The 121896-nt window shown below is 33.6% G+C and overlaps 7 protein-coding genes across 20 annotated transcripts in view; 5 read left to right on the top strand and 2 right to left on the bottom strand.

The window, feature by feature from the left end:
- Positions 1-514: 514 nt before the first annotated feature.
- On the top strand, positions 515-5846 carry cplx4a (complexin 4a). The gene is made up of 3 exons (XM_051093522.1): positions 515-1009; positions 2731-2818; positions 5048-5846. The coding sequence occupies exons 1-3, from the start codon at positions 846-848 to the stop codon at positions 5273-5275; spliced, it is 480 nt and encodes a 159-aa protein (XP_050949479.1). The 5' UTR covers positions 515-845; the 3' UTR covers positions 5276-5846.
- A 2335-nt stretch (positions 5847-8181) lies between these two features.
- On the top strand, positions 8182-11722 carry rx3 (retinal homeobox gene 3). Its single transcript, XM_051093572.1, has 3 exons — positions 8182-8539; positions 8969-9195; positions 10843-11722. The coding sequence occupies exons 1-3, from the start codon at positions 8305-8307 to the stop codon at positions 11275-11277; spliced, it is 897 nt and encodes a 298-aa protein (XP_050949529.1). The 5' UTR covers positions 8182-8304; the 3' UTR covers positions 11278-11722.
- A 2715-nt stretch (positions 11723-14437) lies between these two features.
- grp (gastrin-releasing peptide) lies at positions 14438-17821 on the bottom strand. The gene is made up of 3 exons (XM_051093605.1): positions 17450-17821; positions 15789-16072; positions 14438-14759 (listed from the first exon to the last, which is right to left on the bottom strand). The coding sequence occupies exons 1-3, from the start codon at positions 17583-17585 to the stop codon at positions 14706-14708; spliced, it is 474 nt and encodes a 157-aa protein (XP_050949562.1). The 5' UTR covers positions 17586-17821; the 3' UTR covers positions 14438-14705.
- Positions 17822-20567: 2746 nt separating this feature from the next.
- znf532 (zinc finger protein 532) lies at positions 20568-42371 on the top strand. Of its 7 annotated transcripts, none has more exons than XM_051093148.1 (10): positions 20568-20728; positions 23240-23401; positions 30259-32536; positions 33152-33333; positions 33979-34155; positions 35227-35389; positions 36737-37045; positions 37197-37309; positions 37451-37592; positions 39159-42371. In XM_051093148.1, the coding sequence occupies exons 3-10, from the start codon at positions 30284-30286 to the stop codon at positions 39669-39671; spliced, it is 3852 nt and encodes a 1283-aa protein (XP_050949105.1). In that variant the 5' UTR covers positions 20568-20728; positions 23240-23401; positions 30259-30283; the 3' UTR covers positions 39672-42371. The 7 variants fall into 7 exon arrangements, with proteins under 7 accessions (XP_050949105.1, XP_050949109.1, XP_050949108.1 ...); XM_051093152.1 differs by lacking the exon at positions 20568-20728 and adding an exon at positions 22694-22767; XM_051093149.1 differs by lacking the exons at positions 20568-20728; positions 23240-23401 and adding exons at positions 26427-26689; positions 26784-27040.
- A 506-nt stretch (positions 42372-42877) lies between these two features.
- Positions 42878-51348, top strand: oacyl (O-acyltransferase like). Its single transcript, XM_051093154.1, has 15 exons — positions 42878-43139; positions 44219-44352; positions 44562-44640; positions 44824-44959; positions 46518-46762; positions 46934-47101; positions 47200-47302; positions 47583-47684; positions 47789-47954; positions 48048-48127; positions 49167-49277; positions 49507-49630; positions 49716-49902; positions 50028-50170; positions 51019-51348. The coding sequence occupies exons 1-15, from the start codon at positions 42893-42895 to the stop codon at positions 51115-51117; spliced, it is 2124 nt and encodes a 707-aa protein (XP_050949111.1). The 5' UTR covers positions 42878-42892; the 3' UTR covers positions 51118-51348.
- Positions 51349-61332: 9984 nt separating this feature from the next.
- alpk2 (alpha-kinase 2) lies at positions 61333-76106 on the top strand. The gene is made up of 12 exons (XM_051093680.1): positions 61333-61458; positions 61530-61594; positions 62606-66074; positions 67381-68845; positions 69894-70047; positions 70513-70643; positions 71856-71894; positions 72040-72338; positions 72422-72510; positions 73421-73638; positions 73776-73824; positions 74853-76106. The coding sequence occupies exons 2-12, from the start codon at positions 61572-61574 to the stop codon at positions 75052-75054; spliced, it is 6138 nt and encodes a 2045-aa protein (XP_050949637.1). The 5' UTR covers positions 61333-61458; positions 61530-61571; the 3' UTR covers positions 75055-76106.
- A 6390-nt stretch (positions 76107-82496) lies between these two features.
- The window catches only part of nedd4l (NEDD4 like E3 ubiquitin protein ligase), a 93136-nt gene continuing 53736 nt past the window's right edge, over positions 82497-121896 (bottom strand). For 4 of the 8 annotated variants that reach the window (XM_051092623.1, XM_051092624.1, XM_051092618.1 and 1 more), the window contains 20 exons: positions 119456-119536; positions 114291-114350; positions 112695-112829; positions 111732-111902; positions 105436-105633; positions 101678-101755; positions 96594-96648; positions 94244-94302; positions 92988-93053; positions 92419-92648; positions 91756-91877; positions 91524-91594; positions 89230-89325; positions 89050-89123; positions 88895-88955; positions 88678-88737; positions 86880-86987; positions 85896-85992; positions 85563-85635; positions 82497-84257 (listed from right to left, as the gene is read on the bottom strand). In XM_051092623.1, the coding sequence (XP_050948580.1) occupies positions 84155-84257; positions 85563-85635; positions 85896-85992; positions 86880-86987; positions 88678-88737; positions 88895-88955; positions 89050-89123; positions 89230-89325; positions 91524-91594; positions 91756-91877; positions 92419-92648; positions 92988-93053; positions 94244-94302; positions 96594-96648; positions 101678-101755; positions 105436-105633; positions 111732-111902; positions 112695-112829; positions 114291-114350; positions 119456-119536 (1998 nt within the window). In that variant the 3' untranslated portion in view covers positions 82497-84154. The remainder of the gene's footprint in view (positions 84258-85562; positions 85636-85895; positions 85993-86879; positions 86988-88677; positions 88738-88894; positions 88956-89049; positions 89124-89229; positions 89326-91523; positions 91595-91755; positions 91878-92418; positions 92649-92987; positions 93054-94243; positions 94303-96593; positions 96649-101677; positions 101756-105435; positions 105634-111731; positions 111903-112694; positions 112830-114290; positions 114351-119455; positions 119537-121896) is intronic. The other 4 variants (XM_051092625.1, XM_051092620.1, XM_051092619.1 and 1 more) reach the window with 3 other exon arrangements.

Genomic DNA, 121896 nt, shown 5'->3' with positions numbered 1-121896 from the left:
TATCCATTTAAGGGCTGACTTGTTTTAAAAAAAGTGGGTGGGACAGGAGTGTGTATTTGGGAGGGGTGGTGCACGTCATAGTTTTATTCTTACACGTTCTATAATAGTAATATGTATTGTTAGCCCTGAGATCATTAATATTAGTGAATAAATACATAGATATGCATTAATTTTCTTGTATTCCCATCTTAAACCAGCATCCCAACATTAAAACATACTTACAAGCATATGCTGTTTTTTTCACCAGGGCATTATCTGTTTTTCTCAAATTTTCTCAGCAGAGAAGAATTGAAGAACCATGTGGGTGTTTTCAGCTAACTACAGTGTACAGATTCATAGTTCTGTGCTGTATCTAGTATCTTTGCTTCTCTGGGCTGTGATGCATTGGTCAGTCCCTCATTAAGTAACGTGATTAGCAGTCAGTGGTTGGATGCGAAAACATGACGTCAACAGCGGAGGCTGACCTAATCTTCAAATCACAGAATTTATAGTTTTCAAGTTTTCTCTCTGATTGTCGTCTACTATTTTTCCTCAAATTAGAGCTTTTGAGTGATAAATGCATTGAGTTCTTTCACTTTTATAGTGTGGAAAAGAGAAAGCCACAGCCATCTGCCTCTCAGTGTGGACGGCCGCATCTTAATCCAGATTATGGCTGCAGCATAAACGTTTTTTTCTTTTTTTCTGGCCGCCATTACTAGTCAACAGTGCGTCCTTGATAACAGACAGGCAGGTCGGTTAGCCTAGCTCCAATTAAACCACCAACAATCCATCTGAGGGACTTTCATAAAAAAAACTTCAGGAAATCACAATCTGACGTCAAGCCAGAGACTCCAACGGGGTAAAAAATGGCGTTTTTAATTAAAAGTATGGTTGGGAACCCATTGAAGGGAATGGGACTGGGAGGAGGAGAGGAAAAGGCTGAAGAGGAAACCCCCAAGGACCCCGCAGCGGCCGCCGGCATGACTAGAGAAGAATATGAGGAGTACCAGAAACAGCTAGTGGAGGAGAAGTAAGTAAAGTTTGGGCCCCTCAGGCCCTGTTTGTGCTTGCAGTCTGAAGTTAGCATTTAATGACCTTGACAAAGTACATACAGAATCTATGCCATGCATATTAACTTCTGTGGAGATAGTGTTGCTCTTAGTGAGATTAATGCATTATTGATCTCAATTGTTAACAGTTTAGTTCATCACAAAAAGCTGACGGTACGTCACAGAAATGCTGTAATTAAAATAAAAACTGCAACTGTGCATTGCAAAAGAGCTGCAGAGATTATTAGAGCAACATTATGATGCAAACTTAATCTTAGAGACATCTGATATTCTCCATGATGATGTATTCATGCAAACACCTGCACCTTAACTGTCTCGGGTGTAAAAAAGATGATAACGTCAGTGATTAAAGATGAACAGACCCCATGTTGGTATCAGAAAGTAAGCGTCAGGTGCTAGCTGCTAATCAGTCCTAAGAGCAGAGCTTAGTGAGGGTTATCCTGGCCTTGTTGATCTGGATAATGCTATTTTTAGAAGCAATCATGGTAGAGAGAGTCATGAAAGTATTGGAAAATGTTAGGCATTTGCATATGTAAAATCTGAATTTATTTATTATTTATTTATTTGTCTATCCTTCCATCCAGGCCATTGTCGCCAGCCATTTTGTTTACTGTCAAAAAACCCTAGCTGATATATGTTTATGACTTATTCATAAGTTACAACTGTTGTTATGTAACATCTGAGGTCTAATTTAACTGAGTTACCTGTGATTTTCTGAAATTTACAGTGTTTGTAATTTTCAGTGTTGCGCATAAACAGGGAACATGATTACATAACCAGATTAACACATGGAATGATGCCGTTCATTCCGGTCATACAAACATTTGCATATATACTAAATGGTATATATGCAAACCAACATACATTTTGAATAAAAATAAAGGTTCTTTATTGGCATCACTGGTTTATTGGCATCACTGGCATCACTACATTTAAATGCAGAAAGGTTCTTTTAGATTTTTTTTTTTTTTTAAATGTTTCTTAAATGGTTCTTTTAGGAACTATTCACTGAAAGATTCTTTGTGGAACCAAAAATGGTTCTTTGGCATCACTGCAAAAACAAATTTTTGAACCTTTGTTTTAAGAGTATTAACTGTGAAACTAAACAAAAAAACATTTCAAGCATGATTGGAACTATTTGTTTAATCCCACGATTTGATATTATCATGTTCAATTGAAATGAGATAAAAATTCATATCAACAGGCTCACTTAAGTAGAAATATGCCTATCTTAGAAACAGATGATTCATACAATAAACATACATGTTTGCTGTGAGATTACATCTAAACATCCGAAGATCTTTGTGTTGCTTCAGAACAGACATCCACAGGATATTATCTAGTTGTTGCTGGTAAACTAGCTAAGAGCTTTGCCTCAAGTATAGACATAGCACTGCCTGAACAATGCTGTAAGCATCCTGAAGCTCTTTATCTGGAATTAAGCTGTAGAGCTAAAACCCCGGAGGTCATTTTATTTTACTGCTACAGTGTTTTGCCACGCATGGATTTTAAAACAGGCTGTTTGTGCAATGCATGTTTTCCACAGAATTATACATGTTTACGTTGGTATGTTTTTTTTTTTTTTTACATGAAAATCCCCAGATTTGTATCCACTGTATTACATAGATTTTTTTTAAACTAAATTAATAAACTGTGTTTTCAAAACATTTCTGATCCACAGAATGGAAAGAGATGCAGACTTCTTGCACAAGAAAGCAGAGAGGGCGACTCTGAGGGTTTGTCTACGAGAAAAATACAGACTTCCTAAAGTAAGAGCCATTTTGCTACTCCCTCCTTTCTCAAATACTAAAAGAGTCTATTTTAATAAGGACATGTTCTTCAGTTGGCATCTGACATTAACTTTTTTCATTAAATCAAGATTACAATTACACTACCATTCAAATTTGCGGTCAGTAAATTTTTTAATATTTTTATAAAATCTCCTATGCTCACAAAGCCCAGATATTTTTTAAAATAAAATGTAATTAATTAAAATTTATTTATTTATAATATTTTACAATATTTTGCCATTTTAAATGGCTATTTTCTATTTTAATGTACTCTAAAATGTAATTTATTCATTCTAATATTAAAATAATTAGTTAAAACCATCTCTAGCATTTCTAATTTGCACATGGCTCCCACAAACACACAAATACACAAGTGCACTTTCTTCTATTCAGATGCTTTGTTTTGCTCTGAGTTCTTGGCACTTTCAATAAATAAGATAACCAGATTAAGAGAGTGAACTGAGGTCTGCGCAAGCCTCCAGCTATATTGGCTTTCCTCAACATCTGTTCGCCTTTCCACAGCTTCATTCTCTCTCTCAAATCTAAATCTTAAAGTCCATGTAAAGGCGATTCAGAGAATTGCATCGAAATGTTAAAAATGATAAATGTAAGAAATGTATTGCTGAAAACACAATATAAAGACTGTGAAATATGTAGTACTGAATTATGGAGTTAAACCGTTAAACAGTTTTCACCATTTCTGTGTTCAGTGTTTTTTGAACAGGGCTAAAATCATGTCTCGATGACGCACTGGCTCCGCTAAGCATGGCCCCTCCCATAACACTATAATAACTAGAGCGCATTAGCATCAGTGGTTTACTACAGCCTACAGTTTGCTAACTAGCTATGCCTTCACCACATAAATGCATATTACCTGGTGGCGATAATTTACAAAACAGTTCTGTCTTGTTAGGCCTATTTAAATTTATTTGTATTTGACAGTTGAGGTGGCAGCTGTCCCACAAGTGGGTGTGGTTTAAGTCAGCAGCTTTCCAGTGAGTGGGCGTGGTTTAAGGCGGCAGCTGTCGCACGAGTGGGCGTAGTTTAAGACAGCAGCTTTCAAGTGATTGAGGGCATGGTTTAAGACGGCAGCTTTCCAGTGAGTGGGCGTGGTTTAAGGCAGGAGCTTTCCAGTGAGTGGGTGTGGTTTAAGGTGGCAGCTGTTGCACGAGTGGGCGTGGTTTAAGGCAGCAGCTTTCCAGTGAGTGGGTGTGGTTTAAGACGGCAGCTTCCCAGTGAGTTGGCGTGGTTTAAGGCAGGAGCTTTCCAGAGAGTGGGTGTGGTTTAAGGCGGCAGCTGTTGCACAAGTGGGCGTGGTTTAAGGCAGCTGCTTTCCAGTGAGTGGGCGTGGTTTAAGGCGACAGCTTTCCAGTGAGTGGGCGTGGTTTAAGGCAGCTGCTTTCCAGTGAGTGGGCGTGGTTTAAGGCGACAGCTTTCCAGTGAGTGGGTGTGGTTTAAGACGGCAGCTTCCCAGTGAGTTGGCGTGGTTTAAGGCAGGAGCTTTCCAGAGAGTGGGTGTGGTTTAAGGCGGCAGCTGTTGCACAAGTGGGCGTGGTTTAAGGCAGCTGCTTTCCAGTGAGTGGGCGTGTTTTAAGGCGACAGCTTTTCAGTGAGTGGGCGTGGTTTAAGGCAGCAGCTTTCCAGTGAGTGGGTGTGTTTTAAGGCGGCAGCTGTTGCATGAGTGGGCGTGGTTTAAGGCAGCAGCTTTCCAGAGAGTGGGCGTGGTTTAGAGCGGCAGCTTTCCAGTGAGTGGAAGGCGGCAGCTTTCCCGCAAGTGGGCGTGGTTTAAGGCAGCAACTTTCCAGTGAGTGGGCGTGGTTTGAGGCGGCAGCTTTTCCGTGAGTGGGCGTGGTTTGAGGCGGGTGTTTTCCCGCAAGCGGGCGTGATTTTGGAACTGACAGTGGACACACCCCCAGCAATTTGACTGGGTGGTTAATAATGTGTTTCTGTGGCATGACAAACTCAGAACACATACTTAATATTGCTTTACTCTGACTTTAATGTGATGCAATAATTCAAAAAGACTACAGATAGTAGAGTCTTAATGTTGGGTATTTAATATGGAATAGTGTACAGATCTCACCAATCCACCCTCAACGTTGGTCGGGATGTTTAACGTAACTGGTCACTGGTCCACATTGTTTTTAGCATTTATGAATATTGGTGGAACTGTGTTTGAAAATAACATGGCATGTATTTACCCCTCAGAGTGAACAGGACGAGAACATGATCCAGATGGCAGGAGACGACGTGGACGTTCCCGAGGAGCTGCTGAAGATGGTGGATGAAGACGCCACGGAGGAAGAGGAGAAGGACTCCATCCTAGGGCAGATGCAGAACTTACAGAACATGGACATGGATCAGTTAAAAGAGAAAGCCAGTGCTACATTGACAGAGATGAAGACCAAGGCTGAGGAGAAGTGTTCTGTCATGTAGGGGTTTAACAAACTCACACATTTCTACAAACCAGGGCATGCTTTTGCTAAAGCACAGTTTCAGAAAACTTAGGTGACTTTTTCTGTCATGTCTTCACATGAAATTTCTTTTAAAGGCAGAAGAAGTAACCCAAGTTTTTTGGTCCCAAAATCTGATTCTAGATCAGCTTTTTGGCTTCGGCTTCTCTTGTTTAGCCCCCAGTTTCACTGTTGGACTTTTTCTTTTGTATGTGTTGTTTAAATAAATTATGTTGTAGTATATTCCCTACTTCTCCTCTTTTTTTCTTTGCATATTTGTTGCAATATTTATCTGTAAATATATCTAACAAACATATAACTTGAACCTGAGGTGGAGAAGTTCTGTTTAAATCCCCCTCCTGCTTTTTTGCACAAGGGATGAGACGAATGTGATGCTGTTATTTCTTCTTGTTATTTTTTGACAGCAGACCATCTAGTATTGACACTTGCGATATTGTAATGCTCATTAGGATTTGTTAGTCTTATGTATTAAGTGAGGTAAATAAGCATGAATAGGATTGACGTCTCATGTGTAAACAGATTAAACACATGAATAAAACAGATGATTGAAAAACGGTGGGTCTGTCCTGCATTTCGTGATCAAAACAAGTACATGTCTGTGAGATTTTCTTGGCCATAACATCATACCATACCAGTGTTTTATGTCATGCAGCTTTATATTTACAAGAAAACAACTAAATCCGATAAAAAGTGGGCCTGAAGTTACCATATGACTAGACAGGAGAAAATAAATATAAAATGATTCTAAGTTCATGTTTATTGAAAAACAGTCTTTTAAGGACTTTTAAAGATTACCTGCTAATAGGATCATCAGGTCTGAGACTAGTTAAATGCCTTCACTAGACATAGTAACAGTGTAACCTTGTGCCTTCACATTATGTGACCTGAACGTAAATAAATTTTTATGTTTGTTTATTTTTAATTGTATTTAATTTTTTGCCACGCGAATAACACTAATTTTTAACGTGTTAATCAACCTTCAAGGCATGGATTCTTGTATTTTTGCGGTGTATTATTTTTTTTAAGTAGGTGTGTGCGTGTGTGTATCTTTGAATAAATCTGGAAATACCAACATTATCTGTTGTAATTAGGGAAAAGCCATGCAGTTGAAAGGATTTGGTGCTGTTTTGGATCGAGGGGGGAAAGTGTGTAATCCCCTCAAACCAGCGTGTGTCCTGCGGATTATCAGACTGCTGTCAATCTTTGTTCGGAGCTAATTACACGTATCCATTCAATATTGAGGAAGTTTGCAAATTCTTCCAATTAACTGCACCTCAATTGTAGGCTAGCTCTCAGGGGTCGTGCGCTTGCTGCTTGAGATCGCGTTTTGTTCATGTAACAAAATCCCCTAATAGCCGAAACCACTAGACGCACGAAGTGTAGGCCTAAAGTACTTCTTGGTGGTGTTTTATCGTTTTTAGAGTTGTAATTAGTTAGTTAGGCTGCTTAAATGTTTGACCACCAAAATTTACGATCATTCCATTCTACCGATACCAATTTAAGCTACCAGTTTTAGAGTCCGCCTATTCTGTTTAAGTTTAAATGACTTCACTGTAGTGTTTTGTAGACTATGAATAACATTTGTGACCCTGGACCACAAAACCTCAACTGAAAGCAGAATTAATAAGATTTACACTGATGTATGGTTTGTTAGAAATAAACAACTATTTGAAAATCTGGAATCTGAGGGTGAAAAAATCTAAATATTGAGAAAGTCGACTTTAAAGTTGTCCAAATGAAGCTCTTAGCAATGCATATTACTAATCAAAAATTAAGTTTTGATATATTTAGGGTAGGAACTTACTTTAAAATCTTTACTTAATATCCTAATGAGTTTTAAAAGAAAAATCGATCATTTGACCCATATTGTTGGCTAATATACCCGTGCTACTTAGGATCACATTTATTTTTTCTCTTAAAAATTATTAACTAAAACTTATTTTATTTTAATTTATATAGACTAGACTATCATTTTTAGCTAAGCACAACATTTATAATGCAAACCACTGTAAATCGCTTAGGCTAATATATTTGGTTTAAATATTTGTAACTCATTATTTCATTATTATTATTTATTTTATGTGTTTCAAACTTTGATGTAATATTTTCATATTTAGCTGGAACGAATTACTTAAAAAATCTACAACCTTAACTGTGTAAAATAACTACAAGTATAAAAAGTAAGCATCCTTTTTATTTTAAACATTTTGTCGATTATTTTTCGAAGCAGACAATAAAATTAAACAAACAGGCTATAGGAAAATAGGCATAACGTGTCGGTCACTGATTCTCACAAACGTGGCAAATAGCGATATTTATTTCTTTATTTATTTTGTCCTGTAAGTCCTTTATATTTCCAAACAGAGACATTCAGCGTCTCCTAAGAAGAGTGATGACCGTAATTTCATCAAACTAACATGGAATCTCCTTCAAACAGTGTCAGAAAATGCTTTAAAAAATGTCTGTCCTATATGTTGTCAATTATTTTTATAACAGTAGTGTACAAGTAACTATTTTTATAAACTGACATTTTAATTGCAATTTGCGCTTGCAGAGATCTTGATCTCTTTCGGACCCAAAGATGTAATCCCAGCCCCAGTTTCTCTTATTTCTAAGGCCATCATGATCAAGACATCTGGAGTGGGAAAAGATGATTTAAGATTTATGTAAGGCGGTTTATAAAGCTGCCATTATGCCCACAAGGATCTCTGGGAGGAGTTAAATGCTCAGGGACAATACCGCATCCCTCACTCCGGCCTGTCTGACGTCTCTTGACGTGTCGAAGGGGATGTCACTCACACAATAGAACCCCGGTCGAGGGGGATCCATATAAGGCCCCTGGGGGCCACCGCATCCTCAGTGTGTGCAGGACCACTACTGGAGAAAGTTGCTTCCTCTGCTGGGACAGCCTGGACTATTGGAAATAGAGCGTGTTGCATAGGAAAACGGAGGAAATCCTTAGTGTTTTCTTTTACTGAAACGAAATATTCGATGAGGCTTGTTGGATCTCAGTCCCAAGATATGGAAGAGCGTCTCTCCCCATCTGCGCGCTTGGTTCGCAGTCCTGGATCCCAAACGAGGATCCACAGCATTGAATCCATTTTGGGATTTAAAGGAGAGAATATCTTCCACCCGGCGTTTTCTTATGGATCCGGGAAGCAGGGCAAAGACGCTGAGCATTTGTCTTCCCCCAAAAAGGACTCCAGTAATTCCAAAAACTTTGAAGGTGAGTTAACAGCTTCGCGAAGTGACATTTTTCAGCGTCTTAGCAGCACTTCATACTAAGTTTTCGTTTTTTAAGCCATAAGTATGTACAAGTACATAATAGACGTTCAAATATTAATATAGAGGTATATGAAATCTGAAAAGTGGATTGAAAAGTTTTTTTGTTTATTTTTTAAAACTGTAAATGGAAGGTTAAAACTTTTTAAAAATAAAAAGGTTAAAAGATACATAAAAAGTGTTAAATATACATTTTTATTTTAAAAATCTAAAATGTAATTAAAGATATGATGTCAAAATATATGACGATGTTATATATATGAATAAAAGTTTCAGAGTTTTAGTTTTTTCATGTTAAGTTAGAAAAGGCAAGTAATTGTAATACGTGATTTTTAATTTAGATATAAAGGAAAACTGTATTATTTTTATACAGGTGTCTGTAGATCTGCCGTCATGGTCAGTCCGGATCTACCGGATGCGGATGGTGGTAAATTATCGGACGATGAAAATCCCAAGAAAAAGCACCGGCGAAACCGGACCACGTTCACCACCTTCCAGTTGCACGAACTCGAGAGAGCATTTGAGAAGTCGCATTATCCTGACGTGTACAGCAGAGAGGAGCTGGCGCTCAAGGTCAACCTGCCGGAGGTTCGAGTGCAGGTGAGCACAGCATAGACCACACACATGATGGATTTACATGTGCGTTTGAGAATAATAATCACACATGCTAGCAAAAGGGTCACTTTATTTAATAGATCACTTCCTTTTATTTTACATATTCGTGATTGATCCCTTCACTGTCATATTCAAGGCAAGAAATCATATTTTCGTTTTATTAACAATAATAGAATAGACTAAAACAAAATGCATTATGTATTAAAGCAACCGGGAATTATAAATTATATATAAAATTTAATGACTGAAATAACAAAAAATTTGTTCAAGAAAGAAAATACAAAAAAACTTTAGAAATACTTAAAATGAATTTAAAATATAAATAATCTTCGACAAATATAGCTGTAAGAGATTTCACTTTGGACTATTTTTTCTTGAAAGATTTGGCCTTCTTCTTCTTCTTGATTTTATTAAGATATGATATTTCGATGTAAAATATTAGTAATTTTTGTGACGGCTAATAAAATGTGGCTACTATATATTTGCTTTGAAATACCTGAAGCTTATGTGTAGCAAATTAAGATATCGGACATAAGTAACTGGCAAAAATAATTAATAATATTGTAATATATAATATTACTTAAAATATGTAAACAAGAATATAAATACATATACATATATATCTACATATCAACTTTGTTGCAAGTGTATTTGAAGGGTTTTTGCAAACTATGAACATTTGAATTTTTTTGCAAGTATTTAAAGGTTTTTTTGTGAATGATTAATTTACAGTTCTGTAATAAATAATATTACTTATAATATGCAAAAAAAAAATACAATTTGATCTTAAACATATATCTACGTATATCAACGTTTTGCAAGTTTATTAAAAAGTTTTTTGTTAATTATGAATATATAATAATGTAATATATATATTACTTACGCAAAAAAAATAAAATTTAATCTTAAACATATATCTACATAAACTTTTTGCAAGTTTATCTGATTTTTTGTGAATTATTAATTTATAATACTACTGCAATATATTACTTATAATATGTAAAAACATAATATAGTAAAATGTGACTCCTTATATCAAAGTGTATTTGAAAGTTTTTTGTGAATTATTAATTTATAATACTGTAATATATAATAACACTTATAATATGTAAAAACTTAATATAATACAATTATATATATAAATATCTACATATATTAATATAATACAATTTAATCTTAAATATATATCTATTTGTATCAACTTTTTGCAAGCGTATTTGAAAGTTTTTTGTGAATTACTAATTTATAATACTGTAATATATAATATAACTTATATAAAAAAATAATAGAATACAATTTAATCTTAAACATATCTGCGTATATCAACTTTTTGCAAGTGTATTATTATTATTATTAATTTATAATATTGTAATATATAATATTACTTATAATATGTAAATATATATATAATACAATTAAACTTTAAACATATATCTACATATATACATTTTTTAAAAGTGTATTTAAAAGGTTTTTGTTTTTATCTCTTTCTTTTTTCCTTTCTTTAATTCTTTGAAAGGATTTTGCTAACTATGAACATTATATCTGTACTTCCCTATATCTTCTTTCACAGTTTACCTTTTAAACGTGTTGCTTTTGCATTCTAAACTAAATCCCTTTGTCAAATTTCAGGTGTGGTTCCAAAACCGCCGTGCGAAGTGGCGACGTCAAGAGAAGTTGGAGGTGAGCTCCATCAAGCTGCAGGAGTCCTCCATGCTGTCCATCCCCAGATCGGGTCCACTGTCTCTGGGTAGCGGCCTGCCGTTAGAGCCCTGGCTAACCGGACCGATCACCTCCTCCAGCTCTCCCCTGCAGTCCCTGCCCAGTTTCATCACCCCTCAGCAAGGAGTCCCAGCCAGCTACACCCCTCCGCAGTTCCTCAGCTCATCCACGCTCAACCACCCTCTGCCCCATATAGGGGCGGTTTGCCCTCCTCCACCAGCGTATCAGTGCTCAGGCTTTATGGATAAATTTTCACTAGAAGAGGCAGACCCACGAAACACAAGTATCGCCTCGCTAAGAATGAAAGCGAAGGAACACATCCAGTCTATAGGGAAGACGTGGTAGACTGACGATGATGCTGGACTGAGACACTCAGAGACTTGTTTGCATCTCCTTTAGCTTTCTAATCAGACTCTGCTTGAAGAGAAGTGGTCCTGAAAGTGGTTTTCACATCATTGTGGATGACAATCTTTGTAAACAAATTCATTACTGTTTTTTTTTTTTTTGGTTTTTGAGTTCACATAATACAATTTCCTTGGTAATTCTAACCCTTTATTGACCAAAAAAAGCATTCAGAGAGAGAAATAAAAATCATGTTTGCATTTTAAATGCATGCATTTAATTTCATTGAATCACATTTGTCCCTTTAAAGTACCATTCAGTGCTAGGAAAAAGTTTTTGTTCTTTACTGTATGCAGATGGTCACTTTCCATGCCGTTTTGTTGTATGCTTTCACATTGTACAGTTGAATTTTGTATTTTATAATAAAAACAAATTTCAGAAAAATATCAAATGCTACTTGTTTCAAATAATTCTTTATGTGTATTTTAAAAACAATTGTTGAGGTTGCCGTGCTACATGACAAAACTTTGTAGAGTTCTTAAACGTAATGATACATATTAATTTTTTATTTATTTATTTTAAATGATTTATTTTTCATTTTTATAGGCTATAAACATTTCTTTTGTATATTTAAGGTAATATGTGACCCTGGACCACAAAACCAGTCTTAAGTAGCACAAGTATATTTGTAGCAATAGCATCGTTGTACGTCGTATGGGTCAAAATTATCGATTTTTCTTTTAATGCCAAAAATCATTAGGATATTAAGTAAAGATCATGAAGATATTTTGTAAATGTCCTACCTTAAATATATCAAAACTTAATTTTTGATTAGTAATATGCATTACTAATAACTTTAATTTATTTTATTTATTATTATTATTATTTATTATATTTTATTTATTTATTTTTTATTTTTATTTTTTTGCACCCTCAGATTCCAGATTTTCAAATAGTTGTATCTCGGCCAGATATTGTCCTACCAAAAATCATTGCAAGGCAATTTTTAAAAAAAAAAGACCCTTATGACTGGTTTTGTGGTCCAGGGTTTTAATGTTGTTGTTGTTGTTGCAAACAATTAACGTTGTAATTAATTTATACCTTCAGGATTTCAGAAAAAAAACATTGTTAATTATATAAATTATTAATTAGTAATAAATACATTATTTTTTTACTATCCACTTTCCAGGATTAATACGGTTTTTACAGGCCGTAAATATTAAACTGTCATTGTACTTTCGAAGAGCTAAAGAGGCGTCAGTATAGGCGCTTTTCCGTGATTATGCCGCCATCCAGTGGTTGTGTTTGGAACATAATTCTCCGTCCATACTGTAATAATGAACCAGTTTCTTTACAATCTAACTTTAATTAGCAATGCATAGTACTATTTACTGTAGGAAATGTACAAAATATATTCTTGGAACATGATCTTTACTTAATATCCTAATGATATTTGGCATAAAAGAAAAATTCAGAATTTTGACCCATACAGTGTATTTTTGGTTATTGCTACAAATATATCCATGCTACTTAAGACCGGTTTTGTAGTCCAGGGTCACACTAAACGTTTTGCACCTTTGCACATTTATTGCACTTTTTGCACGTATTTTTATGACCTCTGATGCAGCATTTAATAAAGATTTTCTGAAGAGGTATAAGCCTGATATACAACCGTGTGTGGATCTTAATTGTTTGATTGATCAGTTCAACTATATGAAGGAATTTGGACATGATTATGCATTCTCGTAGGGGAAGTGTTTAATCCGCATTAGCATTTAGGACCTGCACACCCCTATCAAACCCATCAGCTCACATCTTCATGAACACACGACTATCACCAAATCTGACGTTTGCCATTCATGCAGCAACTTTTTTCAGACTGATGGAGGTCATATTTCTATTACTGGTCGTTCATCTGTGACAAATGAGGAAAGCAAACATCAGAAAGGAAGCTGTGTGAACTAGATGAGCTTAACCAAATGAAAGTGGCTTCAATTGACATCTTTCATTGTTAGAAACATCAGTGTGTATAATTGGAGCCATTATTGTGCACGGACAGCTGAGAGCGGCGAGACAGCTAGACCGTCAACAATTTCCTGCCAGTTGTCACAGACAATGCAAAGGTTGTGATTTAGTTATTCAGACGGTCATTAGTGTGCGGTGAAGAGTTTTCCTGTCACCCGCCTGCCTCTGTTAAGTGACTGCTTGAGTACTAAGCAGGCTATGGCCAGTCACCTCAAGAGATCAATCATAACCTATAACAAATTGCTTTTGGGATAAGACGGGGTCTCTTAACTCTCACACTAAATGTACTAGCGCATTTGGCTCAGCACGTTTAGTTGTGGCGCATGGACCATAAAGAACTCAGATGTTAATTTTAAAGGTATAGAATGAAAATTTGCTGAAAATGTACTCACCCTCAGGCCGTCAGAGATGTAGATAAGTTTGTTTCTTCGTCAGAACAGATTTGGAGAAATTTAGCATCGTCACTTGTTCTGTAGTGAATGGGTGCCGTCAGAATGAGAGTCTAAACAGCTGATAAAAACATCACAATAATCCACAAGTAATCCACACCACTCCAGTCCATCAATTAACATCTTGTAAAGTGAAAAGCTGTGTGTTTGTAAGAAACAAATCTATCACTAAGGGATTTTATTGTCACTTCTGGCCAAAATATGAGTCCATAATCCATAATAACACTTCATTTAGTGAAAAAATCTATCCCCTGTTGTCCTCTAACTTATTTGTTTACAACTGTTTTGGACTGTTTTCACTTGTAAACGGTGCTTAATCTGTCTGATTTCTCTCCTGATTCAGACAAGATGGCTTTTCACTAAGAGAGCGATATTATAGACAGAGGTTTCTCACAAACATGCATCTTTTTGCTTCACAAGATGTTAATTGATGGATTGAAGTGGTGTGGATTACTTGTGAATTATTGTGATGTTTTTATCAGCGGTTTGGACTCTCATTCTGACGGCACCCATTCACTGCAAAGGATCCATTGGTGAGCAAGTGATGTATCTTGCACGACCCGAGGATGACTACATTTTCAGCAAATATTTATTTTTGGGTGAACTATTCCTTTAATAGTCTTTTTTGTAGCTAAGACATTTCAAATGATATGCAAACAAGCACACTGTTGTTTTTTATAAACCGCAGATAGCCCAACAACTTAAAGTTTATTACATATTAATCAATTGAACTGTGGCTACAATGGTTACTATGGTGTCCGTTATCAAGAAAATTAATTCATTTAAAAAACAATACCATAAAATGTACAGAATGATGACACTCAGTGTTTCTTTGTAGAGATATTGACATACAAAAATATAACATGCTTATTTATATGCTTCTGAATAAATTAGATTTGTATTCGATCAAGCCAGTTGTCAAGTGAACTTCAAACCAGTCTTTTGTCCAGTTGGTCCTCAGCTTTCATTGTCATCCTGCATTAGTAAAATCCGTAACAAGATGTCCTCAGCCTGTATATGAAATATAAAAAAAGAGAAATATTATTATATGTGACCCTGGACCACAAAACCAGTGGTAGCATGGGTATATTTGTAGCAATAGCCAAAAAGTACATTGTATGGGTCAAAATGTTAGATTTTTATTTTATGCCAAAAATCACTAGGATATTAAGTAAGGATCATGTTCCATAAAGATATTTTGTAAATTTCTTACCGTAAATATAACAAAACTTAATTTCTTATTAGTAATATGCATTGCTAAGGACTTTAATTGGACAATTTTAAAGGTGATTTTCTCATTATTTTGATTTTTTTGCACCCACAGAATCCAGATTTTCAAACAGTTATATCTTGGCCAAATATTGTCCTATCCTAACAAACCATACATTAGTGGAAAGCTCATTTATTCAGCTTTCATAATGATCAAAAACAGGAACATCAAAGAATCAATGAAACATGCATATCCATGCATATTAGCTTAGAAAAATCAGTAAAAGTAAAAAAAACAAAACTAAACTAAAATTATATTTAAAAAAAAAAAAAAAAAAAAAACCATTATTTTAAATAAATAAAGCTTTAAAGAAAAAAAAATGTTAAAAACTTAAACTTAATTTAGTTTGATTTGATGTATTAAAATAACTAAATCTAAAGCTGAAATAAAATAAAAATATATATATAAACATTTAAAAATAGTAATAATAAAAAGGACAAAACTATACAACAAAGTTAAATGAAATCAGAAAAAAAAAATAGTAATACAATTTTAACATTATCTCAACGCTACTAAAATAACTGGTTACAAAAGGTTTTTCTGTGTCTTTTTTTGTCATTTGTCTGGTCAAAGGTGATTCTTTATTTGTCCAACAATGATAAATGTTTTATGTTTATTCATTATTCATATTGCAGACTAGTTATATATATATATATATAAGAACCACCTTTATGCACTTTACATGCTTTTGCATGTAAAGTGCATAAAGGTTTATGCATTAACATATGCATATTGCAGGTTTATGCATTAACATAATCATCATTTCTTACCAGGCTGACTCGTCTGTCTCCCTTATGACCTTCCTCCCACTGACGTCTCTTTTCCAGCAAGCGCTGGAGCAGTTTAAGAGCTTCGATCTCCTCTGTGCCCTCCGGCATGCTCTCCGGTGCCATCCGTCCTTTCACGAGTGCATGCAGGAATGGCAGCAGCAGATGTTTGTTGTATCTTTCCAGCTGCAGATCCTGATCTAGAGTCGTCATAGAGGTCTCGTCGTCGCCTTCTGGATCCTCAGGTCTGACCTCCTCATCTGTGCTTTTCTTGCCCATTAAGTGCCCTAAAACAGATGTAAGTCATTGTAAACTGATTTTATGCCAAATGAATGCGTTTAACACAAATATGATAGGTAGGAGAACATCTTCACACTTAAATAAGACTTAATGTGCAGGTTGCAAACAAAGTCACAATAATGCAGTTGATATTATAGTACAACCAAAAACACTTTTAGACAAATATTGAATCTAGTCTGGTGTTAATGTGTAACAAAATGTGATTTGTGTCAAAATAATCCATGATTCCTTCTATTTATAATGCCAAGATTCACTTTTTAAGCAATTGTTTATTACAGCATGGGCTCCACTGAACAGAACAAGTGTCTCAATCTCAAAAATCGAAAGAACTTATCATATTTTTGAACAGTTTCTCCATGCAAACACACAAAAAGGCAGTTGCGTGCCTCCTATTTTCATCCAATTAAAACAGGCTGTTAGTCTGCTTATTACACCCCATGGATCCACTTTCCCTCTTCAGAATCAAAGCTTAAGCGACACTTAAGAGTTCTGCAATCACTCCAGATACATACTTAATGAATATGCTCAATAAACTACCACTGGTGCATTAAATCAAGTGATTTATGTGGTTATTATTGGCTAGTGTTATTGATTTCATTTGCTGAAAACTCTTTAAAGTTTTATTTAATGGTTCACAGCTCCTAAGGTTCAACAACAAACCCTTCTAGTTCTCTGGAGACCACAAAACCAGTCTTTAAGTAGCACGGGTATATTTGCAGCAATAGCCAAAAATGCATTCTATGGGTAAAAATGATCGATTTTTCTTTTTAATGCAAGTAAAGATCAAGTTCCATTAAGATATTTTGTACATTTGCTACCATAATTATATCAAAACTTCATTTTTGATTAGTAATATGCATTGCTAAGAACTTCATTTTTGCACCCTCAGATTCCAGATTTTCCAAAGAGTTGTGTCTCATCCATATATTTGTCCTATCCTACATCAATTTAAAGCTTATTTATTCAGCTTTTAGATGATGTATAAATCTCAGTTTCACAAAATAGACCCTTGTGACTGGTTTTGTGGTCCACGGTCACGTATTACTATCATTATTCTTTAGACCAGCATATTGGTTTATAAACAGTACTACGTATTCTTTGTATAACATAATATGTAGAAAAATACACTTCTTTGTCAACACGTATTGCTGTTGCAGTTTTGACAAATAAAACTGACTTAAAAGTCAACCTTCATTATCTTTTAAGCATTTTTATAAAATTTTATATTTAAAAAAAAAAAGATAATACATGTAAATGCAGTCTTGAAGGTCAAACATATACAGGATAACTGCTTAAAAATAACAGTTGTACTCTCCTCTGTGTATATTTATAAGTTTAAGTCCCAAAATATGATTTTTACTCACCAACAGCCCAGTGATTTCCGCGTGGATAAACTTTTCCAATTGGTTGTGCGTCTGATGCGTAAACATCACAGAGCACGACAACCAGAATGATGGAAACGACTAATCTGTATCTCCATACGAGGCACATAACGCTCATGTAAGACTCGAGTCCCGTCAGCTTCTTTGATCAGTACTCCTGTAATTGCTCGTGCAGTTATTGCTAGTTGAGGCCCAAGTAATGCGGCATATGGATAATCACTTCACTTATATACTCCTGTGACGCGACCACTTAAAAAGTGAAAGAAAATGACGCGATAATTTCGTGCGCTAAAGAGAGAAACTGTCGTGCCAATGTCTGGATGACTCGTGTGGGGTGGTACGCTGAAAGTTTAATGCCCCCTCCCAGGGGTTCTGCGTCAGTATCTTGCTAGGTTAGGCGACTTGACATAAAACACAGAATGTCATGTTGAGCTAACCTGTCATTATCTCAGCCACGGGCTATTGTGTTTCCCAAGACAGATTCAATGTGAAATGTCATCAGTATTTCATTAGATGCCGGGTAAAAATAGCTTGTAAATGGCTTCTTATTGTTTTCTAGTGCAGTTGGTGCAATAGAGCACCAATTGCTTTGTGTCATAGGAAATAGTGATAAAATTTCTGGCCTTAACTGATTTAAACAAGTCCCTTACCAGATAAATAATGCTCCCAACCCCTTTAGAATCACCCAAAAGACCATTTAAGCCAACTGTTTTATTTTATTTTATTTTATTTTATTTTATAGAAGGGAAATTAATAATAAAGTTTCTTGTAATAGAGACTGATTGCTTAAAGTCAGTGAAGTTGCACTTTTCATGTCAACATATCTCCAGTTATAAATATATTTATATTATAATACAAAGACATTATAGGATACTAAACATAAATACAATGGTTTGTTCTCCAGAAATATTTTTCTTCTTCTTTTTTTATCTTCTTTTGTTGTTTTATTTCACAACATAGAATTTCTGTGAAAGTATAGCATACTATATTCATTATATATATCATCATATTATATTTGTTTTATTGTTTTAAATGACTGTAAAACAAGTATTTTTATTCAATTAAAATGAATATAAAAGTCAAGCATTTAAACAAACACGAACATCTGCGAGTGCACAAAACCAAAATCTAAGTTAGTGCCTCACAATAAAGTTGAAACTTTTTTTATTTCATTATTATTTTCATTTTATTTTATTATATTTTTTCATTTTTATTTTACTTTTTTCTGAGATTATTTTCATGACCGTAGAATTCCTATAAAACCATATATATATTCTAAACATATTCTAAAAAAATCTCAGAAAAAGAAAAATAAAATTAATAAAAAATATTTATATATAAATCTCAGTAAACATATATATATGTGTGTGTGTGTGTGTGTGTGTGTGTGTGTGTGTATATATATATTATTGTTCAAAATATTCTATGTTTATGAAACAAAAAATCTCAGAAAAAAGAAATAAAATGAAAAAAATAATAATATAAATTGAATATATATATATATATATATATATATATATATATATTTTTTTTTTTTTTTTTTTTCTCAGGACAATTTTAAGCAGATAAAATTACTTGACACTCATCACTGATATCAGCTGTTAATTTTCATCTCTCACCCAGCAAACAATGGCAGCATGGAAGATCCTGTGAAGCCTATAAACAAACATGACATGGCATGAAAAATATGAAAAGCCTCAACAAAATTTAAATAGTTTTAATTACATGGCAAACAGTGCATTCAATGGCACTGAGGGAAAACAACATCCCTGGTAACCTCCGAAAAGCTTGCATTGTTTTGTAAATCGGAAAGAACAGATGGGCTTTGATGCTTGTGGTTTCACTTGGATGGAAAAACCAACAAGTGAACAATGCGTGCATGCAGATGAAGCGATATGTGAGGTTTTCTGTGAATTTCTGTAATGAGTATAAATAAGATATCTTACTGGAATAATCCTATTTAAATATATAATATTTCAGGATAATGTGACCCAGATAGCCTTGAAGGCACTGTCGGTTTTGTAAACAACACAAAGCAGGGCAGGTGAGGTTGATTTGTCATGCTGTCACTTACGTCATCATCACCAATTAAAGGATATACATTTGTTGTTCATAAAATAAAGCGTGAATGTCAATAGAGAAATATTAGTTTACAGCAGGAGGTAATTATTTGAAAAGTCTATTTGAAAAATATATTGTTTTAATTTTTTATTTATTTTTTTATTAACCGAAATATTGGCAAGAATGGACCAATAAATGAGAAAGCAATGCATCACTTGTCTAAAAACATTGAAAATAAACTGCAGTATGTGTTTAATCGCATGCAACTTGAATAAATCGTAATTCCTGCAAATAAACATAGCATGGCTTTCACCACTAGATGGAACTATTTGGTTTAATTTGAAGGTTCACGTGTTGTACAAACTCCGGTATGAGTTGACCAGAGGACATATCAATATATAAGGACAAAACTTGAGAATCACACTTTAACCTATAATAATAAAAGCCCAGTCACAGTTGAGTGATTTATAATCGTTTCCTCATTTAAAAACACATGCGTTTATTTGCAATAATGCATAAATTGCTGCATTCTGTATAGGTTGCATTTACCATGACAATTAAAATTGCAATTATTAATCAAGATATCATATTACTTAAAGAGTATTACCTCAGGCCTAAGCAAACTACTTTTTTCAAATCATATTAAAAATGAAAAGGTCAGAATTGAACAGATGTCAGCAAAGCTTTAGCCTTAAAGACATCCAGGTTAGTTTCCCTTCATTCTGTCAAACATGAAGACGAAGATTTAGGCTACTGCTGACTGATATGATTATATTTTGACAAAAAGACAGGTGTAATATTCACTTTTTTTTTTTTCTTTTTTTTTTACAATTTGTTTTTTTTTTTTTCTTCTGCAAATGTTGTTGCATGATTGTGTCCACAAATTAGGTGTTCACAATTATTTATAGACATCTTAATAATGTGTTTAGATTGCTGTTAGAGACTTCTGTTTATCTAGCAGCACATTGCTGATGTGTGCAGCAAAGACTTCTGGGAATCAGGTTTGGTCCTATGAGGAGCTGAACTGGGTGGCTGCCACTCACACTCACAAGTATACGCAAACGCATCATGTTAAGAAACATGTCAACAGATTAATGTTAGCCTACAATAAAAACCTGATTTAATAGTAGCATGTTCAAATAATAACTCCGACCGTGAAGATTATAAGGAGCGAATAGGCATCACCGCGGTGATTCATGGGTAAGTGTGGCTCAAAATCAACAATCCACAAACTTTCCATGGGAATCGTCAATTATGTTCCAGGATTTTGTCATAATAATAGTATTTTAATACGTAAGAGCGTAAATACATTGCACGGACTTGTTTTGAGAAAGAGATCAGTGATGGTTTATCTCAGCCGAGGATTTTCTTTATCCAAGTGCGGTGAATGAATCGTTCTTAGGAGTCGAATCTTTTCGATGATTCGGTTTACATAACAGGTCTTTCACGAATCGAAATGGATTATTTGCAATGAATTTCATGTATTGTTCTATTATTTAGTCAAACTGTAATTCTAATTGTTTAATTCTAATAATAAAAATAACTTGGATTGAACCTAGATCAGTCTATTAACAATAATTAGAGAATTTAATTAATGGGGCAAATAAAATAAATAAACAAACTGCTAGTGTCAACTAGATACGCACATACAAAAAACATAGCTGGTTTTAATATTTTATTACAAGTTCAACAACTTTAACTAAAAAGTAACTTTTTTTAGAATAAGTGTTTCTTTCTGTGAATATTTATTCTTTAAAAATGTATTTACAGCTTTATTCCTGTGAAGATTTTTTCAATAAGTGTTTATTTCTGTGAATGTTTAGGTTCTAAAAAATTATTTTTGAAACTATGGCTCCAGCAAACTGCAGGACACATGAAATAAAACGTTATAAAAGCGTAATAAACATCACTTTGTGACTACACAGTGTTTAAGAGCATGTCAAATATATATTTTTTTAAAACATTAAAGAGACTTTATTATGCGGCATTTATTATGCGCTATTGCCAGTTGTTAGGAAATAGCAAAATAAAAATAATAGCCTATAACAAATGCATCTACTGTAATGCAAACTGTATTTATTAATTTATTTATTTATTTTTACATACAGAACTGCTCACTAGTACTGACACTTGAAAATTACAAAAAAAATAAAATAAATAAATAAATTATATATATATATACACTACCGTTCAAAAGTTTGGGGTCAGTACATTTTTATTGTTTCTTTTTTTTTTTTTAAGAAATTAATACTTTTATTCACCAAGGATGTATTAAGTTAATAATTAAAAGTTTATTAAAAGTTAATAATAAATAATTTACATTGTTATAAAATATTTATATTTTGAATAAACACTGTACTTTTTAAACTTGTTATTCATGAAAGAATCCTGAAAAAAAAAAAATCACAGGTTCCAAAAAATATTTGGCAGCACAACTGTTGATATTATCCAACACTGATCATTCTAATAATAAATCTGCATATTAGAATGATTTCTGAAGGATCATGTGACACTTAAGACTGGAGTAACAGCTGATAAAAATTCAGCTTTTCATCACAGGAATAAATTCTATTTTAAAGTATGTTAAAATAAAAAACATTATTTTATATTGTAAAAACATTGTGCAATATTACTGTTTTTTTTCTATATTTTTAATCAAATAAATGCAGCCTTGATGAGCATAAGAGACTTCTTTAAAGACTATTACAAGTCTTATTGACCCCAAACTTTTGAACGGTAGTGTGTATATATATATATATATATAATAGAGGACCATTATATTACATAAGATTCCTACACAAAGCCCTTAAATGCAAAAGCTTAAATAGCTTTCTTATTAGTAGACACCGAAACCACATTCAAATAATTCTCCATTGCTCTTAAAAAGACCATAAAGACAGTTTTACAATTTGTGAATGTAAAATTTGCATATGAAAATAATTAAATTAATATTAAAACAAATGTTTTCCTTTGTGAAGTCAGAGTCAAAAACCCCAAATATAATGTTTCTCATTTGTATTGAAAAATCTGGCAAAGAGCATGTCAAATATGCCACGCCGGAAGTATTTGCGTCATGACGTAAAAGAATCACTGAATCATTTTTGGAAACGAGTTGTCCAAAAGAGCCGAATCGTGCCATCGTGATCGCAAAGGTTTGTGGGATTGACAGTCAGTCACAAAAAAATCTCAGCTCACGATATTAAAGCAGTGAAGAACGAAAGACGTTATGTAACGCAAATGTTCGTTTTATACCGAAACCTTTAAAAAATGTAAAGGCAACCTTTAAAGAACATTTCCAAAATGGGAAGAAAAGCAATTAAACCCCCCCTCATTGTTCCATTAATAAGAGCGAATAAATAACGTTACTCCGCGCTTTGCGAGAACTCCGTGATGGTGTCACGGAACGTTTCGAAACTCGAATGTAACAATAATGTTGCAGCTGGCAGTATTATGACACGATATGAGGAATCAATAGGACACACGCAGTCATGTGACTGCGCTTACATCTCGGGGGGTGGGCAGCAGCAGCCTCTCCATGTCTTACTGCTGTATTCGGCAGGGGGAAAGCCATGCATTCTCGATCATTTTAGAGCTGTGCTGTCAAGAGGGCTGCTTGCACCCATGAGCAACGTTTTGCAATGCTTTTTGACAGCACTGCAATGTATTCCTGAGTCCCTCTTTCATGCATACTGATGATGTGTGTCATTCTAGGTTGTGCTGCTGTGCATAGCTGAATTTGGTGGTGGTGCAGCAGCAAGAATCATGGCTGGCCTTCTTGCCTTTGATATTTGCCTCTGCTGCCCTGCTGAGAAGAAGAGCCCTCACATGCAAGCTTTTAACTGAGACACAGCCCTGTCTTACCATAACCCACAGGTAGGTCAGCATCTGTTCTTTGCTCTTTAAATGGGTCCTTCCGATAGCTGTCATTGTGGTAGGCCGGGAGGGTTGCTGATAGTGGGGTGTAGTGGAGAGCATACGTGCATTTATTGGCCGTGGCATTGCTGCTGTCATGGTTTTCTGCTTTGAATGGGGGATTTTGTTCGCTGTACTTTGAGTCTGTTCGTTTGTTGTGCAATAGCTACATGCATTCATGTTCTTCTCATTGCAGAAGTCATCAGAAGTGAACCGCTCACTGCCCTGTAAATCATTCAGGGGCCAGGGCTAAAGAAGCCTCATGCAGGCCACAATGAACAACTTCATTTTCTTTATGTAACAGAGGAAATTATTATCGTTTTCTTTTGCGAATGCGTTATAGTAGGAATAAAACTTTCTTATTTTTCTTTAAAATCAACATTAAATCAAAATCAGCCCCGTTTACTTTCTTCATGCATGCTTTGCTTGTACCATTAAAGAGAGTACAGTACAGCAAAAACAGTACAATTTTGAAATATTTTTACTATTTAAAATAACTGTTTTCTATTTGAATATATTTTAAAATGTAATATATTCCTGTGATCAAAGCTACATTTTCAGCATCATTACTCCAGTCTTCAGTGTCACATGATCCTTCAGAAATCATTCTGATATGCTGATTTGCTGTTTAAGAAACATTTATTATTATTATTATTATTATTATTATTATTATTATCAACATTTAAAACAGTTAAGTACATTTTTTTCAGGATTCTTTGATGAATAGAAAGATCCAAAGATCAGCTTTTGAACATTATACACTGTACAGTGTCAGTGTCAGTTTTTTTTTTCTTCTTTTTTTTGGAAAAGAAATTATAGAAATTAATATTTTTATTTAGCAAGGATGCTTTAAAATGATCAAAGGTTATGATAAAGGAATTTCTAAAGTTTCAAAAGAAACCTGAAAAAGCTGTTTTCAACATAATAATAATAAAGTTTTTTTTGAGCAGCAAATTAAAATATTAGAATGATTTCAGAAGGTGCTAAAAATCTGATTTAAAATCAAAGGAATTACATTTTAAAATTTATTCAAATAGAAAACAGTTATTTTAAATAGTAAAATTATTTCAAAATTGTACTGTTTTTGCTGTATTTTGAATTAAATAAATTCAGACTTTAAAAATCTTACAGTTCAAAAGCTATTGACTGGTAGTGTATATATAGTAAATATTTTTATGAATATATTAAGGCTGTCAAACGATTAATCACGATTAATCGTATCCAAAATAAAAGTTTTTTTTTAATGTATATATAGTTATATCTGTATATAATTTAGATTATAAATTAAAATAAATGTTTTACATATAAATCTAAAATATTTTTTCCTTAATATATACATGTATGTATGTGTATTTATACATACATAATAAATAAACACAGTACACGCACATATAGTATGTAAACAAACTTTTATTTTGGATGCGATTAAAAATAAAATATATTTAATTAGTTTCCTATTTAATACTTAATTAAAATGCTAAAAATGCTAATAAAAATGTAACTTAACTCATCTTGTCAAACTACTTTACAGCTGATGACATCACACAGGCAGTACAATGCTATTGAATAATGTAAACAAATAGCCAAAAAACTATTAAGACATTAAGTTTTTGCAAACTAGCATTCAATTTGGTTGCATACTGGTACTACAACACCCACTTTTCACAATCCAGTCAGTTCCCTGTGGGTTAAATCAAGCCCTGTCCTATATATTTTTTCTTAATTAATATTAAACAGCCATAATTTCTTTGAGTATTATTTTTTAAGAATTCATTATCGGTAAAATACAACTTTCTTCATTTTTATGTAAAGCAGCAGGGAATCAAAGATAACCCCGTTTGCATTCTTAATGCATGTCTTGCTCATTAGGGCTGTCAAACGATTAACCGCAATTAATTGCATACAGAATAAAAGTTTGCCTTTGTCTAATATATGTTTGTGTACTGTGTAATTATTATGTATATAGAAATACACTCAAATGAATGTATATATTTAAGAGAAATGTTATGTACAATTTTTTTATTTATATATAATTTAAATTACATAAAAATTATAATAAATACATATACTTGTAAATATTTGTTTAAATATATACACGAATGTGTTTGTTTATATATATATATATATAATAATTACACGCAGTACACACACATATATTAGGCAAACTCAAACTTTTGTATGCGATTAATCGCGATTAATCGTTTGACAGCTCTATTGGTCATATCATGAATGTTTTTGACAAAAAATGTCTCTAATTTGCTCATGCTGTGATACAACTTCACTGCTAATGTCGTCACGTAGGCCGTGTAATGCTATTGGACGATGCTAATTCGCATTGGGTTCAATTGCAAACTGATGCATAACGCCTACTTTTCACAATCCACTCAATTCCCAATGGATGACATCTCATTGAATATTCAATTTCACATCAGATTAGAAAAGCACAATAGGTTGCAAATGTGTGTTGAGTTTAAAGAAAAACAACAAAACAGAATCTGCTTTGTACTGATATACGACACATTGAGTTCATAAGTTCATGGTCTAGTCTGTCTAGCGATGAAAATAGCATCCGACTGGTCTTGATTTTAGCATTTTTCTGCATTGTTAGGATGTCTCAGAATAGTTTGTTTGCTTGACAAAGGCCAAATGCCAGAAACAAGAACATCTAGTGCTTATTTTTATATTAGCAGCATAGCAAATGCTGCCATAATTTCAGAGAACAGCACCATTGCACATGTCAGTAAAGCTGCTGCATGATTTGACTGCAAGCTAGCCAACGCCATCATGGGCCTTTGTTCTTCCTGCATGCAGTTTCTCTGCGAACGTCATTCCAGAAGATTCTCTTCTCCCCTTACACCCCTCCTTCCTGTCCCGTCTCATATTCCCTCATTTTTTCTCCACCTCTCCTTTCTGCCCGTTCCTCTCGCCCTGCTCAAATCTGTTTGTCTTCTTTGGCTGCAGCAGCTGGTTGCAGTCTTGAGCCAGAGTCTCATCCGCGCGTCCCCCTCCCCCCCACGAGTGCACGCAAAGACAAAAGGCCAGGGCTGCTCGTCGGAACACTGCCCCCTTCCTCCCTGCGCTGCCGTGTGCATCTGCAGAGGAGAGAGTGACCTATAGAACAGGAACCAGCAGGCTCATAGTGAAGGGAGAAAAAAAATCACACTCGTACAGAATGGGGCCTGGCTGGACTGACGTCTTGCATAAGCCTTTCCACGAAGATTCCCGGTAGTAGGGCCGAGGCGAAGCGGGGTAGGGCGAGAGCCTGCGTTTTCCCTGTATGTGTGTCTCCGCGTGTGTGTTTTTCTACGTGTCACGGCCTTTGTTTTTCTCTCTCGTTTGGCAGAGACCGGACACGGTTGCCCAGGGCTGGAGGATTAGCTGATTTTAATTGACAGAGAGCCGTGTTTCTCACTGGTTTTCTGGGGAAAAGGCGAGAGGAGGAAGCAGGGACACTGGCTAGAAGAGAGGAACAGGGACCATGGAGAGTGTGAGAGAGAGGGAGAGAGAGAGAGAGGGAGAGGGGAGGCAGAGAAGGAAGTAGAAGCAGTCCAGTGCTGCAGAATGGGGTAAAACCGAGAGGCACAATCAAAAAGAGGTCAGGTACCGAGCCTGTTTAAATTCTACTTGCTATCTCTGTGTCTTGTTTTCTTCTGTCAGGAAACGGTGCTCATCTTGTGGTTTTGGTTTACACAATGCTTGTGGAATGTGCATCTGCTTTTTGGCTTTTCGTTTTTCCTTCTCTCATTCATCCGTCCATCCATCCATCCATATAAACCAGCCTCTGGTGTGCATGTATTTTTCATAAACGTCCTCCATAGTGTGTGTTTTTCAGGCCTAGCTCTGCAATGTGACCTGCACATGCATTCTGAACACAAACCTCTTCGCTAATATTAACACACACTCAAAGCAGGGATATTTTGCAGGAACACTGAAGATTTGATGAAGAAACGGCCAGCTTCTGTGTCTCCAGTGTGGCTGCACTGCAGCACACACATTATGCAGGGTGACCGGAACCGGCTCAAACCGGTTTGAGGCAGACGAGGAGGCTCGGAAACAATACAGTCACTGTGCTACAGGCAGATAGCCGACTGCTTCATGGCAGCCAAAATGGCAAAGGGGTCTTCAGGAGTGATACAGCCCATAGCAGGGACGTTAGAGAGACGCTCTTTGCGCACCCCCAGACGGCAATGCACGTCAGGGCCGGGCGGCAGCCATGAGAGCTGAGCAGATATGGTGACCGTGGGTCACCGTGTCCTGTTATTCATGGTGGTCACCGTCCAGAATGGTCTCTGGCGTGCCTTTCCTCCTGGTGGATCGTTTCTTGAAGGGCCCTGCCTAGTGCAAAAAGTGGATTTTTTTTTTCCCTCTGCTGTCAGGGAGAAAGGAGGAGGAGGGTGGTGGTGGTGTTTTGTTGTGGAGGTGGTGAGAGGAAGGAAGGAAGGAAGGAAGAAGGGAAGGAAAGCAAGATTGTTTGCTCTAGTTGTCGGAACACCGAGGGTGAGGAGTGGCTCATTTGCATGTTTCCACTTCTGTATGTTTGCATGCGTGTGTGTGTTTTTTTGTGTTATGTGTGATATTTTATATTGTTCTGACACTGCGTCGTACAGCGGCCTCGTTTTCAAAGGCCTCGGATAGAAACCCAAGAATCACAGTTGTTTTCCTCTCATTTGAAATCAGGCTGCTTGGCTGTATATGTGTTTAGGCCCCATACTGGCTTAATGTCTTTCATTAAAATCCTCTTGTCCCTGTGTTATTTCTCTCATTTTTGTTCTGTCTTTTGTTTGCTGCTCCTTCTCTGCTTACATGGCTTACCACATTGGCTCCATTGTGTGTGGGGAAGGCCGTCTTGGCCCTGCGCACCCTGTGCGTGCAGATGTTATTAGCTGTAATGGAGGCAGGGCTGCAGTGCTCTCTTCCATTTCAATAAAAGCAGCAGTAGCAGGAGTAATGGGGGGTGGCTAACCTTACTAGCATAACACAGCTTTATTTTCTTGGTGATTTTCTTTTTTCTCTTATCACTTTACATATGGCAAAATATGGATGTTCATATGTGATTGTGGTTTTAGTTAGTATTAATATTTTAAGAACAACCTTATAAAGGTCCAAATCTGTAAAAATATATACAAAAATAAATTATTTAGGGGGAAAATATTTTTTTTTAAACAAAATGTATTATTTTTTATATGTTGTGGTCTTATAGTTTTTATTTTTTATTTTATGTATTTAATATTTATTATTATTATTTATTCATGCAAAATGGTTGCAAAAATACAGTTTTTAATGTTCAGATTGTGTTCCACATGTTGTATTTGGGCCATTCTTACTATTTCCAGAGCCTTTTATATGCATCTTTATTTACTGGTAGACTGTTTACAGTATGCCATGTCCAAATAATTCACATTTCCATTTTTATTTCAATGCATTTAACTGACTAAATTTGTATCTCAAGTGAGAGGTTCTTTTTATGGTACCTACAGGCAAGTTTAAATATAGCGCACACATTAGTCACTCAAATAAAGAGGTTTCTACATCTCTGAATAGCATTTTTAATTTTTCTGGCTCTTATGCAAAGTGAATTATAATCTTAGTTAATGAGAAGATAAATGCATGAAGGCTTGGTGAAGATCAAGAACAAGTCGTCAGATTATATTACGTGCATTTTTTAAGAGTTTTGCTAGCTACCTTCATCTGGAGTTTCACTGAAAATGCTGCCTGTTTGACATTTAAAAAAAAAAAAATGATAGTAAAAAAGCTGCAGTTTCTGCATTTTAGTGGATAGGTTTTGTGAAGTTGTAATGCCGTAAAGATATTTAGCACTAGTTCTATGTATATTTTTTTATATTGTGTAGTGCAGGGATAGGCAATGTCGGTCCTGAAGAGCCGATGTCCTGCAGAGTTTAGTTCCAACCCTGGAAAAAAACCTCACCTGCCTGTAGCTTTAGTAATCTTGAAGACCTTAATTAGCTTGTTCAGGTGTGCTTGATTAGAGTTGGAACTCTGCAGGTCATCGGAATTTGAGGACCGACATTGCCTGTCCCTGGTGTAGTGCATTTCTATTGTCCGTATTATCTTTTGTGTCTTGAATCTAAACATTTTTATAGGCTTTAAAGGGTTAGTTCACCCAAAATTGAAAATTCTGTCATTAATTACTCACCCTCATGTTGTTCCAAACCCGTAAGACCTTAGTTCGTCTTTGAAACACAAATTGAGATATATTTTGTTATAAAATCCAAGAGCTCTCAGTAGGGGTACTATCACGTTCAAAACCCAGAAAGCGTCAGCCTAATGCCATTTTGGAGAGTATCACGATGCATGCGTGCAAATTTCCTCTAAACAAAACATTTTGCACGCGTGTTCTACGTCAACAGCATGCATTGTTTACATGTGGGGAAAGCATGCACATGCATCAGTACTCTCCAACAGGAGAAGAATTGTTGAATAAAGTTGTTATTTTTGTTTTCTTTATGCACAAAAAGTATTCTCGTAGCTTCATAAAATTACAATTGAATCACTGATGTCACATGGACTATTTTGTCAGTGTCCTTGGTACCTTTCTGGGCCTTGAACGTGGTACTCTTGCTGTCTATGGAGGGTCAGAGAGCTCTTGGATTTCATCAAAAATATCTTCATTTTTGTTCTAAAGATGAACAAAGGTCTTACAGGTTTGGAACAACATTAGGGTGAGTAATTAATGACAGAATTAATCCTAAACTAATCCTTTAAGCACTTCCTGCTACTGTGCTTTCACTAAAATCTAATCAGGCAGTTTTTAACCTATCTAATTGTAATATGAAACATCTTTCGCTTGTTTCTCAAAGGTGTTTAGCTCATTCTCATAAGACCATGGGCGACATGAAAACCCCAGACTTTGATGATCTGCTTGCGGCTTTTGACATTCCTGATATGGTTGATCCCAAGGCTGCCATCGAGTCCGGCCATGATGATCATGAGGGACAACTCAAACACAATGCCCACCATGAAGAGGACTCCCATGTCTCCTCTGGTCCAGATGTTGGGGTTAGCGTTATTGTTAAAAACGTCCGTAATTTTGATGCCACCGAACATCTCTCAGAGAAGGATGTTCATCCCACTGTCGGAAATGGACTGCACAATGGTTTCTTGCCCGTGTCACCCAACAACAGATTCAACAAAGAAAGCGACAAGCTTCAAAAAGGTGAAATCCATGGGATGGCAGGAAATATCTCCACGTTTAACCAGTTTAGTCCCATCTCTAGTGCAGAGGAGTTTGATGATGATGACAAGATTGAAGTAGATGACCCTGCCGACAAGCAAAGTAATTTACAGTTTAGACCAAACCCTTTAACTGGTCTGAGTGCAAAGACGGAAGAGCCTCGTTCTCAACACAGCAAACCAGATGGTCAATCTAGGCCAAGAACAAATGGTAATTACAATCATTTGAAAGTTGAGAATAGTAACGCAAATGGCACTAACCTGTATGAATCCCAAAAGCCAAGAAAAACTGAGGAGCACTCCAAAGAAAGGTCCCAAGAAGCAAAAGAGTCGGGAGAACCAGTTGTTGAGTTGAATGTGACCAACCTCTCCCAAGCCAAGGCCAAATCATCTGCAAAGCTCTCATCCTGCATTGCTGCAATTGCAGCACTCAGTGCAAAGAAAGCAAGCACAGAAGCAACATCTCCAGAATCTTTAGGCACTCCTCGAGATTCACCCAGAGAGGCTAAAGAGATCCCAAAGGTTACGGATAATTCACCAGAGCAGGAGTCAGCTTTGGAGCTTGGCAAGAAGGTGCTCTCGAAACAACCTGAGAGTCCTTGCAGTGTTACCAGTGAAAGCAGCAGCAAAGAGTCTCCTGCATCTCCAGCAGGATCTATACCAGTCATTCCCAAAGTCCGCATTAAAACGATTAAGACGTCTTCAGGGCAGATCAAGAGAACTGTTACCAGAGTTCTTCCTGAGTTTGATCCTGAAGCGTTGAAGAAAGGTATCGATTCTTCACCCAGTGTTGTCTCTTCTCTGCTGTCCTCTTCAACCTCGCCTTCTGTTTTCTCATCTCCCACAAGAACTTTGCCGACCACGGTAGTAACAACTTCTGGAGGCTCTGCCATTGAGGTAACTAAACAAATGACCATCAAGCCCGTGGCCACTGCCTTTTTACCCGTCTCAGCCGTCAAGACAGCAGGCTCCCAAGTGATTAACCTGAAACTTGCCAACAATACGACTGTAAAGGCCACTGTCATACCAGCGGCAACTGTTCAGAGTGCCAGCAGTGCCATCCTCAAAGCTGCAAATGCCATTCAGCAACAAACTGTCATGGTGCCTGCTTCCAGCCTAACAAACACCAAACTTGTGCCAAAGACTGTCCACCTAACCAACTTAAATCTGTTGCCTCAGAATGCATCAGCGGCTGAACTCCACCAGGTCCTGACCAAGCCCCAACAACCCATCAAGCAAGCCATGTTGGCCCAGCAGCAACAGAAGAAAGTGTCTCGGGTCCAGGTCCTAACCAGCTCCCAGAGCTCAGTGGTAGAGGCCTTCAATAAAGTTTTGAGTAGCATTAACCCAGTGCCAGTTTATGTACCCAATCTCAGCCCTCCGATATCCGCCTGTATATCTTTACCATCCCGAGGGTACAAGTGCTTGGAATGTGGCGATTCCTTTGCCCTGGAAAAAAGCCTCTCTCAGCATTATGACCGTAGAAGCGTCCGCATTGAGGTCACTTGCAATCACTGCGCCAAAAACCTAGTCTTCTACAACAAGTGCAGCCTTTTATCACATGCTAGGGGCCACAAAGACAAAGGGGTTGTCATGCAGTGTTCTCATCTCATCTTGAAGCCAATTCCAGCAGACCAGATGATCCTAGCGCCATCAGTAACCTCCAGTGCTCCCACCTCTTCAGCCAACCTTGGATCCTCGGTAGTGGGGAGTCCAGGGAAGGGAAACCCAACCACGGTGATCTCTGCACCCTCTTCGGCCCCTGTTGTGGCTGCAATGCCTCTAGATAAAGACGTCTCGAAGGTCTGCAGATCGAGTCTGAAGTGCTTGGAATGTAATGAGACATTTCAAGAAGAGTCATCTCTTGCAATGCACTACCAGCAGGCTCCTGAATCCGGCGGACAGGTGCGTGCATAGATTCATTGTGATGTAAAAGTTGAAGTGGTCAATAGTGTCTTCCAGCATTGTAGTCGAGACCAGCCCAAGATGTGAGTAGAGTCCAAGTCAAGACCAAGACCAGGGCTGGTTTTCCAAAAAGCAGCATAAGCTAAGCTGATTGTATGTCGGCACCAATAGCCTCGTGGGCAGTGTGCCGACATATGGCGCAATTGCACTTCAGGTGTCCCGAGTTTGAATCCCGCTTTGTGGACCTTTTTCGGTCCCGTCTCCCGCTCTCTGTCTCCCACTAGCTTCCTGTCATATCTACACTGTTTTATCAATAAAAATGCAAAATCAGCCAAAATAAATAAATAAGCTAAGCTGATCTTAGAGGCCATTGGAGGCAATGGGTCTACAGTCTACTTAGGCTTATGATGCTTTTGGGAAATGTAGCCCTGGTTTTGGTCTTGACTTGTTCTCAACCTACTCAAAAATGCTTTTGACAAACTGCCCAGAAGAGGGTCAGATCAGGGCCCAGTCTTGAGTACAACACTGGCTTCTCTTTTATTTACAAAAGTAATTAAAATTTGTGTTAAAGACATTTTGAACAATTTGCTTGTGTTTTTCCTTCAACTGAAACAGAAAACCTGCACCATTTGCCAAATGCTACTGCCAAACCAGTGTAGCTTTGCTTCCCATCAGCGGATCCATCAACACAAGTCTCCATATATCTGCCCTGAATGTGGAGCTATCTGTCGATCTGTCCATTTTCAGTCTCATGTGACCAAGAACTGCCTACACTACACACGCCGAGTGGGCTACCGGTTAGTACTGCATTACTCTCTATAACTGTCGAGGCCAAAAAGAATCTCCATGCTTTCAAGAAATGGCTTCTTTGCAAGTAAATGGAATGTTTGTTTATTTAGTTAGTTATGCAAAACATTTGACCCAGAGATCAACAAAACTCTGTAGTATCATCACTGACCACTAGGGGTGTAACAACACATCATGTATAATATAACACAATATAACATATCACAATGCAATTAAAAAATGTGACAGCATGCATGCAATATGACATATGTCATGTATTCTTTTACAAGAGCCAAGTATTCTGAAACTATCGAATCATGACTGCAGTATTGCGCATTGAACCAAATTCTGAGAAAAGTGTATCCACCTTTACTGACCTCAGTCTCTGTTCTTATTTCTGAGTTGACATAAAAGCTTCTATTTATGCATGAAACGTGCGTTGAAATACAAAATGTGCTTAAGTGTTTAATTGGTTTTGAGTGGAACACGAAATGAGGGCTCGTCATGCTTTCAAAACGGCAATCACGGAGCTATTCACTGTTATTATTCTGCTATTCTCTAATGATTGATGCCGCATTAAAGGTGACTGGCATCGATTATGGAAACAAAAAAGGAGTTATATTCAAGAGTAACACTTTCTTTTTCTCATCCTTTAGCTGTGTTCACTGTAGTGTCATCTTCGCTGACGTTGCTGCTCTCAAGTCGCACATTCAGGGATCCCACTGTGAAATCTTCTACAAATGCCCCATCTGCCCCATGGCTTTTAAATCAGCCCCCGGTACACATTCCCATGCCTACACCCAGCATCCAGGAGTTAAAATTGGAGAGCCTAAGTGAGTCTTTTCTCTAAAAATCATATTCTCAGTGTGATTCATAACATCATCTTTGTCTAGTTTCTATAGTTTTTTTCCATTGTTTTGAAGGTGAAAACATGTATTTGAGAAACCAGAGGTTGTGTAAGTGAAAATGCATGTATAGCCATTCGTTATACCAAAATAAACCCAAATGGGTCATCAGATCTTATATTCTGTTTATTGCTTACCACATAAGTAAATAGATAGACATGAAATATTGATTTGAGATTAAGTAATTGTATTATGTGAGACGAAAGACTGCGACATACAGTTTGTTTTTCTGGGAAAATGGTTAGTTGTACAGTAGAGCCGTCATTATATAAGAATATTTGACCTAAGATTTCAGTTATTGACCAATTAGAATCAAGTATTTCATAATGTTTTTTTGCAGATGGGTACTAATGGGTATTTACGCTTTGTGTATTGTTATAAAACACTAAAATAAAACACTGTCTAGCTACAGCATTATTTTCTTACACTGCAAATGCATTCTTTGTGCTAAACACTTCCATCTTTACATCAAAACAAGCTTGCAGTAATTTTTAGCTGTTGTAGAATGGTGGGAAACTCAATAGGTGTGTCAAATCTGTTTCTTTAGAACTCCTACGCCACTGACCTTTTCAGGTGCAGAAAGAAATTATGCACGGTGGCTTTAATTTACTGTGTCCTCTCTTTGAACCCAACCACCCCCCAGAAGGCCTGTCATGTTCATCAGCACTTGTTAATGAAAAGGCCAGATGGTTTGTTTGCACTTCCTGCGTTACCTGTAACTATGTTGGAAACACGATCAACTGGCTTATTGACAATGCAAGCGTTTAATTCAGATGTTTGACACATAAATGAGCTGACGGGTTTCATTATGCCATTTTCAATGATTATAATTCCTTCAGGACAACAATAGATTTACTCTGGAGGAAGAAAGAAAATGTTTTTGTTCGGACAGAGCTATTGAACCTTATAATGAGAAGTAGGAATGAACACGTACACAAGCAATAACAAGCAACCAAGCATTTAAAAATACTCTCTTCACTGTTATGCGTTGTTTTGCAGGCTGATCTACAAGTGTTCCATGTGCGACACGGTTTTTACCCAGCAGACTTTGCTCTACACACACTTTGACCAGCACATATCCAGTCAGAAAGTGTCTGTCTTCAAGTGTCCGGACTGTTCGATGCACTACGCCCAAAAGCAGCTCATGTTGGACCATATTAAAGTAAGGGAAATCAGTGGAAATTCATTTGCCATCTCAAATTTTATTTGAATTCTTTAAAGTTTTTATGGAAGCCTGTTTCCGCCACTTAAAATAAAAAATTAAAAAAGGATATTGCGACTTTTATCTCACGATTTTGCATTACTTTTTTTCTCAGAACTGCATGATACAAGCTCACAATTATGACTTTTTTTTTTTGCAAATTTTTATCTTGCAAGTGCGAATTTATATCTCACAATTCTGACTTATCTCTGAATTCTGACAAATGCAAGTGTATATCTCGCAAAACTGATTTTTTTCTTGCAATTCTGACTTTTCTCCGAATTGTGAGATATAAATTCGTAATTCTGACTTTTTTCCTCGCAATTGTGAGTTTGTATCTCGCAATTCAGATTTTTCTCAGAATTTTGATATAAATTCACAATTTTTACTTTTTTCTCACAATTGCGAGAAAAAAATATATAATTGAGATATAAATTTGCAATTTGTACTTTTTTTCTTGCAATTCTTGCTAGTTTGTATGTCGCAATTCTGACTTTTTCAAAATTGCGAAATATAAATGCGCAATTTTTACTTTTTTTCTAGCAATTCTGACTTTTTTCTCACTATTGTAAAATATAAAGTTGCAATTCTGACTTTTTTTCTCAGAATTATGAAATATAAACTAGCATTTGTGACTTTTTTCTCACAAATGCAAGTGTATATCTCACAAGACTGATTTTTTTTCTCGCAATTCAGATTTTTTCTCAGAATTGTGAAATAAATAAGCAATTCTGACTTTTTTCCTCGCAACTGCAAGTTTGTATCTTGCAATTCTGACTTATTTTTCTCACAAATGCAAGTTTATATCTTGCCATTCTGACTTTTTTCTTGGACTTCTGACTTTTTTCTTAGAATTGTGAGGTAAATTTGCAATTCTGACTTTTTTCTCACAATTATATTTTCTTGCATTACTTTTTTTCTCAAAATTGTGATATAAACTTGCAATTGTGTTTCATAAAGTCACAAATGCGAGATATAAACTTGCTTCATTTCTCAGAATTGCGAGTTTATAACTCACAATTCTGACGTTTGACTCACAATTGCAAGTTTCTATCTCACAGTTCTGAGACAAAAGTCAGAATTGCGAGTTTGTATCATGCAATATAAAAGATATAAAGAAAAATGGTCCAAATTTTAAGATAAAAAGTTACAATTACCTTTTTTATTTTTTATTCAGTGGCAGAAGCAGGCTTCCACAATTTTATATTTTATATATATTGCACAGTTTAGTAAACAATAATAAAATGTTACATAAATTTTATCATTATTTATTATTTTACTAATATTAACATTTTTATGTCTTTCAAGTCCATGCATGGCATCTTAAAGACCATCGAGGGCCCTCCAAACCTGGGCATCAATCTCCCTCTCAGCTCCAAACCTACTAATTCCATGAGCCCAAATAATAACAACAACAAAGAGGGCGTCTCAATCAACAGCCTTGAGAAGGGAGAGAGGAAGCCAACATCCCCGACAAAAAAGAGTAGTAACGGGACAGACCTTCCCAAAAAAGTCCCATTGTCCACTTCCTGCCCTGGCTGGACCTGCAGGGAGTGCGACCGCTTGTTTACACAGAGAGAAGTCTTCATCGCTCACATGAAAAGAGAGCATGGGAAGGTAAAATCTAGCTGTTTTAGTTCTAATAGATGCTTCAAATTCTTGAGTGTCATGAGTAAGACGCAGGGCTGTAGGACATATTATTATTATTATTATTATTGCAGATGTGTAGGCATGACCATAATGAATGCTTTTCTTTCTGCTACACCAGCAACTGAAAAAGCATCCGTGTCGACAGTGTGAAAAGTCCTTTAGTTCCTCTCACAGTTTATGTAGACACAACCGAATTAAACACAAGGGCCTACGGAAAGTCTACTCCTGTCCGTGAGTATCATGTGTTTCTGGACCCATTTGTTTCATCTGTGCTTGTGAATGCAATTCCAAGTCTCTCACATCATGTTTTACACTAAAGCTAATCACAAACACTTACAAATGTCAAACAAAATCTCTCTTTGGTTTCCTCAGACACTGCCCAGAACCCAGTCGCACTTTCACCAAAAGACTGCTGCTAGAGAAACACATTCAGTTGATGCATGGCATCAAAGACACAGAGGCCAAGCTTCCTGCAGATTCCAGCAGCGCAGAGGCAACCCCAGACAAAGAGCAGGTAACCAAAAAACTAGCTAGCACATTTGGGTCTGTATTGTCTGATACTGTTGCAAGGGCATTAGACAGATGTACACTGGGCTGGGTTTTGACACAAATTTTACAATTCGATTTCCGAATCGGTGTCGATCATTTTGGATGTATATCAGGTAGAGTCAGTTGGTGCTACATTACTATAATATTGAAGGTTAAAATGAACTGATTTGTATGCAAACACTTAAATTGCACGCATATAATAAATTTACAATTGCATAATTATATTTCTACTCCAGTTTGTGTTTTTAAATGTAAACATTTAAATGCAAACATGAATTAAACACTGAAGAACAGTAAAAAAGTATAATGAATATGTTATATGGTGCATATTTTGTTTTGTTTTTTTTACCAAGCCCTACTGCTAATAAGTTTGGGGTCAGTAAAATGTTTTTTTTGAAAGAAGAGTTTTATGCTCTTCAAGGTTGAATTTATTTGATTAAAAATGCATTAAAACTGTTAAATTGTGAAATATTATTACAATTTAAAAGAACAGTTTTATATTTTAATACATTGTAAAATTAAATATATTTCCATGATGCATAGTTGAATTTTCAGCATCTTCACTCCAGTCTTCAGTGTCACATGTTCCTTCAGAATTCATTCTAATATGCTGATTTTTTTTTAAAGGATTCTTCAATAAACCTAAGATTAAAAAAACATTTATTTGAACATTTCGGTAACATTATATATGTATTTACTGTCACTTTTTATTAATGTAATGCAGACTTCCTAAATAAATTCATCCGTTTTTTTTTTTTAAAAAAAAGGGTTTGAAATTGGATATTTAATTAACCAATTGATTCTTGGGATTTAAGAATCATCATTATTTCTTAAAAATTTGAATCTATTAAAATCGAGATTTTTTTTAAAAACCAGCCCTTCTACCTTGTATATGTTTGGGGTCAGTAAAAGTTTTATTTTTGTAATTTTTAAATTTATTTATTTTTATTTTTTTGAAAGAAGAGTTTTATGCTCGTTAAGGTTGAATTTATTTGACCAAAAATGCAGTAAAGACAGTAATATTGTGAAATATTAATACAATTTAAAAGAACAGTTCTATATTTTTATATATTTTAAAATTACATTTATTTCCATAATGCAAAGCTGATTTTTCAGCATCTTTACTCAAGTCTTCAGTGTCACATGATCCTTTAGAAATAATTCCAATAATATACTGATATTTTTTTTAGGTTTCTTTGATAAACATAAGGTTAAAAAAACAGCATTTATTTGAAATTGTCTGTAACATTACATATGTCTTTACTGTCTCTTTTTATTTTGAATTTGGTTGAAATTGGATATTTAATTCCATGTTAATTACCTTTTATACAACAATGGTAGTAAAAATTCTTATTATTTTTTTAATAATGACTGGCTAACAAAAAACAGTATATTAAATTATTTATTTTATATTAAAATTAAAGTGTTCATTATCAGTTATCTGCCATAACATGAAGTTTATTATTAGCTTTTTATCAGCTTGCATTCCTTGCATTTCGGCATTGCGTAAAATGTAATTTCATATCTTCAGGTCCCCAGTCCAAAACGCAAGCTCCACTCTGAAGATGAGGACGCTGAGAAGGAAGAGGAAGTGCAAGAGACCAGAGGAGAAGTGACTACCGCTCAGCGGTCCAAGAGCTCATCCTCACAGCCTCTAAAGAAGCTGAAGATCAACGTCTTCAAGACGCACAAATGCGCAGTGTGTAGCTTCACCACCGAGGACATTGTGCGTTTCCACGAGCACATTCCCCAGCACAAGACCGACGTCTCATCCTACCAGTGTCGTGAATGCGGCCTGTGCTACACCTCACACAACTCCCTCGCCCGACACCTGTTCATCGTGCACAAGCTGAAGGAGCCCCAAGGGCGACACAACGAGCAGCAAGAGAACACGCCCAACCCGGACGCCAACGACGGCATCCCAGATACTCAATGTAAAGTATGTTCAAAAACATTTGAAACGGAGGGAGCCTTAAACACACACATGCGGACACACGGAATGGCCTTCATCAAGTCCAAACGACTGAGTGCAGCTGAGAAGTAAGAGCGAGGTAGTGCCCCCTAGTGGATGGATGTTGGTTTGCAAGGAATTATTTGTCTGTAGAGAACGTATAGAAGCGTTTAACGTCATATTCCTTCACTCTGGCCTCCTTGTATGCTCATTTGTTGTGCATACGTATACATATATATATAAATATACATATATATATACAAAATGTATAAATCTATACACACAAAATGTGTGTTTAAAGAAGTGTAATATATAAAAGCGGATTTAAGTGTATTTAATTATCTATGAGAACACATTTTGTATACTTTATGATAGATGTTTGTATGCGTGTTCGATAGACCTTTTTTATAGATTCTTTTTATTTTCTATTTTAGACAGTTCTCGTTGTTTTCTCGTGGGAGCAGATGCTGACATTTCGGTCCCAGTTTCCGAACTGCTGCTAAAAATGCACAGAATGTCATGGCTATACTTCTCAGTGAGACATTTTGTGCTCTAAAAGGACAATCAGTCCACAACCTACAACACTAGCAGGTCTCCTAAAGCAGCCAAAAATGGCGCTTGACTGAAGGATTGGCCGTTGAGTTGAGCCGGAAAGCTTTTTTGGTGCATTTCTGTTTTGTGAATTAGTCGTCCATTTGAAACTACTATAATTTAGCACTACGGAAGAACAAGACATGAAAGTAGGTCTTTAAATTTATATATCTCAGCCACTGCCAAGAGGTTGTGTCGAATCAATATGTGCTTTTTAACTTTGTGTCGTCAAAGCCGGACGATTGTCCTCCGAATTCATTTCTTCTCAGGCAGCTTGTTTCAAATCATAACTTTGTGTTTTGGATTACCACACTACATTGTCTCAACTCTGGCCTGTTATCAAGAACCACATTTCAGATTCATGCCCATTTAATTTTGAGGTACTTCGGGACGTATTTACTTGTAATTTCAATCCGAAACCACATTGCCCTGCAGATATGTGAAGGTGAAATCCATGTTTTATTTAAAACCAAAGTTCCTCCTTACACGTGAGCTCTAAAGTCAGATATTTGCGCGTTTTCTCGCTCTTGAAATCAGTAATTCATAAGTGCTGGTATGCTGAAGTGTGGTCAAGTGCCTCCGGCACTCGAAAGCTAAACGTCTTCAATTTGTCATCAACCCAATGTACAGTTGAGGTCAAAAGTTTACATCCCCCTTTCAGAATCTGCAAAATGTTAATTATTTTACCAAAATAAGATGTTACTGTTTATTTAGTACTGATCTGAATAAGTTATTTCACATAAAAGATGTTTACATATAGTCCACAAGAGAACATAATAGTTGAATTTATAAAAATGACCCTGTTCAAAAGTTTACATACACTTGATTCTTAATACTGTGTTGTTTCCTGAAAGATCCACAGCTGTGTTTTTTTTGTTTAGTGATAATTTTTAATGAGCCCCTTGTTTGTCCTGAACAATTAAACTGCCTGCTGTTCTTCAGAAAAATCCTTCAGGTCCTACTAATTCTTTGGTTTTCCAGAATTTTTGTGTATTTTAACCCTTTCCAACCACGACTGTATGATTTTGAGATTCATTTTTTCACACTGAGGACAACTGAGGGATTCATATGCAACTATTACAGAAGGTTCAAACGCGCACTGATCTTCCAGAAGGAAAAACCATGCATTAAGAGCCGGGGGTGAAAACTTTTGAACAGAATTGTCAGATGTGTACATTTTTCCTATTTTGCCTAAATATCATGTTTTTTCATTTAGTACAGCCCTTCAGAGGCTACAGAACATACTTACATGTTTCCCAGAAGACTAAATAAGTTAAATTTACCCTGATCTTCAAACTCCAAAAGTTTTCACCCCCCTTGCTCTTAATGCATTGTTTTTTCTTCTGGAGCATCAGCGAGCACTTGAAACTTCTGTAATAGTTGCATATGAGTCCCTCATTGTAAAAAGATGGATCCCAAATCATACAGTCATTGTTGGAAAGGGTTTAAATACACAAAAAAGCTGAAGGACCTGAAGGATTTTTCTAAGGTACAGCAGACAGTTTAACTGTTCAGGACAAACAAGGGACTCGTAGAAAACTATCACTACACAAAAACAAACAAACACAGATGTGGATCATTCAGGTAACGACACAGTATTAAGAATCAAGGGGATGTAAACTTTTGAACGAGGTCTACATATAGTCTCTTGTGGACTATATGTAAACATCTTTTATGTGAAATATCTTATTCAGGTCAGTACTAAATAAACAATAATATTCATTTTGTATTATCCCTCTTATTTTGGTAAAGTAATTAACATTTTATAGATTATAAACAGGGGATGTAAACTTTTGACCTCAACTGTACGTGTTTTTAGTTTGTTTTTTGGAGCAGCATATCATGGAAAAGTCTTGAGATTGCTGTTCCACTGACTCACATGCTAAGTGTGAAAAAGGGAAAAAAAAAGAGCTGCCTTCACTATAAATGAATGTTTTGGTCCAAATGTGAAATGAGCTGTACAATTTCTTTGCATTTGTTTTTCCCCCTTCTGACTTGATTTCACTCGATTTGTCCTCGAAACTCAGTATTTTGCTTTCCTTTTGGATAAATGAGTACTATTGAGGACGCATATGTGCATGAGAGAAGCCATTCACGGTGGTTGTTCTGTTTTATAGAATGTCTTGCTGATGTTCGGTAGACTTTGTTCTATGTTTGTGCAAAAAAACGTTATCATTAATAAATGATACATACACAAAACTATCTAACATGTCTATACAGGTATGGAGTTTGTGTGCTTCAGCTCTCGCTTTGCCTCATTTTAATTAGCTTGAAAGCAGTTCCCTTTCAGGGTCTTGGTTGCCGTGGTTACAGGTGAATTTAAAATCAAGATTCTCAGAATAATGGACCGCTGTGACACGCAGTGATGTGATTGGTGAAGGGTGACTTTAAATTTGTAATAAATCACTGTAAATCTGGTTTCATTAAAATATCATCTTTGCTTTACCTTAAATGGACAGTTGTTGATGTGAAGTAAGAGCATAGCACTACAAAATCAATGTGAATAGCATAGCACACATAATTTGGTCTTGTTATTTTAAACTTTGACATATTGATATATGCAGAGACCTCATCATGACCGCATTCACAAAACAGATATTGTGTTGTCGTTTATTGGCCTTCCTGAGGTAGAAGGCTGGCCGTGTTTGTTTTGGAGTGAGGATCTGACTATAATGCGAGCGTGGCGTTTTGATTTCCATGGTCATTTTGGATGGTGGGAGAGTATGACGGGTCACATGTCCATCTTTTCTTCCATCATGTGTCCTGCTCTCATCATATTTAAACCAGTGAAACCCCAAAATGAAACACTTTGCAAGATGCTAGGGTTAACATGGAGCGCTGTCACGCTGATGTACCTGTTCGTTTGCCACGGCGCATGTGCCTGGAACGTGTCGGTAAAATGCAAGGAGGACACAACAACGTTCCTTATGGAATTACAGAAAGAGAATCCAAGCAAATATGCAGTTTTGAGTAAGTAATAATGCAGATTTTATGAATTGGGGTCATGTTTTCTAGTTGTGCTTTGATTTTTTTTTTTGTTTGTTTCCAATAACTTTTTATTTAATAATATTAATAACATTTCTAAACATTGTTTAAAATATCATATAGCTATTTATTTATTTTTATTAATTTGTATAATTTATTTATTTTATCAGTATCATTTCTTAATTATATTATTTAATATTAATTTTAGTTATAACATTGGATGCATCATTAAAAATCTAAAAGCTGTTTTTTTATATATTTTTAATATGTGCATTTTTATAATTTGTTGTTTATCATTTTTTCACTCTATTTTTTATATATTTTTAATATTATGCATATTTTTATTATTTATTGTTTATCTTTTTTCCCCTCTATATTATTATGTTTGTTTTTATATATTTTTTTCTCTTTATTTATTAGTTCATTTTATTTAACTTAATTGTTTTTAATATCAGACATCATTTAAAATCTTTAAAGAGTTATTTATATATTTCTAATATGATGTAGAATTATCTCTTGATCTATATACTTTTTTTTCTTCACTATTATTATTTTTATTATTATTTGAAAATGTTAAATAGCTTGGAGGTATTTATTTATTTTTATCTTCTTATTATTATTATCATTAATATTATTATGTACTGTTTAGCATTTATACATTTATACATTTTTTAAATTTCTGTATATTTTTATTATTTATTCTTTATCATTTTCCCTCTATATTATTATTTTTTATCAGTTTGTATTATTAAATATTAGACGCAACATGTAGAATCTTTAAAAAAAAACATTTATTTATATATTTTAATATTATGTATATTTATCATTTTTTTTTTTTTCTATATTTATTTTTTCTTCATTATTATTATTTTTTTATAAGATTTGAAAATGTTAAATATCTCAGAGCTATTTATTCATTTTTAATTGTATTATTATTATTATTATTTTATCATAGTTTTCTCTTTATTTATCAAGATTTAATTTTTAAATGTGTATATAATTTAATATATTTTTAAAAAACAGTGTAGTTTGAGTTTATTGAGTTTTAATTTTGTTTTATGTAGTGTACGATGCATTTGGTAAGATTGGCAGTGATGTCGAAGGAGGGAACGTGAACAGACCCGGATCTCTGAGAGAGTGTATGTCTGTGGAGGGCCCTGATTTTATGGGACAGTACTGCCAGGTGTTCCTCAAACAGGTACTCTCACACAAACCATGAAAAAAATGCACAATATGTACACCTCCGTCCACAAAATGATTAGAATTTAGTTTTTTACAGTGCATTTTTTCAAACCAGTGTGTTAATGCTTGATTTCCAAATCATGTATTTATTATGATTAAATAACCAGACACTGTCTCGAATCGAGATAAAAGTATGTTTGTTAGTGACATTATTCTGTTACGCAGGACAGGGTGGAGTATTTTGTGGGTATTTGTGTTCCAGACTCTTGTACAGAATCAGAAGTCCAGACTCTAGTTCTTTATGGTGAGTCAAATCTGAACCATAAAAAGGCCTAAGACAAATTAGACAATTCATTAGACGAATGACTGAACCTTGTAATTTATTTGAAAGCAAAAAGTATAAATCTACAGTGGTTGTTCGTAATATTTGTATGGGATGTACAGAATGAACACCTGTCTACATATGTGTGTGTGTTTGTATCTGCAGAGGCATTTGAGCAGAAACCAATCTCTTTGCTTCTTTCTGTGCCTTCAATCTTAATGTCGGATTCTACGTTTGGCATATTCATGACTCAGTGCCTCAGTGATACCCCTCATGCAGACCTGTCTGCCATAGTCTGCCTGTGAGTAACACACACACAAACACACACACCCCTAGCCTGCTCATTTTACATGGTCTTTGTACATTTTTAGAAGAAGATAGAAGTAAATTTACTTCACATATGGCACTTGTACATGCTACAGTGCTAGAGTGTTGTGTTTGTGGTTTCCAGGGCATTGCTATGCAGCTGCTAAGGTGTTTTAAGACTTTTAATACAGTTGCTAGGATGTTCTGGGTGGTTGCTACAGTAGGTAGATTCTAGGTTGTCAAGGTAGTTGTATACATTTACTAAGGTGTTTTAGTCTGTATGTAGTTGCTAGGGTGTTATGGGTGGTTGCTAAGGCATTTCTATGCAGTTGCTAAGGTGTTTTAAACTTTTATGCTGTTGCTAGGATGCTCTGTGTGGTTGCTAGGCGTTGCTAGATTTTTAAGGCAGTAGGATGCATTTACTAAAGTGTTTTTAGTATTTTATGCAGTTGCTAGGGTGTTCTGAGTAGTTGCTAAGGTGTTGCTATGCAGTTGCTAAGGTGTTTTTATACTTTATGCAGTTACTAGGGTGTTCTGGGTGGTTGGTAGGGCATTGCCAGGTAGATGCTAGGTTGTTAAGGCAGTGGTATGCATTTACTAAGGAGTTTTTAGTCTTTCATGGAGTTGCTAGGGTGTTCTGAGTAGTTGTTAAGGTGTTGCTATGCAGTTGCTGAGGTGTTTTTAGTCTTATGCAGTTGCTAGATTGTTTTGGATGGTTGCTAGGGTGTTGCTAGGTAGATGCTGGGTTGTTTTGGGTGGTTGCTAGGGCATTGTTAGGTTGTTCTGGGTGCTTGCAAGGGTGTTGCTAAGTAGGTGCTAGTGTGTTCTGGGTGTTGCTAGGGAGATGCTAGGGTGTTGCTACATAAATGCTAGGGTGTCCTAGGTGCTTGCTAAGGTGTTGTTAGGTAGATGCTAAAGTTTTCTGGGTGCTAGGCTGTTGCTATGTAGGTGCTAAGGTGTTGCTAGGTAGATGCTAGGGTGTTCTTGGTGCTACAGTGTTGATAGGTGCTAGGGTGTTCTGGGTGTTGCTAGGTAGATGCTAGTGTGTTCTAGGTGCTTGCTAAGGTGATGCTAGGGAGATACTAGGGTGTTTTGGGTGCTAGGGTGTTGCTAGGTAGGTGCTAGGGTATTCTGGGTGTTGCTAGGTAGATACTAGGGTGTTATGGGTGCTAGAGTGTTGCTAGGTAGATGCTATGGTGTTCTGGGTGTTGCTAGGTGCTTGCTAGGGTGTTGCTAGGTAGATGCTAGGGTGTTTTGAGTGGTAGCGTGTTGCTAGGTGCTTGCTAGGGTGTTGCTAGGTAGATGCTAGTGTGTTTTGGGTGGTAGCGTGTTGCTAGGAGCTTGCTAGGGTGTTGCTAGGTAGATGCTAGGGTGTTCTGGGTGTTAGGGTGTTGCTAGGTGCTTGCTAGGGTGTTGCTAGGTAGATGCTCCAGTGTTCTGGCTTTCTAGGTGGTTGCAATTCCAAATAGATTTTTTTTTCTTGGACCAAAAACTTTCACAATTGTTATCATAATTAAGATTTCAGGTCTGAATTAGTGTTTTGTGTGTCTCAGGTTTGTGTGTTGTGCATTACTGGCACTTCCTCTCATAGCTTCCATCTGTGTGGCGGTAATAAAAAGGAAGCAAATGAAAGAAGTGAGACCAGGGCTGAGTTTTGCTCATACATCAAACACCAACCAATACGGTGCTCTCTTGACTAATGGCTCAGCCAGTCAATGTAAAGAAAGCAACGCTGCCCCAGATACCACACAAGCGAGGGACCAGAATGCAGAAAATGACCAGCAGAGCATCTCAAAGAGCAAGTACACACACACACACAGACATATAGACAGTGATCTTACCATTTATAGCAAATGTGACCGCTCTGATTCGTCCCATTTTAATTGATTGTTTTTTTTCTCCTCATGCTCTTTTCTCACATTATTTCCCCCTTTCCCTTCCTCTCTTCATTACATATTCTCTTTTTCAGCTGTGTTATCATTCCTTCAGGCATTCTCTGTACAGAATAGCAGTCAGGGGTTACTCGCCACAGAAAGCTCTGGAAGCAGTTATTCATCTCTAAATGGCATCCGTATCCTCAGTTTACTCTGGATTATCTCAGGCCACACCGTGCAGCTCAGCGCCTGGAGTAACCTGGGTAATAGTGAGGGGAAGGGGGAGATATCACTGTCTGTACTTTAACTTTGAGACATTTTGTCCATGTCTTGAAATTTCACCTGATTTGTTTCCACATAGATAATGATAAGAGATGGAAGGAAATGGTAGAGAGGAATCCTTTGTATGTTTTGGCCTTCAGTGGACCAGTGTATCTAGCGGTTGACTCTTTTCTGCTGCTGGGGTAAGAACGCCTGAAACCAGCAGAGACCATATCTCATATTAGACGTGCCATTTTAGAAATATAAAACATTGTCAAGTCTAAGACTTTCTCAAGTCTTAAAGGGACAGTTCACCAAAAAATGAAAATTCTGTCATAAATTGCTCACCCGCAAGTCATTCCAAATCCACCAAAAAGATTTGCTTGTTCCGAATTATTGTGGTCCATAAAAGGGATATGATATGGTTTTAAGATTAACTGGCTTATTAATATTGACAGTGTCTTGTTTGTTTGCTTGTGCCAGTGGTCTTCTTAGTGCCAAATCACTGCTGAGCTCCATCCAGAGGTCAGATAACACGCTTAGCATCAGTCTGGTGGCCCAGTTCCTTTTCAAGCGGTTTAAGAGGTTAGTTTTATAGCTTCCAGTCAAGACACGTTAGTTCTACACCAAGGCTTGATTTTCTGATGATCATCTGCCTTAATGCCATATTATTCTTGCCTTGTGTCTAGGATTCAACCTCTTCACCTCTTCATCGTGTGTCTGACCATTGGACTCTTCTCCGTCGTTCAGAAAGGGGTCTTCTGGTTCATAGCAGAGGATGAGGTTTTCAGCTGTAAGAAATACTGGTGGTCAAACCTGCTCCTCATCAACAACCTCTTCACCATCACAGACATTGTATGTTTAGATGAATCTGTTGATTAATTTTCATTAACACAACATATGTTGAACATCACATTTTTATAATGAAAAATGTTTTTTTTTTTTAAGTGTGCCCCCTGGACGTGGTATCTCTCCATTGACTTTCAGTTCTATGCAACAACACCTTTTCTGATATTCCTATACAGAATGTAAGTTCAGCTCTTTTGCCTGAATAATAAATACAGAATTTAATAAATGAACATAGAATATATACATATATATATATATATATATATATATATATATATATTGCATCATTACAGTAATGCAGTAATGCACTAATTAATTTAATTTTTTATATATTTATTTTGTTTTTTGGTGATTCTCAGTAGATTGTAACAGTAAATGTACTATAATAAAGTAATATAGAACAGTAGAACAAAAGTGTATATATATATATATATATATATATATATATATACACACACACACACACACACACACACACACACATATGCTTCATTACTGTAATGCACTAATGTATTTTTTTAATTATCATTAGATTCTAACATAGTACATGTCCTTAAATAAAGTAATAAAATAATGAAATAATAATGTTTTATTTATTTATTTATTCTTCACTTGCAATATTTTTTTATTTATTTTTTTATTTACACTGTCTTTTAAAAGTTTTTATGGTCTGTAAGATTTTGTAAAAACAAACTCCTGTGAAATATTATTGCAATTTAAAAGAATGGTTTCCTACTGTAATATATTTTAAAAATGTAATTTATTTCTAATGTCATTTTAATTTATCTATTAATGTCACACGATCCTTCAGAAATCATTGCAGTATGCTTAATACGAAATATTTATTATTTTCAATATTTTTTGTGTGCTATTTTTTTTAAAACTGGATAGTTTTTTTTATTATTCTTTGATGAATATAAAGTTCAAAAGAAGTCATTTTAAATATAAATCTTTTGTAACTTTATCTTACCACTGTTACTTTTAATTTAATGTATCCTTGCTTGCATTAGTAAAAAGAATGATTTTTTTATTGCAGTAATAAGAATGCATTGCAAAATATCGTAATAGTTCTTAAAACAGGCTTTGTTTTCTTTAAACAAACCATGAGTTTTCATTTCTTTATTTTTGAGCAATTTTTTGAGCAAAATCTGAAATGTTCTTGACAGGTTTTGTGAGGTTCACCCATGTAGTAAACATCACCTATTTGCTTATTTCCAGAAACAAAAGCCTGCTTTTCATCGTGTCGGTTATTCTCCTAATGATCTCCAGTGTGACAGGAGCCCTGATCACCGGTTTGCTTCATCTCCCTGTGCACCAGCCAACAACACTGTAAGAGATCATTTCTTAATTGCAGCGTTAAACTGAGAAAACATTCCCAATGAGACATAATCACACAGGCAATGCATGCATTTCTAAAACACTATGATTACGGCCTCCAGCAGCTGCCAAATGCAATACCAAGGCAGCTTTAGTACCAATAGTCTGATTTTTGTTCACTCAAATGTTACCTAATTATTTCAGATTGCTTTTCAAATGCAATATTCTGTACTTGTTTCAGGGCATACGAAAGCTATTTTCAGTATTACTACAATAAACCCTACACAAGATACGGGCCGTATCTACTGGGCATTCTTGCTGGAATATACATGACAACCAAGAAGGAGACACTTATAAAGCAACAGGCAATTTCTTTATTGCTTTTTATTGCTTTTTTACAGCAAAAATGAATATTCAGTCTCATAACAGATCGTTTTTGCTTTGTCACAGTGGCAGGCAGTCATAGGTTGGCTCTGCTCGCTGTCAGTCATGGCCTTGTTAGTGGGATTTGCATATGTGCTGAGAGATGTCCCGCCCTATCCGTCTCTTCCCCATGCTGTTTATCAGGGGACGCACCGCTCACTTTGGGCCCTGGCTTTGGTCTGGATCATCCTGGCCTGCGAAGAAGGATACGGAGGTAAAATAAAGAGCTTTGAAAGCTTATTTTTAGTAATTAATAAGAGATAACGTAACTAAACATTGAAATAAAATGCATATAAGTGGCTTCCATTAAAATGTACCTAAATATTTATCTCTGCACAGGTTTTGTGGATAAAATTCTGTCTTTAGACCTTTGGGCTCCTCTGTCCAATATCAGCTTTGCCTGTTATCTGATCCACCCCATCATTATTATACTGTACAATGGCAAACAAGAGACAACCATGCATTACACAGACTTCAACTTTGTAAGTATTCCCTTCAAATAAATGCAAATAGTGGTGTGCATTTAAATCCATTTTCTATTTTAAAATACTTTAAAATGTAATTTATTTCTGTAATGGCAAAGCTGAACTTTAAGCATCATTACTATATATATATATATATATATATATACTCTTCTCTTCTACTCACCAGGTTTGCATTTATTTGATCCAAAGTACAGCAAAAACAGTAAAAAAAAAAAAATTACTATTTAAAATAACTGTTTTCTATTTGAATAAATTTTAAAAATGTAATTTATTCCTGTGATTTCAAAGCTGAATTACTCCAGTCACATGATCCTTCAGAAATCATTCTATATTCTGATTTTAGAAGTATTAATAGAAGTATTAATTTGTATAATACCAAAAAAAAAAAATATATATATATATATATATATATATATATTTAAGGGTATAATGTTACAAAAGCTTTTCATTTCCAATAAATGCTGATCCTGAAAAAAACTGCTATTTTAAATATTGATGATAATAATAATAATAAAAATGTTTCTTAAACAGCAAATCAGCATATTAGAATCATTTTTGAAGGATCGTGTGACACTGAAGACTGGAGTAATGATTCTGAAAATTTAGCTTTTTTTTAAAAAAAAAAATATTAAAGTTGAAAGCAGTTATTTTAAATAGTAAAAATATTTCACAATATTACTGCTTTTGCTGTATTTTGGATCAAATAAATGCAGGCTTGGTGAGCAGAAGAGACTTCTTTAAAAAAAACAAAAATCTTTTGACTGGTAGTGTATAATCTTTTTATTCTTTTTCTCGATGCCATATTTAATGATCATTTTGTCTTCTTTTATTTTTTATGTCCTCAGTTCTACCTGTTTCTGGGTCACCTGCTGTTGACAGTCTCTGTAGGTTACGTATTAACTGTGCTAATTGAAAAGCCGTATCTCTTCCTGCCCAAACGATAAGTCTTGCTTCATTACCTCAAAACTGGAAGGGGAAAAGAAGATTTAAAAAGAAGATTTATTTACAGTTTATTTATATATTTAAGAGAAACAAGAGGATTTAAGTACAGTATATTTATGCATTCATTGTCCCCCATTTTCTCATTTCATTGTTTGAAAGCTGTAGATTTCTGTTTAGAGCTTTGGTGTTGTTTTTCAAATGCATTAAAGAAATGCCTTGATGTACAGAATTAACAGATGAATTACAAAGTTTATTGTTATAGTGACACTGCCTGTTATTAGCAACCCACAGAGAGTAAAAACAATGCATTGTGATGATACCATAGTATAATGCATGGTATAACAGCCTGTTTTTGAGCTACGCAGGGGCTGCATATTCTGACGCTGGAAATGCGTCTCTGCAAGTGGAATGATGTCATAAATGAGATCAGCTGATATCACACGTAACATAAACACGAGTACTTCAAGTGTGAGCAGTTCATAACAATTAAACAATGACCGGACGTCAGTATCTGAAGTGTAATTGAGGCGACCATCTTAATTGCAGGAAAGATGAGTCATTTAACAATCCATCATTTTAAAATAATAAAAAAAAAATACAAATTACAAATCATCCCATTAGACATTTCAGAACACAAAGAAAGCTTTCAAGAAGCAGTACTGCATAAAACCATGTTAATGATCTTTATTTGGGATGCCACTAAACATACGGTCTAAAGCACAGGTCATTCAAGTTCACAATATATTGCACTGTATCTCTTGAGTTCTTAAAATGTGTGGTCACACAGGCTATTACCCACCTCTGTGCCTGCTGTAATCAGGCGGGTCACAAAATCTGAATCATAAGAGGACAATCAACATCAAGAGGCCAATCAACACCTCAAGAGGCCAATTAGCTATTTGACAACTTAGAAATTACAGAACTACTTTAAAACTCCATGCAACTCATTTTGAGTTTTGTTTTCCACTGCAATGTTGCAAGCTTGAGCTTAAGTTAAAGTACTGGAATAGATTCTGTTCTGCTCTGAACGGAATAATAACTTCATTCCCATCTATTACTGCACAGCATACACTATATGTTGCCCAGTAGAAATAAATAAATAGTAGGTGAAGCAGTAAGACTTAATTCACCTAAAACTGTAATTTTAATCTAAATTCAACTTCCAAATATGTGTGATAAAGGGATAATTCACCTAAAAAAATGAAAATTCAGTCATTAATTACTCACCCTTATGTTGTTCCAAACCCGTAAGACCTTCGTTCATCTTCAGAACACAAAGATATTTTTGATGGCACATAAAAGAATTTGTTATTTTTGTTTTTCTTGTGCACAAAAAGTATTCTGTTTGCTTTATAACATGATGGTTGAACCACTGATGTCACATGGACTATTTTAACAATGCCCTTACTACCTTTCTGGGCCTTGAACGTGGTAGTTAAGTTGGTGTCTATTGTAAGAAAGGGTAAGAAAGCTCTTGGATTTCATCAAAAATATCTTAATTTGTGTTCTGAGTATGAATGGTGGTCTTACAGATTTGGAACAACATGAGGGTGAGTAATTAATGACAGAATTTTCATTTTTGGGTGAACTATCCCTTTAAATATCTTTAAAAAGTCGCAGATCCAAGTAATCACAAAAAAGACATCTGATAGTTCATTCCTCTCAGGAAATTAAAGGCCCAGTTGAATGTATTGCATTATGGGCAGTGTTGGGGAGTGACTAGTTGCATGTAACGGAATTACGTAATTTAATTACAAAATAAATGTAATTGTAATTAGTTACAGTTACTGAGAAAAAATATGTAATTAAATTACAGTTACTTTTGAAAAATGCCAGTGATTACAAAGGGGATTACATCTGAATTTTTTCACACACCCACCCCCACTTACAGATTTGATTGACTTCTTTTAAATTGCATTGACTGCTCTAAAATGAGACACCAATGTTTCAGGAGTTTAGAACATAGAATAGGACACATGCTTATTCAATAACTGTTTTATTTCCTATTTGGGTTTATGCATAAACTTTATTTTTTTAAGATTGTTTTTCCCAGGCATTGTTAGATGCTAGTGCTTTCTGTCATAACTATGCAAACATTTGATTTCAAACCCAGTATCATAGCTATTAAACTATTTCTTGTTATGATGTTATTTATGTTATGATTTTGTTATGACATATAGTGCAACTGCGCTCACGGTGACCCGAGTTCGATTCCTGTCTCGAGGTCCTTTGCCGATCTCGCTCTCCTCTCTCCTCCCAGCTCTTTCCTGTCCTATCACAATAAAAGGCATAAAAAGCCCAAAAATATAAGTTAAAAAAAAAAAAAAAAAAAAAAAAAAAAAAAAAGTCTGAATTTGTGGTGGCTGTGCTTTAAATTAAATTATTACACAGTTCAGACTCATTCGGGGCAACTTAAGTCAGTACTATATGCTTGATAATTTTTCTTGGCAGAAGCTTTGTGTTTGGTTAGCTAATAAAATATTAAAACTTATACAATATTATGTGGACAATTTCTTAATTCTGTCATCCTGGTATCGTGGACTTGCTCTGTTGTTTCATACAAATGCAGCTGCTGCCATTTTTATTATTATTTTTTTTTTGTACATTGTAATGGATTATAAGATAACTAACAAACTAATACTACTAAATTATTTTGTGGTGTAAGAAAACTGGTATGACTGCACTGTATCCCTAAAATGTCTAGTTTGAACATGCCATTTGCTAGCAACTGATTTCTTCATGGAAGCTTTGCGTTCAAATATTTAAACTCAGATCAGTGTTTCGTGTCTAATAATTTTGACACGAAACATCTAAATAATCTATCAAGCAGCTGTGTAATAAGTGAGATAATGTACATTCAGCCAGTTGTTATCACAAAATAAAGATGTATATTATCCCTTACTTATTATAATCTTAAGTCTGACAGTAATCAGTGTTGAACACTACTGTAAGGTTAACTCTGCCTGGTTTAAATTTTTCAATATGATTAACAGTTGAAAATATTAGAAATTTAGAAAAGTAATCAAAAAGTAATTAAAATAAGTTACATTACTTTAATAAAGTAACTGAAAAGTTACACTACTTATTACATTTTAAATCAAGTAACTTGTAATCTGTAACCTATTACACTTCCAAAGTATCCTTCCCAACACTGATTATGGGATACAGCATTCTGGAAAGTATTTCCCTTTGTTCTTTTAAGTGTGGTCTGATCTGTTGTATGTGGCTAATTTTGGTCATTCAGGTATTCTACGAGTACAGAAAATTCACACAGTATGCTGTACAATCCCCTTTATTCTTAAACACGTAAGTAAGTGGGCGAGACTTCCGGTTCATTAGCCACTATAGGAAAACATTAAACAATAACAGCGTGCAGTAAACTGTAAAACTGTTTACACTACAAGCTAGTGTACTCATAATTCGTTCGAAATGTTTCTAATGATTTGAATGTCTCTCAACTCAATTTTCACTTAAATAAAATAAATATTTACACCTGAGGACACATTTCCGGTATGAACGACGGTTCGCTACTACAATCAATCTGACTTTACTACTAACCGCGTTAAGGTACTTTGATACACAAAAGGAACTTGGAGACAATAAATGCTATTTCTTTAGTCAGTAAAGGTTTATTCAGATGTTAGTTGTTAAAAAAAAGTGGCTAGGATGCTATACATCTTTAAAAGAGTATGTGTTTAGAACACAACGTTTATATGTACTGTGTTATTTAGTGATGTGGTTAGCTTTTAATTCCGTATATAATAAGTAACAGGTTATATAGCGTCACCTTGTGGACAAAATGAGGAACGACATGTTTCCCAAATTATGAATGTGATTCAGAAATATTGTGAATGACGACTCGGTTGAATCATCATTGGAGCTTTACCACTTTCGGCCATGAGCATGACATGACTCCGCCACTAAAGTATGCTTTACTGGCACTGTGCATTAGGACATTAGTCTTAAGTAAACATTTGAGAGCTGTGATACTGTTGTCATTTAGTAGAAAGTTGTAACTGTCTGGATGGTGAGTTTATTAGTCTGAGTGTCCTCCAGTTGTTGACGGATGCTTCTTAGATCAGTCTTCCTATTAAATTTCGTGGATGAATACATATATAGGCCTATGACAAATTCAAAGTCAAAGTTTGGTTCAGTAAGCCCCCTGCTGACAGATGCTGTAACTACACACACTCACTAGCCATAATTAAGATGTTTTTAACTTTGAACCGTTGCTTCTGGCTAAAATACAAGTCATCTATCCATAATATTGTTTTCTCCAGTGAATCTAAAACTTTGAAACAGTTCTAAACAAATATCTCTGTGGATTTTGATGTGAGAACACAACTGGAGATGGGTTTTCAGTTGTGAAGCGTGGACTCAGAAGCAATGGTTTGAGGTTAAAATGCTTTAATGATTGATTTGTTTATTACAAACATGCAGCTTTTCGCTTCACAAGACGTTAACTAATGTACTGGAGTCGTGTGAATTGCTTGTGGATTGTTGGGATGTTTTTGTCAGCTCTCATTTTCACGGCACCCATTCACTGCAGATGATCCGCTGGTGAGCAAGTGATGTAATGCTAATTTCTTCAAATCTGTTTTGAAATAAACTCATCTACATCTTGGATGGCCTGAAGGTGAGTGCATTTTAAGCAACTTTCCGATATGTGGCTTTTTAATCAAAGATTGCCTTTTTTAAGCCACAGACTAGATTGTAGCCCTGTCTGTGATTGTGAATGAAGTCAAAGGCTGCCCTACTTTCAGTCAAAGCCCCTCTCGCCCTCTTTTAACCCCCTGCTGTGCACGTATATCTCATATATAGTGATTCAGAGGGTGTAGGAAGAAATACAGACACCCCGTGCCACAACACATACTAGAGAGGTTATATTTAACTGACTTCAGAAAGCTGACACTCTGGATGTTTTCCATATCTCCACTCACAAATGCTTAAGGTTCTGTGCCAAAACAAGACTTGATCTGTAAGCATGTGTATGGATTGGGAATAAGAGCACAATTAAACCAAGCTCATTTTTATGACTGATTGCACACAGAGATTTGTGATTCAAGACTTTAGAGTATAGAAAAGCTGTCTGTATGTGCAGCAGGTGTAGTGCTGCCATGCTGGGTGCTGATTGCGGTTACGCATGTAGGAAAATGATCCAATTAAGCGCATACATCATGCCCACTTGAATATGAAATAAATGTTTGGGGTCAGTATATGATTTTTAACTGTTTGGTATGTAAAATATTTAAAAATGTAATGTGATGCAAAACTGAATTTACAGCATCATTATAATGAAATCATTATAAAATGCTTGTTTAGTGCTTATAAAAAACATATATGTATATATATATATATATATATATATATATATATATATATATATGTATATATGTATATATATATATATATATATACACACACACACACACACACACACACACACACACACACATATATATATATATATATATATATATATTTAATCATTTAGCATTTAGTCATAAATTAGAATTTAACCAATACAATGTTCAGAGCTTAGAATGTCTGTTTTTTTTGTAACAAATATTTTTACTCAGTCACTTGATCCTTTAGAAATCATTATAAAATGCTTGTTTAGTGCTTAAGAATAAACACACACACACATATATATATATTTAATCATTTAGAATTTAAGTCAAGAATTAGAATTTAATCAATAGAATGTTCAGAGCTTAGAATGTATATCACTGTATACAGAATGTATAAACATAAGTTTTTACTCTCATTTTTGATTAATGAATAAAAGTATAAATTATTTTTAAAAAAAGCAATATAAAACACCCTCCAAAGAGTTTGCTTTATTAAATTATTAATTATGAATTAAGAGATTCCTAAATCAGATGTATCTATACCTGCAGTTAATTTCTTCTCTTTTATATGCTTATTATTTATTAAATGAACGCCAAAAATATGTCAGTTACTAAAGATTTTTAGAGTTCTTAAACTTTTTAATTTTTTAAACAGGTAGGCTTATTTGGATGTACTTTAGAAGTCCATTTTTCATGTTTATAATTAAAATTTAAATGAATTAGAGTTTGTCTTTTTATGAGAAAACATAATGTGAAATTAACCTTGATTTAACACAAATTGGAAGGCTATTAATGTAATTAAGTCAACACTTAATCTCTGTACATTTTGTTTTTAGCACTGTTTAACAAGTGTGTCTGAAGTGCTTTGAGTGTGTAGTGCTACTCTGTTCTTTGATAAGAATACAAGAGCATGAGTATAATTTTAGAGATATCAGCTCCCATATTTACATAATAAAATGCTCCCGTAGTTAGAATAAAACATTTTGCATGCAACATAGATAGCATGGTAATGTGGAACCCATAGTAGTTAAGTGTCAAGGTACCATGGTATTTCCATCTAATACCATCATTATATCATGGTGGCGTCACAAAATGTAGTTTCCAAAATTATATGCAATGTATAAACTGTAACATTCTATTTTGAAGTACCTGCAAAGACACCAAGGCTCCAAGAAAACAAATTTGTACAGGATGTCCATGTCCTCATATCAGTGTTTATGATTAAGGGTGTGTGAGGTTGCATAACTGTTTTGGGATCAAAGCGACACTTGGTATTTTATTAGTGTAAAATAACTGGGTATGTCCTCACCTCAAGACATGAAGCGTGTGTGTTTGTTAGTCTTTCCAGACTGTATCTGCCCAGCAACTGTTCCCACACACACACACTTATAGGAAACATCAACATGGCTAGTTAAACACACAGGAATGGTCATGCTGTGTTGAAGACCTACCGCCTGTCTACACCTGTTACTGTTTCCAACACAATGGTGTCACTGAGTCCCTCATAAATGTATCAGTGTTATAAAATAATATACCACGCACACATTGAATCATGTAACATTGTCTTTTTGTTTTTCTCCAGCGTCAAAATCTCAGATCATATGCTGTCATCCTCTTTAGATGAACTGTGAGCATGAGATTGTTCTACTCTGGACTGAAGGTGAGCAATGAAAATGTGACAATGCAAGTAATTTAAATGATAACAATGTGAAATAAATATATTTTTTATTTAATTTTTATCCTTCCTAATTTAAAAAGGACATCAGTGAAAGAATCTTAAATGCTGAACCCATTTATTAACCTCATAAGAACTGCACAATATCTCAAATGATCTCTGTTTACCGGAAGATATGATTTATGTAAAGTAATGGTACTCATCTGCTTGACTGTGTATGAGAGGCGTCTGCTCAAATGACGCATTTGTAGGAATCTGTATGTGTGTGTGTGTGTTGTAAGAGTTGTCCAGTGGAATCTGATGAGTGAGGCTCAATGGGGAAATAAGGTCACACCACTTGACCTGTCGATCTGTGTGACTGTGTGTGTGTGTCTAAATTTAAAGCAGATAATGAATATATACATACTCTCTCTGCACACACATATACACATTACCAGTAAAAAGTTTTTGGACAGTAAGATTTTTAATGTTTTTGTTTTTTAAAGAAGTTTCTTCTGCTCACCAAGCCTGCATTTATTTGACCCAAAAACAGTAATATTGTGAAATATTTAAAATAACTGCTTTCTATTTGAATATATTTGAAACTTTAATTTATTCCTGTGATCAAAGCTACATTTTCAGCATCATTACTCCAGCATTCAGTGTCACATGATCCTTCAGAAATCATTCTAAGGTTCTGATTTGCTGTTCAAGAAACATTTATTATTATTATCAATATTTAAAACAGTTGAGTAATTTTTTTTTTAGGATTATTTGATGAATAGAAAGTTTAAAAGATCAGCATTTATCTGAAATAAAATGCTTTGTAACATGACTATACCATTCAAAAGCTTTGAGTCAGTATGTATATATTTTTTAATTAATACTTTTGTTTAGCAAGGATGCTTTAAATTGAGCAAACGTAATGATAAAGACATTTATAATGTTACAAAAGATTTCTATTCCAGATAAATGCTGTTCTTCTGAACTTTCTATTCATCAAAGAAACCTAAAAAAAATTCTACTCAGCTGTTTTCAGTATCATATAATCATATAATAATAAAAATAAATCTTTTCTGAGCAGCAAATCAGAATATTAGAATGATTTCTGAAGGATCATGTGACTAGAGTAATGATGCTAAAAATTCAGCTTTGAAAAAATTACATTTTAATATTTTAAATAGTAAAAATATTTCAAAATTGTACTGTTTTTGTACTTTGGATCAAATAAATGCAGGCTTGGTGAGCAGAAGAGACTTCTTTAAAAAACATTAAAAAACATACTGTCCAAAAACTTTTTTTATTGATTTTACTTGTAATGTTTATTGGATACCATTTCATTTTGGGAAAAGTAATGCATAACAAAACTGCGTTACTTCCTAGAAAATTAACTTATTTTAGTAGTAATTTGCATTAGTTTTTATGGAACGTAATGTGTTACATTACTTTTGTGTTACTGGGCTTGCTTGTTGCCAGGAAGAAAAAAACATGTCATGTTTATCTAAAGTAATTTTTGCTTATTATAACTGTGGATTATGTCTTTAAAATAACAAAAATAAGAATATAACCTGTGTGTGTTTGATCCTGGTATAGTAATAATACCAGTGAATTTTAACCTTGTTGGGACTTTTTTTTTGGTCTCCATGAAGAAACAAGCTTATAAATGATACAAAATGATCTTTTTTGAAAAGCTATAAATGCAGAAAGTTTTATGTGAGGGGTAGGGTTAGAGAAAGGGGACAGAAAATGCAGTTTGTACACTCTTAAAAATAAACATGCCTCACAGTGTCATAGAAGAACCCTTTTTGTCTAAATGGTTCCGTAAAGAACCTTTAACATCTGAAGAACCTTTCAGCTATACATTAAGTTCTTAGTGGTGAAAGAAGGTTCTTAAGATTATAAAAAGATAAGAATGAGATGGTTCTTTAAAGAACCTTTGCCTGAATGTTTTTTTGTGGAACCAAAATTGGTTCTTCTATGGCATCGCTGTGAAGAACCTTTTAAAGGTCCTTTATTTTTAAGAGTGTACAGTATAAAAACAGTTACGTCTATTGAATGTCCCCATAAAAAATGAAAACCCAAAGTGTACGTGTGTGTTTGTAAGAGTGTGTTGTTTATGACCCGGTCTCAGGACACAGACTGGAGTCAGGGGTCTACGCCCTCAGAGGTTTGCAGTAGGACACTGAAGAAGTGAAGACAGTATGTTCCCACAGGGATCAATCATAAGACAACACATTCTAACGACTGAAACCTCAGCGTGATTTTAACAGCCTGCAAAGCTTAAAGCTGTCTCAACCTGTGCCAGCCTTAAGCTGGAGCATGTTGATTAAATTTGTTGCATCCAGAAACACACTTGTAAATTGAGGGAGATATTAAACATACCATTTTCATAACATTTACTAGCGAACCTCAATTTAAATCTCATTTTGCATGAAAATTTGCATGCAAATCTGGTCAGTTTGAAACCCATGTACCATATAACAACATTTGCAGCTACTTTGTGCTGCATTTGCATCATTTATGAAGCTTCTGAAACTCCAGTCCTCATGTTGTAGATGCGTAATTATAAATTGAATTATTAAAAACATATTTTGTATTCCACTGGAGAACATGAGGGAGAGTAAATGATATCAGAATGCTTGTTTTTGGGCCATCTCTTCCTTGAATAGCACAAGAAAAATTGCTTGCTGACAGCTTCATGAATTCGACGTTAAGACAGAGAGAGCAAGTTTCCATAACTGTGTTCCTTGAATCAAATGCACCTGTTGGGAAGGCCACCTCACATTACAGATGTGTGTGCTAGAGAGTGTGTTAGAGTAGATAGGAGGCAAAGGAGATGTTTATTAGCTTGTCTAAGGAAAGAACGAAGCACTTCTAAGAACCTTGCGATGTTTTAGATCAGATCCTCCCTGTGGAGCTTTAAAGATTTTTTGGATTTAAAATCCCTCTATCTATGTCGGTGACACAGATGCAGGATAAACACTCGCCCAGCGCCCCTGAGAGGCATTAAAATATCTTTCAATGTCAAATTCCCCTCTGCTGTTCTGACAGTAATAATCTCATTCTGGCTTCGCAGATGAAAACACCTCAGAGATCTTCTTCATGATGTTTGTCAACTCTGATGATCGCAAGGCAGGCAAATATAGCCGCGAAGTGATAAATCGTCCGGCATGGCACATGTCTCTGCTATCAGGTAACCCACTTTGAACTAAGGGGGACGTGGGCTAAAAATAACCCCTCTCCCCAAACCCCCAAGACCTGTCAGCTTTACGTGAACCTCATATTCTCCAGACCTACATCACCGTTGAGTATAATTGCCCATTTGGATGTAAAAAAAGGTACTTGCTTCATTGTCTGGGGATTTTTTTTTTTTTCATGTTGGGACAAACCATTTGTGTTCTGCCTGCAGGGATCTGATGCTGAGCACTGGCTGCTTTGGACTTGGTCTCTCATGACAGATGTGTCTAAACTGAGGTAACAAGTCTGTCAAAGGTCTTCAGGTTTTATGGCTTTGGCTGCTAATTGGAAATTGTAAAAATTCTGAAGCCAGTTTTATTTATTTGAATGACATTTATAGTTTACTGTTACACTGTACTTTTCATGTTCATGTACTTTTCTTATTTAGTCGTATTATTTTAACACGCATAGGATTTGCCCATATAAAATACTGTTTCTGTCTTTTTTTACTACATTATCAAGTTAACATTTTTAACGATTGAAATGCATATAATAAATCAGTTATTAGTTACAGGCTGCGTATGTGAGGAATAATTAACCTTATTAATTTATGTCTCGCATCACGTCTCTTTAATTTATGACGTCTTGAATCTGACTGTAGTGCGCGATGACAGTTTAAGAGTAGCTTAAGAAAATCCTGCGTGTAGGAAAAACAGAGCTGAGTCATATTCATCTGATAGCTCTGACGTGTGAATCACGTATGGAAATACACACACGGGTTGATACAAATCTAAGTGGAAACTCATTTGACTAATTTTCCAGTGTAGCTTAACACCTTCGGTCAACAAAACAGGTTGTTTGTAATGGAAAAACCTGAATTAAATGCACTTATTTATATTTCTAAAATTAATTAAATTAGTTTGACATTTATTTTATGTATTATATGTTTAAAATAAAATATCATAATATATTTTAAAAATAATATTATATATAAAAATTATCGTAAAATCATTATTAAATAAATAATACAATATTTAAAGTTTAATTTCAAATGTATCTTGTTTAGAGTATTTTGATATTTTTATAAAAAATACATAGTGCTCATAATATAGTGGCAAACATATTGTGGTTGTACAGTGTTTACCATAGTATTACATCATATTACTCCAAGGCAGGCTACTAAAATGCCATGTTACCATGTCTAAAAGCCTGAATGTTGCTTTTTTAATTTATCTATAGCTCTCATTTTCTATGCGTATAATTGTTTCTTGTTTTATTTTTTTTCTTCTGCCATTTCCTCTCTTGCAGTGACGTGTGTGCAGTGATCCAGAGAGAGGAGATGACAGATGAGCGGGTTGACATGGCCGACCCAGACAATCTGCTGTTCTTGGACACAGAAGCTGTCAACTCTTCCTTTGCTTCACCGCCCATAGAGCAAAATGAGGCCGGTCATGCCACGGACAAGCAGACAGACGACAGCTTCAATTCAGTCCCTGATCAACACCCTGATTCAGCCCCAGGAAGCTCAGGATTAATGCTAGTTTCGTGCCAGGATGGGACCATTGAGAGGCATAGTACAAACATTGAAAGGGAAAATGAGAGCGGTTTAGTCTTAACACAGACTCTGGATCACACTGCAATGATAGAAATTACACTAAATCATCCAAATGATGATAAAACTGATGACTTTGGTACTGCTGCTGTAATGGAGACTGACAATATCACAAACAGTATTAACATCCCTAAAGAGGTAATTCACCTGATGGACGTAGACAATATGATAGACAGAAATCAAAATGACAAACATAGTGAGTCAAATACTAAAGAGGATCCAAATGAGGCTCATGACCCTCCAGATGTTTCATTATTAACAGAACACAACAGAAAAGAAGAAATGAGGCAAGACACCATTTCAAACCAGTATGCTTCCTTTGAAAGCACTGGACTTGAGGTTAGCCACATGGCTAATGAGAAAAGCTCATGCTTGATTGCAAGCAATGAGACTGATGCAACGTTCTCTGAAACCCTCATCCAGACTTGCCAGGATGCATCTGGAGGAGTTGATGTAGCAGTGGCAGGGGTGACTGCATGTACAAGTCATCCAGAAATGCATGACATTGCAGAAGACTTGACATGTTGGGGCTTTATAACCTCTCAGATACCAAAGAGAGAAGATCCGAAGACTGGCGTTCATCCTTCTTTGGCTGATTTGCATGAAGCAGACACTTTAAACATTTTAACACACAACTCCACATTATTAGACCCTTTAATGAGTCCAGAGGTTCCATTATTAACAGAAAACAACGGAGAAGAAATGAGCCAAGATGCCAGTTTAAACCAACATGCCTACATTGAGAGCATTGGACTTGAGGTTAACCAAATGGCTGATGATGATGATCCCTTGGTAAATAGTGTCTCTGATCTAATGGATAGTGAGCAAAGCTTGATTGCAAGTAATAAGACTGATGCAACTTCCTCTGAAACCCTCATCTGGATGTGCCAGGATACATCTGAAGGTGTTGATGTAGCAGTGGAAGCAGCGACTGCATATAAAACTCATCCAGAGATGCATGACATTGCAGAGGACTTGACATGTTGGGGCTTCACAACCTCTGAGATACCAAAGAGAGAAGATCCGAAGACTGCCGTTCATCCTTCTTTGGCTGATTTGCATGAAGCAGACACTTTAAACATTTTAACACATGACTCCACATTATTAGACCCTTTAATGAGTCCAGAGTTTTCATTATTAACAGAAAACAGCAGAGAAGAAATGAGCCAAGATGCCAATTTAAACCAGTATGCCTACATTAAGAGCATTGGACTTGAGGTTAACCAAATGGCTGATGATGATGATCCCTTGGTAAATAGTGTCTCTGATCTAATGAAAAGTGAGCAAAGCTCATGCCTGACTGCAAGAAATAAGACTGATTCAACTTCCTCCAAAACCCTCATCCAGACTCGCTGGAATACATCTGAAAGCCTTGGTGTAGCAGTGGAAGCGGCGACTGCATATAAAACTCATTCAGAAATGCATGACATTGCAGAAGACATGACATGTTTTGGCTTTTCAACAAAAAATCCAAAGACTGATGTTCAACTATCTTCGGCTGAATTGCACAAAGCAGACACTCTAAACATCTTAACACATGCCTCCGCATTATTAGACACTTTAATGAGTCCAGAAGCTCCATTATTAACAGAACACAACAAACAAGAAGAAAAGAGCCAAGACACCAATTTAAACCAAAGTGCCTCCTTTAAGTGCATTGGACTTGAGGTTACTGCCTCCGATGTAATGGAAAGTGAGCAAAGCTCATGCTTAATTGCAAGCAATGAGACTGATGCAACGTACTCTGAAACCCTCATCCAGACTTGCCAGGATGCATCTGAAGGTATTGATGTAGCGGTGGAAGTGATTAGTGCAAGTAAAACGCATCCAGTAATGCCTGACTTTGCAGAGGACTTGACATGTTGTGGCTTCACAACCTCTCAGACAGAAGATTCGAAGACTGGTTTTCAACTATCCTTGGCTGAACTGCACAAAGCAGACACTCTGAACATCTTAACACATGCTTCCACATTATTAGACACTTTGGGGTTGAACAACAATGTACTGGAAACAGCTGACATGCCAGTCAATGACAGTGAGATCATTCTGACTGTAAGACAAGACTTGGCTTCCTCAAATGTTGAGTTTAGCACTGGTGTTTTAACTCAGACAGTGCAAAATCTTCTACAGGATTCAAAACATGATGTAACAGAATCAAAATTCAGCAAAACTGAAGATTCCATGCTTGATAGAATGATTGAAACAAAGTTTCCATTGAACACCAGTAGGGTGCAACCACTGGCAACTAGTAGCAATGATCCAGTTGAAACAACTAATAATTCTGAGTCACCTTTTCCCCAATCCATGCACGAAACTTCAAAGATTGGTGAAAAACATGAGGATCTCTCGCAAGTGATCCCTTGCCCAGCAACTGTCACAATTAGAGATTTAGGTAACTGTTCTGAGGAGATCGATGGTGCTTGCTTAAAGTTCACAGGAACGGAACGTGATTTTGAGGCTGGTAGCGAGTTGTGGCTGGACGCTTGCCAGTTCTTGGCAGGTGAAGAGGATGGGGGTGCTATTTTTGACAAGAGAGGTCGTTCGTGTCCTCCCAGCCCCTCCACGGCCCATCCAGACAACACAAAAGCCTCAGATTACTCCAAGAGAAGGAACATTTCAATTGACCACCACACTGAAGACTGGGAGCTAAGGTTTCCACCTGTTGAGAGGTGGTCGTCCTCAGACAGCTGGGCTAGTGCACTTTCAGACTGGTTCCAGGCAGTTAACACCTATTCGGAAGACTCTTTGACTTCAAGCACTGGTCCTAAGCACGGTATGGCAATCCAAGACAACATTTTGGAGCAAAGGACAAGTCCTGATAATGCAAACAACGCTGGACAGACATGTCTGTCCTTCAACCTCTTAGAACCAGAAGAACCAGGTCAAGCCTTGAGTAGAGGACTAGTTGAGTCTGATAACACTAATGGAGCTCTTTTTAAACAAGGAGATAAAGATGGACTTCCTCCACATTCAGACTCAAACAAACAGGACATTACAAACAGGACATTGGAGAACAACATAAGTTTGTTGCAGAGCTCTGAATCTCATAAACCAGATAAGAATGCAGGCATGCATATGCCTAATGTATCGAAATCTCCTGCAAATGAGGACAGTGCCAAACTTCATGGAGGTCAGCAAATCCCTGGAGAGCTTTGGAGTGCAAAGGTGAGATGACTAGCACATTTCAAACACAATTAGCACAGGCAGACATAGACTACAGTGTTTTGACTGAGTTTTCTTTGGGTCTTCTGCAGTTTGCATGGAGAGATTTGCATTTCAGGGTTTTCATTTTCATTTTCAGTTTAAACTGAAGGTCAGTTTAACTGTATTGAAATAACCGCATACTGAATGCAAATTTTAAAACCTGAACATTAATAGGCAAAAAAGTACTTTGGTGGAACCATAGTTTAGAAATGCTTACTGTATTCACATACCATGGTATTTACAGTATATATAGGTACTGTAGTGCAAAGAATGCAATGGTTCAGCTCCAAAAATATGGTATTACTGTGATACAAAACATGTCAATACCATGGAATTTTATTAGTGACCATTTCCATTATGTAAAATCTTCCACGTTATTACGATGGAACGTAATCTTAAATAGCTTGCCACCTTTAACATTTCCATAAATAGGTCTTGCATGTGTGGAATGCTTTCATCGTGACTTTCATTATTTATTATGACACGCTGTGTGCTGGAAGAGCCAAGTCATTCCATACAAAAAAAATCACTTCATAATGTACACACTCACACTAAAATGTGTATTATATATTTATGTTTTTATTTTATTTTCCCCTATTTTCTACTCGAAGGAGGTTTGGTGTGATTTAGCTAACTTCTGGAGCCATTTTTGACATATCCATCACCAAAATATGGCTCAAACACACTCACTAATACCTAAACATTGACTACCCCCTCATACATACATGACAGACAGCTGTGGCTGCTGAGGAAATGTGAGGTGCACAGAAAAATACTGATAAACAGAAATGCAGACTAATTATAGAGGGTGGCGGATGATAATAGACCAAAGAGCAAAAGAGGAACTGGAGAGGCGGTGGGTGAGGGGCACGAGCACAGCTGAGGGCCGAAATACGACCCCTGCTCGCAAACTCAGTGTCGTACTGTACGACAGTTTCTCCAATCCACAGACCCTCGAGACAGCGAGAGAGCTGTGATTGGTTCACTTATGTTACACAGTGGCTGTGATCAGTATAATAGAGATGATCCCTTCCATAGCCAAGCACATGTGGCTCTAGACTGCGGCTTGAAAGCATAATGGTTTTTGCATTAGGCGGACCATCGCCTCAGTGAGGTATGTAAACAAAGAGCTAAATGTAGTTTGGACGAGAATAGGCCTAAAATTGACTTGTCAAATCATACAAATTCTTCACTTTCAATGCTGTCTACCTCTCATTTCTTTGCGTCTTCACCATTTAATGTTTTTTTTTTCAATGTTGTGTTTCAGTCGGAAGTAAATGCATTGGTGGAGGTGACGGAAGACCAAGTTTTCCAACTCGGATTGGTCTTCGAGGAGCAAAGTGAAAGAAGTTTTACTTCTCAAAAGATCTCAGCTTCCAAGAATTTAACTGACTGTGTGAGCGGTGAAGAACGGCGTCACGGCTCCGATGTTGCTCTTCGCACATGCCCCTCTCAATCGAACAGTCACGTGTCTTCTGAGGCGGGACGTGCTAAAGGAAATCATTCGTTTGGGCATTTTAATACCGAGGACTGTACTGTGAAGCCAAGAGAAGAGGAAAGAAAAATAGTTCCGCCGATTATTATGCCGTTTGCTCCGCTCAAAACTAGAAATACTTTCCTACATCATAGTTCATTGAAAAGTCCACAAGCTGGTCTAGTTTGTCAGCCTAAAGGGATTATTAATAAGATACACTCTAAGAGTGGTCAAAAATCAATCAGTAGTGAGGATTCGTCTGAAGAGCGCTTTCATACATGTGGAGACTTATATGATCCTTCTATCAAGGATACTAGGAGAAAAGCAGAGTTCAGTGATACCTGTGACATCAGCAAAGAGCTTTCTAACTTAATTTTACTCACAGGACAGCGTTTTGTGGTGTCTGAGGACAAAAATGTTGCATATGTCACTCTAGACTTGGAAGAACCCAGTTTGAGTCATTTTTCTTTGTCAAACTGCGAGGAACGACCTAAAATAGACAATATGCCTCACAAGACTTCCAAAACGTCCTCAGATGGTAAAACACGCTCTAAACATAAGGAGAAACCAGCTGAGAAGCAGCAACTTGGTATTCAAGGATTAAAAAAGCAAGATCTTCAGCCCCCATCCCAAGTGAAAGATGAGCTCAATTCAGAAGGAGATGAAAATCGTCCAGTTGCTGTCATTGAAACTATTGTTATCACAGAGAAGATTGTTCCTAAACCCCAAGTGAAGAAGAAAAAGAAGCATGGGGTACCAAAACCTGAGAATGATCCACCGAGTGACACAGGCAGCAGAAGCGCTCAGAAGAGCCTTGACGTGAAGGTAGCCTCAAATGGTATGGATAAGCCAGCATCTCATCTTCCCACCAAATTGGATGTTATTAACAAAGATAGCACTCAGAAAGTCATGTCAGTGAGACCCAAAGTAGACCCCAGTTTTGCTGCCAAGATGGACTCTGGAAGCGTAAATGCCACTCAGAAAGCCACCGCTATAAAACTCAAAGTAGATGCTGGTAATGCAGCCAAGATGGAAAATAAGACGTGCACCTCAGAGTCTCCAAGCACATGTTTACCCGGCATGCTGAATGATGACGTCAAGCGCAGGAGAATCGCAGACGACCTGTCTGGAGCTGTTCCGATAAGGACGAGGCCACAGCTGCCTGCAATTTTCCGCCAAGCAAGAAAAGATGGAGAAGATACAAATCGGAGAGCTTACAGTGAGGTCGTCAAGCAGAAGACTCCAGTGGCCAAAGAAGGTTCTCCAAATGCATTCCTGTTCAATTTCGAATTCGAAATCAATTTATTAGTACAAGGGTGTACAATCTCTTAGCTTAGTTAAAGGATTGGTTCACTTCCAGAATAAAAATTTTCTGATGATTTACTCACCCCCACATCATCCAGGATGTTCATGTGTTTCTTTCTTAAGTTTTGAGGATTTTTCAAGGACTTTAATGGGACTCAACAGGTTGAAGGTCCAAATTGCAGTTTCAATGCAGCTTCAAAGAGCTCTACACGCCGAGGAATAAGGGTCTTATCTAGCAAAAAAAAATACAATTTGTATACTTTTTAACCACAAATACTCATCTTGCATTAGCTCTGCGATGCATGTCTTCACGCATTATGAAATGATGTTGGAAAAGTCACACGTGGTTAGTTCTTTGTCTATACTTCAGTAGGGCGAAAAACTCTATCTCATTTTCTCCCCCAACTTCAAAATTGTCCAAAATCATTGTGTTGCCTTTTTTTTAACCAAGGGTGTTTGACTTCTTTGCGTGTTTGCTTTGTAAACACTGGGTTGGTACTTCCGCCTACGTCACACATGCATAATAACGTAATTATTCGTGAGGTCAAGCTCCTGCAAGACAAGCATTTGTGGTTAAAAAATAAACACATTTTTATTTATTTTTAGAAAATGACAGATCGTTTTGCTAGATACGACCCTTTTTAAATACTCGTTGACCCTCATTGAAGTCCTGGAACATTTTCCTCAAAAACCTTAATATCTTTTCGATTGAAGAAAGAAAGACATGAACATCTTGGATGACATAGGGGTGAGTAAATTATCAGGAAATTTTTATTCTGGAAGTGAACTGATCCTTTAAAGTTGGTTTAGCTGGTTTGCCAATTGGTCAAGTGACCATAAATCTCTACAACCAACCAAACAGACCAGCCTAATCAGCTTGGCCACCTTAGGGACGGGAGACTGGCTAATCATCTTATGATTCAGCTTGTTTTTTGGGGTGGAATAATATATTTATGAAAAATGAACTATAAATGATGTATTTTTATATGTTTTTGTTGTAGTTGTGGTTCCTCGTGTAGTCTCAGAGATCCAGGCTGACCCAGTCCCAGCCGACCCCCAGAACATCTCACTTTGGTGCCAGTTCAGTCCCGTCCCACCTGATGCTACCGTTAGGTGGACTAAAGAGGGAACAGTGCTGTCAGAGATAAACAAATTGTAAGAAAAACACTCTTTTCCTATCAGCCCTGGCTTCGCCTTACCAGCCTACATTATTGTCTGACTCTGGGTCCAAAATTGAGTTAGTTAACAGAGATGACTACATTTCGGAAGGACTATAGCTTTTTTACCACTTGGTGGCACTCTGTTCTCGTCCAAAACTGCTGTAAATTTTGGCAGAGACCTGAGTGAACATCAGCGCTCTAGTGATTCAGCCATGACTTGGAGTGGGAGCGAAATGAACCTTTTACATAACAGTGTGATTCATTTGTACTAAATGCTGACTGTGCCTCAGACGCTCTTAAACAGGCTTCTGCAGTCCAGAATGGTCCTTCTGAGATGTTTTGTAAGCTGTAATTGTAGTTTAAATGCATATAATCAAGATTCATAAATGAATGCACCCATCTTTGCCCAGATGTGGGAAGAATTATTGTTTTGCTATAAAAGATTTTCTTTTTTCTGTAGAGAGAAGGATGACGGCCGCTTCACTTTGAACATCCTAAAGGCTTGCAGTAAAGATCTAGGGCTGTACAAATGCAGCCTGAACGCTGCCAACATCTCTCTTTCGACCTCAGAGTACCATCTCACGTCTGAGGGTAAGACAAAGAGGGCTGCTTTCCCAGACTAATGATTAGAGAGGCTATAAATTACGATTTTAATTTGCTGATGTACTCCCTGACTAAGCAGAAAGTTAAAGCAGACACTCATGCTCTGAAGTTTTAGCAGGGTGATTGATGTACTGGGAAAAAAAAGCCAGATACAGACTTTTCCTCAAATACACGACCAGTCAAAAGTTTTTGAACAGTAAGATTGGTAATGTTTTTTAAAGAAGTCTCTTCTGCTCACCAAGCCTGCATTTATTTGATCCAAAATACAGCAAAAGCAGTAATATTGTGACATATTTTTACTATTTAAAATAACTGTTTTCTATTTGAATGTGTTTTAAAATGTAATTTATTCCTGTGATCAAAGCTACATTTTCAGCATCATTACTCCAGCCTTCAGTGTCACATTAACCTTCAGAAATCATTCTAATATGCTGAGTGGCTATTCAAGAAACATTTATTATTATTACTATTATCATTAGTATCAGTACAGTATTTAAAACAGTTTATCATTTATCAGCATTTATCTGAAATAAATGCTGAATATCTGAAAAAGCTTTTGTAAAATTATACATTATACCATTCAAAAGCTTGGAGCCAGTATTTCTTTTTTCTTTTTGGGAAGGAAATTCTAGAAATTAATACTTTTATTTAGCAAAGATACTTTAAATTGATCAAACATGATGATAAAGACATTTAGAATGTTACAAAATATTTCAATTTTAAAAAAATGCTGTTTGTCTGAACTTTCAGGTGAAAGAAACCTGAAAAATTCTACTCAGCTGTTTTTAACATAATAAAATAATAAATGTTTATTGAGCAGAAAATCTGAATATTAGAATGATTTCTGAAGGATCATATGACTGGAGTAATGATGCTAAAAATTCAGCTTTGAAATCACAAGAATAAATGACATTTTAAAATATATTCAAATAGAAAACAGTTATTTGAAATAGTAAAAATATTTCAAAATTGTACTGTTTTTGCTGTACTTTGGATTGAATAAATCCAGGCTTGGTGAGCAGAAGAGACTTATTTAAAAAAAAAAACAAAAAAAAAAAACCATAAAATCTTACTTCTTAAATTTTGGTCATGTATGTACAATTTGTGTCTGGGAAACCAATCCTCACTTTGTAAACTTGCAAACATGAGAAGACAATCAAACATATTACATTGACTAAACTGTAAAATTTTTCATTTCAGTGCTTATGGAACTAGTCATTCCGAGTCATGATCAGCCAGGTAAACAGATCTTTAATTTCCTGGTTTCTCTCATGTTCCTATGGCTAGCTAAACTATTGTGGACATTATGTTAAACAGAGATTTACTGAAAATTTCTGAAAGTTTAATTTTACAGCAGTTCTCATTCTGTTTATTCATCTCCCAGCTGAGCCCAGGGTTATGGATGGCGATGAGGAGAACATCCAGTGCAGCCCGCTTCTCTTTAAAGATGATTTTCTCTCAGACCAGTACTTTGGAGAGCATCAACCCGCAAGCATCGTGACCGAAAAGGTCCACTTTGGAGAAGGCATGCACCGCAAGGCTTTCAGGACCACACTTAGAGAAGGCAATCTGCCAAGCTTTAACCCCGGCCATCCCTGCGTCCTGAAAGTGCACAACGCCATCAGCTATGGGACCAAAAATAATGAGGAACTCGTCCAGAAGAACTACAGCCTGGCTGTGGAGGTGAGAATGGATGTCTCCGGTGAGATGTTTAATTAAGAAATTAATTTAATTAGTTTCTGATTATTTTTTCCTTCATTAACCAGGAATGTCATGTGCAGAATACCGCTAGAGAATATATTAAAGCGTACAACAGTGTAGCCAAGTCTGCAGAATCATTTGGAGAAGTGCCAGAGTAAGTACAAGAAAACCGAACACACAAACTGACAATACACACTTATGAAGTGTAAAAAGCACTGAAAAACTTGTACATTTGTTTCAATGTATCACTCAATCAGATATCTAACTATAATGTAGTTGCATGAGGTGAAAAAGTGTTTATAATAATATTTAATGTTTTTAAATGTCTTTTCTGCTCATCAAGACTGTTTATTTGATAAAAAAATACAGAAAAAACAGTAATATTGTGAAATATTATTGCAATTTTAAATTTGTGGTTTTCTACTTTAATATACTTTTAAATAGAATTTATTCCTGTGATGCAAAGCAGAATTTTCAGCATCATCACTCCAGTCTTCAGTGTCACATGATCTTTCAGAAATTCTACTTTGGATTCTTTGATGAATACACTGTTAAAAAAACAGCATTTATTTAAAATAAAAATCTTTTGTAACAATATACACTATTGTTCAAAGTTTAAGGTCAGTGATTTTTTTCTTTCTTTCTTTCTTTCTTTGAAATAAATGAATACTTTTATTCAGCAAGTATGTGTTAAATTAATAAATTGAAGTGATAGTAAAGACTTTTTTAACTTTTCATTTACCAGAGAATCCTGAAAAAAGTATCACAGGTTCCAAAAAAAATGTTAAGCAGCAAAACTGTTTCCAACATTGATAATAAATCAGCATATTTGAATGATTTCTGAAGGATCATGTGACACAGAAAATTCAGCTTTGCATTACAGAAATAAATTATATTTTAAAGTAAAACTATTAAATATTTAAAAAATATATATTTGTAACACTGTTAGGGTCTTTACTGCCACTTTTGAATGGTATGTACATTTCATAAGGCTTTAGGACATCAGAAACATATATATATATATATATATATATTAAATCATCAAATTGTCTTTAATTTCCCAGAATCATCCCTATTTATTTGGTGCACCGGCCATCTAACAACATCCCTTACGCCACGCTAGAGGAGGAGCTACTGGGAGATTTTGTGAAGTACTCTGTGAAGGACGGGAAGGAAATCAACCTGATGCGCAGAGACTCTGAGGCGGGACAGAAATGCTGCGCTTTCCAGCACTGGGTCTACACACAGACCGAAGGCAACCTGCTGGTCACCGACATGCAGGGTAAATAACGTACTTCCATTTTACCATATATTGCACATCATGACATTTAACAGTGGAACAATAAAAATGTAGATTCAAATCCAGCAAGGAATAAAGCATACAATTGTTTGGCATCACAAATTTTCTTTAATGTCCAGGTGTGGGTATGAAACTGACAGATGTTGGGATATCCACCTGTAAAAAAGGGTAAGTTCTGAATCCTAAAATATCTCAAATTTAAATGTTTAAAATATATTTAATTTAAATATATTTAAATATATACAAATATAATAGAATATTGATTTAAATTATTAATATAATTAATAATACATTATTTAAATATCTTGAAAATGGTGTAGTTCTTTTTAGGGTTGTCACTAACAATTATTTGTGACCCTGGACCACAAAACCAGTCAATACATTGAATAGCTCAAAATTATTGATTATTCTTTTACGACAAAACTCATTAGGAAATTAAGTAAAGATCATGTTCCATGAAGATATTTTGTAAATTTCCTACCGTACATATATCAAAACTTAATTTTTGATTAGTAATATGCATTGCTACGAACTTCATTTTGGACAAATTTAAAGGCGATTTTCTCTTTATTTTGATTTTTTTGCATCCTCAGATTTTCAAATAGTTGTATCTCGGCCAAATATTGTCATATCCTAATGTACATCAATGGAAAGCTTATTAATTCAGCCAAATTGCAGTGGAGGATTGTTATTTATATTTGTGACCCTGGACCACAAAACCAGTCATAAGGGTCCATTTTTCGAAATTGAGCTTTATACATCATATGAAAGCTGAGTAAATCATAAATCAGATTTGTTAGGATAGGACAATATTTGACCAAGATATAACTGTTTGAAAATATGGAATCTAAGGGTGCAAAAAATTAAAATATTGAGAAAATCAATCAATAAAGTTGTCCAAATGAAGCTCTTACTAATGCGTATTACTAATCAAAAATTAAGTTTTGATATATTTACAGTAGGAATTTTACTAAATATCTTCATGGAACATGATCTTTACTTAATTTCCCAATGATTTTTGGCATAAAAGAAAAATCGATAATTTTGACCCATACAGTGTATTTTTGGCTATTGCTACAAATATATGGTTTTGTCACATATTAATTTTTTAAATTGAATACTCCATTTGAATCGGGGAATTGTGACAGCCCTAGTTCTTATTAAAGCAGTAATACTGATTTTTTTTTTTTAAATAGCTATAAGGGATTCAGAGGAAACTGTGCCACGTCCTTCATCGATCAGTTCAAAGCTCTTCATCAGTGCAACAGGTACTGTGAGCTTCTGGGCTTGATGTCCCTCCAGCCCAAGCCGAAACGGAGCGTGGCCCCGCCGAAGCCAAAAACACAACCGGCGCCAAAGAAAAAAACCTTCGGCTCGGTTCTGAACGCCAAATCCTGATCTCACAGAGACTGAACTTCTGCTTGTAGGATAACTAGTGTTTGCGGTTTTGCTCAGGAACAAGCGTGTTTCTGAGACGTTTCTTTATTTGTAAGATGACATTCATCTGTAAGGACAGTAGGGAGGTTACTTCTTTCTTGAGAGCTCTTTTGTGCTTTTTTCAGTGAGCTTATTACTGATTTTTATTTAATTTTTTTATGTTTTTTAAGGGGTGAGTGGACTTTGACAATTGATATAACACTTTCTTGATGTAATATTCTTTGTTTAAACCAAAGAAATATTAGCTATAGTGTTTTATCCTGATTTACTTTGTTGAAAAGTATTCTTTATTATTAAGGGATGTGGCAGAGTAACAACAAGTTCATGTTATTATGATTGTATGTTATAATATGTGCAATAAGTATTTAGTTTATCAAACTGCTGAATCTTAAATAGATATTTACTTTACGAGTGACATGAATGTACAAATGTAACTGCTAGAACTGAAGTTTGAAGCTTCACATTTTGAATGTAAAAAAATCGTTTTCACACACAAAATAGTTTATGAATTTTTCTGTCATTTTTGATTTTCTAAAGTTGATCTACAGTGTCTCTGGGAAGAAACGAAGGATGAGGTCAATATGATACTGTGGAAAAGTTTGTACGCTTGCCCTAGTAAACAGCTGTTGATTTGCCTCAGTAAGAATGACAATCCTCCACCTTCACGTTTCCATCATCCTTCCAAAGTCATTTGACTTATTGCCTCATTGCTATATATAAGCACACACGTTTGAAGTCATGTATTTGTCCTGTTAATGTTAATGCACTGCACAATTCACCTGAAATGAAAAGTCGTGATGTTACTGTAGCTGTTTCTGCAAATCTAGATAGTCTTATCTGTTAGTGAATGTGGATTGAAGGTCTTGACTGAACCACAGTCGTCTTGTATTGGCTTTGAATGATCTCTCATCTGAATGATATATTGTGGAGTAATAAGTTCTTTATTGTGTCTGGGCTTTAGTTTAATCACAAAGTCATACAATTACTTATTAAATTTATTTACGTATTACTTATTACATTTTTCACATTTATTTCATTTTGCACTCTACAGTCTAGGGAGAAATACATTATTACTAGTTATTAGAAGTTAAAAAATATTTCACTACTTATTTTATATGAATGTTAGCTTAAAATAAAATGTAAAACCACTACATTTTAGTGTACATTTTCTACAAAAAATTTGAAACGCAATATAACTATGAGTTTAGTTTTTAAACTTTTAAACTAAAATTTAAACTTTTAAAAAATCATATGTTATTTAAACATTTTAATTGTTAAACGAAAATCTAAATGTATATACATAAAATGACATTTTCTAAAAGTTTAAATATTTTAATGTAATGTTTATCATTTTTTGATTATACACACAAACATAAATGATAAAAATGACAAAATATTTAAACTTTTAAAACATTATTTCATATTTTATTTCAACATTTTTAATTGTTAAAACTAAAATTTAAAAATTAATAATATAATTTTATTCACAAACACATACATATATACATATATATATATATATGATATGACTATTATTATTATTATTACTATTATTATTATTATATGACATGAAATTATTTTTTAAAAGCTATATAATGATAAAAATGACAAATTTCCACTTTTATAAAGTAATTTCATATTTTATTTCAACATTTTTAATTGTTAAAAACAATAATCAAAATGAATTATATATATATACACAAACACATGCGCACACATATATACATTATAAATATGACAATAAAAATATTTCAGCTTTTACAGAAATTGTATTTAATTTCAACATTTTTAAATGTTAAAACTAAAATTAAAATTAATACAATTTTATTCACGCACACACGCACATATATAAATGCGACGTGAAATAATTTTTTAAAAGCTGAAATATTTTAATGACCTTTTTATAATTTTTAAAATTACACACAAATATATATATGTATATATGTATGTATATATGTAAATTATGACTTTTAAAAAATAATATTTTATTTCAAATTTTTAATATATATATATATACACACACATAGAAATGACAACAAAAATATTTAATCTTTTACAAAAATTGTTTTATTTCAACATTTTTAATTGTTAATACTAAAATCAAAATTGTATATATTTAAAAAATCTCTCTCTCTCTCTCTCTCTCTCTATATATATATGTAAGATACTAACATAATACTGCTTTATTGTCATGTTTAATCAATATAACGCTTAACCCATTAAAACACTGCAAAAAACTTGCTAGTTTTTTTATTGTCCTGAAGACACCATACTAATACTTAATAAAATTTGAAGAAAGTGTGTCACATGACATGCATACTGTCTGGCAACTGGGTCAGCACACATATAGCAGACATGATCTATTACATCTATTTTTGGCAGATGCCAAATTATCAACACATATTCATTTAAAGACACAATGATGTTCCATATTCCCACAATAGAATCCATCATCATGTTGGTGTTTCTCTGTGCTGATTGGCTGAGGAGGTTGCGAGGTCTCACCGTGGCTATTTAGTGTGATAATGGCGTTTGATGACACAGGATACAAACACCATTGTCACACTCCACAGCTCAGGAGGACGACAGACTGACAGGAGAGAAAGTCACTGGAGATATAATTTACTGGTGTATTTACCATGCAGCATCAATATTTTAGGCTTACAACTTTGTTTTTGCTATCATCAGAAGTATTTTTTCGTGTATGATTGCTAAACTTTTATCTAAACTCTCAAAATGAATCTGTGAACAGTAACTTGATCTTAAATGAACAAGGCCTGCAAATGTCACCCCGTTTTCGCCCTTGCCTTTCAGTCAGCAGCTGGCTCACACTCTGGTCATGTGCAAATGTTATCGATTGACGTCTTGTGTTTACGTGTCTGGATGGTGACGGGAAACGTGCAGATGGTCTCTTCGAAATTATTAGCTATGCCTTAGATCAGGAATCTTCAACAGAGGGTCCTCTCAAACATATTTTTATGAAAAAAGTAGCCAGAACCACTGCTATGCATGTTTTTTTTTTTTTTTTCAGTTGTCACTTTAATTAATTTAATATGGGATTTTAATGTCATGTGCAAATATGTGACTGCAGTGGCAGTCAAAATAACACTGATGTACAATATATGCTTCATGAAGTACAAAATATATTAATGTGTTGCTTGCTTATGTGTTTTGAAACATTGTAAAATTGTGAAATAATTTTACAATTTAAATAAACTATTTTCTGTTTGAATATATTTTAAAATATAATTTATTTCTGTGATCAAAGCTGAATTTTCAGCATCATTACTGTCACATGATCCTTCAGAAATCATTCTAATATGCTAATTTGATGCTCAAGAAACATTATTTTGTTGAAAACAGTTGTTCTGCTTGATATTTTGTGGAAACCCATGATACTTTTGTACTGTTAACTTAAAGTAAAATATAAAATAGTTATTATTTAAAAAATGCTTAATATTTAAAAATACAAAAAAAAAAAATATTAAAAAAAAAATCATATTTTATTTCAACATTTTTAATTGTTAAAACTCAAATCTAAAATGTTATATATTTAAAATTCAATTTTTAAAAAATCATATTTTATTAAAAAAATTATTATTATTTAAAAAATAATAAAATTAAATTAAATAATTAATCCAATTTTTTAAATTAGTTTAACTTGAAACCTAAAAAAACCTAAAACTGAATTAAAAATGTAAAAAATAATAGACTTGTTTGTTCTAATCCAAAAACAATAACACTGAAAAAACACAAAATGTATACAATTTAACTACATACTTATATATTTATATGAATAATAATAATAATAATAATAATAATAATATATAAAACATAAAACATTTAAAAAGAGAAATTATAAAAATGACAAAAAATTACTTTTCTATATTATTCTAAAATGCTGATTTGATGCTCAGGAAACATTTATTTTTGTTGAAAACAGCTGTTCTACTTGACATTTTGTGGAAACCCATGATACTTTTGTATTGTTAACTTAAAATAAAATCTAAAATAGTTACTATTTAAAAATACAAAATAAATTCAAAAAAATTAAATTGTATATAAAAAATAAAAATAAAAATGTTATATTTTTAAAATTACATTTTTAAAAATTCATATTTTATTTCAAGATTAAAATAAAATAAAAATAAAATAATTAATCTCATTTTTTAATTAGTTTAACTTGAAAAAAACTAAAACTGAATGAAAAAAAATAATAATAAAAGACTTGTTTGTTCTAATCCAAAAACAATAACAATTAAAAACACAAAGTATATACAATTGAACTAAAATTATTAAAACTAATTCAAAATATTCATTAAACTATAATGGTATCTCTATGATACTAACAAAAGCATGCTTGCTTTTTTTTTTTTTTTTGGTTATTTCTCTACCCATTAAAAAGTCTATGGACTGAAAATGGTTGGAGATGTTTTTTAACCAAATTAACTGATACTTGATAATTATGTGTATGGGTCCCAGATTGCGCTTCATATAAAACTGAGTGATAATTTTTTGTTGTTGAGTTTGAGTCAATAAAAAATATTTGTAAAGATTGTAAAGATCATTGTTTTTAATGAATCCCAATTAGTGTTTTTAAATGTTTTATGTGACACCGCTTCAAATATGAATATAAATAAGCTCAAATGCTGATTTTCTGACAATATGTCCATTCCCAAGTCTATTTATGGACTTTTTGTTAACTTACCACAGACCCTGTTCAGTAAAGATGGCCGATCCACATGTTCTCCATGCTGTAGAAACACTGAGAGCACTGAAAAAGAAACACACTTCACAAAATACAATATCCTTTATAAAACACTCACACTCTCTCATAACCTCCCATCGCTTCTTCCAGAGATCCACAGCCTGCAAGAAAATGGGAAACAAGTCCGGTCTCTGTCATGACTGGTCATTCTGCTCTCCTTTAACCTCCATATATGTACCTAGAGGGGGTTTAGTCAAACACTTTTGTGATAAGCTTAGAGAAGTATCGATCCCCCGTGACGTGGGGACGAGGTCACTAACCCAAAACCAGGGAGTGCTTCAGAAATAAAACATTAAAAGCACCATTTCCTTTTAACATTGAAAGTTTTCAAGAACCTCTGACATCTGCAAGCATGAGAAGAATCATTTCAGACACTTGTGAGATATATATGGGCGTTAGAGAACATCTGAAATGTCTCTTTAAATATGGAATCAGTGATTGAAATATTTTATATAGCTATTCTAGATTGTTTTAAAAGCCCAGATATTTCAGAAGCATGATGTAGTGAAACCATAGGCAAGTGTAACGTTTATTCCATTTAATTTCATAAATTGCTCATATATTCATACCTAATTTCCAAGAAGTGTTGACAAACATACTAGCGCTTTTGTAGTGAAGCGGTTTCCGATTCTGTGAATCCAGGCTCTGCTGTGATGCTGGTAGGTGCAGGTGAGTTTGGCGTTGGACTTGTTTGTGATTGCAGAAAGAGAGCACTTGATAAAGTGTACAGGCCGCTTTTATTTGCTTGTCCTTGGATCTGATAGCCGTCCGATTGCACGTGTGAATGAACTGAGTTTCCTTCACCGGTCCGCAGAGCCTCATGCCATGTGTTCAGCAACAGAAATGTAAAAATCACCAGAAATGATTCAACGCAGTGAAATTTCTGGGTAATTATATATATATATATATATATACATTTTTGAAATGCCAGCATATATAAATATAATTAATAAATTCATAGTAACCATCATTTTGTATTGTGAATAATATTAACATGTTAATATTGTAAAAAATGTATAATATAAATATCACTTTAAAGACATTTTAAACAATTATTTTGGCTTGTCTAAAAAAACAAAAAAACAAAAAACATTCTAGCATATAAAAATGACATATAATTAAAATAAAAACAACTATTATTAATAAATAATAAATATTATTAAATAATAATTAATAATAATAATAATAATAATAATAATATCAACAATTAAATGTATAGTCCTAGTATTAAATAATTACAAAGATGTCATCATTATGCTGGCAATTAAAACAAACAAACAAACAAACAAACAAACAAAAATAAATATATATATATATATATATATATATATATATATATATATATATATATATATATATATATATATATATATATATATATATATTTTTTTTTTTTTTTTTTTAATTGCCAGCATAATTATGAAATCTTTGGAAATCTCTAAGGCACTTTATTACTTTATTTAATATTAGAAACACACATTTAATTGTTAATAATAATATTTATATATATATAGTGTGTGTGTGTATAATATTTAATTTAGTAAAGACATTTATAATGATTTTTAAACCTTTCAATTTTAGTCAATTTAACAATAAACTGTAATTATTAATAATAATTAACAATTTAATGTATATTCCTAATATTAAATAAGTGCCTTCACACATTTTCAATGATTTCATAATTGTGCTGCCAATTAACAAAAAACAATCTGTTAAAAAAACAACAAATTAATGATAATAATAATAATTATTATTATTATTATTATCATTATAATAATAATTATTTAAAAAATCATTTACAATGATTTATAACAGTTTAAATTTGAAAGTCAATTTAACAATAAATAATACATTGGTTAATTTTTTTTTAAAACAACCTTATCGAACCATATTTTCTTCCCCCTACAAAAATTAACAGCACAACTGTTTTTAATATTGATAATCATAAATGTTCAGCCTATTAGAATGATTTCTGAAGGATCATGTGACACTGAAATCTGGAGTAATGATGCTGAAAATTCAGTTTTGCATCACAGGAATAAATGACAATTTAACGATTTTAAAAAAGAAAATCATTCAAGTTGCAATAACATTTCACAACATTTTTTTTTTTTTTTTTTTTTTTTTGTATTTTTGCTCAAATCAATGCAGCCAATAACATATATATTAGAAAATTAAATCAGTCCCTTATTTGACGATTGTTTCAAGATTTTATCAATGAGGCCTGCAATGTAGGGATAAGAGCAAAAAACAAAAAAAACAAAAACAAAATCAACACAGCCTTGAACTAGATTATCAAGATGGATGCCAGATTCGACCTGGTTAGCTGTGCCTGAAGCATTGAAACGGGTCAAATCAACAGAACAGGTACATATCTGTAAAAAGAAACCCCCACAATAAAGCATAACTCTCCGTTCTCTAGTTTGCAGTTTCCAGTCAATGACAAAACACTTTATCTCAACCTTCAGTGCAAACTGAAACCTATTTACAAACCCGCTTGCCAACAGTTACAGAAGTAGAAATACCATGAACTTACTTTAAAATCAATAAACCCGAACCCATTAGATAAAAGTCTAATTTATGTAAGATTATGAAGTGTTGCGAGACTTTTCAGATAAACAACAGCACACCCAAATTCCATTTATCAGTTTATTTTGAACGAAGTTATACGAATCGCAAGGTCTCGTGGTGAGCAGGAACCAGACAGTAAATGTTCCTCATCGATAATAAAAAAAGAACTGCCCCTACAAAAGAGGAAGGGTAATTTATAACAATAACAATAATCATAATATTATCACAAACCTACAGAGCCACAGCGGCCCGAAAAGTGTGAGTGGGGAGGAGGCGTACAGATACAAGACCGAAAAAGAAAACAGAAAAAGAACAAGTCTGAAGTCGGAACTCGTTCCTACAGAGCCGATCCGGATTCGCACCGACGAAGCGGAGTGACTCCGGATCCGCTGCGGGGACGAGCCGTGAACTGATATGTTAGCAGCAGATTGCAGGCCGATTATAATCGAGAGATATTGCACCAAGGAACCGAGTGCTTTTAAAAGAACAAAATAGATAATCACATTCAAGTTCACAAAAAAACAAAAAAGGTGACATGACCCTAGTTTGTGATCAATAAAGTGCCCTTTTAGGTACAGTGGTGTTAGAAGAAAGAAAGGAAGAAAGAAAGAAAGTAAGTTTACGTCCTGAAAGTCTACGAGACTCGCAGTGTTGAATCACAGCGCTTTTAAGATAGCTTCACTCCGTGTCGCTCTTTAATACTTCAAACAGATTTAACACGTACAGTAAAAGTCCAATCGCATCGTTCCCCCACCTCCGAAACAAACTCATTTACAGCATTATGAACAGGTATAATCATAATAAAGATAAGAACAATACTTATTACAATTGAAGAAAACCCTCTCTCATTTTCCAAAACGTTTTTCGATCTTTGCTCTCGACCAAGAAGGAGAATAGCTTTATAATTACTACGTAATCATATTGAAACACAAGATACATGTTCATGCCAGTTTTCATAGCAATACAATAATCATGATCTTTTTTTCATTTTTCTCAATTTTTTTTTTTTTTTTTTTTTTTTTTACCCACGATGATATGGATATTGAATATAGCCAGGCCACTGATGCATTAACGTCATTTTAAAATAGTAAACCACATTGTTGGTACAAATATCCGTTTACTCGGTAAGAATAATAACAGCGATAATAATTATTAAAAACAATTCCCGTTGCTTCTTGGCGTTGCAAAAGAAGATAAAAAAATAATCCTCGGCGAGGGGAAACTTGGCGTATTTTGCGGGATTAGGGAGGATGAGGATGCGCCCTTCATCCTGGCTCTGATTCCTAAGGTAATCTGGTGTTAGTAAGACCTGATGCGAGAGTTGCCTCTTCACTGAACTTATATTTGTGAAATTAATGCGGAATGGGATTGGTTGCTGTGTCAAGGCCACGCCCACTCTGAGGCCACACCCAAATACTGAATCATCAATATACAAGTTTTCAGGGCCTCAGAGCTGAATTTGAAAATAAAACGTGTTAGGAGAACATGATTTGTGGGCTGTTTGGCGTCGAAACGGGTTTCGCAGCCAATGCCGTTCCAGCTAAACAGATTACATGCATATACTGTGCTGACGTCACACACTTGCGACCGCTGGGATCTGGCTGTACAATGGCAACTCGAGAGTGTGTATGTGAGTATAGATGTGTGTGTGTGCACGTGTGTTGTACATGTCTTTGCTCGTCGGTTGCGTTAGGAGATCGCACGGACGTAAAGGGATTCTGTTTAGTCGACGCCCTCAAAGCCTTGGGCGTTTTCCACCGCCATCAGAAGCTTCTCGCGCAGGTCTTCAAACGACTCGTACGTCGGGAGGTCCAGACGATTAAAGCTGTGTGGGAAGAAAACAGAATGTAATTATTGAGAGAAATGCCTTTTCAGAATATTCACTTTTTTGGTACTTTTTTGATTTGGTATTTTCTCAAAATACCTCTGTAAAATAAAATAAAATAAAAAATAATAATAAAAAGTTGGTACATTTGATTTGGTATATTCTGGTATTTCCCCAAAACAAAACGAAACAAAACAAAATAAAATAAAACAAAACAAAATAAAATAAAATAAAATAAAATAAAATAAATAAAATAAAATAAAATAAAACAAAACAAAAAAGTATGATAAAAAAACAAAACAAAACAAAATAAAATAAAGTAAAAAAAATAATAATAATAATAATAATTTGATTTGGTATATTCTGGTATTTCCCCAAAACAAAACAAAACAAAACGAAACAAAATAAAACAAAACAAAACAAAACAAAACAAAACAAAACAAAACAAAACAAAACAAAACAAAACAAAATAAAAAAAAACAAAAAAAGTATGATAAAAAAAAAAAAAAAATCAAAAAAAAATAAAATAAAAGTAAAATAAAAGTAAAAAAAACAAAATAATTTGATTTGGTATATTCTGGTATTTTCCCAAAATACCTCTAAAATAAACTCAACTAAAATAAAAACAACTAAATAAAATTTTAAATAATTTAAATTATTATATTAAATTATTATAACAATAAAATAACAATAAAACAAAAAATAAATAATGAAATAAAACAACAAAATAAAAATAATAAAAAAAAAAAAAAAAATAAAATAAAAAAAACAAATAAATTAAATTAATTAAACATAATACAAAATAATAAAAACAATTAAATGATACAAATAAAAACTAAATAAAATAAAAGATAATAATAAAAATAATAAAATAAAACAGAATACAAAATAGTAAAATAAAATAAAAAATAATAAAATAATAAAATAACAAAATAAAAATAAACAAAATAAAAAGAAAGGAAAAGAAAAGTCTTAATAAAAATATATATATTATTATCAATATTGAAAATAGTTGTGCTGTTAAATAGTTTTGTAAGGGAAAAACATAAAATGACCAATTATCCAATTAACCAATTAAATATCAAAAATTCTAAAAATAACAAAAACTAAATAAAATAAATAATAATAATACAATAAAATAGAATAAAAAAAAACATAATAAAATAAAAACAATAAAATAAATTAACAAAATAAAATAAAAATAAACAAAAGAAAAAGGAAAAAAGAAAATCTTTTAGAGAGATAAAGGAAACATAATTTGATGTGTTTGAGTAAATAAAGCAGTCAAATCCCTCTAGGTCTTACCAGGTGTGAGCACGAGGGAGTTTGTCAGGTGTCCCCCACTGCTCGATAGTAAACAACTGCGGCCCATTGGAACCTGAAAAAGATCACATGACTCGTCAAGGACCAATCAGCAATGGAGCCAATTTACAATATAGGTCTCAAAGGGAATTGCTAAAATCTGAAAACAGAGGAAGCTGTTACAAACAACATCTTATAGACTATCTACAGTAAATCGTCAAGAGACACGATACTACAGTTCTACTGCAACACCAGTGACATTTTCTGAAAAACATACATATTACATTACATTACATTATATTATATTATAACGTAACAAACTAGAGCATTATTTACCGTAGAGTTCAGCAAAGCCGTTCATTGGCACTCTGGATGTTCCAGTGACGAACTGCAAAAGTCTGATCCGCTTTTCGGCATCCATTAACAACACAGCCTGAGTAGAAATGGAGAGAGACATGGTTAATATCAATAACTTTCATCTGTTTACACTTGCAGTAATGTAAACATTTTCCTCGGAATGACTTCTTAAAACAACAGTCTACCTAGGTATTTTTTTTCTTGAAATAAACCTTTAGAATTTCATTCAAGTGAAAAAACTCCACTTGAAGCTTTTCCACTTAATGCACAAGTTTACTGCAATAGGATATGGTTGCTTGATTGTTAAAAAAGACTCATATTCTGTATCTAAATCTATTACAAATAAGAATTCTGCATGACTTTTTTTTTTTTTTTTTGCTGTTTGGCCGTATTTTCATGCATAGCAACAATTTTGAGAGGACATGAATTCAAATATCACACATTTGATACATATATGTATTGGAAAGTAAATCTGTATGTATTTACCTATATGTATGTGTGTGTGTGTGTGTGTGTGTGTGTGTGTGTGTGTGTGTGTGTGTGTAGAAAGAGCAAGTCTGGCTCCAGACTGCTGATAAGAAGTTTGTAATGCACGCCGTGACTCTTTCATCAGAGTAAACACTCGATGAGCCTCACATCAAACAGACTTTGATCGGTAACTGCCCGCAGTGTACTTGGCATGGGGTCAGACACATATTTATGCATACAAAAGTTTGGACACACTTGACTGAATTTGTTTCATGATCTGTAAAATGATTGACTTAAAGGTTTGTTTACATGCCTGAAATAAATTTAAAAAAAAAACTATAAAAGTCTTAACATTCTATTTTTTTTAAATGCATTCGTTTGAGGAGATTGTCCCAGATGCACCTCATGAAAAATGAAATTGTTTTGAACATCTGTTTAGTCACATTTGTATAATTTCCAACACACAAAACACACAGGCTACATGCTTCTCCATACCTTCCAGAACCACTGGATCACAGGGTGATTGGGACAGTAGCCATTCTTATAGACGGTGTGCTGCCTCCAGTCATTGACGTCCACGTCACCCAGACCACACATCAGCAGCTGGAGACAGAGAATACAGCACAATAAACACACTAACACCAACATCAGATCACATTCACTCAACTTCAGAAAATACATTAAATATTAATATATATATATATATATATATATATATATCAGAAAAAAAAAAATATCAGAAGAAAAAATATATATATATATATATATATATATATTTTTTTTTTTTTCAGAAAATACAAAATATATATATATATATATATATATATATATTTTATTTTTTATTTTTAAACATCTCTTATGCTCACCAAGGCTGCCTTTTTGAAAGATGGTAATGTTGTAACATTTTATTACAATTAAAAAAAAAAGGTTAAACTTTTCTATTTTAGGTTTTTAATACATATATATATATATATATATATATATAAAAAATAATTTGCCAAAGCTGAATTTTCAGCATCATTACTCCAGTCTTCTTGCACCATGCTAATTTGATACTCAAGCAAAAATATATCTTATTATCTATATATAGTATTTTTATTTATTTATTCATTTTAAAATTGACAGCATAATTATAAAATCTTTGAAAATGTCAGAAGGCTTTTTATTTAATATTAGGAATATACATTTAATTATTAATAATTATTCAATAATGTCATAATTAATATTTATAATCATATATATTTATTTAAATTATAAGTAATTTTAATATGCTGGAATATTTTCTTTTTCTTTTTGACAAGCTAAAAAATTCTTCAAAATGTCTTTAAAATGTTATTTTATATAATACATTTGTTACAAAATGATAATTAATATGCATTTTTTATGTGTTTGTATTTTTATTTATTTATTTTAAAAATGACAGCATAATTATAAAATCTTTGAAAATGTCAGAAAGCTTTTTATTTAATATTAGGAATCTACATTTAATTATTAATAATTATTTAATAATAATGTAATAATTAATATTTATATCATGTATATTTTTTTATTTAAATCATAAGTAATTTTAATATGCTGGAATATTTTCTTTTTTCTTTTTGAAACCAAAAAAAATTCTTTAAAATGGGTTTAAAATGTTATTTTATATAATACATTTGTTACAAAATGATAATTAATATGCAATATATTTTTATATACTGGCATTTCGAAAAACGTATATTTTGCAATGCATTACGCATTATGCATGATACATTTTTGATAACATTTTAAATGTTTTTACTGACACTTCTGAGTCTTCTTGCTAAAAAAGTGTGTGTGTGTGTGTGCGTGTATATATAATAATTACTGTATAATATGGTATATTGTATAATAGTATATAGTGCCCCAAATGTTTTAAAGTACTTTATTTTATTGGAATTATTTTCTATGTTTGGAAATAGAAATAAGATAACTGATAAACTATAATTCAGGTATTAGTACAAAAAACAGCTTTACATTGTTACAATCATGAAGACAATACTGTCTGATATTTATATCATCATGACCTATTCTGCACAGTTGGTTTTTATTAGTTCATTTTCATTATTTGCCACAATGACGGGTTTAAGTTTGGCAAACAACAACCTAAACAGGAACGCATTCTTCTGTGCTCATGTGCAAAGATCCAATTCATTCAACAAAATAAAGACCTAAGCAGGCACTTTTTTATAATTCTGTAATATCTTGGACACAGAGGATTCTGTCTCCATGACAACAGCAGACACTGAGTAATGGGTATGTGGGAAGTTGTTACCTCCAGTTCGTTTTCGTCAAAAATCTTTATCAAGTCGACGGGAATGAGTTCGGTGAAGCCCTGTGAAACAGATATGTGAAACACGATCAAAACATTGCACGTCATTATAGCATGCTGGCATGTTGCTATAAGGAATAATCAAACTTTTGCTACCACCTAGTGGTAACAGCTGGAACTACAGAGACTTTTTTATTGTGTGGGAGACTTAATCACATACCTCCAAAAAGGCATTCATCTGTTTCTGGACCCGGTTCACAAACCGCCACTGAATCACCAGGCTGCGCAGAGCCAAAAAATAAATAAAAATAATGATTTTCTTAGTATAAGATACTATATGTAAGAATTTACAAATAGAGCAAGAGTGCAACTCACTCTATGTATTCTTTTTTGTTGTCATTGGTTACAACCATGTCTGATCCGCTTGGCTTCAAATCCACCTGATATGTCTATAAATATATATAAAAACATTGCAACTGCATTAACATTTTTTCTTCTCACTTTTTAGACTTACAGTTACACAAAAACTTACATTTAGACACACAATAGTGTTACCTGTCCAAAGTTGTCCTCATCAATGCAGAACCGCAGGTCCAGTTCTGTAGGATCGTTTTCCAGAATCCACTTGAGAGAGTTGTAGTATTCACTGTCCTACAACGGTAATGTAAAACAGAAATGAGGAAAATGAGAAAAGTATAAACACGCATGCACACATAGTACCTGCAAACAAATGCCTTTATATGAATTGTTTTATGAGGTTTCTGCTCTGTTCTTCTAAGGGTTACAGTTGAAGTCAAAAGTTTACATACACACTGCAGAATCTGCATGTTATTTTTTATTTAGTACTGACCTGAATAAGATATTTCACATAAAAGATGTTTACATATAGTCCACAAGAGAAAATAAGTTGAATTTATAAAAATGACCCTTTTCAAAAGTTTCCATACACTTGATTTTTAATACTGTGTTGTTACCTGAATGATCCACAGTTGTTTTTTATTTAGTGATAGTTGTTCATGAGTCCCTTGTTTGTCCTGAACAGTTAAACTGCCTGCTGTTCTTCAGAAAAATAGTTCAGGTCCCACAAATTCTTTGTTTTTTCAGCATTTTTGTGTATTTGAACACTTTCCAACAGTGACTGTATGATTTTGAGATCCATCTTTTTACACTGAGGACAACTGAGAGACTCATAACTATTACAGAAGGTTCAAAACATTCACTGGTGCTTCAGCAGGAAACACTGTATTTTAAAGGAGAAGTCCACCTCTAGAACAAAAATTCACAGATAATGTACTCAGCCCTTGTCATCCAAGATGTTCATGTCTTTCTTTCTTCAGCCAAAAAGAAATTATGCTTTTTGAGGGAAACATTTCAGGATTTTTCTCCATATGATGGACTGATATGGTGCCCCGATTTTGAACTACCAAAATGCAGTTTAAATGCGGCTTCAAATGATCCCAGCCGAGAAAGAAGGGTCTTGTCTAGCCAAACGATCAGTTATTTTCATTAAAATAATACAATTTATATACTTTTTAATGTCAAACGCTCGTCTTGTCTCGCTCTGCCTGAAATGTTTTTGTTACAGTTCAGGACAGTTAGGGTATGTCAAAACTCCCATCTCATGTTCTCCCTCAACTTCGAAATCGTCCTATGTCGCAGTTTTACCTTTTTTGTTAAGGGTGTTTGATTTTCTTTGCATGCTCACTTTGCAAAGACTGGGTCAGTACTTCTGCAGTGATGTAGGATGATTTTGAAAATGATTTTTGAAGTTGAGGGAGAAAACATGATTGGAGCTTTTCGACATACCCTAACTATCTTGAGCCAGAATACACAGAGCTCAGGAAGAGCAAGACAAGATGAGCATTTGAGATTAAAAAGTATATAAATTGTATTATTTTTATGAAAATAACCGATCGTTTCGCTAGATACGACCCTTTTTCCTTGGCTTTTTCCTCGTTTACATCCGCATTTGGGATCGTTTGAAACCAAGTTCAAAATCAGAGCACCATATCAGTCCATTATTTGGAGAAAAATCCTGAAATGTTTCCCTCAAAAAACATAATTTCTTTATGGCTGAAGAAAAAAAAGACAAGAAGATCTTTGATGACAAGGGGGTGAGTACATCAGGATAAACTTATTTTGCGTTCTGGGAAACATGCACCTTCTGTAGCTTCTGAAGGGCATAATTAAATGAAAAAAAAAAAAAAAAAAAACACGTCTTCATTCTGTTCAAAAGTTTTCACCCCCTGGCTCTTAAAGCATCATTTTTCCTTCTGGAGCATCAGTGAGTGTTTGAACCTTCTGTAATAGTTGCATATGAGTCCCTCAGTTGTCCTCAGTGTGAAAAGATGAATCTCAAAATCATACAGTCATTGTTGGAAAGGGTTCAAATACACAAAAAAGCTGAAAAACCAAAGAATCTGTGGGACCTGAAGGATTTTTCTGAAGAACAGCAGGCAGTTTAACTGTTCAGGACAAACAAGTGACTCATGAACAACTACCACTACACAAAACACACATAACACACAAAAAAAAACAGTATTAAGAATCAGTATTATGAACTTTTGAATAGGGTCATTTTTATAAATTGAACTATTATTTTCACTTGTGGACTATATGTAAATATCTTTTATGTGGAAAAATCTTATTCAGGTCAGTACTAAATAAAAAAAATAACATGCATTTGCATGATCCCTCTTATTTTGGTAAAATAATGAACATTTTGCAGATTCTGCAAGGTGTATGTAAACGTTTGATTTCAACCGTTTATCTTAAAATTGGTGTGTGTGTGTGTGTGTGTGTGTGTGTGTGTGTGTGTGTGTGTGTGTGTGTGTGTGTGTGTAACGCACCACTGACTCCATATCATTCAGTGTGATCTGTTTGCCCAGCATCATTTTATAGAATGGTCGAATGAAGAAACCTAAAAAACAAACAAGAAGAATACATTTCTGTTTGTAACAGGGAAAAGCAACTACAAATCAAACCCTAAAACAATTTAAAAAAATAACATGATAATTATAAAAAGTGAACGAAAGTCATGAAAAAGCTTCTGATCGGCTCTTAAACAGCAGGTTTATGTACCGTCTAACAGTTTTCCGTGATACACAGCCATGCCAGCCACCCGACCGATGAACTTAAAGTATGAGAGGTGATCCTCATTACAGAGACCAGAGTTTGGATTGATCTGAAGGGTGTAGTTATCTCTGCAGACAGACAGAAGAGAGACGTTGAATGAATTATGACGCCAGCTCTTCTGCGTCCTCTAATGAGTGTCAGTGGGGGAGATCTAACAAGATAACAGACCTGCTTTGTAACACAAGAAATGCTTTCGTTCTTTCAAAACAACAATGCATATCACAAGACAGACAGAGAGATAGACGGATATGTTTATAGATAGACAGATAGAGTTGAACAGACAGAATATAGAATAGACAGACAGATAAATAAAAATAAAGGAAAGATTATAAAATAACAACGGAGGACACAAAAGAAAATTAAACTCAAAAATGGAGATGACTGCTCACAGGTAAATCAAACCACAGCTACAAAACACCATTAAAACTGAACTAAGAAGTGCAAAGGAAGGCAAAATGCCAGTTAGCTACTCTGACGTGCTAGTAAAGCCTCTGGGATGCACGCTAAAAGGAGATACGAATATAAGGAGAGAAGTGGAGGTGGGTGGTTCAGGATTTACGTGCCAAAGAACCTCACAAAACTGTGGTGCACAAACACATGGACACTTACGTGGCCGAGTACTCAAACAGCCCATAATAAGGGTTAAACATCTCCTTGGAGAGCAGGAAGAACCATTCCCTGGCCACGCCCCCATAATCCAGGCCTTTCTCTGATTCAAACTCGATCCACAGACGGGCCTTCAGGCTGTCGGGTCTCTTCAGCGACATGATCCGTCTGTACGACTCCTCCAAGATGTTATTCCTGTGCAGCTTCATCTCAAAACGGTTCGGAATATCTGCCTGTGGGGGAGAGAGAGAGACTCAATGTACCGCTGCATTGTGGAATTTGTGAAATATGGATGATTAAAATCACACAATATTAAACTGAAGCTCATGGTTGGCTAACAGCTTTGAGCGTAACATCTAGATTTAATATTAAGGCTTGAAACAATCACACAGTAAACGGCTGCGTTTCTGTCGTGTGAAGAACAATTTAACACCCAATAAAAAAAAAAAAAAAAAAAAAACGTTCTTCACTCCTCAACAAGGATTTCACACAGAATAAATTAGAGTGCCTAGGAATACAGTATGTGACAGGAAAGAGCTCACTGTAATGTCTGAAAACATTTTGTTTCTTACGGGTTTCTTTAACTTCTTTCTGAAGTAGTCATACTTCTGCTTGAATTCCCTGGAATATGGCACCGCCTAAAAGACGACAAACAAATAAACAATAATACATATGTTAAACATATATCAATGGACAAGCAAGAAACCAAGCATTTTGGTTTGGAAATGTTTTCAAACATATAAATACTGTAATATATAAATGTATTATATAGTATATTTGGATGAATATTACTGAAATAAATATATTAATAACACAATAAATATAAAATAAATAAATATATATATTTTTTTATGAACAAAAATTCTGAATGTAATTTAATGAAAAAAAACTTAAAAATAGACTGTGTAACATTTTTACTGCAATGCAATAAAAATGAAAATGATTTTGAGAATTAATAATTATTATTATTATTATTATTATTATTAATCATGCAGACTGTAAACATTTGAAAGATAGTTTATATAGTTTATTTTTTACTTTTATTTTATTATATTTTTTAATTTTTAAAAGTAAAAGTAAAAGGTAAAAGTGGCGATGAAGCGTTAAATTGGTTTGAACAAAATAGATTTTTTTTTTTAGAAATTTTTAGATTATAAATTATTACATGTGTTAAATATAATTAAAGCAATATTTCAATTATACATATGAACTTAAAGGGATAGCCAAAAATAAAACCTGAGATATTTTTGTAAGATCTGATTTGATTTAATTTGATATATTTTTTAAATTTCATTAATTTTGCATATTATTTGAAAAAAAAAAAAAATTTAAATTAAATAATAAATTTGATTTAATCTGGCATATTTCATATCAAAAATGAAAAGAAAAAATATATTTATTTTTAAATGAGCAAACATTCTGTGCAAAAATTCTCATTTTGAACTTTTCTGTAAAAAAGTATTTTTATGTTGTAATGCCTCTAATTTAATCTCATTTAAAAAAAAAAAAAAAAAGTATAACATTTTTCATTTTTAATGCAATAAAAATGTCAATATTGCAGTGATGCAGATCATTAAGAAAAATGAGAATTATTAATAACAGTAATAACAACAACAACAACATATTACTACTAATAATAAAACAAAATCAAGAGTAAAAAATGATCCAAAATTAGTCAAAAAGATTTTTGAAAACATCTTTTTTCTCCTACTTCTGACAAATCTCCATGTACTCTGCACCAATTTCTTTATAACAAAAAGCCAGAAGTGTTAAAGGAGAACAGACACAGAATAATAGAAGGATTGTGACAGAATAAAAGTACACTTACAGGTCCAGTTATGGCAGGACTCTGGAGGCGAGGGTCTTCCCACTGCGTTTTTTTGGTGTCTGAGGGGAAGAAAAGGAATTTTATAAGCCTTTATCAATCTTGCTTTTCCATTGCTGTTTAGTACAGATTAAATTTAGAGTACATTAGCTGATTTTTTTTGAAGAAAACTCTTATTTTAACCAGCGTTCAATGTGTGTAAGGTAATGTACACACCACTGGATGTGGGAAACACTAGAGGTCGTTTGTGAATGTATAGAGCTGACAAACAAAACAGGTGTATATCGACCACGGCAGCAGAGTCAGCAGTGGTTGAACACACCTGTGTTGTGACGGACACCGAGGGCACGTCCGAGTTTAATGATGCATGAGTAAAATGATCTCACAAATTGTGTTACCTTAAACATCTAAATAGATATTGATCACACAGTACAGAATAAAGTTACTGAGACAAAACAACAAATAGGAACTTGAGAGCATATCTGTGAATGGAGCCTGCATTACTGTATGTGTACAGGAGAAGTCAGGGTGATTGTAGTTCCCAACAGTAGATGGCAAAACCATGCTGTATTTCAAAGTACCTCATTTTGGCCAAATTTTAAACCAGTGTAAAATGATTTCAAACTCCAAAATTGAATAAAAGCATCTGCCAAGTGCATCAATATATTTAAGATAAATGCAGTTTTTACCAAATTTTTACAGTTTGTTTCTAATGATGTAAAGACCTTCAAAATGTGTATAAAAATATATTTTTTTTATGATCATTAAATTCATGCTATTGGGTAATAAGATGTTTTTTTTTCTTGAACTGTTTCTTGATCACCAAACCAGCATGAAACCAGTAATGATGTTGAAAATTCAGTATCATTCACATGAATAAAATATATTTTAAAGTACATTCAAATAGAATATAGCTTTTTCAACTTGTAATAATATTTCACAAAACTACATTTTTAACTGTACTTTTAATCAAATAAACGCATCATAGGTGAGCTTAAAAGATAAAAAAAAAAAAAAGATAGTTTATACAGTTTATTATATTGTATGTTTTAAGTTTTTTTTTTTTTTTTGGTAAAAGTGGCAATTAACTTGAATTGTTTTGGAGGGAAAAAAAAATAATAATAATAAAATTTATAAACAGTATATTCATTCTCAGAGCCAAAACTGCTGCCAAAATTATAAAATACTTTAGAAAGGAAAATGAAAAGTAGTTTAAGACTATAAATATTATTATTTGTGTTAAATATAATTAAACCAATACATATTTTAATAACTTAAACATATAGTTCACCCAAAAAAATGAAACCTATATGACATTTTTTAATTAGATTTAATCTGATATATTTTTTTATTTTAAAAATTTTGCATATTATTTGACAAAAAAATAAAAAAATAAAATAAAATAAATAGGTACTATGTTTGGACAAAGCACTGAGAATCACTGATTTTAATTTGATTTAATCTGATACATTTTTTAATTTTAATAATTTTGCATATTATTTGACAAATAAAATAAAATCTACCCCATAACAGTATGTTAAATAAAATAAAATACAATTTTTTAATTTCATTTAATGTAATATATATTTTAATAAAATAAGATAAGATAAAATAAATAAAAATATAATAATAATAATAAATACATGTTTGGGCACTGAGAATCACTTATTTGAATTTCATTTAATGTAATATATATTTTAATAAAATAAAATAAAAATAAAAAAATAAAACAAAATAGGTACCATATTTGGGAACTGAGAATCACTGATTTTAATTTGATTTAATCTCATATATATTTAACATTTTAATAATATTGCATATTAATTTCAATATGAAGCGAAATGAAATGAAATAAAATAAAATAAAATAAAATAAAATAAACATTACTGAATCAAAACAACCCAACTGCAGTTTGATTGATATTACTATGAATGCAAAATCATGAAATACTTAAAGGAAAATGAAAAGTAATTTTTGACTATAAATATTATGTGTTAAATACAATTAAAGCAATATTTTTAATAACGTCAAGGGATAGTTAACCCAAAAATGAAACTTATATGATTTTTTATTTTTAAATAAGAATGTTTTTTTTTTTTAAATAAGATATTTTGAAGAATGTGGGTAACCAAACAATTCATGGTCCCCATTGCCTTCCGTAGTATTTTCTCCCAATGGGGACCAGCAACTGTTCAGTTACCCACATCTTCTTTTATGTTCAACAGAAGAAAGAAATTCATGCATGTTTGGAACAACTGGAGGGTGAGTAAATGATGGCAACTTTTATTTTTGGGTGAACTATCCCTTCACTCAAATGTGTCTGCTTATTGTGTCAGTAAATGAGCATCCTTACTATGGTCGATGTAAAAGGTTCTTCCATCTGCGTGCACTCGTTCCTCCCACCCAGGCTGCGGAGATTCAGAGAGAGAGAAAAACAGAGACGTTAAGATCAGACGAAACCACCAGACCTGATTCACCACCGACACACCAACACAACAACTGTAACGGATAATGTGACGGGAGGAAGGAACAGAAAGATATGACGATTCCTCGGTTCAGTGTGGGAGAGCTTCCACGACAGGGATCCACTGGCATGCAGAAGAGACCTCGTTTTTATTCACTCTCACTCTGACGAACACACACTCGCATTCACATAACTGCCCCTCTTTTGAGACCCCGAGACCTGCAAACCCACGTCGATACCAACATCACAGGAAACTGCCAGGCCTGACAAAAATCACAGCCAAGGATACACATCCAAACAGGCCAACAATTCATAACCCACGACATCAAGGGAAGCTGTTTGACGACCCACACACGGGATCCGGAGAGAGGACAAGACCTTCGTTCACGACTGAGAGACTGTGAGCCAGCACTGAAGACAAGCGCTCTCGTGCTGAACAGGCATCAACCAAAACTGGCATTGAATGAAGCACAGGATGGATGCTGTGCAGGGGTGGAGGATGCAGAGAAAAGGAAGGATGATGGATGGAGAAATGATAATTAACACAACCAGATACGAGATACGTGCAGGGAGAAATATAAAGAGAGAAAGACGGAGACACAAGACTAACAGAGCTCAACAGAAGGGTTCTGGAAGTAAAAATCCCATTGAAAAAAAAAAAAAAAACTTTAGGGTTGCACTGATGTATATCTTCTAAAATGACTGTAAAATAATTATATATGCTAATATAAGTGCTACAGTCTGTGTAATTTTTGGTGGGTCATAACCCAAAACCCTATATTTTGCTGAAAATTGTTTTGCCACTTATACAACATGCAGCCCAGTTATTAATCCATGCATTATGGAGATAAATTCGATTTTTCCTGCTGTTTTTATTCTTATTTACAAACCTGTAATTTCTTCTAATCAGAGAGTAGAATTGTAATAATTATTTGACACAATAAATAAATAAATAAAAATAATAAACTGATTTTAATTTGATTTAATCTGATATATTTTTTAATCTTAATAATATTGCACATTATTTGACAAATAAAATAAAATAAAATACAACTTTTTTGCATATTATCTGACAAATAAAAAAAAAAAAAAATAAAACATGTTTGGGCACTGAGAATCACTTATTATAATTTCATTTAATGTAATATATATTTTAATAAAATAAGGTAAGATAAAATAAGATAAAAATAAAATAAAATAAAATAGGTACCATGCTTGGGAACTGAGAATCACTGATTTTAATTTGATATAATCTCACATATATTTTAAATTTTAAAAATATTGCATATTATTTAACAAATAAATTAACAAATAATAAAATAAAATAAAATAAAATAAAATAAAATAAAATAAAATAAAATAAAATAAAATAAAATAAAATAAAATAAAATAAAACGTTTGGGCACTAAGATTCACTGATTTCAATTTGATTTAATCTGATATATATTTTTTAATTTGAATAACATTGCATATTGTTTGACAAATAAAATAAATAAAATAATACATGTTTGGGCACTGAGAATCACTTGTTTTCATTTCTTTTAATGTAATATATATTTTAATAAAATAAAATAAAATAAAACAAAATAGATAACATGTTTGGGCACTGAGAATCACTTATTTTAATTTGATTTAATCTGATATATTTTTAATAAATAAAATAAAATAAAAAAAATATAAAAAATAAATCAAATCAAATCAAATATGTATCATGTTTGGGCACTGAGAATCATATGATTTTATTACATTTAATCTGATATTTTGTATTTTAATAATTTTGCATATTATTTAACAAATAAAATAAAATTAAATAAAAAATTAAATAAAATTTAATAAAATTAAATCTATCTGGTTTGGTTCAAGGTTAAAACAATATTCTGAGATCCTTATATGAAGAAAATGAATGGCAGGCAAGGCAGTCAATATTGAGCTCTATAGCTGAAACACTGACAAAAACAGACCAAAAAAGAAACCAGAACAAGAAAAAAAAAAAAAGGACTAACAAAAAAGACAGACAGTAAGAGTAGAAGCGGGAGTAAAGCAGAAAAGGAAAAAGAGGGACAGTCATCCATGCCAGCAATGATAAAAAAGGAGGAGAGGTCAGAGGTCAGAGGGTGGACAGGCTGGTGGGCAGGCAGGTAAACACGCAGGCAGAGAGAGGACCGACCTCCTCTGGAAGATTCTGCCACAAACAGCATCGAGCGCAGAGCGAACCATGTTCCCCCACGCCACCGAAAGAGAAATCACACACACATACACACACACACACACACACCACCAGCTTGTGAGACAGAACTGCAGTCAATGCAGTGGGAATCATTTATATAGGGTTTCAAAAATGAGAAAACTGATACACAAGATACAGTCAAAAGTTTTTGTAAGAAAGATTTTTTTTTGCTGTACTTTGGATCAAATAAATGCAGGCTTAGTGGGCAGAAGAGACTTCTTTTAAAAAAACGTTAAAAATCTTACTGTTCAAAAACTTTTGACTAGTAGCGTATGTGAATGTACCAGTTGTTATTGTAAACTACAACTATTAACATCAACTTAAGTAAAGATTAAATAAAATAAATGAGAAATATTAGATAATAAACTATAACGAAAATTTGTCATGTTGCTTTGGCAACTAATTAAAATAAGTTAAAGTACTAAATTTACTAAAAATGAAAAACATTAATTAAAGCTAAATGGAAATAAAAAAAATAAAAATGACAAAAACATAATTACTAAAATTTAATTTAAAATTGTATCTAATTTAAATTGAAAACTGAAAATCTACAAATAAATCCAATTTAAAATATAAATTTTTATAACAGCATACAAATAATTTTAAACTAACTTTGGAATGTGCAAGCTGATGGTCGAAGGGGAAAAAATATATTCTTAAACATTTAAAAAACAGTAATAATTACTATAATAGCACACAAATAACAGTTAAATAACTGTGGAAAGCGCTAGCTGATTAACAAAAGAGGCGGGGGAAGTATATTCTTAGACATTTGATATAAGAGTTTGGAATTGAAACTAAAAAAATGCAAATATTTGAATATATTAATGTATTTTTAATTTACTTGCATGTGCATGGCATTTTCAACGCTACATGAAAACAAGCATTAAAATAGATGTTTATTAGATAAGTCCCTGTTTGCTGGCACGTATTTCCACTGAAAACCTGAGAAGAGAAGGTGTGATTACCAAACACCGGCATCTACAGTAAGTATATCTCCTAGGTGGAAGAAAAAACATTAAAACTGAGTTTCTTCACAATCTCACCATGTAAGGTGCATATTGCATCAACTCTTGCTTAAAGGAGAAGTCCACTTCCAGAACAACATTTGACAGATAATGTACTCACCGCCTTGTCATCCAAGATATTGATGTCTTTCTTTCTTCAGGCGTAAAGAAATGATGTTTTTTGAGGAAACATTTCAGGATTTTTCTCCATATAATGGAGTTGTATGGTGCCCCGAGTTTGAACTTCCAAAATGCAGTTTAAATGCTGCTTCCCAAATGCAGTTGTAAACGATCCCAGCCGAGGAAGAAGGGTCTTATCTAGCATAACGATCGAGTTATACCATACGAGTTTTACCTTTTTTGTTAAGGGTGTTTGATCATCTTTGCATGTTCACTTTGCAAAGACTGGGTCGGTACTTCTGCAGCGATGTAGGATGATTTTGAAATTATTTTTGAAGTTGAGGGAGAAAATACAAGTTTTTCGACATACCCTAACTGTCTTGAGCCAGAATACACAGTACAAATCCGTTTTTTGTGTTTTTTTTTTTTGTTTTTTTTAATGAAAATAACCGTTTGTTTCACTAGATAAGACCCTTCTTCCTCGGCAGGGATCGTTTAAAACCGCATTTGGGAAGCTGCATTTAAACTGCATTTTAGAAGTTCAAAATCGGGGCACCATATCAGTCCATTATATGGAGAAAAATCTTGAAATGTTTTCCTCAAAAATCACAATTTCTTTACGACTGAAGAAAGAAAGACATGAACATCTTGCATGACAGGGGGGTGAGTACATTATCTGTAAATTGTTGTTCTGGACTTCTCCTTTAAGTAAAAAAAAAAAAAAAAAAAAACTTTTTTTTTTAATTTTTTTTTTAACTGTTCTCAAACTTCAATTTCAATTTCAAAAGTATCATTAGGATGCATTATTCTTAATTTTTTTACATTTTTTAATTAAAAAAATTAAAACAAATATTTAAAAACATTTTAGTCTATATATAAACAATTAATTATCATTTAAAATATTTATGGGAATATTTAAAATATCTTTATGTTATACATTTGTGAGCTTCTTGTGATAGGCCTGACTCAGACTAAACAGAAAAGGTCATTTCACTTCTCATATTTCCTTTTGTATTGGCTTAACGTGAGTAACAATTCATGCATGTTGCTACATGGACTTCCATAGAAATAAAAACACTGTTAGCACAGATAAACTTCGTACAAAGGTCACAACATCTGTTTTCTTTAGCAAACCCTTTTATGTCTGAAAAGAACCCTGCATAATCCTGTTATTGTGAGTTGCATTTCCTTATAAAGTTACCGGCCAGCATGCGAGCACTGCGTTCACTTGCCAAAGGCGATTTTGGCGCTTATCGAGTGTTAATTTTGGAGTAGGTTCTCGGGAAAATTGCATTATAGGTCAACAAAAAAAGGAATGATCTCAGATGAGCTAATCCACTGTCAAATTGTTGTGTTACAAACAGCTTGAGGACATAGTTCAACAACAAAAAAACCACAGTCAAATTTCTGTTGTGTGATTGGTTACGGTTTTCCCATTCAGTTGTTAGAATTAATCCTATTTTTTGCTTCGTAGATTGAATTAGTTTTGCCATTCTCATCTTATGTTGCTTTCATGATTGTGCATCGCTGTCACAACACAAGGACACATGTCAGTCCAGGCTGTTGAAAGCGTTGGGATTGTGGGTAATAACGCTCAACGGCGCTCTTTTTATACTCACAGGAAGTGGGCCGAGGTCGCCAGGGTCCAGGGATGCTTTTGTCCTCATGTGAACGGGATACTTTAAGCGAGGATCTTCCTGAAAAGCGAAAAAGAGGGAGGTTGACACGCGCTCAGATTTTCCCAGAAGGTTTTATCCTCATTTAGCAGTAAACTGCATTCGCTGTCTGCTGCCAAAATGCAGTTCTACACACAATAAGGACGTAATACTGGAACGATTGTGTTTCTTTCTCATCTCATGGGAAGATTATGCAGTAATTACACATAGTGAACTTTTCAGTCCTCTCGGTGGACGTTTCAAAACCACTAGCATGATTTAATAAAGGCATACTTTGTAAACCACAATGTGCTATTTTAAGCCATCGCGCAAAGAAGAGGAAATCAATTTGTTTTCATTTTAGACCTGTCCAATTACAAAGAACCTCTTAGGAGGATGCAATACATCTGGCACAGAATTGGACAAAGGCAAGTCTGTGCTGGGGGAAATTAGGCCACTGCAGTTCTTCTGTCAGACACCAGGTGGCACACTGATTCTGAGCGTATCACGTTTGCATCACTCGGGGCCTCCCTCCAGCTATGGGGCACTGAAGTGTGCAATTGTGAGCAAGACTGTGTGTGTTTGTGTGTGCGTATCTGTGAAAGCCAAATACCTTTCACGCATTTTAACGTAGGCAAAGAGAAACATCAAAAAAAAAAAATAAAATAATCAGATCTTGTTTTTAAACATTTGTGAAACAGCAACCACTAAATGTATATATGTGACCCTGGATCACAAAACCAGTCGTAGGGGTCATTTTTTCAAAATTGAGATTTATACATCATATGAAAGCTGAATAAATAAGCTTTTCATTGATGTGTAGTTTGTTAGGATAGGACAATATTTGGCAGAGATACAACTATTTAAAAATCAAGAATCTGTGGGTGCAAAAAAAAAAAAAAAAAATCAAAATATTGAGAAAATCACCTTTAAAGTTCTTCAAATAATGTTCTTAATGTATATTACTAATCAAAAATTAAGTTTTCATACATTTACATCTAGGAATGTTACAAAATATCTTAATGGAACATGATCTTTACTTAATTTCCTAATGATTTTTGCCATAAAAGAAAAATCAATAATTTTAACCCATACAATGTATTTTTGGCTATTGTTACAAATAAACCCCAGCGACTTAAGACTGGTTTTGTGGTCCAGGGTCACATATAGTATTTTAAGGTACATAATGCATTTTATAATATATAATAATATTATAAATATTTTTAAAATAAGATTTTATTTTGTTATTTTAGTACTTTGACATACATATTTTATTTTAGCAGGCTGCCAAAGCAAGTCTCATTTATTATTAATTTAGTTTTTTCAATATAAAGTATTTTTTTTTATGTTTATTTACATTTTATTTTATTTTATTTTATTTTATTTTATTTTATTTTAAGCAATAAGATTTATGTTTTTAAGAGACACATAAGAAAGATATATAGTAATGTTTAGCATATTATACACATTTTTAAGTAATAAAAGTATTAGGCAATACAAATAATCAATAGACTACAACAATAAAAATTGCACCATGAATATTATAATATTCATAATTCATTGTGCAATAAGATAAAATAATAATATAAAATAAAATACTTTTATGAATAACATGCGATACAGTTCTTGGAAAACTGTGCATGATTCACAAACAAATAAAATAAAATAAAATAAAATAATATTCATAATTCATTGTGCAATAAAATAAAATAATAATATAAAATAAAATACTTTTATGAATAACATGCTATACAGTTCTTGGAAAACTGTGCATGATTTATGAACAAATAAAACAAAAAACGCCATACAGTTCTGGGAAAGCTCTGCATGATTCATGATTCATGATTCATGATTCATGAGTAAAGTAAAGTAAAGTAAAGTAAAGTAAAGTAAAGTAAAGTAAAGTATAATATAATATAATATAATATAATATAATATAATATAATATAATATAATATAATACATACAGTTCTGGGAAAGCTGTGCATGATTCATGAAAAATAAAATAAAATAAAATAAAATAAAATAAAATAAAATAAAATAAAATAAAATAAAATAAAATAAAATAAAATAAAATAAAATAAAATAAAAGCCATACAGTTCTGGGAAAGCATGATTCATGAAAAATAAAATAAAATAAAATAAAATAAAATAAAATAAAATAAAATAAAATAAAATAAAATAAAATAAAATAAAATAAAATAAAATAAAAGCCATACAGTTCTGGGAAAGCTGTGCATGATTCATGAAAAATAAAATAAAATAAAATAAAATAAAATAAAATAAAATAAAATAAAATAAAATAAAATAAAATAAAATAAAATAAAATAAAATAAAATAAGATAAAATAAAAGCCATACAGTTCTGGGAAAGCTGTGCATGATTCATGAAAAATAAAATAAAATAAAATAAAATAAAATAAAATAAAATAAAATAAAATAAAATAAAATAAAATAAAATAAAATAAAATTAAAATTAAAATTAAAATAAATTACTCATATAAAAAATACTACATAATACAAATAAAATGCTACACAGTTCTCAGCAAGCTGTGCATGGTTCATGATTCATGAGTAACAAAACAAAAACAAAAAACAAAGCATAAAATAAAATAAAATAAAATAAAATAAAATAAAATAAAATAAAATAAAATAAAATAAAATAAAATAAAATAAAATAAAATAAAATAAAAGCCATACAGTTCTGGGAAAGCTGTGCATGATTCATGAAAAATAAAATAAAATAAAATAAAATAAAATAAAATAAAATAAAATAAAATAAAAAAAATAAAATAAAATAAAAAAAAAATAAAAATTAAAATAAATTACTCATATAAAAAATACTACATAATACAAATAAAATGCTACACAGTTCTCAGCAAGCTGTGCATGGTTCATGATTCATGAGTAACAAAACAAAAACAAAAAACAAAGCATAAAATAAATTAAAATAAAATAAAATAAAATAAAATAAAATAAAATAAATGAATGCCATACAAAAATGTGCATGATTCATGAAAAATAAAATTAAATAAAATTAAATGAAAATAAAAATAAATTACTCATTTAAATAAAATACTCATATAAAAAAAAAAAATACTCATATAAATAAAATGCTACACAGTTCTCAGTAATCATGGTTCATGATTCAAGAGTAACGAAACAAAACAAAACAAAAAAATATATAAATAAAATAAAATAAAATAAAATAAAATGCTATACAGTTCAGAAAACTCTGCAGGCAGACAATGCAGGTGGACACCATCTGATGTGAGAAAAAGCCGACGAGTCAAGCTCCAGGTCAAACTGCTGACGGTATTTGCATCGTAGTAAACAAAAGCTTAATGATGAGATATAAATATATAATAGCAGTGATCACAGCTGCACATAAACCATAGTTACATCAGCAAATGGAGCTGTAGCTCTGTTCCAAAACCAAAAGAGCTGCCGTTCTACAGCAACACAAAACATTATTGTGACTGCAAAACACGACTGTGACTGCACATATGACTACATTGATTACAACAGGCTTTGTCATTACCATGCTACTAAGCGGGATTTTAATTAGGTTAACTACATACAAATATATTTCATACTGAACATCTCATCTTTCCACTCAGCCATCTTGAATTTTTTTCCTCAGAGGTCATTACAAAGCATTCTGGGATTGTCCTTACCATGAACTGAACTAGTTTTGTGAGACTTTGTAAGTGTTTGTCTTACCCATGTGGTGGTTCGGCTATTGTGGTCGATGAAGAACGGCCGTCCATTGGGTGCTATTCTCATTTCCCATCCGGGGGGCAGGAAGCTCTGGTTTGCTTTATGCTGGGATTTGGGGGAGCTGTAGGGAGAAGGCTGCGGGGACTGAGGGTTGGAAAACGTGTCCTTTACGGCTCGCCGTATCTGGGCGTTATTGGCTCCCTGCAAAAGGAAAAAGAGCCAACGTTAATTATTTCCCCTTTTATTTTGTCTTACAGCTTTTGTGTATAATCAATTTGAATTCTGTGTAATTCAAGGATATGTCAAAAAACTCAAACGATTTGGAAAACGCAGTACGTGCTAATGAGGTGGCACGCTGTTATTTAATCCTGCTAAAATTTTAATTAGCACACAACTGAAATGGAGGATTTCACCTCCATTTCACCTTTGGCCGTGTCTCTGTCGCCCTCTCGTCTTTTTTTTTTCTCCTAAAAACAAATGTTTCCCTTTCAACACTTTAATTAAAATTCAGATGGCCCTGTGCAACCCCGACCATTTATAAATACAACCCAGTATTTCTTTATGTAAACTTTTTTAAGCCTTTGTGAAATGTTTACTCAATATTCCACAAGGTCTTCTGACTTCAGATGCGGAAAATGTAGCACCTGTCATGTGATTAGTCATTAGTTCTTTCCTTATGAAAGCTGAATCAACAAAGGCAATAAGATGAGAACAAAGAATAGGATTGTTCCCAAAGTGTTAATAACACAAAACATGAGCTCTTAACTTTGTCACAAAGTCTATCAAAATTCAGAGAAATGTAAAGTAAAATGGGATATTTTTACATTACTTTCAAAGCAGGCGCTTCACAGAAATCCCTAAAAAAAAACCCGAATATTTTTATACTTCTCAAGAACTAATCCAGCTACTAACTTAACACTCAAACATATTTTAGCCACATTGAACTGAAGATTTTTTTTAAATTAAAAACAGCAATTCCACAAGTCTACAGCATCATAAATAAAAATATAATATCCAAAATATTATATTATCATAAATAGTAGAGGAATATTTTTTATCTAACATTATTAAATACTATTAAAAAATCTAATCCAAAACCATAATCTACCGCATCATAAATAATATTATAATATATAAAATGTTATATTATCATCATCAAAAAATACAGACATATTATAAATAATACAAACACAATATATAAAATAATATATTATATAAAAAAACTAATTCAAAACCACTAATCTATAGCTTCATAAATAATATTATAATATCTACATTATATATATATATAGTAAAGGAATATTATTTTAACTGTGTTGTATTATATTAAAAACTAAAGCAAAAATCTACAGCATCACAAATAATATTATAAAATTTTAAATATCATATAATGATTTATAATAAATAGAGAAATATTATTATAAATAATAATAGATTAAATATTAAATTCTATTCTATTTAAAAAAATAAATAAATAAATAAAATCCAAAACCATAATTCACCTCATCATAAATAATATTATAATATATAAAATGTTATATCATCATCAAAAAATACAGACATATTATTATAAATAATACACACATAATATATAAAATAACATATTATATAAAAAACAAATCCAAAACCACTAATCTACAGAATCATAAATAAAATATCATATTATCATAAACATTCTATTCTACTCTATTACAAACAAAAAACAATAACAAATAATATTATAAAATCTTAAATATTATATTATTATAAATAATACTAGATAATATTCCATTCACTCATATAGCATCATAACTATTATAATAAAAAAAATTGATATTATCATTAACATATGTAGAAATATCATTATTAATAATAACACATAATATAATAAATGCTATATAAAAACAAATCCAAAACCAGTAATCTACAGCATCATAAACATTATATGTATTATAATATTATCTCTATAATACATCTTTTTATTATTTTTATTATTATTAGTAGTAATAATAATAATAATTATTATTATTATTATTAATTATTATTATTATTATTATTATTTAAAATCCAGTAGTATTATATGTATTAATTTTTAATATTCAAACTATTTGAATGTTGATTTTGAGTGCAGCTAATGTTTACCAGAAATATTTGCATGACACATCATATCATGGTAATACAAGAAAATAAAAACAACAAATTCCTATATATCAAAGTGCGCGCACAATGTCAGACACATAATATGAAAGTTGAAAGAAAGCCCTTTTTTATCTGTGATGCAAGCAATTGTTTTTCCTGTTCGAAGACCAAATACAAGATAATCATTTCATTTGATTTCAATCTACTTGCTTCCTGCTTAGCAACCTCATAAAATCGCCCTTCTGTGACACTATCTCCAAAGCGTTTCATGTTTCAAGTGGCGAGTGATGCTTCGGTTAAGAGATGCGCTGAAGCTGTAGTTCTGTTTAAAATATCGAGCCCAAGCTATGACAGAAAGAATCAAGGAAGACAGAAAAGGGATGTTAATCAATATCACACGAGAAAGCCCCATGCCTTTTCTGCTAGCTACCATGTTTTTTACATGGAAGTGTATGGCTGTAATTAGCAATAATTGCTATGAGAGTGAACACAAGACATTTATTCCCCAACATCTGCAGATTAGCCACAAGAGCTATTGTTTATTCCATTAGCAAAGTCATTCTTCACAGCAGAGGCCATTAGCTCTGGATGAGGTCCATCATCGGAGATAAAATTGTTTGCCTTTTTCAAAGGAATATTCTGGATTAAATTACTACCTGAGCTCTATGAACACCATATGTGGCCTGTTGTCGATTACCCCTGGAAATACGTTTATAAAAACAAACAGTAAAAACTCTTACAGTCTAAGGCATCAAAAATAAACAATATGTAAAAGTATTATTATAATATACTATATAAAATATGTATATATGTGTATACACACACACACACACACACACACGTATTTATAGCATAAAGCATGTTAAGGGAAGGTTTAGAAGGCATATATGGATATTTTTCTGAACAATGTACTATAAAATCAAAATAAGAAGTAGGTTTAAGGTCAGACATGGATTTAGAGCAAGAGAACAGAAGGAAACTATGAAGTCATGGCTGTTTGAGAGGTTAAACGTCTTTTTGGCAATGGTGACACTTTGGCGCGTTTCACGATAAGCAAACGGACAGCTGCCCCAACCCAAGTTTTAGGTAGCGTCAACTGATACGAATTTACAGGGGTACAAGCCCCGTTCCCTCCATACACACGTAAATGTTGACGAGTATATTAAAACCTGATACACACAACAGCTGCTCAATTCAACTTTGCGAATATTTCAACATCCTGAATAAGGACTAAACTTCTGAAAGTCTGTGGGATGATATAGTGTCTCTCAAGAAGTCTTACCATTTATTTAAAGTCTTTACTACCAGGCAAAAGTTTTTGAACAGTAAGATTTTTAATGTTTTTAAAGAAATATCTTTTGCTCACCAAGCCTGAATTTATTTGATCCAAAGCACAGCATAAATAGTACAATTTTGAAATATTTTTACTATTTAAAATAACTGCTTTCTATTTGAATATATTTTAAAATGTAATTTATTCCTGTGATCAAAGCTAAATTTTCAGCATCATTACTCCAGTCTTCAGTGTCACATGATCCTTCAGAAACCATTCTAATATGCTGATTTGCTGTTCAATTTTTTTTATTATTATTATCAACATTTAAAACAGTTTTCAGAATTCTCTGATCAGCATAAATCTGAAATAAATAAAATATTTAATTTGTAACATTATACACTATACCATTCAAAAGCTTGGAGCCAATTTTTTTTTTCTTGGAGAAAGAAATTACAGAAATGAATACTTTTATTTAGCAAGGAAGCTTTAAATTGATCAAAAGTGATGACAAATATTTTTATAACATTACAAAAGATTTCTATTTCAGATAAATGCTGTTCTTCTGAACTTTCTATTCATAAAAAAAACTGAAAAAAAATTCTACTAAGCTGTTTTCAACATAATAATAATAGGGTTTTTTTTAGCAGAAAATCAGAATATTAGAATGATTTCTGGAGGATTACGTGACTGGAGTAATGATGCTAAAAATTCAGCTTTGAAATCACAGAAATAAGTTACATTTTAAAATAAATAAAAATAGAAAACCATTATTTTAAATAGTTAAAATATTTTAACATTTACTGTTTTGCTGTACTTTGATTCAAATAAATGCAACCTTGGTGAGCAGAAGAGAATTCTTTAAAAAACATTAAAAATCTTACTGTTCAAAAACTTTTGACTAGTAGTGTAATTATTTATTATTTTTTTGGTATAGTCAAAGTCTCACCTTAGGGGGCAAAATGTATAAAATAAATAAAAAAAAATGCAAAATTGCCATTCTGACAGTATATACTATTCTATTATATGCTTTCACAAGCACATTTGAAAAAAAAAGGGATGTGTTAGTCTCTTAAAAAAATAAAAATACAAAAATCTATTCTTTCACTGAAATAAAATGAAAGGAAAAAATATTAAATATTTTTCCCCTCCAAAAACTATAACAAAATTATTGGATTGCAAATAAATTCTTAAGATTGAAAATCCAACTAAATTATTTAAATATTTCATGGTTGAAATTACCTAATTTTTTAAGACAAAAAGTGACCATGGAGTGATATGAAAAACAAAACTAGCATATCTACACTACCAGTGAAAAATGTTTGAACAGTAAGATTTTTAATGTTCTGATCCGAAGTACAGCAAAAACAGATACATTTTAAAATATTTTTGCCATTTAAAATGACTATTTTCTATTTAAATATATTTTAAAATACAATTTTAATTTTGATTTCAAAGCTGAATTTTAAGCATCTTTACTCCATTCACATGAACCTTCAGAAATCATTCTAATATTCTCATTTGCTGCTCAAAAACATTTATTATTATGATATAAGTGTGAAATACTAAAAAAATAAATTTATCAAAGAACCATTTGGGTACTGAAAAAAGGTGTAGGTATTTTCAAGAATGTATGGGTGTTTGAACATTTTCCAACAGAAACACTTTATGAAACAAAAACAAGTTTTGTTTGGCAGGGATAGAGATCAAAATGATGACTGATAACAGCACTAAGCAGAAATAACATTTCTTTTCCCCTTTCTCTTACTGTGCATCAAAGTGAATTACATTAACTTGAATTGAAAGGTGTGGAGCAGATGGGTCAGGAAACTATCTCTCGACTGAATTGGCTTTTGGACATCAGACTTTCATATTAAAACTGATCCGTGCATAATACAAGGGCTACGACTAATCATTCGCCTCAGCTGTTGGTACCTAAAAGACGCCAATGGCAGAACGTGATTCTGATTTCCTATTTCCACCAACTGTGTGCAGATACAGTGATTATATTACACTGCACTTTTGCAATGGAAACAAAACAGGTGTGAAACACAGTTTAAAGTTAACACTTGTCTACCACCAAATGTGACAAAAAAAAAACTGTCACGAATGATAATCTGAATCTCACTTATGTAAGTGACACGATTCAAATCTAAGACAAAGTGAAAGAAACATAAGTCGAGACTTGAGCTTTGTGTAAACAACTTTTATCTCCGAAATGTATCTAGAAGGAATCTTTTTTTTCTTCAGAACTCAATGTGTCAACACATGTAATAAATATTCCTGACATAAGCTAACAAAGTGAAATGAGGAACAAAACCACAACGTGTACAAGGCAAAAACAAGAAACAATGACTGGCATTTTTGTCACTAATTTGCAGGGGAAAAGGAAGAGACACGGAAGAGAAAAAATTGTTAAATAAAGTCATTATTATTGTTTTCTTTGTGCAAAAAAAATTTGTAGCTTCATAAAATTACAGAAGAACTCATGGACTATTTTAACAATGTCCTTACTACCTTTCTGGGCCTTGAATGTGTCAGTTGCGTTGCTGTTTATGCAGGGTCAGAAAGCTCTTGGATTTCCTTAAAATATCTTAATTTGTGTTCTGAAGATAAAGGTCTTACAGGTTTGGAATGAGTAATTAATGATAGAATTTTTATTTTTTGGTGAACTATTCCTTTAAGTTGTTCCAAAACTGTATGACAGAAGACATTTATAAGAATGTTGGTGACCAGACAGTTGCTGGCAGCCATTGACTTCCATATTATAGAAGTCAATGGCTGTTTGGTTATGAGTACTCTGGGTGAACTATCCCTTTAATAGATGGACTAGAATCAGGTTGGGGGGCAAAGGAAACTGAAAGAAGAAAGTTAGGGATGAAATAGAGGGAAAGAAGGATGTTCTCACCTCTAGTGGGGAAGAGAGAGTGACTGTGGGGGAGCTGAGGCTACGGGGTCTGCGCACTTGTGGTTCACTTAGGTGGCCGCTGGAAGAGGAAGGGGTGGAAGCGGGGGTTGTGGCTGCTGTAGCGCCCCCTACTGCCGCAGCCGAGGTACTGGCTCCATCTTCAGTGTGCTGCTAGTCAAAGAAAAGGATTCGTTAGCGAGTAACCACAAGGTCTTGTTCAAGGGCACGCCGATCCTAGACGGATAGCATTCAAGGTTTAAAAGAGCTCCAGAATGGACAGCAAGGTCTAAAATAATCCCTTATTCCTCAACTGGAATCCTGTAGGGTTTTTTGAAGCTGCAATTTGGACTTTCAACTCGTTGGCCACCATTAAAGTCCGCTATATGGAGACAAATCCTGATATGTTTTCCTCAAAAACTTAATTTCTTGGCAAATGAAGAAAGAAAGACATGAACATCTTGGATGACATGAGGGTGAGTAAATTATCAGGAAATTTTATTCTGGACGTGAACTAATCTATTAATTTGATCTTTGGGACAAACGTAGAGGTCTGTCTGGTTTATAAATGACTACAGAATATTTTAAGAAAGATTGGAGTTAAATAAGCCTTGTATCGGGTCTGTTATATAAAAAGAAGTTTCCAAGCACAAGGAACAGACAGATAAGATATATATCTAGAGGGACCAGAATAGCAATAAATAGATCAAGAAAACACACAACGGATGGCAAAACAAATAACACCGAGACATCATGATGGGACGAGTACACAAGTACATGGAAGCAAACAGATAAAGACAGAACAAAAAAAAAGATGAGACAGATGCAGCAGTGAAAAAAAAAAGAAGGAACGGAGCGCAGAGTCACTGAAGACATTTCGATTTGACACAGGATGATGGTGAAAAAAACATCACACGAAGAACAGACCTCCGTTAGCTTTAGCTAGGTTACGCTAGGCTAGTGTACCTGCAGAATGGGCCGCGTCCAGGTGGTGCTACGGTTGTTGTGGTTGACGTAGTACGTTCGTCCCTTGGGGTCTTTGCGTTCCTCCCAGCCTGGTGGAAGGCCTGGTGTGGTCAAGGCGTAGGAGGCCGATGGAGACTGAACGGAGTGAAACAAAAAGATAAGTTTGCATGTTCAAAAAGCAAAGAAGAGAGAAACTTGATGGTGACATTAAAATCTGTACCACTGTCAGTTTGGCTACATCGAATGAATCTGTTTTGATATTGTATATCAGGGTCATATCTGTATGAGAAGCCTTGTTAACTGATATGACATTCAATATGATGAGTGTGGGAATATTGTACACTTAAAACCAGAATACTAACACATTTTCACAAACACAAATGTAGATACAAATACACTCATAAAAACACCCAAGCACAACTAAACACGTCCAAAACACACTCCACACAAGATGACATGCTTTTATAGTATTATGGGCGCTTTTAAAATGCATCCGATACTTATGTCTGGGTGATTTTATATGTAGGGTGAAGATGGACAAGTTGGGGTGTAAACCGATCCCTCACAGTTTTTAATTTTATAGTTATACACAAACTAAAAACTGGTTAAAAATAAAAAATAAAATAAAGAGGGCCTCCTAATAAAAAAGGTAAAATTTTTATATAATATTAATTATATTAAGAATTATTTTGTAAATTATTAATTATTTAAATAAAACATATATGTATAAAAATTATACATTTATAAATTAGCTTCATAATAAACAAAATATTGTTCATTTAAAAAAAATAATTATTACTCTTAACCATCTTATTACTAATTAAAATAAATTAATTAAAAAAATTAACTCTTACAAGTCTCTTATATCAATCACATTAAAACTGGTGTAAAAGAAAGTGAAGTGAGATGTAATTAAAACAATTTATGAATTTATAAATATAAATAAATAAAATAAATAATAATACATTAAATTAATATAAGTAATACAAATGTAATTATTATTAATAAAAATGAATATACTTAACCACCTCAAAATAAAATAAAATAAAATAAAACCAGAAGACAGAAGAGCACAAAACTTATATGCATAAAAATGTATATGTATAAAAATTAGAGATTTAAAAATTAACATCATAATAAATAAAATTACTTTACTTTTAAATAATAATTATTACTATCTTATTACAAATTCAAATAAATACATTTTAAAAAGTTGACTCTTACAACCTCTTATTAAAATTATTATAATAATATCAATATCACAATAAAAGACTGGTGTAAATAGAAAAAAAGTGAAAGGAGAGGCCCCATCCATGAATCCATAAAATGTAATTAAAACAATTTATAAAGTTTATAAATATAAATAATAAATAATAAATAATAAATAAATTAAATTAATACAAGTAATACATGTAATTCTATTAATAATAATGAATATACTTATATACCACCACCAATAATAAAATAAAATAAAATAAAATAAAATAAAATAAAATAAAATAAAATAAAATAAAATAAAATAAAATAAAATAAAATAAAATAAGGGGAAGAACCAAGAAGACAGGAGAGCACAAATGTACAACATGTGGACTTTACCATGGTATCCTCAACGCCTGTGACCGTTTGTGCTCTTGTTCGTCGGGTCTGGGAGCTCTGCTGGACAATAACAGCTGCTTTTAGATGGGATGGGCAATTGCCCTGTTTTGGGCCAGTGGGAGAGGGGAAATGAGGGCAAATGGAAGAAGAGGGTCAGCCAGAAAGCGCAACAACCGAATAGATGGGGAAGTGATTTGAGGGTGGTTTTTGGTTATTTCAGGTGATTTTGGAGAGCTGAAGGGGATGATTTTGTGAGAGGTGCCCCGGTGTGACATAAGGATACAGCAACCCAAAAAATTGACGTAAGGAGATGTGATTAGATGAACTTTTATTTGAAATCACCGTTGGATGATTAGAATCAAAAACACATTGAGATTTGATTAAAGAGTGATAGAGGAGTGAAAGAAATGCCCAGGTGCATTTTTGTGGAAAAACAGATCATTGCTTTGCAATTAAGAGATGATTACAGTGTCAACATTTAGTTTTGTAATTTTGTGTGAATATAACTCATATAATCGTAAGAAGACTTGTTAAAATGAAAACAAATAACTAAATAATAAATAAATTCGTAACATGTGCGTACCAATGCTGCATTTATTTGATCAAAAATACAGTAAAAACAGAAAAAAAAAAAAAAAAAAAAAAAAAAAAAAAAAAATCGAAATAATTTTACAAATTCATACAGCTGTTTCTTATTTTAATATCTTTTAAAATGTAACTTATACCTGAGATGGCATAGCTAAATTTTGAGGAGTCATTACTCCAGTTTTCAGTGTAAGAAATCATTCTAATATGCTCTAATAATTTCAAATATTACTGTTTTTACTGTATTTTTCCATAAACGCAGCAATAATAATGACTTATTGTAACTGAAATTTCACTGCGTCCACAATGACAGATCTAAAAGATTCTCAAGAATCATCAAAATAAGTAGCTTCCTTCAGCACTTACTACTGACTCACACTTGCCCACTGACTCACCGACTACAAAAACAGAGGAAACGACACCTGGCCTACTATCCGATTGGCACACAGAGTTTACATTTCAAATACTGAAAGAGTCAACTCTCTCACAGACAATGAAATGCTTTCCATCTGCTTTTACATGGATGTAATAAAAGACACTCTTGTGTCTCAAACAGGGCAATCTGATTAGCCATCCTCTCAAGCAATGATTGCACATTTCCACTCGTGTGAAATGTCAGCCTCCTCGCGCACAGGGACAGGAAGTGTGGGGAAAATGCCACCTCTCACCCACGCTAATATCAGACAGATTTGCTGTGACTACAGCAAAATCCCTCATCTGCAGCTCTCAGAAGCACTTTACAGCCGGAGAGAGCCGGGCCACCAACCAATCGTCCTCTTGTCAGAACAAAGTAGACACGACGCAGAAAGTACGCGGAACGGGACGCTATTTAAAGCGGATTCAGGCGGAAATGTAAAAAGCTTCAAAGTTCAAGAATCCTGTTGAAGTGTCGAGTTAAAAGATTAATGTGACTACTTTATATTCACACTATTTGGATGGACAGACTTTAGACATTTAAAGGATTAGTTCACTTCCAGAATAAAAATTTCCTGATAATTTCCCACCCCCATGTCATCCAAGATGTTCATGTCTGTCTTTCTTCAGTCGAAAAGAAATTAAGGTGTTTTGAGGAAAACATTCCAGGATTTTTCTCCATGTAGTGGACTTTAATGGTGGCCAACAGGTTGAAGGTCCAAATTGCACTTTCAATGCAGTTTCAAAAGGCTCCCAGCCGAGGAATAAATGTCTTATCTAGTGAAACAATTGGTCATTTTCTAAGAAAAATAAACATTTATATACTTTTTAACCACAAATGCTCATCTTGCACTAGCTCGACCTCACGCATTACGTTAAGCGACCCAGTGTTTACAAAGCGAACATGCAAACACAATTAAACGCCCTTTACAAAAAAAGGTAAAACAATGTCGGATGATTTTAAAGTTGGGATAGAAAATGAGATGCAATTTTTTACCTTTTTGAACCGGAGTACACAGACGAAGAAATAACCTTGCGAGCCTTTTCCAACGTTTTATTTTTTTAAGAAAATGACCAATCGTTTTGGTAGATAAGACCCCTTATTCCTCAGCTGGGATTGTGTAGAGCCCTTTTAAGTACTGCAATTTGAACCTTCAACCTATTGCCCACCATTGACGTCCACTATATGGAGAAAAATCCTGGAATGTTTCTCAAAAACCTTAATTTCTTTTCGACTGAAGAAAGACATGAACATCTTGGATGACATGGGGGTGAGTACATTATCAGAAAATTAGAAGATGCTTTGCAAAATCATAGACCAACCAGAGTGACTCACAAGTAAATCAGGGACTGAGAGAGATATAAAAAATTATTTACTCATCCATGTCATTTTAAGTCTGTATGACTTATTTTCATAAAGCAAGGGCGAAAAAAATATTAAAGTAGCACCTGTGAACTATATTCCAAGTCTAAATACCATACAATTTTGAGTATTTGTTTGTTTTAGACTTTTTTTTTTTTTAAAGAAATTAGTATTTTTTTGTTCAGCAAGTATGATTTAAATTGATCAAAAGTGACAGTAATAACTTTTTGTGCTTTACGGAAGAGAAAAACTCAGTAGGTGTGAAACAACATTAGTATGAGTAAAGGATGAATTCTAACTAAACTACTCCAGAGTCATTTACATTAACGTTTAGTCATTTAGCAGATGCTTTTATCTAAAGCGACTTACAAATGAGGACAATTAGAAGCACTCAAACCAACAAAAGAGCAATAATACAAGTGCTGTGACAAGTCTTGATTAGTCACGTGTTGATATGCTTCTGAAAACCTTGTTAGTATAATTAGTATTCATATAGATAAAGCTCTACAAATGATTAAATCAAGTCTTACAGAAGCAAATCCACTTTGAGTGTGCATCATATTCGCTTTATGCCTTTATAAAGGTTTAATAACTGATCTTAATCCACAGTGCAAGGTTACTGGAGCTATCCTGTGTGAGTTGCCAAGTCTTATCTTGGAAATCCCCAGCATGCATTGCATGCCGCAATACAATAATGAAATGTACACCATCAAATGTACAAAAAACTCAAGGGACTAACCCAACCTCATGACCCGTCCACAAACCTCATTTCAAACAGAATTATCGCACACAGTAGCTGACGGGGCCATCACATGAAAACAATCTGCAGGAACTTTGCAGAAAACAAAATACATAAAAGTTTCAAGGCTGGGAACCGTGCCATTTAAATAAAGCACAATTGCTTTAAAGATGTTCCAGTGAAACATCCAGTGTCTGTTTCCTGTAAATGGGAGCAGTTCACACAGTGACTTCATCCACATGGGTAATGTAATTTTATCATATGTGGCTTATCTGCTGTAAAACAACATTTGCCGGATCATTTAAAGAGACGGTGCGCAATTTACCACTTAAAATGTTTTACTTGTGCATCCTGAAACATGAAATGACATTACTGCTGCTTGTAAAAGTGAGAAATTATATTGCCAAGCTGTGTCTTAAAAATTGGAAATGCTCCCGACGTAATCAATTACAAAGGAGCTCTGTTATAGAACACAGCACTTTTTGTTTTTTAACAAAATGATTGAGCAACTGAACTGAGTAAATGATCCATTAAAAGAACTCCCCCAGTCGCATTATCACCATGGAAACATGTCATCTTATCTCATCCGATGACATCATAATCACCACTACAGCTTCAATAAATCAATCCTAGGAGCGTGATATTACCTCATAAGTCACTCTAAATTATCATTTGACATACGCACACACACATAGACAGGTGCTACATTTCTGATATAGGTGACATTTGATAATAATATAATGTTTAACAGATCAATCAAATATGAATAAATATTTAATTTTCTTTAAATGCATATAATAAAAATGTCAAAAATTTCTAACTACCTATGCATGTGCATTAATGATCTGTCAAGCATTTTGTAATGTTTTATTTTATTTTTTACCTTCAATTCAACAGATATACAGTAGTAGAAAGAGGACGGATGTCATGAGTAAGAGATGGAAAACGTAGTCAGGAAATGCTCCAAGCCAGATTTGAACCTATGTCACCTATATGAGCATCAAGGCTCAACGTGTCAAGAGTGTCATGGCTCTAAAATTTGTTAAAGTCAACATGAGTCAACATTTTTTAGAATGTAAATAAGAGGAATGTAAATATTTTGATGAAAAGTTACAAAGACAAACATATTTTTCTCTTTTAAAGGAGACCTGCTATGTCCCTTGTTACAATATGCAATATAAGTTTTAGGTGTTCACAGAATGTGTGTGAAGTTTCAGCTCAAAATACCCCACAGATCCTTTATTATATCATTTTGAAAATGCCTATTTTGAGTGGAAGCAGAAACACATGGTTTTTCATGCATGTCTCTTTAAATGCAAATGAGTTGCTGCTCCCCGCCCCCTTTTCCAGAATAGGGCTGTGCCTTTACAGCTTGCTACTCAGATATTCTGCTAAAAAACTTCTGTTTGGTTTTGATTTTTATGTCTATCATGCTAAAATCATGCGGCTGACACATGGCAGGTGAGTACTAAACTAAGTTCTCTTTCATGTCTTATTGCGCTTAAATTGTCAAATACACACAATTGAATGTTAAAAGCACAAATGAGTTACAAAAACAGTCAGTTATGTCTGTGAAGGTAAACAGTTGGGAAAGAAATTGCATGTTTATATTAGATCTGTGTGGCAGCAGTGTTATATACAGTAAATAAATCAATAAATCCACTGCTCTCTTCTCCTCAAACTTTCGCAATGGCACTAGAACTGGTACACGGTTGAACATAATGGTGGTGCCGTGGGGGGAAATGTGCCAATTAAGGGGCGAATCTGAAGTAAACAGGGCCGATTTTAACTTCATGTTGACTTTAAAGCATTATATGAAGTGTTACCAAAGATTCCTACTGTTGCATTCATGACACTCCCAAAAGTAGCCGAGATGTTCAACAGAGACAATGGGAACATTTTGAGATCAGGTGAACTTTCGAATGTGTTAGGGAGTTTATAGCTCTTGATTTGACACAGAAAGAGTGAAAAATGGTTAGGTACTGAGAGTGAGTGGGAAAAAAAAAAAAAAAAAAAAAAACATGCAGAGTGAAGGAGAGGTGAGGAGGAGAAAAGCAGATGTACCGTTGGTGTGGGAGGCTGAGCTTGATCACTGACTCCATCAGTCATACTAGAGGAGCGTAGCCGAGAGGAAAGATGACTCTGCTGGAGTGAGAGAAAGAGATAAAAAGGCATTAGACATGGTTATAAATAAATAAAGACATAAATATCTAATATCTTTCGGAGTGGCCATTTTCTAAGTGGTCCTCTGAACGGCATATACTACGGAGAAAAAAAAAAAAAAAAAAAAAAAATCTGATCTGATTTTTTTTTTTGGCCTAGCTGCATCTGTAGTTCATACTCTGAAAACAAAAAAGAATAATATTTGTATTTAATTAATTTTGTAAAATAATTTATTTTTTAATAATAATAATAATAATAATAATAATAATAATAATAATAATACAGATTATTAATAATATACATATTTTGTTGATGACGTGACTAAATTCATACACAAAATTTAGCAGTGTACAAAGCTAAGATTAAAAAATTATTTACTAACTTAATTTTTTATTTAATTTAAATAAATGTATTTCATAATTTAATTAATGTTATTTTTTTTAATTTTTTTAACTACCTCTGCTTTTCTCAGCTAAGTCATAAAAAAGGCTTAACTGAATCTGTAGTTCATACTCCAAAAAGAAAAGAAAAAAAAAATTAATTTAAATAATTTAATATGTAATAATATACATATTTTGGTTACAAAAAAAGGGATTTTTTGGTCAGTTGAGATGATGTGACTACATTCACACACAACGTTTAGTAGTGTACAAAGCTAAGATTAAAAAAAATAAATACTAACTTAATTTAATTTAAATAATTTCATATTTCATCATTTAATTAATGTTATTTATTTATATTTATTTATTTTTATTTTTTAACTACTTCTGGTTTTCTCAGGTAAGTCATAAGTCAGACAAAAGTTTTTTGCCTTAACTAAATCTGTAGTTCATACTCTGAAAAGAAAAAATATGTAATTACATTTTATACAATAATGATTTTTAAAAATGATTTAATATATAATAATATACATATTTTGTTTACAAACTCTGCATTGAAGTATTTTTTTTGTCAGTTATATTTTTTTTGTCAGTTGAGATGATGTGACTAATACACAAAGTTTAGCAGCATACAAAGCTAACATAAAAAATAAACTACTTAATTTTTTAATTTAATTAAAATAACCTAATATGTCAATTTAATCCATATTTATTCATTTATTTATTTACTACCTCTGCTTTCAAGTAGTTTTTTTGTCATTTCAGATTTTATGTGACATGACCAAACTCATACACAAAGTTTAGTAGTGCCCAAAGCCATCTGAATTCATCTACAGTCATATCCACCATTCAGTATGAACTGAATGACAAGAGAGTGAGTAATCAAGCAATTTCAAACACATATGCATATGCATGAATGTGCAAATACAGTAATGCCTCAGGTTCTTATGTATCTGATACACTTTGTGAATTTGTGAATTGTAGCCACAGAAAAAGAGTGTAGCATCATTAGCTCCGTTTAACAAAATTAGAAATAGAAACAAATCAGAACACGGCCACAGATTTTGTCTGAGCCTATTCCAGATGGTTTTTCATCTAGACATGTAGACTACATTGTCGGCACAAATGAGCAATGCATTATCCACTTTCATTACTTGCTAATACCACAAAACTCACCCAACCCAGAAGACTGAATTTTAAAAACAATCCAGTCTTAAGCGCAGTGTGAACAAAGACATAGTAAGACATTTTTCCCAAATGAGTGGCTCCTTCCTGCAGAAGCTCACAGAGCACCCCTGCGCTGCCTCCACAATGACTCACTGAGTGATTCAGCATGAGTGTATAGAGGTGTTTGTGTATGGAGTCCGCTATTAGTTGACACTGTTAATAACAAAACTTGACTCACCATTTCAAGAATTTCACACATAATAAACTTGAATGTAGAATTAAAAAAGCAATATCGCGAGTAGCTGTGCTGATACAGAGTCATATCGCATGGCTAAGAGTGTAATATTGCGTTTATACAACAATTCGATGGCACAAGTGTGTAAAAACACAAAAAACAACACTGGAATGTCTTTAAAAACCTATTTTTGCAGAACTACTTCCTTCCGCCACAGATTCAAATCTGTTACTAATTCCAAAACGTCACTTTAGAACTAGTAACAAGGAACGTTGAGTTGTTTCATTGAAACCTTATTGTATTACTGCATTAAAAGCTCACTGTATTATGTGTAGTACAGTATTATTAGAAAGATGGACTGAGCAAGTGTGATTACCTGCATCTGATACAGCATTCATTCTTCAATCTCATATTCACAATAAAACATTAGTTTAAATATCCGCTGAGGAAAGCGATATCCTCGTTGCACTATCCTTTCATCTGTTAAGGGTGATTTCTGATGACATCTTTATTAACAAACTGCATATTTTAAGTCTAAACAAGTATATTCTTGCCTAAAA

The sequence above is a fragment of the Labeo rohita genome, chromosome 21, assembly GCF_022985175.1.
Source record: "Labeo rohita strain BAU-BD-2019 chromosome 21, IGBB_LRoh.1.0, whole genome shotgun sequence".
Lineage (NCBI taxonomy): Eukaryota > Metazoa > Chordata > Actinopteri > Cypriniformes > Cyprinidae > Labeo > Labeo rohita.
Note: the sequence above shows the minus strand (reverse complement) of the source record. Positions and strands in the feature narration are given on the sequence as shown.

Bases quoted from the DNA above. Each gene is read 5' to 3' on its own strand.
- znf532 (XM_051093148.1), top strand. From the start codon at position 30,284: ATGGGCGACATGAAAACCCCAGACTTTGATGATCTGCTTGCGGCTTTT. The intron at 32,537-33,151 runs GTGCGTGCATAG...CAACTGAAACAG, and splicing joins CTCCTGAATCCGGCGGACAG to AAAACCTGCACCATTTGCCA. The intron at 37,046-37,196 runs GTAAAATCTAGC...CTGCTACACCAG, and splicing joins TGAAAAGAGAGCATGGGAAG to CAACTGAAAAAGCATCCGTG.
- alpk2 (XM_051093680.1), top strand. From the start codon at position 61,572: ATGACAGATGTGTCTAAACTGAG. The intron at 61,595-62,605 runs GTAACAAGTCTG...CCTCTCTTGCAG, and splicing joins ACAGATGTGTCTAAACTGAG to TGACGTGTGTGCAGTGATCC. The intron at 73,639-73,775 runs GTAAATAACGTA...TTTAATGTCCAG, and splicing joins GCTGGTCACCGACATGCAGG to GTGTGGGTATGAAACTGACA.
- grp (XM_051093605.1), bottom strand. From the start codon at position 17,585: ATGAGCGTTATGTGCCTCGTATGGAGATACAGATTAGTCGTTTCCATC. The intron at 16,073-17,449 runs GTGAGTAAAAAT...CATCTGTTTTAG, and splicing joins CGGAAATCACTGGGCTGTTG to GGCACTTAATGGGCAAGAAA. The intron at 14,760-15,788 runs GTAAGAAATGAT...TTTCATATACAG, and splicing joins GAGACAGACGAGTCAGCCTG to GCTGAGGACATCTTGTTACG.
- oacyl (XM_051093154.1), top strand. From the start codon at position 42,893: ATGACGGGTCACATGTCCATCTTTTCTTCCATCATGTGTCCTGCTCTC. The intron at 44,353-44,561 runs GTACTCTCACAC...TCTGTTACGCAG, and splicing joins GCCAGGTGTTCCTCAAACAG to GACAGGGTGGAGTATTTTGT. The intron at 49,903-50,027 runs GTAAAATAAAGA...ATCTCTGCACAG, and splicing joins CTGCGAAGAAGGATACGGAG to GTTTTGTGGATAAAATTCTG.
- cplx4a (XM_051093522.1), top strand. From the start codon at position 846: ATGGCGTTTTTAATTAAAAGTATGGTTGGGAACCCATTGAAGGGAATG. The intron at 1,010-2,730 runs GTAAGTAAAGTT...TCTGATCCACAG, and splicing joins AAACAGCTAGTGGAGGAGAA to AATGGAAAGAGATGCAGACT. The intron at 2,819-5,047 runs GTAAGAGCCATT...TTTACCCCTCAG, and splicing joins AAAAATACAGACTTCCTAAA to AGTGAACAGGACGAGAACAT.
- rx3 (XM_051093572.1), top strand. From the start codon at position 8,305: ATGAGGCTTGTTGGATCTCAGTCCCAAGATATGGAAGAGCGTCTCTCC. The intron at 8,540-8,968 runs GTGAGTTAACAG...ATTTTTATACAG, and splicing joins TAATTCCAAAAACTTTGAAG to GTGTCTGTAGATCTGCCGTC. The intron at 9,196-10,842 runs GTGAGCACAGCA...GTCAAATTTCAG, and splicing joins TGCCGGAGGTTCGAGTGCAG to GTGTGGTTCCAAAACCGCCG.